The sequence below is a fragment of the Heloderma suspectum genome, chromosome 8, assembly GCF_057233095.1.
Source record: "Heloderma suspectum isolate Gila_16-S chromosome 8, 16-S_ref, whole genome shotgun sequence".
NCBI classification, from domain to species: domain Eukaryota; kingdom Metazoa; phylum Chordata; class Lepidosauria; order Squamata; family Helodermatidae; genus Heloderma; species Heloderma suspectum.
In genome coordinates this window covers 45,983,139-46,125,397 of record NC_139465.1, presented here as the reverse complement: position 1 = coordinate 46,125,397, position 142,259 = coordinate 45,983,139, and the positions used below count along the sequence as shown (strand labels likewise).

Here is a 142,259-nt window from a genome sequence, read left to right as displayed (position 1 = left end):
GATCTATGACTTTTGGACTTTCCTTTGCCTGGAGGCATGCAGTGTGGAGTTACCAATGCGAAAGCGGTGGCACAGAACTCCTTGTTTACCGTTCCTTTGATCTTGATAGGCCTTGACCATGTAGCCTGGAGTTATCAACAAAAAAGTCAAAGTTGGGCTCTCTATGGGTGTGGTTTGTTTTGGACCTTCAAGAAGTTATCGCTTGATTGCTTAATGGGTTCATTCCAGGAATCATTCCCTTTCCATGTCCGGTATTGGAACCCCATGAAAGATTGCCTGGGTTAGATACCCAGGAATCCAGAGTCCCTTCCTTTGTGTTCAGAACCGTGGAGAATGACAACAGGGAAACCATGTTGATGAGGATCTCAGTCACGGTAGTATTGTTGCGCTTTGGACTGTTCTGGAATTACATAGGGCCTATAGCTACTGACCATCAGCTATATGATTTCTGAAGAGTGTAACCATTATGCTTTTGCCGTGGGATTTCCTGCAATAAAGAAATCTCACAATTTGGATGTCTGGTGTTGGATTGCCTGAGCATGTGCACGGGGGGGGGGGATCAGGAAACCTGACAGTGGTCACTGTATGTGTATGTGTTGTCCTCAATCTCTACAGATCAAGGAATTCTATAGTCAGGTAGACAAGAAGAAATACACTCTGAGAGCATTTACTACTTGTGGCTTGGATCATGTCATCTATGTCATTAAGTGTCCCTGTCCCAAAGTATATGTGGGTCAAACTTCCAGGCTGCTCAGGCTATCACTGAGTATAAAAGAAAAATATGCACCCACAATATGGAAGCTCCATTGACCACCCATTTCATAGAATCAAGTCATCCACCTGATTCATTAAGGGTTTTTTTGCTTTGGAACATAGACAACAGCTTCCATTTAAACGTACTGTGCTGACAGAGACATTAGCCAAAAGAGAAGCCTTTTGGATACATAAACATACTCTATGGCCCCAGTGGGCCTCAATGACAAATTAGATCTGTCTGTTTTTTCTATAAATAGTCTTAATTTTTCTGTTAATTTTTCCATTAACTTTGTGGCCATTGCAAAGAAATTGTTTTTGGCCATTACTGTGCAGACACAGCTTGACTGTATTTCAAATAGAAATCAGTCCCTTTCAGTATTCACCTACATTGTTGCAGCTGTCTTTGATTACACAATATAAATCCATTCTTTGGCATTTTCTTTCGCTTACGCCACTACAGACCGCCTACACACTTGCACTGAAGTTCAAGAATAATATTTGACTGGGAACATACTAGGTGAGCCAATTAATCTTAGAGGTTAGTGATCAACATTTCTTGTATGTTTTGGTTAAGTACTTTACATACTTACCTCATTAACTTAATAATTTAGGGCAACAAAGAAGTTTTCATGTTGGAGCCAACAAACTTCAGTTAAAATTATTTGAAGCTCTCCACTCTAATTTTTCCAAAATAATTTTCAGGTAACCATTTAAGGCAGTAGTTCATTTATTTTTTATACAGCATCACCTTAGGCCCCCTTGAGAATAATCCACGCTCCCCCAATTTCTTATCCCACACCCCTTCTCTCAGCGTAAGGAACCCAGTTTGGCTGTACATCAAACAACTGAGTCACAAAATCAGTTTTCTGAAGGAGTGCGGAAACGATACCACATTCCAGAGTTGTCATCTTGTATAAACAATTATGTTGACTTTATTTATTATGCATGACTGCCTTTATCATTTGCTGATACTACTTTGAGACAGTGTGATGTATAAGTATTGTTAAATATCCTTGTTTTGAGACAGTGTATTCACCTAAGACCATTTTGGTTTAGAAGACAATTGTATTTACCAAGTATTATTGCTCTCTAATTATCCAAATGTACTTTAGGCAATTCTGGTTGAACCATTAATTGTATTGACTTTACTAGGCGTGATTGCCTTTATCCTTACCAGAAATTATTAACTCGAGACAGCTTGTAAATCTTGGAATCATTTTTTTGGATTTGTATATAAACCTTGGAACAAATCTTGTGTATATCATATGGATGCTCTGCTCCACACAAGCACGAATAGCCTTATAACTGACATTATTACACCGTTTTGGTCCATTTGATCTTGTCTGAGACGGCCATCCTGTGTGGCCGGACTTCCCCAGGTGACTCAGCCACATGCACAGGGGGAGGTGGCAGGAGGAAGCTGCCGCTGCCCTGCGCTTCCCCTTGGAGCTGCCCTTGGCTGCCTGTTGAACTTCCTTTGACACTCCTGCTTGACAAGACGATTCCATCAGGCCGGGAGCGCCTCCTCCCTGGGGCGGTGTCATTTCTGGCCACAGAGCCTCAATGGGCTGCAGGCCGACGCTCAGCTAGTTCTAGAGATCAGCCTGCCCTCCTGGCGTCAGGTACTCAAGCTTTGCAGGACACGAGGGCCAGGCCCAACGCAACCCAGAGTGCCCCGCTGCTCGCTCCAGGAAGATCTAGAAAGGCCGGAAGAGTGGCTGCTTTTCTTCAGGGGCACTAAGCGTGGCTGCATAGACATCCGCCAAAAGGTGTCGTATCTTGTATTTTCGCTCAGAACACCTGTGCCTGAAGAATTCGCTACAAGAGCCTGTTGCATTTGTTCTGCATGTTTCTTGGCAAGGCTTTTACTGTGCAGTCGCCCTGCCTCATTCGCAGAATTTTAGCGAGAGGGTCCAGATATTGCTGTCTTCTGTTTGTAAGCCTCCCATGTTTTCCCACTGCATCTTCCGTCTTGTTTCTTTCCACAAAAACAAAGGAGGAAAAAACAGAATAGCTGCACATACCTTTGGACTTGCAGCCTGAGGAGGCCTCTTCTGGAAGCCCCTGACATCCGTGGCCAGATCAGGCTGGGCCTGAACGTGGAAGGAGCTGCAATTCCTTTCCGGGCGCTGCTGAAGTGTCAGAAATGATCAGGAAGATCAGGACTTGGCAGACGGGATATTAACAATCTCTGTGGACTGGTACCACACACACACACACACACACACACACGTAACTTAGTGGATCGTGGCGAGGGTCAGGGAGTTGAAAAGGTTTACCCCCGTACAGTTCCATCTGTGGAAAAGAGAGCATAGCGCAGGCATCTCCTGCCCTCTAGTGACAACTAGCAGAATTTCCTGAAAGGGGGTTTCCCAAGCTGGAGAAATCTCCAAATACTCAGTTGGGCAAGACCTTTTTTAGGACCCACCAAAATGTACCCAAACAGCGGCCAAGCCTTGGAGTTCCCCAGCACTCTTTGTCAGGCAGGATGTCAAGCAAAGAAGGGAGTCAGGCAGGCAGGAGGGGAAACTGGCTGATGGTCAAAGCCGCCCGCATCCCGCGTTTCGCCACAGCCGTAAGATGGGGCCGAGGAGCGGAGCTCACAGGCTGGCTGGGGTCGGGCTCCAACTAGGTCTGAGGCAGGTTGCAGGGGGCACCTCACAGTGATTTATTTACTAATCAGTTTTATATACGGCTTTCCACAAAGTTTCAAAGCGGTGAACATACAGTATCATATCATGAAAACAGTCGCAAAATGTAATGACAAAACTACACAATAATAAAAATACTAATAAAAAAATAAAGCGGCCAACTCTGCTGTGTGCTACAGACCACAGCTGGCTGGGTCACACTTCAGGGAAGACCTATGTGAAGAGATGGGTCTTGGGGAGATGTCTGAACATCAGAACCCTGGGGGCCTGTCTAATGACCGTTGGTAAGGCATTCCAGAGGGTAGGGATGTACGAAAGTCACTTACCTTTCCGCAGATGATGTTTATGGGGGGGGGCATTCCGTCCCTCCCCCTGGAATCCTTGATGGAGGGGGGATCCGTTAGGTCGTTAGGGATACATGACATTGTCGCCATCCCGCAGCCACCCCGGAGCTTATTGTGGAAACACTGGTTCTTCTGAGACTGGTTATAGTCTGACGTTTCCTCCTTACTTTGGCCCGGCTACGCTCCTGTGTGTGTGTGTGTGGGGGGGTTCCATCACCTGCACTCACTTCGGTATCAGAGTCCTGCCCATGGGGGTGTGTAACCCTGCCCGAGGGTGTGTGACTCTCACATGCCTGTGACCTCATTGACCCAGCCCTTTCCCTCCCTCTTTTCCAGAAGTTTCACCACCATTTTGGAGTTGGATGCTGAGGGGCCAACTTTTAAAAAAACATTGAAATAAAGCGGTAGATCATAGGTGCGCATTAGTGTCCTATTTCGGGCAAGCAAGCACTCCCACTACAGCCTGAAACTCAGGTTTATCTCAGGTAAGATTTATCTCGGGTCACTTCCCCAGAATTTTGGTGCCAAGCATCCATGTGGGGAGGATCCACGGCTGAAATTCCTGTTTTTTTTTTCAAATCCCATTGGCCTTAAATGCAGTCGCAGACCCGCAAAATGAGACCGCAAGCATCACAGTCAAGTTTTCTTATTACACGCTAAGCCACTAAAGTGAAATAGCGCTTTAGTGACCTATCACAAATGTGAGAGAACTACTCCAAGTTCTGCAGGCAAGCAGTGTCTAGGCACCTGCGAATCCCATCCTGTATTCACCTTGATTGAATTAATATGGTGGGTATACAAAGCCCCAGGAGACCAAAAGTAAGGCTCAATTGCTCTCATTCCATCTATCGTTAAAGCGCCTAAGCGTTTCTTCTGGCTATCACATTTGCGCCTGAACGTGATCCAGAATTACAAACTGGTACGCTTGTCTTCAGAGGAGCTAGAGGGACTAAAGAGCAGTGCTCAAGGTGACATTGAGATGGAAAACAAAATCGGGGAGGCCTCCAAATAAGGAAGTGTTGTAATCATGGGTGACTTCAATTACCACCACACTGACTGGATAAAGGTACGTTCCAGTCACAAAAAAAGAGGTGGAGGGAGCAATCCTATGGCTGCTAGACAGCGGCTAGATGGCCATAGGATATGTTGTTTTCCAGGAACCGACCTTGGAGCCTGCGCTCTGAGGACAGTTCCCGGAGAACCGACCTTCCCCCACTTCCGCGTTGCCTCAGAGGCAATGCGGAACAGCCCCGTCCTCCATGCTCACAAGAGGAGTGAGGAGCGGCTGAAAAGGGGCGTGTGTGTGGGCATTCTGGGTCGGGGAGGGCGGAAATGCCTGTGTCATGCAGCAGCCTCCTTCCCTGCTCCGTCCTCCCACGGCTAGACAGCTGCAATTGGCCATCTAACCAAAAATGCAGGGCAGGAGGAGCGCGGAGGGAATGATCCCCTCCATGCTTCTCCTGCCCTGCTCTGGATAGGCGGTCACATCCGAGTTCGGAGGCGGCAACCTATCCGGATAGGATTGTGCCCTAAGAGCATAATCCTATGCACATTTAGGCAGAAAAAAGGCCTACAACTCCCAGCATGCCCCAGCCAGCCATGCCTTTTGCAGAATTTTTTCTGTCTAAACATGCATAGGATTGCGCCTTACCTTTCTTGCTGTCCTAAATGACTAGAACAGCTGGCCATGGAACTGACCAGAGGGAAGGTGATCCTAGATTTCATCCTAAGAGGTGCCACCCAGGACCTAGTGCAAGAAGTAAGTGTTGTCAAACCAACTGGAAACAGCAACCACAGTGCAATCAGATTCAATGTATATATTTAAGGGCTCCTTCACACGGAGCTTTTATCCTGCAATTGAGATTGCTCCTTCATGGACGTTTGCGGGCTCTTTACATGACATTGTCACCCCGCCATGAGCCCATGACCCTCCAGGGCGTCTCCTGCACTAAATGCCCTTTGTTCCGTTTTTAAATAGATTGCAGATAATGAGCTATCAAATTACCCCCTTGTGTTCCGCTTGAGTTTCCTCCGTGAAAAGAGGAAAAGCGGCAAGAAGAGGAGCGAGATCAGTGAAAGATAATGGAGGACTTGGAGATGGGGAGAAGGAGGAGAAAGGGGTGGGGGAAAAGGAAGCAAGTGAAAAAGGGAGTCGTTGTGATCCTGCATTTAAAACGGAAGCAGAAAGCCCCATTTTAAATGCATGATTTCAGGCTGGTGTAGAAATGCCCTCAGTGGGAAATTGCCAAGGAAGTCCAACACAGTCACATTTGAGGAAACTTCTCAAAAATGAGGAAGGTAAAAGGAAAGTTGAAAGGAAAGTCAAGAAGCTCAAATCTCTCTAGAACACTGGGGTTTATGCAAAAGTAGAATAACTGAGGCTTAGCTGGAGAGTATACCACAGGTCAGGGCAGCTACCACTAGGCCCAAGAGGTTATAAGCAGCGTTAACAAGCAGTGTCAAGGAAGCTATTAGAAAAAAGAAGGCTTCAGAAAATGGATGTCTCACCCAAATGAAGAAAACAAAAAGGGCTTGCACAAAAGAAATACAAGCAAGCAATAACAAATGCCTCCCCCCGTCCCTGGATTTTGAGGGGAATGTTGCAAATAACATTAACACCAACAATGAAAAATTCTGGTTGGCCACTGTGAGTATGGAATGCTGGACTAGACAGGCCCTGGTCTGATATAGCACAGCTCTTCTAATGTTCTTATGGTTATGGTCTGGCTTTGTCTCTGCCTTCTGTAGCCTAGAAAGTTGCTGAGGGTAGAACTATCTCGACAAAAACAACACATCTTCTTCCCATGTGTAGGCTGACCATACGTACTGCTTTAAACGGGACAGTACTGTTTTTTTCATATTCCCCGACCGTCCCGCCGTTTTAATATAAATGTCAATTTTGTCCCGTTTTTAATTTGTTGTAAAAAACTGAACGCGTTTATCATAGGGCTCTATGCTAATCAATGCGTGCAGTAAAACTGCTAGTGTGACGAAAGAGGAAGCTCCATTCACTTTGTCCAGTCAGGGCCAGGCGCCTTGAGCGAGCGACGATCAGACGCCGCCCCCTTGCTTGTCTGCAGTGGGGGGAATTCGAGAGACGGTCGCTAAGCCCCATTCAGCGTGTGGGAGACTGGAGGGGGAGTCTCACTGTTATTTCTACCATCATTCTGCCCATTGAGATTCTTTCTCTAATAAAACTTTTGTTATCGTCTTACTTTTTCATGAATACGGAATATTGCATAACCCCGTCCCGTTTTTGTCTCAAGGAAATATGGTCAGCCTGCCCATGTGGGAATCATGTTCTCTGTATTTGCTGTAACAGGCGTTGCTCTTTACATTTGCTTGGACTACAGTAGTTTTGAGCTGCTGCATCTCTGGGCTGCAGACATCCAGAGAAGGGAGAAGCAGTTCTCCTCCTAGGAATCTTAAAGCCCTCTAGTCCCATGCCGCTGGGGGACACATGTTGATAAGAGTGTGTGTGTGTGTGTGTGTGTGAGAGAGAGAGAGAGAGGGTGTAGCAGCAGCAGCAGCCAATCTGTCTCTCTTGCAGGGCGCCCAGCCAGGGCAATGCTGAAGGCAGTCCAGGGTGCTTGGCGCTGCCATGACGACACCCTGGTGCTCCACACTGGATAGATACAGGGGTTGCCCCCAGAAATCCCATGAGCCTTTGTTGCCCACACAAAATGCTCCACTTCACCACAAAAGACTGTTCCAGAAAGCTCATTCTGCAGGCCCGTGAACAATCATCCAAAGAGCCACTAAGGTCTCCCAGTCAGATTTGCCATCTGCACAAGGGGCTCAGAACTCAAGACCAAAGGCTCTGGGTCAAGGCAAATGTTCTAGCTGAAAAGGCAGCAGTATGGGTGTGTGTGTGTGTGTGATGATGCTTCTCCGTGCCAGGGAAGAGAAGCCAACCAGAGAAGCTGAAGGAGGTACAGCTCTGCCTTGACCCTGGGCCTCTGGTCTTCTGTTTGGAGCCCCTCGTGCAGATGGCAAATTTGACTGGGAGACCAGAGTGGGAAGAGATCAGTCTCTTTTCTTACTGCTTTAGAGTCTGGAGAGGGAACTGGGCAGGAGGGGGAGAAAGACCATGTATGACTAACCTGGAACTGTGGAAATAGGGCAAGTGATCATAAAGGTCATATCATAAAGCTCATAAAGAGCTTCAGCTATGGGGCGGTACAGAAATGTAATAAATGAAATGAAATGAAAGCTCAGTCCGCAGATACACAGAGGTGGGCTGTATGTGGTGTGGGTGAACTGAGCCAGGCCTCAGGCCCTGAGTTTCTAGGCTGCACATGGAGACCTGTCCCTCTCCTTTGGCGGCAAGGTCTGGGCCACTGCCGGGGCACTGAGAGGAGGCAGCATGGTGTTCGGCTGCTGCGCGCACACAGAGCCACCCACCTGGGAGCTCCAGCTTGGGGACAGGAGCCAAGAAACTGAGACGGAATATGGAGGCCTGTCAGGACAGCAGCGTGAACTGCTGCTTTGCCTGCTGCTGGGGCCCCAGCTTCCTCCTTGGCAGCAGCGTTGCCCTGTTTGTGTTGATATGCTTCACCTGGAAGATCCTGTACGGCCACTTCCTTCAGGAGAGGAGAGGCTGTCGACTCCGGGGGAGAAGCCAGCTTCAGCAGTCTGCAGAGCCTTGGTCCAAAACGCAGCAAGTGAGTTGCTTAGCTGAGCTGGTGGCTTGGCCCAGCACAGGGCCACGATATCCCCAACTCTGTCTTTATAGCCATATATGCCATTGAGAAACTCTGGCTCTGCACCAGATCAGGCGCAGAAAAGACTGAAGGGGAATTGAGGCTGTTGTGTCCCTTCAGCACCGGCGGCAACATGCAAAGGCTGATTGCAGTGTGGGAGAAGGGGCGCCGGAGCAGTGTGAAGTGACCCTGAACAGGCCACAGACCTGTCCAAGGAGAGGGAGACCTCGATCGGGTCAGCCTCTCGGTCTCCCCCAGCAAAGATGACTTTAATTAACAAAGTACCCCATTTCACTCCATTCAGATGCAGTGCAAAGCTAGATTTCCGCTTTACGTGAATAACCCTGCTTGAAGCTCATGCTGACACTCTCCCCTCTCCTCCTCTGGCACAGGCCAGAGGAGAAGGATGGAGGCCTCTGCTTCAGGCTTTAAGCTAGCTAGCATCCCTCATTGCAATCAAACTTGGGGGACTTAGGTGTTTTAACAAGCACAACCACAATCAGAACCGTTTGCTGGCACTCCCAAAGAATAAGCTAGAAACAAGCCTCTGGCACCTTGAGTCACAGGTAGTGGCACTGCTCCCAAAACTGGCACCAGCAACAGAATGTCTTGTCTGTTTTGTCCCAGGGCTCCTTCACACTGAGCTTTTATCCTGCGATTGAAATTGCTCCTTCACGGAAGTGTGCGGCCTCTTTACATGACGCCGTGATCATTCAAGGCGTCTCCTGCACTAAATGCCCTTTGTTCCATTTCTAAATAGATCGCAGATAATGAGTTATCAAATTACCCCATTGTGTTCCGCTTGAGTTTCCTCCGTGAAAAGAGGAAAAGCGGCAAGAAGAGGAGTGAGATCAGTGAAAGAGAACGGCAGACTCAGATATAGGGAGAAGGAAGGGGTGGGGGAAAAGGAAGCACGTGAAAAAGGGAGTCATTGTGATCCTGCATTTAAAATGGAAGCAGAAAGACCTGTTTTAAATGCAGGATTTTAGGCTGGTGTAGAGATGCCCCCAGTCTCCTAAATCTCATGTGCCCCTTTTAGGAGCTATTTTGGAACAAGAGTTGGTGACTCCTAACACACAGCAGCTGCTCCAGCAAGCTTCCCCCACTCCTGTTCCTCCAACTGCCACAGCTTTTCTGTAGCCCTCTCAATAACCGGCCCCTGACCCCCTGCAAATGCTCCTGCGTATTCAACACATCTCCTCACAAAAGGAGCCAAGGACACGTTCCTCCCCTCTGTTCCGAGGATGAAGCCCTGGTTAGACTTTGCAGGAGCAGGAGAGGAAGAGGCTTCTGGCAACAGTGTGCATTTCTCACTGGGGTGCATTTCTCACCCCACCATTGCCTTGTAATGGAGGAAGAGAACTGGCTCCCTTGCTGGGAGGACAAGAGGGCTGCCAACTGCTTTGGGGTGGGAGGACCACTTACAGCTTCCGTCTGGGATTCCTCAGGCCCTGGGCAGCAAGTTTTATTGGGGCGATCTGTTTAATAATGTTTTATCAAATTCTATCATATTTTGGAATCATTTTTACCTTGTATGCCACCTTGGGAGGGTTCTACCCCTGCAGGATGCGGCCTAGGGAAGCCCCCTGGGTCAGATCTGGCAGGGCTCTTCTTACATTTTTATCTCCTTGATTGGTGAGGTGTGGCAGTATTTCCAGGGATGCTGTGGGCATATCTGCCATTTTTATGCCATTTTGGGATTTTCTGTATTGTGTGGTTGCCCCTCTCCTCCTGGGCTGAGCATTGTTAATCTGGTGCTGAAAGGGTTAAATAAGTTTGCTAACAAAACACCGAAGAGGCTACTTCAAACTGACAGTGGCTAATTTGATCTGGAATGGTCAGAACGAGGGTTTTGGGGAGACCTGCAAGAAGACCCCCTAAAAGACCCCAGGCTCATATTTAAGAAGACCCCATACTTATATCCCAGACCCTGGACCCATCCGCCAGAAGACCTTGAAATTTTGATTCAATGCCAATTGATGTTATGGCATGATAGTACCTCTTACTAAGACCTTACAGGACTGGCTTTGAAAGAAGAGAAAAAAATGCAGCTGTCTTTGCAGGCAGCATTGCAGAGCAAGATCAAGGTCACGATGAACTGTCCAGGCAGAGAAGGTGATACCAGCAAAAGAACAGAAGAACTGAGTATGCTCAGATGCCCGCTATGGGGGAGGGAAGTCAGTGTTATACATCTTGTGTTGTACTGTTGTTGTTCAGTCGTTAAGTCGTGTCCGACTCTTCGTGACCCCATGGACCATAGCACGCCAGGCCTTCCTGTCCTCCGCTCTCTCCCGGAGCGTGCTCAAGTTCATATTCATTGCATCGGTGATGCTATCTAGCCATCTCATCCTCTGCCGTCCCCTTCTCCTTTGGCCTTCAATCTTTCCCAGCATCAGGGTCTTTTCCAGGGAGTTTTCTCTTCGCATTAGGTGGCCAAAATATTTGAGCTTCAGCTTCAGTATCTGTCCTTTCCAATGAGCAGTCAGGGTTGATTTCCTTTAGGATGGACTGATTTGACCTCCTTGCAGTCCAGGGGACTCGTAAGAGTCTTCTCCAGCACCGCAGTTCAAAAGCATCCATTCTTCGGCGCTCAGCCTTCCTTATAGTCCAGCTCTCACAGCCATACGCTGCTACTGGGGAAACCATAGCTTTGATTATACGGACCTTTGTCGGCAAGGTGATGTCTCTGCTTCTTACTATGCTGTCTAGGTTTGCTGTCTAGCTTTCCTCCCAAGGAGCAAGCATCTTTTAATTTCATGGCTGCAGTCACCGTCTGCAGTGATCTTGTAGCCCAAGAAAATAAGATCTGTCACTGCTTCCATTTCTTCCCCTTCTATATGCCAGGAAGTGATGGGGCCAGATGCCATGATCTTCGTTTTTTAATGTTGAGTTTCAGACCAGCTTTTGCACTCTCCGCTTTCACCCTCAACAAGAGGCTCTTTAGATCCTCTTCGCTTTCTGTGAAGAAAATAGTGGGCAAGCCCCATCTGCACTGTGCTGAGGGGATGGGGAGGATAGAAAGGCTCTTAATTCTAGAACTGGAAGTGTTTTGATCCAAGAGGAGTTAAGCTTTTGAAACTTTTCATGCATGCACCCCAAACCATAGAAAATATGGTAAGTTAAGATACCTGCCTTAACATCTGTCCCATTTAAGCAGCAACTACGTAACTTCTGTAGTCTCGCAGGAGCAATGGCAAAATGGGGAGGACAGAAGTGGGGAAGTGAGCAAGTTTTATCCCAAAGTTGAAGAGAGAGGATTTAGTCATTAGCATTGTGTCACCCACACCACAGGCTTTATTCTGAAGAGTCTCCTACAAGACAAGGAGAGATGGCAGGGGCCGGGGGCAGCACACATTTATAAAATAAAGGAAAGGTAAGTACATACATCAGTTAATAAAGAACGCAAAGTCAAAACATGTAACACTGATCCCAGAATAAAGTGCTTCCAGCATTTAAATAAATACAGTTTCAGCAAATAGTATCAGTGACAAAGTTAGTCTGTTGTGGTCCTGTCCCTCCTTCCCCCAACCTCTAGAAGAGTCCCTGCAGGAAACACAAGCCCCTAAAGTCCTGCTTTCCACTTCAGGCAGGCCTGACACACAGCACAGATCCTTCGCTTGCCCAGGCACAGGTGCTTCTTCTGTTGATGGTACCTGCTGTCTTCCTCTGTCAGATCTGTTACTCTGGGTCTTCTGCCGTCTCAAGTGCTGATTGTTGACTTCTTCATCTGTTTCTTTCTTCCTCTCATGAAGACTTTGAGCATCTTTACACCAGCCTAAAATCCCGCATTTAAAACAGGGCTTTCTGCTTCTGTTTTAAATGTAGGATCATGATGGACTTCCTTTACACGCGCTTCCTCCCCACCTTTCCCCACCTTCCCCCCTCTTTTTCCCCCTTATCTGAGTCTTTTCCCACCTTCCCCCCTCTTTTTTCCCATTATCTAAGTCTTCCATACGTTTCATTGGTCTAGCTCCTCTTATTGCAGCTTTTCCTTTTTCACAGAGGGAACTCAAGTGGAACTCAAGCGGGGTAATTTGATAGCTCATTATGGGCTTCTTGACATGGAGGTTTTTTCCTGCTATTGAGACTGCTCACTCATGGACTTTTACGGATCCTTTCCATGAGGTTGTCAACCTTCAGGGCATGTCCAGAGGTATTTCCTGGTTATTCCATGTTAAATAGATCCAGAAATAATTTAAGTATTAAAATAGGTTGGAGTGCTACTCAATCAGCCACTAGATGATGCTGTTTCATTGAGCTCTATGGAACCATGAGAATTAAAAACGGCCCCTCTCAGCAATCACACAGTTGCTGTCTGGGAACCCGCTGTAAACACAGAAAGGCTCCACAAGGGTAGGAGGGCAGATTTTTTATGTAATGTAAAGGCAGCCAATCTCTGATCTTTTAAAAAATGGAGTAAAGATCATTTAGTGCAGGAGTCGCCCTGGAGGTTAATGACAACATCTAAAGGACCTGCAAACTTCCGCGAGTGAGCAATCTCAACAGCAGGATAAAAGCTCCGTGTGAAGAACCCTTTCTTTAGCTACCCTCTCCCTCAGCCATGACTCCTTCTCCCCCACACACTCTTCCTTCACTCCCCCTCCCATCACATCAACTGTCAACATTCTTTTTCCTTACTTGGTCAGCTTGCTCCCTTCCCCAGGCCTTGTGGTATATCTGATACTTTCAGCTCCTTCTACACTTCTACAAGGGACTGAGTGAGGTTGTGATTTAGATATTCAGTATGAAATCTTCCAGAGGGTAGCTGTGTTAATCTATTGCAGCAGAAACAATAAAGAGCCTTCTGGCACCATAAAGACTAAAAGTTATGCCAGAATAAATTTCTTAGCCTTTAAGGTGCCACAGGGCTCTTAGATATCCCATAGGTGGCAGTAAGAGAACCTGTGTTGAATGGGCTGCTGCTACACCACCATAAGCAAAAGAGATCATGGGTGTCTCTACATTAAAGGAAAATCCAGGAGCCCCTTGGAGCATTTTCTTCCATCTCTGTGGTGCGATGAGAATTAGCTCATTAAACCAAGAACGTGACCAAATGGCCTTTCTCACCAGCCTGTATATCTCTTAATGAAAGGGCAGTCTGTTTCCCACTTCCTAGTTGAGCAGAGCAGAGGAAGCTGCTCCAGCTGGTCTAGGGGCTATACAAGCAAGCAAGCTCCCAGAGAGTGAGAGATCAGAGTAAGCGAACAGGGAGAACAAACAGGAGTTCGGCAGGGGAGGTCAAGGGGGAGGCCCCTAACAAATTTTGTTTTCAATTTCTTTCTCTTGTAACACATACTTCCATACTAGTGGGGCTCTGTTGTTAAATTCTAGTGAATAGAGGACAAAGCACAGGCTATTCTAGTACAATCAGAAAGCTAGAAACATAAAGGGAATAGAGACTATGGAAGGAAAAGACTCTCCGGTGGTGGTGACCTGCAAACTCTGTGCCATGTTTGTTTTCTTGCCTGAGATCAACATGGCCTACATGTGCAGCAAGTACAAGTTGATCACGCTGTTGGAAGAAAAAGTAAGAGGACTGGAGCAGCAAGTGTCAACCCTCCAGGGAGTAAGAGAACACGAAGAGTTCTTGGACAGAACAATGGAACTACAGCAGCAAAGCGAAGTACAGAAGCTACAAGAGCAACTGCAAGCTCAGGCAGAAAAGGAAACTGCTGAGGTGAGGAAAAATTAAGTAGAGGATACTCTTTGGGAAAGGGTGACAGTTAGGAGCAGAAGAACTAGAAGCAGTGGAGCTATGGAACTGTCAGGGTGGACACTGAGCCCATAGAATCCCAGAGTAGTTCTGATTCTGAAGAAGAGCAGTCGCTCTTGAAATCCCGAGGGAAATCCCGGCCCCCGGCGCCCTGCCAGGGTTGCCGGCGCCCCTCCAGCCGACTATCTATCTGAAGGCAGGTCTGGATGAGGTCCTCCAAAGTAGGCAGGCTGGGCATGCGCGCCAACTCATCTAAGATCTCATCGTTCAAACCATCCAAAAACTGAGCCACTAGCGCAGCATCATTCCACTGTAAATCCTGCATCAGCAAGCAAAAGGTTGTCGCGTAGCTGGAAACTGAGTCCTTGCCCTGCCAGAGGCAGTGAATCTCCCAAGAAGCCGTCTGCGTGCGCAGGGGGTCAACGAAAAAATGTGCCATGGCTGTCATGAAACCTTGATAGTCCCCGAGCAGGGGGTCATTAGCGAGCAGGAGCCCCGAAGCCCATTTAGCTGCCATGCCTGACAGTAGGTTAATGATGAAACCCACACGAACCTGTTCCGTCTGGAAATCCTCAGGCCTAAGACACATGCACAGCTCTGATTGGGCCCTGAAAATCTGAAAAAGTCCTTTCTCACCAGAAAACTTCTCTGGCAAAGCCACCGGGCACTTGTGAATCAGAACGACTGCTCTTCTTCAGAAGAAAGAAAGTTGGCTCATATTCAGCTTGTGAATGACAACAATTCCAAGATCCTTCTCGCTTGTCATGTTGTTGAGCCACGTATCACTTTGAATTTTGTTTCTGTTTTGTTTTTCAAGAAAAAAGGCGGAAGACAACAGAAGAAACCAATGTGGCTTCACAAAAAGCTTAGAGATGACCTGAAAACAAAAAATGACACATACAGGAAGTGGAAGGAAGGCCAAGCTATAAAGGAAGAGAACAGGCAGGTAGAAAGAATTGCAGGGATGGCGCCAGGAAGGCTAAAGCTGAGAACGAGCTGAGGTTAGCGAGGGATGCTAAAAGCAACAACAAGGCTTTCTTCAGAGAGAGAGAGAGAGAGAGAGAGATAAATAATTTCTATACTGCCCAATAGCCGAAGCTCTCTGGGCGGTTCACAGATACATGCATAGTAAAAGACAGAGGAAAGAAATGGTGGTTCAACTAATAAATAAGGATGGCAATATGATAACAGATGACAAAGAAAAGGCAGAGGTGCTCAATTCCTACTTTGGCTCAGTCTTCTCCCAAAAGAGGGTCTATGACCCGTCTGGCAAAGGCAAAATACAGGCTGAAGGGGCAGGATTGCAGCTTGAGATCGATAGGCATATGGTCAAGGAACACCTAATGACTTTGAATGAGTTCAACTCTCCAGGGCCAGATGAACTGCATCCTAGAGTAATAAAGGAACAGGCAGAAGAGCTCTCAGAACCGCTGTCTCTTATCTCTGAGAAATCATGGAGGACGGGTGAAGTGCCAGATGACTGGAGGAGGGCTAATGTTGTCCCTATCTTCACAAAGGGCAAAAAGGAGGAACCTGGAAACTACAGACCAGTCAGTCTGACATCTATCCCTGGGAAAATTCTGGAGCAGATTATAAAGCAATCCCTCTGTAAGCACCTTGAAAACAATGCAGTGATTACTCAAAGCCATCATGGATTTGTCAAGAACAAATCCTGCCAGACAAATCTGATCTCATTTTTTTATCAGGTCACCTCCCTTGTGGACTGTGGGCATGCTGTGGACATCATATACCTTGACTTCAGCAAAGCTTTTGACAAAGTGCCCCATGATATCCTGATGAGCAAACTACCTAAAAGTGGGCTAGATGAAACAACAATCCGGTGGATCCACAGTTGGCTACAGAATCGGACTCAAAGAGTGCTTATCAATGGGATCTTCCCAAACTGGGGACTGGTAATGAGTGGGGTATTGCAGGGTTCAGTCCTGGGCTCAGTGCTCTTCAACATTTGTATTAATGACTTGGATGAGAGGTGCAGGGAATGCTTATCAGATCTGCAGATGACACAAAATTGGGTGGGATAGCTAATATCCTCGAAGACAGAAACAAAATTCAAAGTGATCTGGATAGACTGGAGCACTGGGCAGAAAACAACAGAAATTTAATAGGGATAAATGCCAAGTTCTGCACCTAGGAAAAAGAAGCCAAATGCACAGTTACAAGATGGGGGATACGTGGCTCAACAACACTACAAGCGAGAAGGATCTTGGAATAGTTGTTGATCACAAGCTGAATATGAGCCAACAATGTGATATGGCTGCAAAAAAGGCCAATGCTATTTTGGGCTGCATTAATAGAAGCATAGCTTCCAAATCCCAGGAACTACTAGTTCCTTTCTACTCAGCACTGGTTAGGCCTCATCTGGAGTACTGTGTCCAGTTCTGGGCTCCGCACTTTATGAAGGATGCAGACAAACTGGAGAGGGTTCAGAGGAGGGCAACAAAGATGATCAGGAGACTGGAAGCAAAGCCCTATGAGGAGAGACTGAAAGAACTAGGCATGTTTAGCCTTGAGAAGAGAAGACTGAGGGGAGATAGGATAGCGCTCTTCAAGTACTTGAAAGCTTGTCACAGAGAGGAAGGCCAGGATCTCTTCTCGATCATCCCAGAGTGCAGGACACGGAATAATGGGCTCAAGTGACAGGAAGCCAGATTCCGGCTGAACATCAGAAGAAACTTCCTGACTGTTAGAGCAATACGACAATGGAACCAATGACCTAGGGAGGCGGTGGGCTCTCCCCCACTGGAGGCGTTCACGACGAAGCTGGACAGCCTTCTGTCAGGGATGCTCTGACTTGGATTCCTGCATTGAGCAGGGGGTTGGACTTGATGGCCTTGTAGGCCCCTTCCAACCCTACTATTCTGTGATTCTATGAGAAACCACCATCTAGTGGCTGAAAAGTGGTGGTGCACCCCGTAGTATTAACTGGGCTGTTTTAACTATGCTTTTTTCCAGGGATAGCGCAGGAGGGGCCCTGGACGACCACGGTGCCATGTAATGGGCCTGCAAAAGTCCGTGGGTGGCCAGGCACAAGTGCACTACAAATGCCTCATGTAAAGACATCCCCGGTGTTCAGGGCTAAAGCACACGGCATGCCAGCTTTCTGGACAGAGGTGGTTTAGCCACAGCGACCCATGCATTAGCAACGCAAGACTGGATCACTGCAATGAGCTCTACATGGGTTTCGCTTGAGATTGATCCAGAAACTCCAGCCACTGCAGAATTTGGTGAGTAGGTTGCTGAGTGGGGCTTACTGCAAGCACATGACACCTCTGCTCAGAGAGCCGCACTGGCTGCTGATGTGTTGCCGGGGCAGGTCCAAGGTGATATTGCTGATGCATAAGGGCCTAAATAACTTGGGACTAGGTTACCTGAGAGAGCACCTCCCATATCAACCTGCCTGTTCAATGAGATCTACAGACTAGGGCTTCCTAGTTGTACCATTGCCTGCACAAGTACATCTGATCGCAACCAGGGGAGGAGGGACTTTTCTGTTGTGGCCCCTCACTTCTGTTATTGTCTCCCTGCATTACAACAGGCGCCAACCCTGATGGCATTTCCATCAAGAGTGAAGATGTATTTGCTGGTTTTAATAACTAACTTTGTTAGATTTTCTATTTTATTGTGGATTTTAATTTCAATTTTCATTGTTGTTTCAATGAATTTTGTATACCGCCCTGACATTTGTTAATGAAGGGCAATATAGAAATATTTGTAATAAATAATGTTCTAGCTTCAGTCCCTGGCATGCATCTCCGGTGTAAGGGGTACAATGGGAAAGATGAGAGCTGGGGAATGTCGGGTAGCCTGTGACCTACCCAGCAGTGAGACACACACACACACACACACACACACTCTTACCCATTGGCCCCTTCAAACTCCACTTGGGAAAACGGCAAGAAGGCTTTTTGCGTAAGCAGTTGTTGGAAGTGTGTGACATAACCAGGCAAAACACCAACTGAATCCCTCTTCTCACAACTATTTGCATAATTTCATGCCAGCAAGCTAGGCTTACTCATATGCGAAAAAGGGGGAGAGCATTTGAGGAGAATTCTCAGATATTCAGAGGCACAGGAGGAGCCTCCACATGGCACCTCATCACTCTGCTGTTCGGACGATTCTGCAACACTTGGATGACAGGTAAGGACAAATCAGGGGCTTGGTTGGAAGGGCGGTGGGAGGAGGAGAATTGCCCACAGTAATTCCTGAGCCGTCCTCCTCACGTCTGGCACACAGATAAGCAAAACCTAGAGCAACCGCTGCACACTGTGGAAAACAGGACCATTATAGAGCAGGGGTGTTGAACCTCTTTCTGCCCAAGGGCTGAATATTATTTGGGAAAAGCTCTCGGGGGCTGCTTTCCCATGGTGGGCAGGGCTGAAGGCAAAAGGGGTGGGGCCAAAGGCAAAGGGGGTGAAACCAAAATATTAAAAAAATGCCAGCGTATTTTAGTGTAAAACTCTTACTGGCAGTAACTAAGGGAAGACATTTCAATCTTTTAGAATGGGAGAAAGAAACACACTGAAACCAGGAAAGCACCAAACTATCCGTGGTTGAGGGAAAGGGGGTGGGGCCAAGGGAAGGGGGTGTGACTTCCTGGGGAACCCCAGAAGGTCAGATTCAGCCCCCAGGCAGGCTGGATTTGGCCCGTGGGCTTCAGGTCCTGCATCCCTGCTGTAGAGGTTTTAACCAACGATGGGAAAAGTACCCCACAAAAACGAGTAATGGGAATGTGGTTGGAGGAAACAACTATAAGGATGGGCTATAGCAGAGAGGGACTGAAGGGAAGGGGGCAAAGTGAGCATGTGGCTTAGGAGAGAAGCTGGGGCAGAAGGAACGATGGAGGAAGCAGGTTCCAATGGGGGCAGATGGAGCTGAGCCAACTGTGGGCAGGCCAGGGAGGCTGGGGCTGCTGCCCAAGACCTATCTGTGGATTTAACCCACCCTTCTGGCCATGCTGTGCACATCCCTGCTTATTGGGTAATGCAGCCTCCCCCAAACTGGTGCCCTCCAGATGTGTTGGACTGTAACTCCCAGGATCTCCAGTGTGTGCTCCCCCAGGAAGCTGGCTGGGGGAAGGCTGGATTAATGGCTTATGGGGCATGGCTATAAAGATCTTTTGCTGCACAGCATAGTCATGGCTTGCACATCTTGTTTATTCAGCATTTGATGAAGTGTAGACACCCATTTCCCCAAATTCTTTGGCCTTTCGCATGGGCTAGTGTTTTGCTCTCAGCTACTACTAGCCCAGGTTTTGTGTCCTCCCCTTTTGTGTTTCTCTGTAAGAAAGAAATCCCAATATTTCTAAAGAACACATTATTCATTATGTCCAGCTCCATTCCCAACCATAACTGAGTTCTAGCCTCACCAGAGTTCTAGCACAGGTTGCTGAGAGGTGCATGATGGTACCTCATGATGGTACATGCCAGCTTGCTGTGGGAAGCCTTGCCAGCCAGGTGTTGGCTGTGTTTTCTCTCTGTGTGACCATCATAGCTGCATCCTGTACATCCAGCAGCAAGGCCCTGGAAGAATGCTGCTTAGCTGCATGCTGCTGATTTCCAAAGCCTGTCTAAAAGCAGACGAGGCACTAGCGGAGGCCATAAGGTTTTAGGATGCCATGCCTGTCTGCCAGGAGGAGACCCGTTCCCAATTTCTGCACATTCCAGTTTGGTAGCAGATCCAAACTCACCCTTGAGGACAGAACAAAGAAGAATATTTAGCTACCATGCTAAGGCTTTAATCTAAGATGGAGTCACCTGTACAAAGGAGGCATGTAACTAAGATGGTTAGTTTCCAAAGCACCAAAGGTCAGTTGGCCTGCACTGGCAAACTTGGGGGGTGGAGGAGACTGTTAAGTAAATAGATACCTTACCGTTTATTCAAGTTATGCCTAAGTTTGAAGCAATCCAAGTGCCTCCTCGTGCCTTTGTTCCAACACCTCAAGCTACATAGGGGTTCATTGCTTTACTCATTACACATCCTCTCTCTCTCTCTCTCTCTTATTTCAGGGACATTTAATACAATTGGCTACAGAAGGAGCAAGCAGAATGGCCCACCGAGTGAAAGAGAGCACAGAGCTGAAAAAAATTGGGACACAGGAGCTCTCACATTCAGCGGACAAAAGTACATTTGTATGCTAAGGCTAAAAATAAATGGAATGCAGATACAGCTCTCACGTGGCTGGGAGTGTGCAAGTCCTGCATCATTAAAATCTTCAGGACAAGACTGGCTTGAGGAAGAAGAAGGGAAAATAAGTGTTGCCTCCTTTGCCCTACTCCCTACCACAGCAGGCTCACAGGCTGCCTCACATGGTAAAGTGTGACCCAGGGCTTCAGTGCCTCCAGTTCCATGGAGCAGGGCCCAAGACATACAGGGAATGGAAACATTTGGGAATGAAAACATTCTACGGGGAGCCTGGGGAATCCACAGGGGTAACAAAGGCTGAACTAGAGATCTTTAAGCATGATGTTTATGCTAACCTTTCTATGTATCTCAATGGCTGTGGTTTTCAATGTTTTCATTGTTGTTGAGGAACTCCTGTAACATGAAATGATAACTGCAGGACCTGTGCTCTCCTAGGCTGCCTTTACTCTAAAGAAAATTCCTGCAGTCCTTCCATTCTGGAGCGTTTCCGCAATTATCGTGGGCTTCCAGACAGCGACCATGTGGTTGCTGAGAGGGGAAGCTTTTAATTTTCAAGTTTCCATAGATGGTTCATTAGTTCCAGATCTATTTGAGATGGAATAACCAGGAAATACCTCTGGATGTGCCCTGGAGGTTAACAACGTCATGAAAAGGAACCACAAATTTCCTTGAGTGAGCAATTTCAATAGCAGGATAAAAGCTCCATATGAAGGAGCCCCTAGTCTGATCTGTTAAAATTTCTTTATATAGAATCATAGAATCATAGAATAGCAGGGTTGGAAGGGGCCTACAAGGCCATCGAGTCCAACCCCCTGCTCAGTGCAGGAATCCACGTCAAAGCATCCCTGACAGATGGCTGTCCAGCTTCATCTTGAATGCCTCCAGTGTGGGAGAGCCCACCACCTTCCTAGGTAAGTCTTCACAAGGTGTGTATTTCCTGAACATCATCATAACAGTGAGAGCTCACTAGGAAAAGCAGCTGGTATGAAGCAGCAGAACTAGTTTAAGGTTGGGGGGGGTTGCACTGCCACCACCACCACCAGGCCCTCCGCAGGCCAGATTATGTCAGCAGCCATAATTTAATTAGGAATGCATGAGAAATTCATTTCAGTTTGGTTTTGATCAGGATATTCCCAGTTCCTCCCTTCTGAGCCAAACATGGACTCATACACAATCTGTGGTCAAAGTCTGTATATTTCCGAGCTTGCAATGTGATTTGTGGACCCCCAAAAAAGGCATTCAACTGCATGTGTACATTTGAAAAATGCACACAAATATGCTCTAATCAATGGGAGAAGAATGAGTACATTTTAAAGATGTGCACAATTGATGTGTACAGTTGGAAAAACATGCACGAAAATATGCATGGATTTTTATACAAAAAAAAAAAAAGCTCACAGTCTGATATGGATTCAAAGTTGGAACGAACTTCAAGATGGAATTGTGAGAACTTTGGCAAGTTCAAGTTTTGCTGATGCGCACATCTCTACATTAAATTAGTTTAAATTAGTTAATGCCATTTATAAAACAAAATATCCCTGAGGTACACACCCCTAAGTCCCCTTAGCATACATGCCAAGTGTCAGAAGTTTAGGGCCCCATCTACATGGCACCGCTTTCACCCTTCACTCCATCACAACTGCACAGCATTTCAGCTTTGAATTAGCTTCTGCTAGGATATACTTGTGATTTACTGCAGGCTTCCCTAACAGACTCTGCCATACACTCCTTTTGCCATTATATATTAAGGCGCAGCTGTGCAGTCCGGTGAGCATGGGGGTGTGACACTTCAGTGGCTGTTTTGTATTTTGGGGGTTCTGTTGTGTTTTTCCATCCCTTGTTAGGTAAAAAGTGAGTGTTTTGTGCTCCTTCATTTCTACTCCATCTGCTTGGCAGTTCCCCAGCCCGAGACTCTCGCAATGGTTCACACTCACAAGCGTGAGCAGTACGTGCCCACCCATTGCTCCGAAATGGTGGCCGGAGCGAAGTTGGTCCTCCCCCAAGATCCCCCCAGCCCTTGGGCACTGAGTCCAAAAGCAACCATTGAGAAGATATGAAGCTGCAAAAATGTGTGAAAGTGTGATTAAATAACTGAAAACGCCTCTCTGTGCCTCTGTAACTGCGCAGCTGTGAAGGGATGGGGGGAGTAAAGGGGTGTCTCAGTCTCTCTTCATAGGGCTTTGTTTCCAGTCCCCTGATCATCTTCATTGCCTTCCACTGGACCCTTTCCAGTTTGTCTGCATCCTTCTTAAAGTGTGGTGCCCAGAACTGGACACAGTACTCCAGATGAGGCCTAACCAGTGCTGAGTAGAGGGGAATTAGTACTTCACGTGATTTTGAATCTATACTTCTATTAATGCAGCCCAAAGTAGCATTTGCCTTTTTTGCAGCCACATCACATTGTCAGCTTGTGATCTACAACAATTCCAAGATCCTTCTTGCTTGTAGTGTTGGTGAGCCACATATCCCCCATTTTGTAACTGTGCATTTGGGTTCTTTCTCCTAGATGCAGAACTTGGCATTTATCCCTAATAAATTTCTGTTGTTTTCTGCCCAGTGCTCCAGCCTATCAAGATCACTTTGAATTTTGTTTCTGTCTTTGAGGGTATTAGCTATCCCACCCAATATTGTGTCATCTGCAAATTTGATCAGCATTCCCTGCACCTCCTCCTCCGAGTCATTAATAAAAATGTTGAAAAGCACCAGGCCCAGGACTGAGCCCTGAGGTACCCCGCTTATTACCTCTGCCCAGTTGGAGAAGATCCCATTGATAAGCACTCCTTGAGTCCGATTCTGTAGCCAACTGTGTATCCACCGGATTGTTGTTTCATCTAGCCCACTTTTAGGTAGTTTGCTCATCAGGATATCATGGGGCACTTTGTCAAAAGCTTTGCTGAAGTCGAGGTATATGATGTCCACAGCATTCCCACAGTCCACAAGGGAGGTGACCTGATCAAAAAATGAGATCAGATTCGTCTGGCAGGACTTGCTTTTGACAAATCCACGTTGGCTTGGAGTCATCACTGCCTTGTTTTCAAGGTGCTTACAGACTGATTGCTTTATCATCTGCTCCAGCATTTTCCCAGGGATTGATGTCAGACTGACTGGTCTGTAGTTTCCATGTTCTTCCTTTTTACCCTTTGTGAAGATAGAGACAACATTAGCCCTCCTCCAGTCATCTGGCACATGATGTCTCAAAGAGAATAGACAGTGGCTCTGAGAGCTCTTCTGCCAGTTCCTTTATTACTCTAGGGCAGAGCTTTCCAAACTGTGTGTCGCGACACATTAGTGTGTCGGCGGCAGTGTGTAGGTGTGTCGCGTGAAATGCAGAAAATTGTGCAGAAGGGCACCGCGGAGCTCCCTTACTCGCGTTTGCTTCCCTTGGCTCCTCCCCCGGAACTTCCTAAAGCAGCTAATGTTAAAGCAGCTAAGGCTTAGCTGCTTTAACATTAGCTGCTTTAGGATCATGTGGCATCTTGACGTAGGACGCACATGACTGGCGGTGTTGGAGCAGTACGGCAAGGTACAGGCGCAGGGCGAAGAGAGGGGAGGGGAGGCGCCACCTTGGGAGCAGAGCTTGGCCGGCGCGGAGAAGTGTCAGTGGCCACCAGCCCTGCGAGATTTCAAGCGCGCCCTTCACAGACTTCTGCACCGCGCTGACGCGCGGACAGGCCACAGTAGTGCGCGGGTGGAAACGCCGCCTGGGACTGCACCAAGTGGGCCGTCCGCCATCTTGGCCAGTTGGAACGGAGCTCAGTGGAGGCCTCAGAATCAGCGTGCTGCCAATCACCCGGGTGAGCGCAGCTGCAGGCTGTCACCCAGTCAACCCACCTGCTGCTGGCTGAAGGGAGGCCACCCTCCCAAACCCAATGTGGCAAACAGCAAGCCACCCACCACGTGGCACTTATGATTTGATTTCTGCCATTTATTGTTATTTTCACTCTGCTGCAATTGTGGATTAACCACCCACCGGCAGTGTACCACCGGAGAGTGCTGGAACTGGACTCTGGACATAGGCATTGCAAATATTTACAGCAATATAGCCTTGTAGTGAGACATATATATTTACACCATTTTTGTTGGACTTTTGCTTCTCTACTTCATGAGTTTTTGCAGCTGGGCTCCTACCTGGGCCTATGTGTCCTAATATGTTGTGTAAATACTTTAGTTAATTTTGTTTATTTTTCACATTTTCTTGCACATATTTACATACTGTTACTCATAAATGACAACAATGTATTTATTATCTTACAAATCATATATTTAAAAAAATATAAATGAAAGGTTTTCATGAGATACGTTCTATCCCTATACACTTCGTTATTACAATTTATGTATGTGTCCGTATCTCTTATAACGGGTTAGTTTAACCTCCGGTTTGCTAGTAAAACTGAATTACCATGTCATGAAATGATGCATGTCTAAAAAGTGTGTCACCAACATGAAAGTTTGGAAAGCTCTGCTCTAGGATGCAATTCCTCTGGCCCTGGAGATTTCAACTCATTCAAAGTCATTAGGTGTTCCTTGACCATATGCCTGTCGATCTCAAGCTGCAATCCTGCCCCTTCAGCCTGTACTTCGCCTTTGCCGGGGGGGTCATAGACCCTCTTTTGGGAGAAGACTGAGCCAAAGTAGGAATTGAGCACCTCTGCCTTTTCTTTGTCATCTCTTATCATTTTGCCATCCTTATTTAATAGCTGAACCGCCATTTCTTTCCTCTGCCTTTTACTATGCACGTAGCTGAAGAAAGCCTTGTTGTTGCTTTTAGCATCCCTCGCTAACCTCAGCTCGTTCTCAGCTTTAGCCTTCCTGACGCCATCCCTGCAATTCTGTGCTACCTGCCTGTACTCTTCCTTTGTAGCTTGGCCTTCCTTCCACTTCCTATATGTGTGCTTTTTTGTTTTCAGGTCATCTCTAAGCTTTTTGTGAAGCCACATTGGCTTCTTCTGTTGTCTTTCACCTTTTTTCTTGTTTGAATTGTTTGTAATTGTGCCTTGAGAATTTCCTTTTTTAAAAGCTCCTACCCATCCTGGACTCCTTTTCTCATTAGAGTTGCTTGCCACTGGACCTGACTTATCATTGTTCTGAGTTTATTAAAATTGGCTTTCCTAAAATCCAGGGCATGCATTTGGCTCCACTCGGCTTTTGCTTCTTTTAGAACCAAGAACTCAAATATAACATGGTCACTTTCCCCCAGAGTTCCTGTAACTGCGACTTGATCCACTAAGTCATCTCTGTTGGTTAGGATCAAGTCAAGGATAGCCGATCCTCTAGTTCCTTCCTCTACTTTCTGTAGGAGGAAGTTATCTGCCCCCCAAGTCAGGCATTTCCTGGAGGGGCCATGTTTTGCAGAATTTGTCTCCCAACAAATATTGGGGAAATTGAAGTCCCCCATTACTGCTGCATCATGCTTCCCTGAAACAATATGCAGAAGATGTTATGATTTCATTAGAATATCCATTGTTATTTGTTGTACCTTTAATTCAGATTATAGACAGATATGCAATGCTTTCAGGATATACAGTCAATAAGGAAAAATCTGAGGTAATCTTTTTAAATATGTAAAAAACAGATGAGCAGGCAGTGTTGAAAGTGTTGGGACTGAAAAAGATCAATAAAGAAGTGAGGTATCTTGGAATAAAACTTTCTGGAGATATTAGAAATTGTGTAAGAGTAAGGTCAGAATCCAAAGGGCTATGCCCCTGCTGATTCTCTTACACCCCACCAACTCGGTTGCGCAAGTGGGACCCACTGCTTGTGCAACAGCAATTTAGCACTTCTGGGGTAACTGAAACTAGTAGAAATGCCAATTTCTGGAAGGTGTCTGGTTGGTGGAGCTCACATAAAGGAGATCTGCCAACCTGCCTCCTGCCAGAAATGAGCATTTCTGCTCATTTTGGGGCTTCCCCTAGGAAGCGTTAAATCTCCCTTGTGTAAGTGGTGGGTCCTGCTTGTGCAGTGGAATCGGCAGGACACACTACTTGTAGAAGGAAATTAACAGGGTAGAAAGGAATTGGCAGTGGCATAAGTGCCCTGTTGGATTCAGCCCTAAATTATCAACAGCTATTGGTCAAGATAAAGAAGGATTTTGAAATATGATCTCAGTTAAATTTATCTTGGTCAACAACACATTCATTTATTCAGATGGCAATGCTATCTAGATTTTTGTTTTTGTTTATGGTATTGCCCTTGTAGATTGACTATAGCAAGATCAAGTGTTGGGAAAAGGAAATGAAATATTTTGTCTGGGATAAGCAACCATCTAGAATTAAGACAGATATGTTACAAGCTTCAAAATGAGAAGGACTAGAATTTTCTTCTTTGCAACTACACTATGAAGCTGCTCAGATGTGGTTCACAGAACAGAAGTCCAGTAAGGAGTATATGTTGGAGCAGGAATGGGTTACTGCACCTCTAGATATTTTGCCCTGGTTAAAAAAAAAAAGAATCACAATGTGAAGAATGTGCTCTCTCTCTCTCTCTCTCTCTCTCTGTTGTTGAAGTCCTGTAATGTTTAAATATGCTGTGTGACCTCTGTGAGGCTACAATGTATCTATGCAGGCTTGAGGCCTAACATTGTTACTGTGTCGAAGGCCTGTTGCTTGGTGACGTGTTCTGAATGGGGAGAGAGAGACGATTGCTTTTAATATTGATTGGTCTGGAAAACATCAGATTCTGGTTAGCTGGGGGTTCTAGTTAGGTGGAAAACAGCAGTTGGGAAATGACAGTTGACAGTTGGAGGGGTGGTCAGTGAGGGAGTTGGTTGGTTGGTGTCTGATGTGTGAGAGAAGGACTACAGAAGAGCTGAGGGGAAGTGATTCCTACGGCCTGAATAGTAATCTATTCCTTGGCTCTATGTGATAACCATATGTGGCTGGTGAAGATCAGGAGCAGGTAGCCAGGAGGCTGCCCTAAGGTCTTACCACCAAGCAGGCGTTAACAACCAGATAAACTATCCAAGAAGCCAGGAGGAGCTTTGGTGTCAGAAAAAGACTGTATCCAAGAGCTAGGCCTGGTTGTGGGGTGTATTGGGCTGAGGTGGAGGTTTACAGAATTTGGCCTGAGGTAAAAGCAGTCATTAAAGGCTTGTACTAGCAACAGCATCTCTTGAGTCCTTAAAAAGTGTCTGCAAGCATTCTGCTGAGAACCTCTACATAAATAATAGTATTACCTTATGTATAAAATATCCCGTTAATAAGCCAACTTGTTTAATACCTCATCTTGTCTCTAGTGTTGGTGCCCTTCTCACGCCTAAGCCTCTTATACCAGCTACTAGGAGGTTTTTAAGTATTGTCAGAGAATTGGTGGCAGCGGAAAAGGGGGGGGCCATGGGGAGGAGCTGGAGAGGCCATAGGGTTTTTTGTATCCTGGCCTCTCCTATCCCCTCCCCACCTCGCACTGGAACACTCCCCTTTCTGAGCTCTCGGAGGTCTTCGAGGCTGCGTTTATGACCTTGGAAAGCAGGTGCCACACGGTTCCTTCCAGCATGGCTGCGAGGGGGTGGGGGGAGGGGTCAGTTTGTATAGCCCCCCTCTCAAAGTCATAGCAGTGTCTACGGCTTCAGGAGGGGGAATCCAAACAATCCTATGCCCAATCCTCTTCAGGGACCACAGGATTGTTCTCTCTGATATATTTTGTTTTTCAGGTTAGGATGAAGTGGTACTATAATGTTTTGTATTGGTTTGTGGGCTCCCTCACCCCCACTCCTTCTCCTGTTAAAGTTATTTGATTATTTTGTATTTTTATCAATCAATCAATCAATCAATCAGGAATAAAAGAAATCCAGAGGGACAGGGAATTTGGTGGGTGCCAAGAGAGGTGTCCATGGGCACACTGATACCTTCTCCAACCTGTTGCCCTCCAGATGTGTTGAACCTTAACTCCCATCACTCCATGCTGACTGAGGATGATGAGAGTTGTAGTCCAACACATCTGGAGCACAACAGTTTGGGGAAGGGTGGCATAGAAGAACTGATCCTAGATCCTAAGGACTAGGAACAGCATTTACGGGTGTATGTCATTTCTGCATAAATTAAATTTGTATCTATGTATGTATGCATCGGGTATTGCAGTCCCAAGCCGTGTGGGGCTTTATAGGTTAAAACCAGCACCTTGAATTGAATTAAATAAAAATGCACATACATGCCCTACTGCCATGTCTATAGCTATAAATACAACATCAAGGGGTTAAAGAAAGGGAACTGCAAGAAGCTCAAGGACACAAACCAATCCCTGAATTTTTCAAAACAGACAAGAGATTGTGCAGAGGAGTTCACGTTACAGAGGAATTCTGTTTGGCCACTGTGGCTGGGCTTGGATCCCTTCCCCTTCCCCTCTTGCATGGAAGCATGAGATATGGGGTGGAGGGAGATAAGCGGGAAGTAATATTATATCTGATACTCAAGTTCCCTGCCTTTTGAGAACCTTCCCCTCCACTGCCGTGTTTCAGTCCAATTCCTTCATGGCAAAATTATGAGATGATATCCCCCAGCCTCAGTGTTTCTTTGCCTTAACTAAGTTAGACCTTATGAAGAATTCAGTGAAGACTTTGATTTCCATTTGTCTTGGATTGAAATGGAACTTATGTGGCCGAAGCGGCCTTCTGCTGTCCTCCCCATCATATGGAAGTGCAATTCACTGTGTGCAGGTTTTGGCAGTTGGAGCCATTATTCTCGGATGCCAAACGAGATTATTAAGGTCTCTTTGAAGAAAGGGTGGCCTAATGTCATTCCAGCAGAGGTTAATGAATCTGATCATCTGCCAGGGAATAAATCAGACATGTCACATAATGCTCCAGCCCATGTGACTATTCCAGGCTCAGTCAAGTATCTCGAGTGATGTATCTTGAACACAGCAAAAGGTGCACTGGTGTCTGGGACCGCTTTTAATAGTCACTTCCACAATTGTCTAGAATACTTTTTTTAACTATTAGAAAGGAGAAATTCTGGGCTTTCAATTTGTATTGCCCTGATCTTAAAAGGAAAGATGTAAATCCCTGCTCATGGGATTGTGTTGCTATTTTCTCTACCATCTTGAAAGAGAAAAAAAACTATATTTACTCCTCTTGTTTCTTTGTACTAATGTAGAGCTTTAGGGAACCCCTTTGTACCCCCAAGAGTGTCTACGATCAGAACACTTTTCTGGAAGCCCACTACAGACAGCAATCCTGTCTTTTGTTCTCAAATCTTCATCCACCCTTCCCCCTATGTAATCTCTTTTTTTGCAATAACCCATCTAGTCTAAACTGACTGGTTCTTTTATAATGTAAGTTCAAAATACATTATTTTGTGAACTGGACTGCAAGAACAAGAAAGGTGGGAGAGATAGAGGAAACCAGCAGTGGGTGTTTTTTTTTTCACAGTGAGAAAGGATTGTGCAGCTTATACTTAAAATCTTGAGCTAAGCTCACAGGCAATTTGTTTCTGAACTCTAAGTATACGCAAGGTAGGAACCTACAGTTGTTCAGTGGTGATAGAAAGGCACTCTGCACATGTTCAGAAGTACATGTTCAGAAGTACTTTTGTTCCCACATTCCAGGTCTCATCCCTGGCACTGCAGACAGACTCCTGGGCTGAGCTCTGGTGAATAATGACACAAATTAAGTCTAAGGAGAGAGCCTTTTTGGTGGTGGCACCTGGAAGGCCCTCCCCAGAGAGGCTCACCTGGCACCTACATGGTGATCTTTTCAGTGCCCAGTGAAGGCCTTTTTATTTTCCCAGGATTTTTAGCCCTTCAGTTTTGTTTTTAAATGCGTTGTTGTGTTTTTATGTCTTTATACTACTGCTAGTTTTTACTCTGGTTTTTCCTTTGCTTTTATTCTGTTTTAAATATTTTATCATGTGTTTTGGGGCTATTGGATGGTATAGAAATATAGTAAATAAATAAAGTCTAGAGGGGGGGAGGAGGATGGTGAGCTTGCCTATAACAATAAAGGGAGTTGGAAGAGTTGTGAGGATTGTTTTTTTCCTAAAGAGTTGCTGCAAGGAGACTGGCGGTGGGGGCAAGGGGAGGGGAACTAAGAGTGGGTTGTTGTGGGGAGAAAACAAAATGCATGTGCTCTGTGGTGATGGTTTCCTGGCAACAGAAGGGGGTCAGTGCTGAATTTCTAAAGAGAATTCCTGGAGCTTTCATCTATGTAGGAGATATGCCAACACTAGGGATGTCAGAGAATTCCGCCACAGATCTCGGGGAGGCCGAATGCCAGCGCATTCGGCCCCCCGAAATCGGTGGCGGAACGGTTTGCCCCCCCGCCCCCCCTGGGATAAGACTTACCTGGGGCGGATCTTCCTGGTGGCGGTGGCTGCGGCGGCCGGTCTTCCGACTGGCTGCCGCCACCGCCATTTCCAGTTAAAAAAAAAAAAAAAGTGATAGGCTACGTAAAGATTTACGTAGCCTATCACGGCTAAGTTTAAAAAAAAAACCGTGATAGGCTATGTAAATGTTTACGTAGCCTATCACGGCTGACTTAAACAACAACAACAATGCGCGTACACAAATGGCGGCGGCCACGGCCGCCGCCATTTGCGTTCCTTATTTTGGCACGTCTTAGTCTACATCAAGATTTACGTAGACTAAGGCGGCGAAAATAAGGGGAACGCAAATAGCGTAGCGTCTACTACGCTATTTGCATTCCCCTTATTTTCGCCGTCTTAGTCTACGTAAATCTAGATGTAGACTAAGACGTGCCAAAATAAGGAACGCAAATGGCGGCGGCCGTGGCCTCTGCCATTTGTGTACGCGCATTGTTGTTGTTTTTTAAGAAATGGAAGCAGTGACAGATTTTACGTTCTTGGGCTCCAAGATCACCGCAGACGGTGACTGTAGCCATGAAATTAAAAGACGCTTGCTCCTTGGGAGGAAAGCTATGGCAAACCTAGACAGCATAGTAAGAAGCAGAGACATCACCTTGCCGACAAAGGTCCGTCTAATCAAAGCTATGGTTTTCCCAGTAGTAATGTATGGCTGTGAGAGCTGGACTATAAGGAAGGCTGAGCACCGAAGAATGGATGCTTTCGAACTGTGGTGCTGGAGAAGACTCTTACGAGTCCCCTGGACTGCAAGGAGGTCAAATCAGTCAGTCCTAAAGGAAATCAACCCTGAGTGCTCATTGGAAGGACAGATACTGAAGCTGAAGCTGAAATATTTTGGCCACCTAATGCGAAAACTCCCTGGAAAAGACCCTGATGCTGGGAAAGACTGAAGGCAAAAGGAGAAGGGGACGGCAGAGGATAAGATGGCTAGATAGCATCACCGATGCAATGAATATGAACTTGAGCATGCTCCGGGAGAGAGCGCAGGACAGGAAGGCCTGGTGTGCTATGGTCCATGGGGTCATGAAGAGTCGGACACAACTGAACGACTGAACAACAGCAAAGGGCACCATCCTATACATGTTTAGACAGAGAAAAGGACTACAACTCCCAGCATTCCCGAGCCAGATTTGCTGGCTGGGGAATGCTGGGAGTTGTAGGCCTTTTCTCTGTCTAAACATGCATAGGATGGTGCCCTAACAGAATTAAAACAACAGAAACAGGAAGACTAACATGCCTGGGAAAATAAGGTTTTCACCTGGCACCAAAAAGGTCACAATGTAGGCGCCAGGTGAGGCTCTTGGGGGAGCCTATTTGACAACCAGGATGCCACAACAGAAAAGGCCCACTTTGTAATAGCCACCCACCTCACTTCAGTTGGTGGGGGCTCCCAGAGAAGGACCGCTGAAGATGCTTAGGGTCTGGGCAGGTATATACGAGATGATTCTTCAGGTAACCTGGTCTTTGGAGCTAGTGCAGATGGAAAAGTACTGGCATAATATGATCAAATTACCATCCCTGTTAACAGTCCTGCTGCCCTATTTTGGACCAGCTGAAGTTTCCAGAACATTTTCAAAGGCATCCCCACTTATAATGCATTTCAGTAATCGAGATGAGAGGTTATCAGAGCATAGATAACCGTAGCTGAGCTGTCTCCATCAAGATAAGGATGTAGTTGGTATATCAGCCTAAGCTGATAAAAGGTGCTCCATGCCACCAAGTTCACCTGTGCCTCTAGTGATAATGCTGGATCCAAGAGCAGCCCCAAACTATGAATCCAATCCTTTAGCGGGAATGCAACCCCCTCTAGAACAGATTAAACATCACTTTGCCAGGCAGATGAACCACCCACTAAGATGAACCACCCTCCGTCTTCTCTGGATTGAGTCTCCAGGTCCAGGTTAGGCTTTTTCAGAAGTGGCCTAATTACCACCTCCTTTAAAGAGGCTGGTACCACCCCCTCTCAAGGAGGAATCTACAACCTCCTAGACCCAGCTGGACATCCACTCCCTATTAGATGTGGTCACCCATGGAGGGCAAGCCCCAAGCACACAGGTGGTCTACCAGACTTAGCTAAGCACCTTATCCATGTCCTTGGTTCTCAACAACTGAAACTCATCAAATAAAAATGAACCAGATGGTGCTCTGGACATCTCTACTATTAGAATTGCATTAACTATGGTGTCTAAGTTATGATGGAATTGAGCAACTTTATCTTCAAAATGTCATGCAAATTTGTCACAGCGTGCTACCGAGGGTTCCACCAACTCTCTTCCTAGCCCAGATAGTACCAGGCCATGAGCCACTCAGAAATGCTCCACTGGACTTTTGCAGTGATGCAATGGTGCTGAAAACGAACTCCCTTTTTGCCATCATCACTGCCACAGAGTAGGCTCGACAACGAGCTCTAACATGTTTTTAGTCAGACTTAGCACGAGTCTTCCTCCACCTGCATTCTAGCTATCTTCCCTCTTGCTTCATTGCCCTCAGCTCAGGTTTATATCAAAGAGCTGCCAGAGCTCTGCTTGGATGGAGAGGAATAATCATTGCACAGAGTGACCAGGGCTTCAACAGGCATACCAGCCATACCTGCAGGAAAATCTGGAATCCATTAGCCTCCTTGGGTGGACGATTTTAATAGGTCCCCCACCCTTGCAGAAGGGAAAGGCCACTGAGAGTTTAAGCCTCAACAGGAAATGATCCAACTATGACAATGTGATAGATGTTAATTCCCCAACTTTCAGATCACTATCCACCAACCCAGCCAAGAAAACCAAATCAAGCATGTGTCCTCTTAAATGCGTTGGGCCAATGACATGTTGTGACAGCCCCATGAAGTCCTGAGCCACCCTGGATCCAGCAACCTTGGCCTGGAAGTTGAAACCCCCTAGAAACATCATTCTAGGGGACCTCAGTACCAAATCTGAGACCACCTCCATCAGCTCAGGCAGGGAGACTGAAGGGCAGCGGGGTGGGCAGTACACCAACAGAATTCCTAGTCTATCCTGGGTAGAAGCACTCAAGATTGACACTCGACTGGAAAGGAAGCCTAGAGAGGGAGAAAGAATTTCTAAGGACCACAGCAACCCTCCTCCCCAAGCCCTCAAGTTGATCTTGGTGCGGTATGAAGCCCCTGGGAGGGTGCAGCTGGGACGGACTAACCCCTCCCAGATCTCAATAATGCACAACAGGTCAGCCCTCTCATCCATAATTAAAACATGGATGAGTTTTGGACCAACCTGGCATTCAGCAACAGCACCATCAGACCCGAGGGAAAGTTGGCAAGGCACTCAGGAACCATTTGGCTGGAGAAAAAACCAGAATAGGGGATAGGTGTAAGGTGTCTAGCCCCTCTTCTCCTCAACTGGCCTGTTAATCTCCAAGCACCATACCCATACCTACCCATGACCACACTAATCGGGGTACCCCATTCCCCTGCTAGATTCTCCAATGAATTTCCTAGGCACATGTTAAAACTGCAATATAACACAGAGACAACAGCACAAGAGGTGACTCTACACATGGACATCACCAGATGGTCAATGTCGAAACCAGATTGATATGTACTTTGCAGCCAAAGATGGAGAAGCTCTATACAGTCAGTAAAAACAAGACCTGGAGCTGACTGTGGCTCAGATCATGAGCTTCTTATTGCAAAATTTCGGCTTAAATTGAAGAACGTAGGGAAACCACTAAACCATTCAGGTATGACCTAAATCATATCCCTTATGAATATACAGTGGAGGTGAGGAATAGATTTAAAGGATTAGACCTGATAGACTATGTGCCTGAGGAACTATGGACGGAGATCTGTAACACTGTTCAGGAGGCAGCAACTAAATCCGTCCCAAAGAAAAAGAAATGCAAGAAAGCCAAGTGGCTGTCTGATGAGGCTTTACAAGTAGCTGAGGAAAGAAGGGAAGCGAAAAGCAAGGGAGAAAGGGGAAGATATATCCAACTGAATGCAGAGTTCCAGAGAATAGCAAGGAGAGACAAGAAGGCTTTCTTAAATGAACAATGCAAAGAAATCGAAGAAAACAATAGAATGGGAAAGACTAGAGATCTCTTCAAGAAAATCGGAGATCTCAAGGGAACGTTTTGTGCAAAGATGGGCATGATAAAGGACAAAGAAGGCAGGGACCTAACAGAAGCAGATGAGATTAAGAAGAGGTGGAAAGAATACACAGAAGAACTATAAAGATCTGAATGTCCCTGATAGCCATGATAGTGCGGTCACTGAACTTGAGCCGGACATCCTCGAGATTGAAGTCAAGCGGGCCTTAGGAAGAATTACTAACAACAAAGCTAGCGGAGATGACAGTATTCCAGCTGAGCTATTTGAGATCCTAAAAGATGATGCTGTTAAAGTGCTGCACTCAATATGCCAACAAATTTGGAACACTCCACTGTGGCCACAAGACTGGAAAAGGTCAGTTTACATTCCAATCCCAAAGAAGGACAATGCCAAAGAGTGTTCAAACTACCGTACAATTGCGCTCATTTCACATGCCAGCAAGGTGATGCTCAAAATCCTACAAACTAGGCTTCAGCAGTATGTGAACCGAGAACAAGCGGAAGTACAAGCTGGGTTTCGAAGAGGCAGAGGAACTAGAGATCAAATTGCCAACATTCGCTGGATCATGGAGAAAGCAAGAGAATTCCAGAAAAACGTCTATTTCTGCTTCATTGACTACGCCACAATCAGTGCGGATCACAACAAACTGTGGCAAATGCTGAAAGGGATGGGAGTACCAGACCACCTTACCTGTCTCCTGAGAAACCTGTACGAGGGCCAAGAAGCAACTGTAAGAACCAGACATGGAACAACCGATTGGTTCAAAATTGGGAAAGGAGTACGACAAGGCTGCATATTGTCGCCCTGCTTATTTAACTTATATGCAGAGTACATCATGAGAAACGCCGGGTTGGATGAATCACAGGTCGGAATTAAGATTGCCGGGAGAATTATCGACAACCTCAGATACGCAGACGATACCACCCTAATGGCAGAAAGCGAAGAGGATCTCAAGATCCTCTTGTTGAGGGTGAAAGAGGAGAGTGCAAAAGCTGGTTTGAAACTCAACATTAAAAAAAGCGAAGATCATGGCATCTGGCCCCATCACGTCCTGGCATATAGAAGGGGAAGAAATGGAAGCAGTGACAGATTTTATTTTCTTGGGCTCCAAGATCACCGCAGACGGTGACTGTAGCCATGAAATTAAAAGACGCTTGCTCCTTGGGAGGAAAGCTATGGCAAACCTAGACAGCATAGTAAGAAGCAGAGACAGCACCTTGCTGACAAAGGTCCATATAATCAAAGCTATGGTTTTCCCAGTAGTAATGTATGGCTGTGAGAGCTAGACTATAAGGAAGGCTGAGCGCTGAAGAATCGATGCTTTCGAACTGTGGTGCTAGAGAAGACTCTTACGAGTCCCCTGGACTGCAAGGAGGTCAAATCAGTCCATCCTAAAGGAAATCAACCCTGACCGCTCATTGGAAGGACAGATACTGAAGCTGAAGCTCAAATATTTTGGCCACCTAATGCAAAGAGAAAAGTCACTGGAAAAGACCCTGATGCTGGGAAAGACTGAGGGCAAAAGGAGAAGGGGACGGCAGAGGATGAGATGACTAGATAGCATCACCGATGCAATGAATATGAACTTGAGCACACTCCGGGAGAGAGCGCAGGACAGGAAGGCCTGGCGTGCTATGGTCCATGGGGTCACGAAGAGTTGGACACGACTGAACGACTGAACAACAACAACAACACAGAGAGCCCTGGCCCTCAATATAGCTGCTAACAAGGAGCTGGCGCTAAACAATTGGAATGCCTGCAATCGCTCCTCTGTTCTCCCAGCCGCTGCCCTCTGCTGCTGCTGGTTGCTGGGGTGAATTGAGCTGAACAGCTGGGAAGTGCCCAGCTCTGCTGGTATCTGTGTCTCTCCTCAAGCAGGCAAACAAGGCTCAGGAGGCAAAAGATGGAAAGTGCCTCTCCGCCAGCAATGTTCCTGTTGCCCAGCCTGCTCTCCTCATCAATGCCACAGGTGAAGAGCCAGTAGCGCCCTGGAAATACTTGGGGAGGGGAGGGGAGAAGGAGACAGAGCGCCTCAGCGTGGTGTCCCAGAGGGGAAGTAGGCCCTCCCCCAGGAGGCTCCTTCCCCTTAAGAGGTTCTTGACTGGTATGCTGTGGGTGATTCTTCACATTCAAGAAAATGTGTAACTTTTACCTGGACAGTGCTTTCATGTCTCACATGTGACGCTCAAATGCAAATTTAAGGCCCTTATGTGCTTCTGCTGCCATTTGTGAAAGCTGTTAAAGGAGGAGATTGTCCACTGAACCCATTGTTAGTTTTGTGTTAGTTTAAAGCAGGAATGGACAACTTGTGGCCCAAATGTTTTCGCCTACGTCTATATCATGCCTGAGCATTTGCTATGCTGGCTAGGGCTGATGCAAACTGTAGGCCACCTGTGGTTTAAAATAAAGCCAATATATCCTTAACTGTGAAGACTTGTTTGTGAATAATGATGAAATGTTCATTGTTAAAATTTGATGAGGAAGACTGTTTCAAGTTATTGGTGGAGTCTTCTTTTTTAAACTACAAATGCTGAGAACCCTTTCAGACATCAAGGTAGTTAATTCCTATTGTATTTGCAGAGTAGAATGTGACGGATATAGAAATCAACGTATGGCTGTTTAGTGTGACTTCTGCATTAACTAGTCACCGCTCTAGGCACGTATGTAACCTGTATTTGTCATGTTTTTCCCATGAACACTCTGATGCAGCAAAACTATAAAACTTCAAATAGGAAGAGAAAGCTTCTCTATTGAATATCCCTATTGCCACCAGAAATGTGAACTGCAAATGACAGATAATCCCTCCAGATGATTGTTCAAATGGGAGAACCCACTGGTGTGGAGAGAGAACCTGTACTTTTGCCGTTTGGCTGGTATGTGGAGGCAACAGAGAACACGATCTGGATTTCAAGATTCAAGAACAGATTTAGTTGTAGAGAAACTTGGGGAAACTATCTTTGCCTTTCCTTGTGGATGACTGCACAATGAAAATTCAACCTGTGTCCCTCTGTGTCATAGAAAAGGACCAAAGCTAGAGCAAGCAGCAGCCTGGCCTCCCCAACCTGGGCTTGTGAGGATCTCATTGGGAGTTCAAAAGGCCTTATAAAAAGGGGGCAGCACCAACAGGTGGTGCCCAAGGAGGGGAACAGGGATTGTGCTCATGGACCTTATAAACATGTATTTAATGTGAAGACGGAATATTTTCTGAAAGGAGGCTATGTTCAGGAAAGGGAAGAACTACAACCCCTTAGTGGTGGAGGGCAGGCTTGGTAGGCAAAATGAGTTGGGGCATTGGACACGAGGCGAGGTGCAAGACTATGATGAAGTTGATAATGCCTTTCCCTTGCCACCGTCTACTTATACCACTTCTACGGGTGTCCAGCTTGGAAAGCCCCCCTCCAACCTTCCACACCAATGGGGCTTTGCTTGGCCCCAGGGCTCAGTGGTTGGTGGGAAAGGTGAACTGAAGAGATTTGGGGGCAGCTAATTCCATCTGCACAGGATCAGGCAATCTACATATGCTGTCCTACCCCTTGCCAAGGCAGCGGTGCTCCTGATCTGTCACTACTAATTGCAAAGACAAGCAGTGAGCAAAGTATCAGCCATCCATAATCTTGCCAGGGAATAAGTGACTGACCTTGTTTTAAGACCCTGCTGGATGATGTGGCTGCCCTGAACTTTACCCAAATGGTCCCAGCTAGGTGCAGCAGCAGATAAGGGCTGGATGTTTGTGTATGTGTGTCTGACAATTTCTGCAGACAGATTGACATCCGGCACTCATTACATCTGGGGGATTCTGTTGATGTACCACCCTTCCTACCACTGCACAGAAGATTCCATGGCCAAATTTGTGGAGCTAGTCTCTGAAGTGATGGTGAAGTCACCTAGATATTTTGTTTTCAGGGATTTCTATGAAACATTCCAAGGTTAGCGACTGTGTGGCTTCAACGTCAACTATATTCTATATGAAATAATAACTGGCCCTACACACAGGCAGGCAGGAGACAAGTTAAATCTGGCATTTTGCTCTGGCTTGGAATCAAGTGTTCTAAGAGATGGGGGACAGGCTGTAACACAGTGGTAGAGGCCCTGCTTTGCATGCAGGTTTCAGGTTCAATCCCCAGAATCTCCAGGGAGGGCTAGAAAAGAATCCTGTCTGAAACCTTGAGAGCGGCTGCCAGTCAATGCCGACAATACTGGGCTAGATCGACCAAATGGTCTGACTCAGTATAAGGCAGATTCCTATGTTTCTATGACTCGACCAAGCTCTGCTCTGCTCTAGATCTTCTGAAGGGGTTCCTAATCTGCTGAAAACCCATTTCCCTTGGGAAGGCAGACCAATTAAGATGAACAAAGAGTCTCATTGCACCTTAAAATTTAATGCCTGTGTGTTGTGTTGTTTTTGTTGCAACAGACTAACTCAGCCAGTCCACTACTCTACAAATTAGTGAGGACTGGTGTATATATTATACACTGGCCAGTTCCAACATTCTACCACATTCCAGAGCGACTGACAGAGCTCAGTATTTGCCTATGCGGCAAAAAGCAGGGCTCATCCCAACTGCTTGCAGTCACATGCCACTGGTATTCCCTAGTGTGTTACTAGTATTCCCAAGCGTGTTCCTCCCTTTAAGGCACGTATTGCTGTGATGTACTTTGGCCACATCATGAGAAGACAGGAGACCCTGGAGAAGATGCTGATGCTAGGGAAAGTGGAAGGCCAAAGGAAGAGGGGCCGACCAAGGGCAAGAGGGATGGGTGACATTCTGGAGGCGACGGACTCGACCTCGGGGGAGCTGGGGGTGGCGACGGCCGACAGGAAGCTCTGGCGTGGGCTGGTCCGTGAAGTCACGAAGAGTCGGGAGCGACTGACCGAATAAACAACAAACTCCTATGGCAGCCTTCCCCAACCAGGGCCAATGGCCATGCTGGCTGAGAATGATGGGAACTGCAACCCGCCCTAATTGCTGGCAGGCACCATGCTGGGGAAGGCACTGCTGGCGCGAGGGAGGGAGTCCAAAGCGGGCCCACCTTCCCCTCCCTCACTTGAGGTCAGGGTGGGGGCCTTCGCCACGTCATGCAGCCGCCCCGCCTCTGCCGCGAGCAGGGGCCTTGCTCCCAGCCACGGCGCTTTGCTGCCTGAGGCCAAGGCCGCGCCGCGCCGCGCCCCCCCCCTCGCCGCCCGCGCGCACACCGGCTGGCGCGGCACGCCACAGGCCCGTCCTCCGGCGGAGCGGGAGAGCGCCCGGGAGCCCGGGCTGGGAGGCTGCCCTGCTCCCGCTCCCCGGCCGCTCCTGCCTGCCCGGGGCCGTCCCGCGCCCCCGAACGGCAGGGCCAGCGCGGCCCTTAGCCAAAGGCCAGGCCCCCTCAAAGCGGGCCAAGGACACGCGAAGCGCTTGTCCGGCGCCCCCAGACGCGCTGTGCGGCAGCTCCCATCAGCCAACGGCCATGGTGACTGGGGATAATAGGAGCTGTAGTCCGACACATCCGGAGGGCGCCGGGGTTTCACGCGGCTCGGCCCAGAACACGCGGGGAAGCCCGAGGGGTCGCCATGGCAACCGGCGGCAAGTTCGGCGGCGGCGCCTCCCGCCCTCCCCTTCCGCTGGGCGCGCGCTCGAGCCGCCGGGAAGAGGGGCGCGCGGAGGCCAGGCCGGCCCGCCCGCCGGCCCGCGCGGCGGCTTCCCTCGCCCTCTGCGGCGCGCGAGGCGAGGCGAGGCCGCCGCTTGGCGGGGGCGCCCTCCGGGCGGCTGACAGAGGCCCGCGGCGGGGCAACGGAAAGGGGCGTCGCGGGTCGGCGGGGGAGGCGCGGGCACGTGTCGAGGAGCCCGCACGACATGGCCCCAGCAGAGCCCGGCGTCTGCCCCCTCCTGGGTCGGCTGGGAAGAGCGACCGGCAGGCAGGCAGGCAGGCGGCCGGCCCGCTGACTGCCTCGCGGAGGGGCGCCCGGCCAGCGCCGCCGCCGCCTCGGCGAGAGGCTCCCCGCGGCCCTGCTGCTTCCGTGTCGCCAGGGACTAGCGCCGTGGGTGGCTTTCCAGCAGCGGCGCGGCGCGAGGAGTCCTGGGGCGCGCTCGCCGGCCTGTGAGGCGCGGGCCGGCGGCAAGGCCGCGCCGCGCCGATCTTCTTCGGAGGAGGGGGCGCCGCCGGACCCCCCGGCCCTGCTTTGCCTCCCGCGGCCTTGCCTCGGCCTCCGCGCCTCTTCAGTGCAGGCAGGCTGAAGGCGCCACGGCACGCGATCGCCGGTCCGTGCGCCCCGCAGCCCCCGGAGCCCGCCTTAGGGCTTATCGTCACCGCTTCGCCCGCGCTGACTTAAGCAACGCGGGCCGGAGCGGTCGGGAAGGGAGGTGCGGCCCCAGTACGTTGTTGCCAAGCTCGGCCCCCCCTTCGTTGCCTTTTGGCCGCCGCAAGCTAAGAGGGCTCGCTTTGTTGGCCATGGCCTGCTTTCGGGATAGGAGTTGAAAGGCAGGGAAGCATATCCCCAGACCTAGTGCCCACCAGATGTGTTGGACATCTGCAACTCCCATCAGTCCCAGCCATCATGGCCAAGGACCTACATGGACATGCCCTAACTTGGGCTAGCCATACAAGTGAAGGCAAGAATCAAGACTGGTTCTCATTCTCCTGTTCAATGGCTATGCTGGCTGGGACTGATGGGAGTTGCAGTCCAACACATCTGGAGGGCACCAGGTTGGGGAAGGCTGCCCTAAACCCAGGAGGGCTTCAGCCCTCCGAGTCCAAAGGTCTCTTAAGCTGCACACGAATGTCATGCAGGAAGGGGTGCAGACTAGCCTGGTCCCACGTCAAATCCCCAAGAGCCAGTCAGAAAAATACCATAAGATGACAGAGGTAAGGAGTTCACTTCCTGGCAGGAGTGGCCCTTTGCTCTTAGGCTAGTTCTGGTGAATCTGCATATCTCCCAGGCAGGGTTGTGTTTCTTATCCTATAGCCAATTGTAGGAGAAAGAGCAATTCTGGGACTGCCAGTGAAGTGCAACTTGAAACGTTGGGGGATCTTTGGGTGCTCATCCTTTGGGTGATTTTGGCACTACCAGTCAAACTCACCTTTTCAAGAGGGCAATGCTCTTTCTGACTGTTACTAGTCTGCATACATAAGAGGATGGGCACAGAAGGCAGAGCTGCCCTTCTGCTAAGATAGGGCTATGTCTGAAGCCTCCTGCTCAGCCACAATTGTTGCTGACTGTGGTGACATCTGGAAGCGCTCTTACGGCGTGAACAGAGACTGCAGTCAGCATCCCTGCTGTAAAACAGTGGGTTGTTACTTTTCTCAGCTGGGGAAAGGGGCCATTGGTTACTGATTTGAAAGTACAAAATTCCCATTGGCAGGCACTGAGTCTCTTTTAAATACATCTTTTTGTGGTATATTAAAAAGTAGTACTTAGTTCTGGAGCAGTGATGTGTTCTGTGCATCTTGTCTGTGTTTATTAAATTCTTAAATAGGGGATTCTGCCTTCTGTTGGAAACATGCTCTCTTCTGCTTTCTTGCAGATAGAATCTTAGAATCCCATGTTGATCTGGGACCTATCTCAGTGAGAAACTTTTGAGGAAGGCACCTCCCACTTAACACGGCTCATCCCTTACGCCTCCACCCTTTCTCACACTGCAGCCAGGGGAGGCTAAGTAACCAGCACTGCTGCATTTTTGGCATTCCATTCTAGATGCCAAGGATGAGTGGAGGGTTTCGGTGGAAGGGAGGCTGAAACAGACAGCAACACAGACACCAACACTTGGGCAAGTCCAGGGCTTGGCAGACAAAGGTGCTCCTGCCAGGCTGGAAAGACTTTTGTCCCTATTTCCCTCGGGAGAAAGGTTAAAATTTAACAGCATTGAAAAGACGAATTGTTGCTCTGCGTTGGAGAAAAACATGTGGCTTCTCTTTGTCCTTGGAAGTGTCATGTTCTGACTGCAGGTAAAGCCGGGTAGGTGAGTTTGGATTGGTATATATTTTTAATGGATTGGCTTCATGTGGACTAGAAGCAAAAACTGCTTTTCTGGAGCTTGCACTCTTTGTGGAGGTTGAGAACACACACATACACACACTTTTTCAGGTTAATCTTACTGCCTAAGATAGGGTTAAATGCTCAAGCTCAGTTGAGAGAGAAATAAGCAACAAATAGGTTGTACTGAATGTTCCTTTCCATGTTGAGACATCTAGCTTTTATGTCCCAGATTCTTTCCTGTTTCACTTTTGAAGATTGGAAACTTGTAAGGATGGTACAGGGGTATTCTGTGATGTGTCTGAAAATTGGGGAAGAAGAATGCTCAGCTGGATTGGAGGAAAATATAGGGATGTTGTGCTGAGCTGTTCTTGAAGCCTTGAAGTTTACCTATGTCTGTCTCTTGTCCATCCTAGTTTTGTGCAAGGCTTGAGCCAGTGTCTACCAGAGCTTAGAACCAGAACCGATTTTCATTGTCACGGCTCAATCCTGAAACACGTAAAGCTGTAATAAAGTTGAGCGTGCCTCTGGGCATATGCAGAGTGCCTTATTCACTAATGATTAATAACAGCTTGGCTCTAGACATTTGGGATTGGGGGAAGGACTTCCAGGTCAGAGGATGTGTCTTTCAGGCAGGCCTAGAAATGGAGTGCTATGGATACGGATATATCGACCCTTCATTCATCCCCATTTCTAAGTCAGGAATGATTTTTGAGATACAGTCATGTGAAAAAGAAAGTACACCCCCTTTGAGTTCTATGGTTTTACGTATCAGGACATAATAAAAATCATCTGCTCCTTAGCAGGTTTTAAAATTAGGTAAATACAACCTCAGATGAACAACATCTATGTGAAGCCACTGGGGGCTATCATCAGGAGGTTTGGGGTGCAGTGTCATCAATATGCGGATGACACTCAGCTCTACCTCTCATTCAAATCTTCACCAAGGTTGGCCGTAGAATCCCTGTCCAAATGTCTGGAGACGGTGAGTGGCTGGATGGGGAGGAATAAGCTGAAGCTGAACCCTGACAAGACCGAGGTACTTTTGGTGGGAGACAAGAGGAGGCTGGGGGATGTTGACCTGGTGTTGAATGGGGTACAGCTACCCTTGAAAGACCAGGTCCGCAGCCTGGGGGTCATTTTGGACTCCCAGCTGTCCACGAAGGCTCAGGTGTCAGCTGTGAGCCGGACAGCGCTGTATCAATTCCATCTGATACGGCGGCTGCGCCCCTACCTTCCCGACCATCTGCTCCCATTGGTAGTACATGCCCTGGTCTCCTCTCGTTTAGACTACTGTAATGCGCTCTACGTGGGGTTACCCTTGAAGACGGTTCGGAAACTGCAGCTGGTACAGAACGCGGCGGCTCGCCTGATTAAAGGCAGCCGCCGGCAAGATCACATCACTCCAGTGCTGAAGGAGTTGCACTGGTTACCAGTTGTTTTCCGGGCCAAATTCAAGGTGTTGGTTTTGACCTTTAAAACCCTATATGGTTCCGGCCCAGCCTATCTTAAGGAGCGCCTCCAGCAACACCAGACAGGCCGCTTAACAAGATCAGCCTCGGATGGCCTTCTCTCTGTCCCATCAGCCAGGACAGCTAGACTGGTGGGGACGAGGGAGAGGGCCTTCTCTGTGGTGGCCCCCACTCTGTGGAACTCCCTCCCTAGGGAACTCCGTCATGCCCCCTCTTTAATGAGCTTCCGTCGTGCATTAAAAACGTGGTTGTTCAGGCAGGCATTTGGGGTGGGTTAGGGTATTTTTTAAAAAAAAAAAATTATGGTAAAATTTTATTGTTTTAAATTGTTTATGGTGGGTTGTACGTCGCCCAGAGTGGCTGGGTGACCAGTCAGATGGGCGATTAATAAATTTAATAAATAAATAATAAATAAACAACACCTGACATATTACACCATAGAATCATAGAATAGTAGGGTTGGGAGGGGCCTACAAGGCCATCCAGTCCAACCCCCTGCTCAGTGCAGGAATCTTAAGTCAGAGCATCCCTGACAGATGGCTGTCCAGCTTCATCTTGAATGCTTCCAGTGTGGGAGAGCCCACTACCTCCCTAGGAAGGATACATTGATTAGATTACATATACTCAGGTAGGATATGAGTTCTAGAAGGTTGTGCCAAAGGCTTTGCAGGAAAAACAAAACCAAAGGATAATATGTTAAGGCAAATAGAACCTCCACACTTGGAGGTGTCTACCTCTGAATACCAGATGCTGGGGACTAATGCCCATCACCTTCATGGTCTGCCTCTAAGCTTCCACAGGCATTTGGTTGAGTGTTGTTGGAAACAAATTGCTGGATTAGGTGCAGCCTTGTGTGATCTAGCAAAACAACTTGTATTAACTCATGTACATATACAATTGACATACATTGTAAGAGTCATTATGCATTATTTAAAAGCCAGGTTTAATTTTACTGATTCTCCTGTTAATGGCTGTCCCTCTAAGAACTCTGCTACCTGTTTCAATGCAGATAGTGCTTTAGCCTTTTTATATGATTAAAGGCCGAGCTTGTATTTAGGAAATTAAAATATAATATAGACTTAATTCAATGGGACTGACTTCTGAGTAGACATGTATAGTATTGCATTTAGTCTTCACATACCGAGCGTTGAAATTCTAGGCACATTTTCCTGGGAGTAAGCCTTATTGAACATAGCAGACCTACTTCTGAGGAAACATGCCTAGGATTGCATTGCACATGTCCTTTTTTAAATTGGTGTGTTTGTGCTTTACACAAAGGTCTAGTAATAAGATTATTCAGAAGACTCTTGCTATGAGAATTAATTTGGAATACTTCGCTTTGTAAGAAGGAAAATGTTTTCTTTGATAGCCAAGTTCATCCTCTGAAAACTCTGTATGAGAACAGGTTTAAATATGATAGCTGCTAGGGGTAGACTGCTAAAAAGCATTTCACTGTGTTATTATTTATTTTACAGAAATAAAACCAAAATGGAGAAGCCATGTGTGAAAAACTAGGTACACCTTATGATTCAATAGCTTGTAGAACCACCTTTAGCAGCAATAACTTGAAGTAATCGTTTTCTGTATGACTTTATCAGTCTCTCACGTCGTTGTGGAGGAATTTTGGCCCACTCTTCTTTACAACATTGCTTCAGTTCATCGAGGTTTGTGGGCATTTGTTTATGCACAGCTCTCTTAAGGTCCTGCCACAGCATTTCAATCTGGTTGAGGTCTGGACTTTGACTGGGCCATTGCAACACCTTGATTCTTTTCTTTTTCAGCCATTCTGTTGTAGATTTGCTGGTGTGCTTGGGATCATTGTCCTGTTGCATGACCCAATTTCGGCCAAGCTTTAGCTGTTGGACCGATGGCCTCACATTTGACTCTAGAATACTTTGGTGTACAGAGGAGGTCATGGTCAACTCAAAGACTGCAAGGTGCTCAGGTCCTGTGGCTGCAAAACAAGCCCAAATCATCACCCCTCCACCACTGTGCTTGACAGTTGGTATGAGATGTTTGTGCTGATATGCTGTGTTTGGTTTTCGCCAAACGTGGCGCTGCGCATTATGGCCAAACATCTCCGCTTTGGTCTCGTCTGTCGAAAGGACATTGTTCCAGAAGTCTTGTGATTTGTTCAGATGCAACTTTGCAAACCTAAGCCGTGCTGCTACATTTTTTTTTAGTGAGAAGAGGCTTTCTCCTGGCAACCCTTCCAAACAAACCATACTTGTTCAGTCTTTTTCTAATTGTACTGTCATGAACTTTAACGTTTAACATGCTAACTGAGGCCTGTAGAGTCTGAGATGTAACTCTTGGATGTTTTGCAATTTCTCTGAGCATCACACGCTCCGCCCTTGGGGTGAATTTGCTGGGATGTCCACTCCTGGGAAGATTGGATGTTTGAATGTCTTGAATGTTTACCACTTGTGAATAATCTTTCCCACTGTAGAATGATGGACTTTAAATTGTTTGGAAATGGCCTTATAACCTTTCCCAGATTGATGGGCAGCAGCAATTGCTTCTCTAAGATCACTACTGATGTCTTTACTCTTTGTGTTAACACACACCTGAATGCTCGAGACCAGCAAACTCCTGAGACTTCAGCTTTTATAGAGGTGGCCACACTTGCTGATGATCAATTAATCAAGGGCATTTGATTAGCAGCACCTGGCTGCTACTTAGCCTCTTCATACCTATGGAAGCTGTAAGGGTATACTTAGTTTTTCACACATGGCTTCTCCATTTTGGCTTTATTTCTGTAGAATAAATAATGACACAGTGTAATATGTCAGGTGTTGTTGTTCATCGGGGGTTGTATTTACCTAATTTTAAGACCTGCTAAGGACCAGATGATTTTTATTATGTCCTGATATGTAAAACCATAGAACTCAAAGAGGGTGTACTTTCTTTTTCACATGACTGTAGCTTCTGTGTCTTACTTGGAGAACTGGGGAGAGGCGTAAATCTTCACATGTGTATTCAGTATTTTTTTCTCTGTTAACTAGTCATATTTTCCAGTGGGGAAACTGAGCAGCAGGCAGAGGACTAATGATTTGAATGGGCATTAGGGCTGTGCTCAAGCTGAAGTGGGGTGATTCTGACCGAATTGGTCCAGATCCGAAGTGGGTTGGGATCAGCCCGAAGCAGTCCAAAGCTCATTGGATTGATCCAAATTCCTTTGGACTGGTCCACACAATCCTGAAGCCCCACTTGTGCCCCCCAATGCACTCACCAAGTATGTGAGCCACCTGCTGAGCTGCATGAGCCCCCTGCTCCTTACCTGGATATGTCAGAGCGCCCACATTTTTTAAAAAACGGTGACTCCTCTATTTCCAAAAATCAAATCCTGTGTAATTGGCATCTGTCAGGCAGTCATTTATGCAACGTTACAGGAGTGAATGCCCATTTACGCCTGTAATGTTGTGGAAATGAATGCCTTTACAGACCGTGAGGCAGTTCTGTAAATGACTGCCTTACTGTTCAGGTAAGGAGCAGAGGGCTTGCGCAGCTCTGAGTGCATGATTTGGATGTCTGAATCTCACTTTGGACCCAGTGTCCGAAGCAGGTCAGACCAAGTCTGAACTGGGCTGAGGCGGATTGGGGCCTATTTGGAAGCTCCGGATTGGCCTCTGAACTGGGCTGGGGGGCTGTGCACAGCCCTACCCAGAATGATCAATGGGCTGGAGCAACTCCCCTATGAGAAAAAGATTACAAAAATTGTGCTTTTTAGCGCAGGAAGAACAGCAAGTAAGGCAAAACATGATAAAAGTGTATAACGCTCTGCGTGGTATGGAGAAAGTTGGTAGGTAGATGTTTTTCTCCTTTCAATACTATTACAGCCTTCCCCAACTTGGTGCCCCCCAAACGTGTTGGACTACAACACCAGCATCCCACAGCCAGCATATGTTGGCTAGGGGATGCTGGGAGTTGTAATCCACCATATTTGGAGGACACCAGGTTGGGGCAGGCTGTAATAAACACTAGAACCCATTCTCATCCAATGAAGCTGATTGGTGGAAGATTCAGGATAGACAAAAGGAAGTCTGTCACACAGTGTAGTTCGTCTGTGATATTAGCTTCCACCAGATGTAGTGATAGCCACCAACTTAGTTTGTGCTGTTGGCTTCCTCCTCTGGTCCACATACCTGTGCAAATTTGGAAGTGCAGGGCCAATTGGGCACCCCCCCACCCCGGTTTTCCTCTTTAAAGGTGTGACCTAGACCTGCATGAACAGAGCTGACAGGGATACTTTGGGATAGGCAGAAAGCTGGAGCAGCTGGGCCACTTGGGCCCTCCTGTGTGTGCACCCCACCACAACTGCCGTGTTAAAGTTTTCCTGGTGATGTGTGTGTGTATGCATGCTAGGAACCTAACAAAGGGAAATCTTACATAAGTTCTGTTTCCTTGCGTATATCATGTTTGCCTCCTTTTCCCTTTGCTCTCTGCCTGCCCCTAAGACGGGTGTGAGTTATATTCTGGGAATATCTATACTGCAAACATGTATTGATTTTACATCGCTTTAGCTGTCATGTGTTCCCCTATGCGATACTTGCCACTGTAGTTTAGAGAAGATGCTGAGAATGATCTTTTAGCCCCATTTCCTGCCTGGCCATTAAACCAGTTTGCTGTGTTTTGCCTTGGAGCCTTATTTCCTCAACAGTGGAAAAGGCATAACACTTCCAAGATTAGAGTGGTGAAACGGAAGGATCTTGTGACTGTTCCTGGGGCCTTATTTTTTTGTGGCCACCCGTCTTCTGTGCCAGATAGCAACGGATTGCAGACACTCCAAATGACAGAGGCATCTTATTGGGTGAGGATCAGAGTTCATGGCACTGGATTCTGAGCACAGGAATTGTGTCCCCTACCAGCTCTTCCATCCCTGGCTCAGCTGACTGGCTCATCAGGCACTTTATCAGCTATAAGAAAAAATCCAAAATCCATATTAGTGCAATATCTTTATTAGGCCAGCCAGAAGGACACACAAATGAGTGCAAGCTTTCAGGCTCTCCAGATCTCTTCATCAGGCCACATTTGAATGTTTGCTGACCCTTCCTCCTCATTCCATCTCAGGACGGGGAACATGCACATACCATGACTTCAAAATCAAGTCCCCCTTCCCCCTGTCCCCCTTCTTCCAGCTCGCCCCACCTACTTTTTGTAGCTTATTGTCTGATGGGGAGATCTCAAAAGTTTGCACACATTTTTGTGTCGTTTTGCATTGCACTAATAGAGATTCTGGCCAGAGTGGAAGTCTATTCTGACTGCATGTCCAGAGTTAATGTAGCCCTCATCATGAGCCTGGAGAAGCTAGTGAGAACTCCAGGTCCCTTGGCTTTGTCTTGGTCTTGGGGCCTGGGTATGTGGTTCAGGTGCTGCTGGGTTTGAGAATACAGTTCATCAGTGCACTATATATCTTGTTGGAAGTGGATGTGGACTGGCTCACTGAGCAATCACTGTGAAAGTGAGTGACCTGCTTTGAGGCCTTTCTAGTACAAGCCTGAGCCTTACAGACCATGGCTCTATCCTTTGAAGTATCAGGTCCCGCCCTTCTGTCTGTTGTGCTTTCTTCGCTGGTTGGGGATCTGGCATGGATATTTTACACAATCCTTCCCTCTTCTAGACTGGTTGGACTTCTTTTGCTGCCAGTCTGAGACAGGGTCCCCACTTTGATGACTCCTAATTGCAGCAACCTGCCTTGACAGCATTCTTGAGATCAGACGCTACCGAAAATGAAGTTTTGCAAACAGTTCCTCTTTTCCTGCGTCTTCATCTGATCTGTGTATTGTTTTATTTATTCAGTACACTTTAAATCTGCTTTGCTGACAAAATGCGTCCAACAGAAATGCATCCTAATGTTTTAAAGTAATACTCAAAATTTTCAATCTTCCCCCAGATGGTTGATCTGGACTATACAGCAAAGACTATATACAGTATTGCCTTCAGAGAGCTTCCTGGGAGTAGCTACCTACTGAGCTTTGCTAGTTGAGATGGAAAGGGAGGGGCATGGAGTCAGGGCAGCTGTTGAAGCTCTGGTGGATGCAGAGAGCTAGGGGTTGAATCTGGCAAAGGGTAAGCGAGCCAGAGGCTGCTTCAGTTTACAGCTGATGATCACAGCTCTTGCTGCTGTCAAACATGCCTTGGTAACCTCCAGATTAGACTATTGCAATCTTCCCCAACCTGGGGCCCTCCGGATGTGTTGGACTGCAGCTCCCACCATCCCAAGCCCCTTCCTCCATGGCCATTGACCATGCTGGCTGGGGGATGATGGGAGTTGCAGTCCAACACATTTGGAGGGCCCCAGGCTGGGGAAGGCTGGACTTTCGTAATGCATTCTACTACTGGGCTGCCTTAAAGATCATTTGGGAATGTCTCTTGGTCCAAAATGCAGGTGCATGCAGGTGGTAGCCAGGTGGACCAAATGATGGCAGTGCTTAAAGAGCTGAATTGGTTGCCAATTTGTTTCAGGGCTAAATTCAAGGTGCTGATATCGACTACTACTTTTTCACCATAGTTTTCATTAAGTTTTTTTACAAAGTACACCATAGCGGGTATATATTTCCATACATACATACATACATACATACATATATAATACTTATAAATACAAAAATATCTATTCATGCTGATCCAAACATTCTACATTATAAAGCTCAGAAGTCAAGTATTGGTGAGACATTTTTGTTAAAAGTATGTTCCAAAAGGCCACAGGCAAGTTCCAGCTCATGTAATAACTCATTTTATTTCTCCTTCTTTCATATTATCTTGCCAGCTGTGGCAATTTCACCGTGAACAGTACTTTCCATGTTTTTTTTCCACCTGGTCCTTCTATGGTCTTTCACTTGCTAGCCACTTTGATTCTTGCAACTATTACAAAGTCAATTATGAATTTGTAGAAATCTTTTGCTTTAGTGCCGCTTATTATAATGCTGCCACTTGAGACGCTAAATAATTGAGTGAGTCTTGGAATATTCATTTCTCCTTCTTTCGCTCTTTGATGAAGTATCAGAGAGGAATATCTTGCTTCCATTCTATCAGTTATGAATTTGCTGAACAGATTTTCCCATATTTTTTGTTTAGCGCTTGGAATATGTAGTGGTAATATTTGTTCACAGGCAAATCATTTAGCCTGTCTAGATTTCCCAGTTTTGACAGTTTCATCCCTAGATAGTTAATTTTTTCATGGTTCTCTATGTATACCTGATATTACGTTGCACATTTGTCTATTAGTGATCATCCTTTAGACGTTCAGACTTCTGTTCATTCAGCTTATAACCCTCATAACATTTAATTTCCTGTAATGCTGACCATTCCAGTTGATTTAACATGTTACTTAGTATTATTCCTTTGATTATCTCTTATTATTCCTTTGATTATCTAAAAAAAGTATACAAAGTATAAACAAAGATGTTGACAAACAACACCTTTGATGGGGAACCTCTTCCCAGAATTATTTTTTCTTCAGAGTAACAGTTAATATATTGTTAGGTAATCATATAGGAGACCAGTTGTAATAGTCTTTCTAAGCCAGTTTTTCAGATGACAGATTTTAAGAAGAGCTGTTCAGCCTTCTCAGATTCTTTCTGTGCAACTAAAAACATGAATAGACCTTTTGCTTGATCTTTATTGGCCTTAATGAGCCAACTATATCATTTTTAACATTACACAAATGCTTTTTATATGGAATAAAATCTTGTCTGCGTTTAATAGGGAGATTGGGTGATATGAATCAGCCTGTAATTAATAAATCTTTACCTTGTTTCAGAATGAGTATCATGATGCCTTTTCCCATGAGGTTGAAGTTTGATTTAAAATAATAATTGCAGACATTAGTGAGAAATTGAACTAATTGTTCTATAGAAGTTGTAATGTTCATGCCCAACACCTAGTGTGGGAACTGGAGCTAGGCAAAGACTCATCCTCCTGAGGAGACCCGTTGTGATGAAGCCTCCTGGCAGCCAGAAGATGCTCCCATGGCGACTCTGGGATTCCCACCGGATCTATTGCCCCCTTTGCTCTTGAGTTCCAGGGGGTAAAGGAAGAGTATTGGGGACTGAGGTGGCTTGGGATATTTTTGGAGGAATTATCAGGGCCCCCAGGTGAGATGTCCATGAGATGAAGCACTTTAGGTTGCCTTACTACTATGGCAGGTTCTTCCGGGTCCTCAGTTGTAGTGGGGCTCTCTGTGGGGTCCTACACCTCTTCCTCAGAGGAGGTATCCCTGGGGTCTGCATTGGATGGGAGACTGGCAGATAGTCAGCTGAAAAGCGACTGGGAACTACAGCTTTATTTGCTTTAAGATTTCTATTACTTATTGATACCATTTGTTCATTAAAAGGAGAATTCTGATATACCAAAAATGTGTTTACTATTTAGGGAAGATTTATTGTTATTAAATAAAAGTCATTGTGCTGCCGACCTGGAGTTTTTGGTAAAGCTTTGTCCAAAATTTATTAAAGACTGCTAAGATCTTAACTGTTTCTTTCTGAACTGATCCATTGCTGTCTAAAATATATCTTGTACATTACTTCTTTTTCTTTTCCTTTACTCCAGCAATCATTTATTGTTTCCCTGTTTTCTTGCAAAATTGCTGCTTTGCAGTGTTGAGATTGCTTTTATCTTTCTGTATGTCCATGAGTTCTAATTCTTCTCTCTTTATTGTCAGTTCTTGCCATATTTCTCAACCTATTGCTTTTATTTACTCTTTCTAGAAGTTGGATGCAAGATAGTAATTGGTTCCTTGTTTGAGTTCTGTTTATCTTCTGGAAAGATAACTTCTAAGTAGACTTATAATGCTCTCATAACAGGATTGTGCAGTTCCCACACAGTTAGACCTATATATCAACAAGTCCTCTGGTACATTGCCCCAAACTAAAAAATGGTTATGAGATAATAAAATACGGAATATATGGTGCACATTATCACAACAACACAGAGATTACATGTTTTCAAATGTATGGAACTCATTCTCGCATCAATATGTACATTTTATCTACAAGTTTGGTGAACAAAATTGTATCTTGTACTGTAGCCCCTCCTCCCAAATGTATGTATAAACAGTGATATTGAAATTAAGTTATTGAAATTAATATTCAGTGATATTTAAATATAAATATTTAATATTGATATTTATCAATATCTTCAGTGATATTGAAATTAAGATTCTTAAAGGAACAAGGAAGCTGAATTTGGAGATTCAGTATATTTTTCTGATGGATAAAGAGTACTTAACCAAATAAAAGAACTGTAACTGCCTTCTTTCACACAAACGAAATGGATGAAGTCACCAGTACTGACTTGTAAAGCCCTACACAGCTTGGGACCACCAGGCTGCCTTTAGAGAATCCTTCCTTGGGGTCCTCTTCAGAATACCTTCCTTGGCAAAAGTGAGGTTGGCATCCACACTGCGCAGGGCTTTTTCAGGGGAAGCACCATGCTAGTGGAACACATTCTTTCCTTTCTTCTGTGATGCCATCCAGGCCTTCAAGAAACAAATGAGACTTTTTTGTTTCGCCAGACGGTTAAGGATCAAGGGTCATGACTAATGGTTGTGTGAGCTCATGCAAACAATCCCCTCCTGCTGCTGTATCTTCAGAAAGCCTTCTCCAGAGGCAGTGGAGGCTGGGTCCTGAACAGTGAGGACTGGTGTTCTGCGCAGCTTCAGCCCAAGGGGGGATCTCACAAAATCAGAATCACACCACCTGGCCCGCCCGCCCTGTATGACAGCCCTCCACTGTTCAGGAGGGCCTCTTGAGCCGCTGGGGAGGGGTTTGGGGGAGTGCAGTGGAACGCAGGGCAGATGAAAAGGGTTAGTTTCCTGAGCTGCGTTCTGCTCATGCGACCACTGGATACGGCCTTAATGGTTTTTGTTGTTGTTTTGTTTTAGTTTTGTCTGTGTTGGGCGCATTTGGAGTTGACTTTAAAATAATGACTCCCCCCTGCCTGCACTCCAATTTTAATGTGATTTTAAAAAAAATTGAGTTCTAAATTTTGTTGGTCACTTTGGCAACCCAGAATTCAGGGTAGGGTGGGTGTGGGGGGGAAATAAACACTGTGACGGAAATGCAGGCATGTTCTGTGTCCATGTTGTTTTACCAATCCTTCTGGTGGCTTTCTGCATGGATGTTGCTTTGTATGGCAGAGTGAGAGCGAGAGAGAGGTGTGGGGAGAGTGTAGGAGGGAAGCTCAAAGGCAGAAAATGTTGGGTTATCATTTATGAGGCCTCATCTATGGAAAGGTAGACAACTTCACACAAATTGGCTATTTGAAGAGGAACATTGTAGTTTGAAAGGAGCCTGCTTTTAAACGATGGGTTGGCCCAATCAGAGCTATCATTTTTACTCCTTCAAACTGCAGTATGAAGCAGCGTCTCTCCAGATTTATTTTCTGAGTTATGCTATTTATAGATTAATGAGATAACCAAAGTAATCACATCTCTTAGTCATAGAGTAAATGAGTATGGTCAATGGACTTGCCCATATGATGATGTTAATCCACATTATTTTAAATCTGGGGTTAGCTTTAAATCAACAATAAGCTCACTTTGGGAAATCCACATAGTAACAGCATTCTGACAGAGCTAAATTAGTTTCTGTCTGTTGCATATCATATGTTGCAGTTCTGAAATTGACTTCCATTGATGTGGGATGCTTATCCAGTTTTTAAATAACGTGATTCATATGCATGCTTGACATTTTAAACTGCTAGTTCTGAATTTCAAGTCTGTAGCGAATACTGAAGCATTTCAGGTTAAGGGGTCGTGCTTTCCATTTATACTCGGAGAGGGGGCTCTACAGACTGCAGTTCCCTGTTCTGATTCTGTAAGGTGGGGGGATGGGATTAAGCTTTCAGAGCAAACTAGCAGCTGTTTTGCAGAGTGGGCAGCCATGTATTTGTGGAATGGATCATCCAGTCAGGATATTGAACGTGAGAATGGCACAGGTGGGAAATAATAGAATCATAGAATAGTAGGGTTGGAAGGGGCCTACAAGGCCATCGAGTCCAACCTCCTGCTCAGTGCAGGAATCCAAATCAGAGCATCCCTGACAGATGGCTCTCCAGCCTCGTCTTGAACGCCTCCAGCTGGAACACTTCCTGGAACATCTTTTCTGGGGCAGTGGAGAGACAAAAAGGCTTGCTGGATCTCTTTTTCCCCACCCTCACCCTATGTTTATGGGAGATTCCTATGTGTTGGGTTTCATTGTGAAACTTGCCGTTCTTCCACCAACTTGGACTATTTTGGGCTGCAGGATTTGCAAACTTCATGGGGTTTTTGGCAGGGGACCAGAGAGAGGAGGGGGCTTGCATGCCAGCTTTGGATGCCTAGCATCATGGATCTGGATGGAAGGAGGTGGGACAGGGATACAATTCTTTGTCTTTGGTGAGATTTGATCAGATCCACTGAGTGTTGTTTGTTTGTTTATTAATCTGGTGTTCAGGAGCAGGCAGGAGTTGCTCTTCAGTGACTGTGGAAAGGATTCTTCTGAGGTTTCAGTTCTGTTACTAACCATCCATCTTCTGTGTGGACCACTCTGGTTTGGAAACCTGACTGTGCAGGTAAGGATAATCTTGAAGCATTTCAAAGTCAGAGATGAAAGAACACCTTTGTCTTACTTTCCTAAAGATGTAGCAGGGTACTCTCCCCCCCCCCGCCCCCCCTGGTGAGCCAGCACCAGCTCCTGAAGCAGTTTCTTGTAAGTACAGAGTTGATCTTGTCATTTAGGGGGGAGTCTAACCAAAATTGTTCTCCTGAGATCAAGAGGCCACCTGCCTCTCATTACTAGCTGGAGAGTTCCGTTGAGGAGGAGGAGCAATAGCTCAGTGGTGGAGGGTTCTACTGATTCAATCCCGTGCTTAAAGAAATTCAAACAGCAGAGCTGGGCAAAACCCCTGCCTGAGACTTTGTTTGTAGAACCTCTCCCAGTCAGAGCTCAGTAGGCAGTGATGGGCTAGAAGCACCACTGGTTGACTTGGCATAAGGCAGCTCGATGTGTTATTTCAGGAGTGTTGGACCACTTCCAGCCCGAGGGCCAAATTTCATCTTGGAGAAGCACTCGGCAGTCACATTCCAGTGGTGGGTCTGAAGGCAAAAGGGCCAAAACACCAAAAATACCAGCATATTTTATCTTAAAGCTCTTATTGCCAGTAAGAGTCTTAGGAGAGGCATTTCAACCCTTTAGAATGGGGAAAAAACTGCAGAAAAGCCAGAAAATCACTAAACAATGGGCAGTTGGGGGAAAGGGGGTGGGGGGCCAGGGGAAGGGGACATGGCCATCTGGGGAGCTCCAGAGAGCCAGATCGGGCCTGCGGACCTGAGGTTAACACCCCTGGCTTATATGAATGGGACTGGGTCATGGCCCTCCACAACATCTACATAAGGGAATAGTTCAGCCGTCCCCAACCTGGCGCCCTTCAGACTTCAACTCTCAGCATCCCTCAGCCAGCCAGACTGGGGGAGGCTGGTATAGCTAATCCTTGACAAATAATATTTTGTTTTGAGTTCCTCACAGTGGGGTGGTCCTACAAAGCCATGGCTACAGATACGTAACCTTCAAAGAGTGGCAGACATTTTAAAAAATTTTATTGCAACTTTGAAGGCTAGTAGCTAGTGCTTTTTTTAGTAGACTCCTGATATTTCCAATTGCACTTTGGTGTTAGGGGATTGTGGACATCCAGTCAACCAGGCGTGTCTCCTTCCTGGGCCTCCCATGTTCTTGTCTGGCTCCTCTGCAAGCTTTAAAAAGATTAAAATTCCGATTCTAGTCATATTTATTAATTTATTACATTTCTATACCACCCAATAGCTGAAGCTCAATATATTTCTGCAGTAGGCATGAAAAGGAATAAGGAATAAACTATGGCAGCAGCTTTTTAACAACAAAATTAATTCTTAGATTTTGGAACCAGCCACACCCTTTCCCCATACGTTTATTGTGCTGTATTTTGCCACTGTCCCCAGGGAAATCACATTTTCTCAGTAATGCAAAACTGCTGTTTACATGATGGCAAAACATGATTATCTGTACATTTTAAAAAACTTACACTTATGTCCTACTTTTACATGGGGCTTCAGAAGTGACTCAACAAAGAGACTGAACAGGCTAGCACCCTTTTAGCTTCAACAGTGCTGCAGCCTCAGATGCTCCCAGATCATTCCTTGGGCCCAACATGACTATCTTCCCACCACCACCTTGACTGCAAGCACAACAGTGGTGTTTCTGAGTGCATAATGGTCACAGGTACCTCACTGTGACTAGTATTGCAAATCCTTCTACCTTAATCACGATGATTAAACTTTTTTTTCAGAGACTGAGTATTAGCACTTGTACTTTTCAAGCGCAGAACCAACCAACCCCAGCAATGTTACTGTGCTGAGGTTAGTACATAGTGGGGGGCTTTGTTTTCCAAGCGGAAAGGGTAGAAGACTCAGTGGAATCATTGAGTGTACCTTTTTCTGTGCCATTCTGAATGGTGCAGTGGGCGTTCAGGAAAGGAAAATAGAGAACACATAGGAAAAAAGGCTGTACATGTTTCCCTCCTGATCATAGGGAGACAAGTAATGTAATAAGCAATATAAGTGATTTTGAACTGGTTTTGATTATTTTATCATTTTTTTATTATTAATTTGATTCGTACCCCATGTTTTTGCCAAAAAATGACACTCAAGGCAGCTTATAGGCACAATTAGAATTGATTAAAACAATACATTAAAATATAATAAAAACATAATGCTTACAGAATAAAAAATAAAAAACAGCTTCCAAACCAACAGACTCACAGGCCGAAGGCCTTCTTGAATAAAGTGCTTTTTGCCTGCCGGTGGAAGGACAGCAGAGAGGGAGCGAACCTCGCCTCCTTTGGGAGGGAGTTCCACAGCCTGAGAGTGGCCACAGAAAAGGTCCTCTGTTGGGTCACCACAAACACGTCTCTGAAGGTGGTGGTCTTGAAAGAAGGGCCTCTCCAGAAGATCTTAAGAACTGGGGAGGCTTGTATGGGAGAAGGTGGTCTTTCAGCTAGCCTGGTCCCAAGCTGTATAGGGCTTTATAGGTCATAACCAGCACTTTAAATTCTGCCCGGAAACAGACTGGTACCCAGTGAAGTTGTTGTAACAACAGAGTCGAATGCTCCCTGTAACCTGCCCCGGTCAACAGTCTGGCCACAGCATTCTGGACCAGCTGACGTTTTTGAACAGTTTTCAAAAGCAGCCCCATGTAGAGCACATTACAGTAGTCCAACCAGGATGTAACCATGTGTGACCATGGCCAGATCAGATGTCTCTAGGAACAGGCACATGCATGTTTTTTGCAGAGTTCATCAGAGTTTTCCCACCTGCTGCTACTGTTGCTTTGTTCATCTCCTAAGACAGCCAGACTCCCAAACTGTTTAGCAGGCAGCGCTGCACATGTGGCTGGCGGACCCAAAGAGCTTTGCAGAGGAACCTGCAGCTGCTGAATGCAATGTTTAAAACACACACACAGCCTGGATTGCTCTCAGTCAACGGGCTCCACCCTGAATAGCTTAGGGCTCCAAGGGGAAGGGAGAGCTCCCCCCACATGGTGTGTGGCAGAGCTGGACTGTCCAAAGCATTCCTCTTGGCTGTGGCCAAACGGCAAGTCAGGAGAGATCGTGCCTTCAACTAAGGGTGTCCATCTTGCCAGCAGGCTTTACAAACCAAGGTTCCCAAGGCCAGTTGTCAGTTGAAGAGTGAATCTTTGGCACCCGCAGCCAAGTTGGGCACACAGCAGAGGCTGGCAGCTGCTTACAGCTGCGATACCCTGGAGCAGGAAGCTGACGACGGGAACATGGAGAATGCAGGTACAGCAAATGCACAAACCCCACACCCATCTCAGCATCTGGGCAAACGCAGTCAGAAAACGAATGAGTGTAGTGATTAGACTAGCCCTCCCCAACCTGGTGCCATCCCGAAGTGTTGGATTGCAACTCCCATCATTCTCAGCCCATTGGCCATGCTGGCTGGGAGTGATGGGAGTTGCAGTCAATCCAACACATCTGGAGAGTACCAGGTTGGGGAGGGCTGGACTAGAATATTGGTTATCGACAGGGGAGACTTGGTCACAAAGCTTGCTTGGTCCCTTTGGCCAAGTCAATGTCTTTCAGCCTAACTCTGTGACATGATCACTGCCATGTATGCTACCTTGAGCCCCTAGGAGGGAGATCGGGATCCCAGTGGGATAGCTAAATTCATTTATTTTATTGTAATTGTATTTTATGTTTATTTATTTAAACTGTATCTCTCTCTTTGATTGGAGTCCCCAAAGTGGTTTACAGCTTTCATAAAATGCAACTCTTAAAACAGTTGAAAAATTAAAGTCAGGAAAGAAATGAATCCATGAAGAAAAATATTGGAGGGAGGGAGAGGGAAAAGGATAATAGATGAACAGAATGTTAAAATACTTAACCCCAAGCAAAGCAAATGATAGAAACCAAGATAGACAAACAAAAACCTCCCACATGTTCTGCTGAACGTTGGGATGGGTGGGGGCATGGAGGCAATTTTCAGCTGATCCAGGAGCAGGCCTTCAATGGTGTGTGTCTGCCTGCTTCCCTCTACTGGTTCTCTCGCACAGGGCAGTCGGTCTTACCTGGCTGCTGGTGTGTGTGGAAGGGGACAATCCAGCTAAATCAGGATCAGGTGTGTGGTGGTGTCTTCACCTTGCCCCTCTCCCTCTCCTTTTGCTATCAATACTGAGCTTGTGTCTTATGTGATCGTGAAGATTCGATGAGTTGACAATCTGTTCCTCCCTTTCCCGTGAATCTTCACATAGCCTCTGGCAACTGTCAGTCCTTTCTTCTTCTTCTCCCAGCTGTTGGTATTATGTTTGTTCCTTGGTTGTTCCTTAGAAGGTAAGTGAGAAGTGGGAGGGGTCAGAGGTTGTGTTGTGCAAACGTATTGCTGCCACCATGTTGCGTGAGAAATATGCTCAGCAGATTCCCAGTGTAGTCCTAGGAGTGCGGCTTGTTTTAACAATCTAGACAAATGCAGCAGCCGTGCTATCAGTCGCTAATCTCACTACCTTTGAATGGTGGATATATGAGTTTTTCAGCAATGTAACTGGCTGTCATAGTATCATTTAAAATGCTATTATAAAAATATTTCACTCATCATTCTAAAAGACAGAATATTGCATAAGAGCCTTTTTTGTAAAAACAACAATACCCTCCAGACTTCCTCATTTTCCACAGTAAAAATTGTGGGAAAACAGGGATAAACTGCCTTTCTTCCCAGTCTGCACTCCCCCTCCCCCCACAGGCCTTCACATCTGAAGTGTGGTGCGTCGCTCATAGGCAACTGCCCCATGAGGTATGTTGCAGTTGAATGTAGCATATATAGCTTGATGCGCAGCTGCTTGTTCTTCAGAAGAGCACAAGTGCAGAAGGCAAAGCACATTCCATGTGAAGCTTGCTATGGAAACCTGAACTCTGAACAATGCCAGCACTTACTTTTTTATATACATAGTTTCTAGCCTTTGTGGGTTCAGAAGACAGTTTGAAACTGTGTCTCTTCTGTGAAGAGACTAAAGTGTCTTGGGGGGGGGGGTCTTCACATGGAGCTTTTATCCTGCAATTGAGATTGATCCTTCACAGAAGTTTGCGGGCTCTTTATATGACGCTGTGATCCTCCAAGGCATCTCTTGCACTAAATGCCCTTTGTTCTGTTTTTAAATTGGTCATAGATAATGAGCTATCAAATTAGCCAGTTGTGTTCCACTTGAGTTCCCTCTGTGAAAAGAGAAGTGGCAAGAAGAGGAGCGAGATCAATGAAAGATAATGAGCTCCTTCACACTGAGCTTTTATCCTGCAATTGAGATTGCTCCTTCATGGAAGTTTGCTGGCTCTTTACATGATGCCGTGACCCTCCAGGGCATCTCCTGCACTAAATGCCCTTTGTTCCGTTTTTAAATAGATTGCAGATAATGAGCTATCAAATTACCCCCTTGTGTTCTGCTTGAGTTTCCTCCGTGAAAGGAGGAAAAGCGGCAAGAGGAGGAGCGAGATCAGTGAAAGAGAACGGCAGACTCGGAGATGGGGAGAAGGAGGGGGAAGGGGATGGGGGAAAAGGAAGCAGGTGAAAAAGGGAGTCGTCGTGATCCTGCATGTAAAATGGAAGCAGAAAGCCCCATTTTAAATGCAGAATTTTAGGCTGGTGTAGAGATGCCCAGAGAGAGACCATGTGTGGATGGGTGGGTGTGTTGTCCTTCTTTAAGAACAAAAGTACACCTGATAGTTTTCCCTTGCATGGAAGATTTTCATTCACCAATTGCCACATGGGAGGACCAATCCAGATTGGAATGCTGGTTCCTGTTGCGGGGGTTAGCAAGGTTTAATCCAATGCCGGCAATTTGCACTGGGGGAAGAAGCTCCCATTTACTACAGGAAGCTTTTTCTCCAATGCCAGTAGAAGGGCCCCAATCTGGATCAGAACCACAAGGGTGGGGGGCAAAGGGTTAAAGCTCCCATGCCCCCCATGGCAGGATCTGGATCAGTCTTCCCCGGTCACTTTCTCCCACCACCTATTTCACTCCCATCTCTGCTCCTCTTTTTGCTGTTAATGCTGAACTTGTATTCCGTTGTTTTCTCTCAAAAAGGCTGAACAGAACCCATGCTAGAAAAGTTACAGATTGGTTCCTCTGGCTTCCTTGCTCTGATCTTTAAAGACGTAATTGCCTGAGCTTGTCCAGACATATCAGAGTGAGGAGGCACTCCCTGATTTGTGCTGGTTTGGAAGTTGCAAGAAGTCTCATTTCTGCCCTTTCTGGGGCCTCACAACAAAGAAAGTGAGAGAGAGAGAGAGAGAGAGAGAGAGAGAGAGAATGCGTGGAAGCAAGGAGATTCTTAAAACAAGATGGAAACAGGACAGTGACTAAGAAAGGCAGAAAGTACTAAAGACAGAAGTAGGGTGTTCCAGTCGGAGGGCTCCTGGCGCTAACAGTCGAAGGCCTTGTGCAGCTGTTCAGTCTTTTCTTCCTTAACACTTTTTTTCTGGTAAGGAAAAAGACAAGAAGAGGTGGGAAAACACAGGGGGCGGGGATACAGATTGAGGATGCCATCACCTGGAGTGCTTCCAGATGGAGGGCTCTTTGTGCAGAGTCCTCCATCTAGAAGGCCTTGTGCAGCTATTCTGTCATTGTCTCCTCAACGGAGTTTCTGAGGTAAGAAAGAGGACGGCAGAAGCGGTGGGAAAACATGGGAGGATTACGAGTGGAAGACATTGTCGTCTGGACCCCTGTAAAATCCTGTGAAGGAGGCAGTGTGATTGTACAACAACACCTTCGTCTGGAAGTACCCAGAGTGAGTGGGGGGCAGTGGAGAAAAGCAATAGGCTAGCAATGGCAGGAGACAAGCACGCCTTTTCTTTACAAGCCGAAGCAAAGCATGTGGTAGTAGCTGAGCAAGCAGGACTGGGCTGCATATTCAGAATGGTGTGACACCTTGTGTACTGCAATCTTCTGGAGGACGCTTGCCTTTGAGAGTCAGGGGGCTGGGGTAGGCATTCAAATGCCAGCTGTGGATGTGTGAGGCCTTCGTTCAAACTCCTGCCTGTACACGAAGCTCCCTGGGTGGCCTTGGGACAGCCATTTTCTCACTGGAGCCAACTGCACAGGGTCGTTGTCAGGTGAAAAATGAGATGGTTCCATCACCACCTTTAAGCTCCTTGGAATACAAATACTTGGAATTTCAAGCTGTTTGCCTGGCTTCTGCAGTGCGCTTGCTCTCTGCTTGCGTAGGTAGATCTGCGGGGATGGAATGACCTCTTTTGAGCCTGTGCAACTGGTCATCAAGTTGCTGCTCTTGATACTAAAAGGTTTGTTACTGCCCCGGTGGTGTTTGTGACTTTACTGTTAGCTTCCTGGAGGGGCTGACGGGTTGGCAGAATAAATTGTGTGCAAGCATCCGAATGAGTTAGTTTAGTGGGTGGTTGGAAATACTTCCTCGCTGTTCAGACGTTGGCCTAAAACTCTTGTGGGAAAAGGTGCTTTTTTAACAAGCGACACCTGCTGCTTTATATTTGCCACACTGTGATAATTGGAGTATCCATCTTTTTCCTTTTAATAAAACCACATAGGGGTGACATTGGCAAGGAGTTATTAGTTAAATACACACACTCGGCTGATATGGAATGGTGACCCAACAGAATTTTGACTCCATGTTTTTCTGCACAAAGATCAGAACTCGCTTCTAAATTGCTGGCTTTCCAGTTGACAGTTCTGGATTGTGGGCCTGTTTAATGCTATTCTGGACATTACAGTTTCATCTGCAGCAGCCTTCCCCAACCTGAGGCCCTCCAGATGTGTTGGACTGCAACTCCCAACATTCCCCAGCCAGCTGGGAGTTGTAGTCCAACGCATCCGGAGTACACTTGGTTGGGGAAGGCTGTGCTAGAGCCTGAAGCAAACCATTTGAGGCTAGATGTGGCCATTGTTAATGTATGTCCTGCAAGGATATTTTGTGCTTTACAGAGGCCTTGGTCCTTCTCTCTTTTTTAATTATATCGTCACATAAAATACATAATGTATTGGCAGAAAACACCCACATATGCACAGACTAAATGCATCCTCAATTAATATTTAGTCCAAGGTTGTGTGATTACCTTACACATCAATAAATTAATACGTACAAATGAGTAATTCAGCCCTCTCTTATAGATTAATACAGCCTTCCCCAACGTGGTGCCCTCCAGCATGGTCAATGAATGGGAATGATGGGAGTTGCAGTCCCAACACATCTGGAGTGCACCAGGTTGGAAAAGACTGGTTGAATAGACCAACATATCAGTTCATCTGAATGTTCTCCTTCCCTTTCTTTCTGAATGAAAAACAAACCAACGGTCACTTTCAGGATCTCATTGCACCCATGGGTGTGTGTGTGTGTGTGTGTGTGTGTGTGTAACCACTTTAGTTTTATAAAAGGCAGGTAGAAATGTCAGAAATAAATATATACAAATTGGACCTGTAACAAAAAGTTGTAGTGAATCTCTAGCCCGTAACAGGAGTGCTCCTATTGAGGGCTCAGCCAGCCTGGAATAGGAACCCTAAAGTACTGTTAGTGGCTCACAGGGGGACATGTTTTTCCTTTCCCACCCTCCTTTAGACTTTCCCTGCTGTGTTCTCTAGGGCTCAAGATCGCTAAAAGACTTAGGCTTGAAACTGGCTGTCACCCTGCACCCGAGCAGATTATTTGCTATAAAGTGTGTACGTGTGTTTCTTTTTTTTAAGCTCATGGTGTGCATCCCCTTGACTCTAATGCTTTTCTCTAGAATACTGTGACCTGTTTAGGGGCTCAGCAGTCTTTTCCCCACCACCTTTTTAAAACTGACATTTTCAACATTCCATGTTTCTACTGCCCTCAGCCATAGACTTAACTGGTAACCTCAGTTAAATCAACTTTTATTTAATTTAGCCTCATTTTTATTTTCCCATCCTCCCCATCCTGGTCGGAATTAAGAGCCGCCCATAGAAAATAGCAAAGAAATCCAGTATTTTAATGTAGTTGCCACTGAATAGCAGTATCCGCCCCACCTTCCCATCACCATAAAAGATTACAGCAAAGACCTGTCTTTGTTCAGTATGGACCAAGAAGTTCCCTCTCTAGACACCGAGATGAGTTATTCTATTTTCTTACCTCTATGCCCTCAACATTTGAAAGGTCCTAGAAATTCACAGGGTTGTTATTGTTTGTTTTTATTTTTAAAATCTTTTAATTTAGAAATCTGTATACTCCTGTGTATGTAGAAACCAATGCCTGACTTATGGTGGTCTTGTTTTGCTTACAAAGTGATAGATGGTTGACCATCCTGTTCCTCTATTCAAGAGAAAGGGGAGTGGAAGAGAAGTTTGTGAGCGTGTGTGTTACTTCAAACAGTCAAGACAGGCTTGATGCTTTCCAGCCTTTCCTTTTTAGCCATTTTCTCTGCGGTTACAAGAGGAGGCTGACTCAAATATTTCTGCTCCAGTCCCAGGCTTGATATGGCTGCAGGAGTGGTGGAAGAGATTTATGAGGCTAAATAGGTAAATGTCCCCAACCTGCAAGGCCAACTGCCCAGCCTGACAGCCTTCCTTTTGCCCTCTGGCAGCTCTTGTTATGGCTTCACTGGAGCAACACGGCTGTCCTGCAGTAGGATCTGGGAGCTTTTTCCAGAGCTGGGATCCTGGTCAAACACTGTTAACAGCTGGGCAGGGTGGTGGTTGCAAGCCTGTCTCTGCTGGGGAAACCAGTAACAGAGGTCTGGGGGTGGGGCGCTAACATTACTTTATGTATATATTTAGTTGATACCCCGCCTTTTACCAAAACATTGCACTCAAGGCGGCGTGCAATGCCAATGTGGTTTGGTGTCAATTGTATGAGGGCTATTGGTGCAGCCTTAAGGTTGCTGATCATTTAACTATTTCTCAGAAATGTTCTTCATAGTTCTTGGCTATCAAGTTCTCTCAGATGTGGATGGTCCTTTTTTATTCCTTCTCCACTTTTTTTCGTAAACCAGCCATTGTGGGTGGGACTGGGAGGGGGGAGGATTTTACTATTTTGGGTTGCCCCCAGCATATACTAGTTATGTTTCACATCATCAAATCATGGGTTCTGTCTGTGTTTTTCTTTCTTGCTGGTGGTGACAGGAATTCAGAATGCGATGGGCGAAGAGCTCCTCTCCATGGGGCACAGAGGCAGCGTGGTATTTATCTACAGTCCCATGCTTGCGTGTATGGTCATTGTGTGCATCCCACTAGCCAAACTCCTTTGGGGAGTGTTGGCTAGCCGCTGGTGATGTGGCATTTCTGTGTCTTCTTCTCTGTGTTATTTTGCCATCTCTGTGAGATCCACACACACGTGGCTGAGCTTGGAAAGCTGTTTCTCTGTTCTCCCCCATAGACCAGAAGCCCCTGTTTCCTTGCGCCAATGAACAATGCTTTCTTAAAATACTGTGCCCTCCAGACGTCTCTCCAACACACCTAACTTTTGTAGGTAAAAATTGGAGGTAGCGGCATTGGCCCTTTGGAAGAAATTGAAAACCAACAGTAATGTAATAACTTTTATTAGGACCAACTGAAATATTACACAGCAGTAAGCAAGTCTTCTTATTCAGGCAAGTTGTTCAGTAAAAGAAAAAGGGAAAAAAGTTGTATAGGGGGCAGGGAGAGAAAAGCATATTTGGGGGTATGATAGAGAAACCCTGAAGTGTGTAGACTTAGGTGGCATTCTGCCAGAGAAGGGAACCTCTGGCATAATGGATGCCCCCTTTTCCCTTGCAGCCTCCCGCCCCCCCAAATCTGCTCCAGAGGGTTGGGGGACCCTCTGGAGAGAATTTGGGGATCGCAGGGTGCTGCAGGGGGAGGAGAGGACTGGGAAGTCCCCTCTCGGGAGCAGACTTCTCACAGTGATCCAACCCTTAGGATGCACGCCTGTGCACACTTGCCTGGGAGTATGTCCCATTGAACTCAATAGGGCTTACTTGTGAATAGACATATATAGGATTGGGATGCACGTTGGGTTAGTTCCTGCTAGGTGGAAAACAGATTTCAAGTTGCACCACGGGCTTCTGGGATAGATGCCAATTCTCCCTTTGAAAAAATCAGTGCCAGCAGTAATTTGGATCCTTCTCTGGCAACTGTTCAGGGTAAACACCTGCTCTGCAACATAATTCTTCTTTGACTCCCGCAACATGCCATTCCTTTCTTTGGGCGAACCGGCGAACCTGGGGCTTGGCTAGCTGCTCTGCCCGGGGGTTTGCCTGGAGAGGTAGCTGGCGGCTCCTGGCACAGTTGGGCGTCCTTCCTGCACTGGGGCTTGGCTGTTGCATTTCCTCCTGCATCAGCCCTTCAGGGGAGACCGCTTCATAGTCCGTGCTGTTTGCGGCTCCTCATGGTGTTGCTCTGCCACTTCGTCACATGCCACTCTCCCCCTCATCTCGTCCACAGCCCTGCCTGCCTGATGCCTTGTCAGCTTGATTGTGCTTTCCTGTGTTGTTGCAGGGAGGAGATTCTTCAGTGGGAAGTGGTCCAACTTGCCAGGGGCACACCAGCTTCCTATGGTTCAGAAATTGGTGGAGTCCCTGGCCCAGCTGCAAGAGGAAAAGCTGCAGCTGCAGCAAGAGTTGCTGTCGCTGCAGGAGAAACTTTCTGTGCAAGGGAGCAGCCAGCTCATGCAGACCGTGCAGCTACAGAGCCAGGTATTTTCTTTTCTTTGAGCCTCTTTGTAATGGAACAAGATATGTCTCTACTAGCTGTTTTTCTGGGAGCTGCTTGTGGAATCTGTACATCATCCTGGCTGGCATCCCTGATTAGTGCTCTCCATTGAGGTTTTGTCACGGGAGTCAGTGCCTCATTACAGAGGCGCCCCCCCCCCCCCAATCTCTGCAGAGACCTTGGGAGGAAGTTTTCTTGTTTTCAAGCATGCTGCATGAGACAGCAAGCTGGAGCACCTGCCTGTGAGTAATTCTACCCCAGCCTGCTGTTCTGTGTAGCACATACATTCTTCATCATCATGCTCTCTCTAGTTCCTTCTTATTCCTGCATTCGTTTGTGGGTACTGCAAAGGCACAGGACCAAATAGGAACAAGGAAAACAAAATGGCAAAAAAGTGCAACAAAGGGCCGAAGACATTGTGTAGACATGCCATGAAAGAATGACCAAGGTGTGCAGGGAAAAATGAACACAGCTCTTAGACTTACTACAGCTGAAATAAATAGCAACATTTTAAAATGTATTAAGAGAGGTGGAACTGAACTTAAATGTATTAAGAGAGGAGGGATCTCACAAGTCAGCCCAAAGCCCACCACTACAAGCAGAGAGCAAGAGAAAACAGGATTCCCCTTCCAGGTTTAAGAAATACTTTCATATGTTTTGCAGAGCTGGTCTTGTGCATAATAATAAATGCTTACCATTGCTTGTGTTTGTCTTCCCTTTGGGCCATGAGACTAAGGCTCAGAGCACACTCAGCAGTAGCAGTGTGGGGGCAGCGTCCCTGTGTCATGATCTCACGTACTGCTCCAGTAGGCATTTGAATCCGGAAACTGTATCGACAGAGCTGATTGCCTAGCCTGGGTGGCAGGGAGGGTTTTTCCAGTGTTGCTGCTGGGTAATATGAATCAAGCCCACCTGAGTGACTTGCTCTGCCTCCCCCTTTGAATCACTGCAGTGCTAACAGCCATGAGGCATCCTTGTCAGTGCTGGGAATTGCTGGGTCTCTGCATTTGATTACTTCAGGCTGTGGCTCTGAATAAGCCACTTTTCACACAGATAGCAGATGAGCTGGTAAACCTGTGTCTAAACTGTGTAGCAGTCCTGGCAGGCTGGGCATCGAGGGTAGGGAAGTCACACCATGAAATGATTTTCCTTACAAAAAAATCCCAATAGATACAAAAACATTCTACCTTGATCTTCTCCCTGTCATGCTAGTTTTCTGTATGCAAGAATGTTATTATTCTTCCTGGGGGAGCACTTCATCATATGAACCCCCCACCTGCAGATTCAAGCAGTAGAGATCACAGGTTGACCACCTCATCTTCTGTTTGTGAAGGGACTAGGCCTCCATGTCACCAGGTAAGCTGCCCTAATTCAGGGGTGCACCACTTGTGAACCTCTAGAGCAGGTGTGGGCAATTTGTGGCCCTCCAGATGTTTTGGCCTACAACTCCCATTTGGCCTAGCTAGCATAGCCAGCGATGAGGGATCATGAGAGTTCTAGGCCAAAACATCTGGAGGGCTACAAGTTGTCTAGTATCTCAGAAGCTTGGCACACATGGCTTAGTTAGACTTTAATTATGACTTAAGTGGCTCAGCGAAATAAAGGTTGAACACTTTCAGTTTATCACCGTTGATGGTTCCAGCAAGTGACCCTAACCTTATGCTATAAGAGAATTGCACCCCCCCCCCCACAAACCCTCGTCACATGAAGCTGCCTTATACTATTGGTCCATTTAGCCTCTCTGCTCTGACTGGTAGTGGATTTTGAGGGTATCAGGCAGGGATCTTTCACAGTTTTCACAGGAAAACCTTGTTTTCCATCTGGAGATGTCAGGTAGTGAACCTAGGGTATTCTGTACACAGAGCAGGTGCTCTATCATTGTGTTATCACTCATCCCCAGGCTGCCAACCTTGGGAAAAAAATTCCTCCCCACCACCATCTATCAATCCATAGCCAAGACAACAGCTTTACTATGATGATCCCACATGCTAAGCAGTTTAAACTAGTTTAGATGTGTATTTGTGATATTTTGGTCTCCCCAAAATTACTTTGTAGTATGTACATCTTGAATCTCTATTGCCCAATGAGTCATTTTAGAACAACCAATTTAGAGGTTTTCATAATCTGTTCATGATTTTACCATTCTCAGTCATTTGATGCCATTTGCAAACTTGGCTGTCTCACTGTTTGCAACATCTTATGAATATGTTAAATAGTGCTAGTCACAATACAGATCCTGGAAAGATCCCCCTGTTTACTTCCTTCCATGGTGAAATCTGTCTTTATTTGCCTTGATGGTTCTTTTAATAACCATCCCTATGAAGACCTGCTTCCCAGGCTAGCATCAGCATGTGCAGTGCCCTTCACTGGGCGCATATGCAACAGGAGTGTTTCCAGTAGCATGCATCCCACCCCATGCCATCACAACATGCATTTTGATGGCATCCTGTCAGCACATGAATTACACTGAAGTGAGGATAGCATCGGGCACTTTGCACCAAATCTATGAAGTGGCCACCTATGTTTCCTGTAAGCTTTCATAGGAATTGAGCTCTACACCTTAAGGTCAGCTTTGCAGAGGGGGTTGGAGGTCAGAATTAAAACCTGCAGAGCAAATCTGATGTTCTGAATTGGTTGTCAGAATTAAGAATTTAGAATCTAACAGCATACATTTCATTCAAGGTTGACATGTCATTGACTGCAGCTTTGGTGTTTCTCCCCCCCCCCCCCCCCCGCTCCCAGCCTGAAGAGGAACAAGGCTGAAAGGCTGGGGGAAGTATGAATGCACGGAGGCCAAGGTGTACCCTCCCTCGCTGTCAGAAAGAGCACTGAGCGCCAAGTGACAGTTACTCCGAGTCTGTAGCAGTAAGGGGAAAGAATGCTGCAGCACCATCCACCAGCCAGAGAAACATGCGCCACCAGTCGCTGTTCAAGGGAGAACACCCACAAGGAAGGACAAGCTTGGCCAGCCTGCATGGAGATGCCCACTTGTTCTGGCCTTGAAGAAGCAGTCTCCCTCTACTCCCCCCCCTTGCTTGTCTTGTCATTTTAGTTTATAAGCCTGGTGGATGTGAGCTGCTTTGGCAGACGACGATTGTCTGAAAAGCTAGATAAAATGCAGTAAGTTAAATACATAATAAACAGACAAACAAGCATAATATATGAGACACTGAGAACATGTTTGTCGTTTCCATGACATGAGAGTTGAGTTGTGTGCCTTGACTTACCATTTCCACACTGTTTTGGCTGAACGATTGAATTTGTAACTCTTACAAGTGGCCAGATGCAGCCCTCCAGGGTTCCCCAGGTGGACACTCCCACATCACCTGGTCCCACCTCTTCGCACCAAACACCAGTTTTTGTGCCTTTCCTCCCCTTCTAAGAGGTTGAAATCCTTCTCCTAAGGCTTAGTCAGAACTTTAGGCTACAATATGTTGGTGTTTTTGGTCCAGCCTCTTTGTCTTTGGCCTCACCTCCTTTGCCTTTGGCCTCCGAAAGCTTGTTCAAAATGGAATTTGTCCCTCCGGCTATAAGAGCTTCCCCACCCCTATCTTAAACTAAAAACAAAACCCTTTTGAATGCTAGGACGTTTCTGCGTTACTTTTGGGATCAGGTAACAATCCCTCAGGCACCTCACCATTTGTTTTCCAATTTGCAAATTATGCCTATTTAAGTCTACCTTTCTGTGTTGGCAGACAGAAAGTCTGAAGGACAAGCTCCTGGAGCAAGTGCAGGAAATGAACAGGCTCCGTTCCGTGTTGGTGAGTTGCACTGGCTTCTTCGCATTGTTCACATCACATAAAGCTCCCAAGGTGTCCTATGGCCATTTACATTTGAGAACACTGATGAGGCAGAATGGAAACAACTGTCTAGCCAATCTAAGCTACGGCTAGGCTGCAACGACAAGCAGAGGGAGCAGCACCTGTTGCACTTGGCAGGACCTACGCCTAGGATTGGGGTACAGAAGTGATTGCGAAGAGTCTCCTGGAGTCCCGTGTGTGCATGCATGCGCTCACGTGTGTTTGTGTGGAACGGCAGCTTTGAATTTCTTTATCCCAGCCTCCCCAGCTTGGTACCTTCCAGGTGTGTTGGACTACAATTTCCATACGGGAGGCAGCTTCCTATGTTCCTGTGATTATGGGAGTTGTAGTCCAACACATCTGGAGGGCGCCAGGTTGGGGAAGGCTGCTTTAATGCTTCCCTGAAGACTTGTCAGCTATTAATTGGTCCATGTCATCAGGGGAGTTGACATCCTTTGCTGATAGTGGCATTTTCCCCCATTAAAAAAAAGGCAGGACTCATCTCTCAGTAAGTTCAGTTCTCTCTGCCTGGTTAGTCTTTTCCTGATAAATAAGGAGGTGTGCATGGTTTTCCTGGAGCTACTGCAGCTCCCAGGAAAACCATGTGGCTGACTCCATTTTGAAACTTCTATTGGAAGAATGTAAACGTGAAGATCGTGCTGGTCTCTCATCTTCTGAACAGAAAAAGAGTTTAAGGGGAGTGCCCATAAACAACAGGAACCATAAAACAACCTGGGTTGCAAAACATGCACAGGCAGCCAAATTAATATTTAAATAAACATCTGTAACGTACTTATTACAGATATCTGTACGTTAATAATTGCATGACAAAAGCAATATCATATACAATGCAAAAATTCGATCACACAAATTATAAGGGTGTTTCCCGCGTTGGGGAGGGAGTGAAGGAAAACAGTAATTAACCAACATATGCACACACAGTGTGTGATGTTAAATCCATTTCATATTCAGTGTAGTGGGTGAGTCATCAGAGTCTTTCTTATTTCCCAGCCAGGGTTCCTCTGGAAGTCTTCATTGACTCTCTTGATGTCTTCAAAAGATAGTATGATTACAATTCCCTAATACTCTAGAGATAATATTTGTATTGAGCATAGTGCTTACAGCATTTCGCAAGTAACTTGCTGTTTGACTACACCCATACAGAAAGTAAAGACAGCACAATTAGATCATTTAAAAAGTTTAATTTAATTTTAATTAGTTTCAAGTTATGTCATCAACATTAAATACACTGAACTGTATCCAAAAGTGAGTGAATTACAACTTAATAGACCTTCATTCAAATTATTTTTTTGATTTAAATCCCACACAGCAATCAAATACACATCATTTACAGTTAAATCCAATCAGATTTAGGAGTGACCATGGGGTGATGACCTAGGTGGTTACCATGGGGTGGGTGACCATGGGGTGGTGTCACCACATCCAGTTAGACCTCATGGTGGCTCTCACTTCGTCAGTGAATAGGGTTTTATAATTTACAGAGCAATCCTTTGGTCCCTGGGAGTGTATCCCAGGGACCATAGGATATGGTGGATTCCCACTCCCAAGGTGATAGGCATTGCTACAATTTCAGGAGGGGGAATCCTCACAAGAGTAACCTCAGAATAGCTTGGGGAGGGGAGAGGCACGTGCCCGCAAGATCCTGCAGCATCACCATCACACCGGTAAATCAGCTAGGTGAGCTCAGAGTCCTGTCTAGCTGAAATTGCTTTTCTTTTTAGAAGTAACTGAAGGCAATATCACCTCCATAGTTCCTCCCACCCTGCCTGGCGCTTGCTGGTAGCGCTTTGGATAGACGGAGGGTTCTGACTGTCAAAATGTTCTGAAATGAAAATGTTTCCACTGCTATAATTTTCTCCAGAAAAAAATTCTCATTCTTCTGGTGATTTCCCTGGGATTCAGTAGGTGACTTGGGAGGTAAAAGAGTAAAATGGTTCACAATACATCTGTTCCGCTAATCTCCATCTACCTTCTGTGTCCTCAGGGTGGCACAGACTTGGAGAAACACCGGGACCTGTTGGTTGCAGAAAACGTGCGTCTAAAACAAGAGATGAAGGTGTGTGAGGCACAACTGCAGGAGCTCAAGAAGCTGTCTGTGAAATGTGTGGACTGTCAGCACAGCCAGGTAAAGAATGAATTCTTTTTTCTGGGGTGCCTATAGACTGCTCCATCACAGCTATGCTTCTTACGGGTCACATGGTTCCCTCCCTGCTCAGGAGAATGTGAAGTTGCAGGAAAAGCTGGCCCAGCTAAAGCATGAAGCAGAAGAGGTGAAAGGGCGTCTGACTGAGCTGGACCTAGAAGTAGAGCAGAAAACCAATCGCCTGGCTGAGGTGGAGCTACGGCTAAAAGACTCTCTAGCGGAAAAGGCAGAAGAGGAGGAACGGCTCAGCCGGAGACTGAGGGACAGTCAGGAGACGATAGCAAGCCTCAGAACCCAACCGCAGCAGATCAAGGTGGGTGGCCGTGGAATGGCTCGCAAAGGCTTTGTATGTATCGTGCTTTCTCAAAGTGATGCTCATGCACAGTCCACTCACCCTCGGAACTGCTTCAGTCCCAGACTCTGAGTCTGTCATTCTCACAAAGTGGCTCAGTCAGTTCTAGTAGCAATCACCTATGGGTCACCATTTCCATGTGCTTTCCTTCCCTCAGTACATCATCAGAACTGTGGAAGTTGAGTCCTCTAAGACCAAGCAGGCCCTCTGTGAAGCCCAGTCCCGGAACCAGTACTTGCAGGACCAGGTTGGGATGCAGCGACAAGTCCTGAAAGAGATGGAGCAGCAGCTGCAGAACTCTCAGAAGACAGCAGCTCAGCTCAGAGCACAGGTAAGCCATTCTCAGTGTGGAAGAAGAGAGTGAAATGGGCAGAGAAGGTTATCCCAGCTCAGGCAACTTGCTCAAAATGATGTAGGGCGAAATAACTAGAAAATCGCTCCCAGGTTGCTTCTCCATTCGGTGGGAAATGGGAGCCTACTGGGTTGTTGCACTGGCACTTTCTTCTCCTGGTCATTTGCAAAAAGACCTGCAGACCAGCAGCTCAAGGGCGCCTTTCCTTTGTAGGTTCCAGTCTTTCTGCACTTCTGCTCTCCAAATTGCTGACGCATCCTTCCCACCAGGCTCCCTGCTTGGCCTGCACTGATAGCTCTCCATCTGCTGCTGCAGTTGACACAGTAGGGCCCTCGTTCAGGATTGCTCTTTCTTCCCTCGGGCCTGACAGGCTTGGTGTGCCCAGAGAGGCCCATGACCTATCCCTGGGTCCTCCCAGATGGACAGCTTCTCGTGCTGCCAATCAAAAGGCCTTGTGCAGCCATTCCAACTGTTTGTCCTTAGCAGTTTTTTTTTTTCTGGTAAGAAAACTTGGGAAGTTTACAAATGAAAGGTGCCCTGTAAAATTCCATGAATGGGACATGGTGACTGCACAATAAAAACCTCCTCTGGAAGCACCCCTCATTCCTTCCCACCAGTGGCAGAAGGAGCTTTCCTGGTCCTCAGTGCTAGAGACAGGAGAGGGAAAGAAGTCTGGCCCCTTCACCCTGGCCCCGTCATTTGGTCCATTTTCTAGGTGGTGGTGTATGAGTCTGAGCTAGAACGGGCTCAGGAACAGATGCTGGAGGAGATGCAGAGCATGGAAGAGGACAAGAACCGAGCCATTGAAGAAGCTTTTGCTCGGGCGCAAGTAGAGATGAAAGCTGTTCACGAGAACCTGGCAGGTGAATACCTTCCAGCTGGTGAAATGTTTCTCTGAAGGACCTGATGAGGCTTTCAAAGAGGCAGCTGTCTTTCCATTTAGGGATTCTTTGAACCTTTCCTTTTGGATCTGCCCTATTGTTTAAGCCAGGCTTCCCACATTGAGCTCTGCTGGCTTGTGGGATTATGGGAGTTGCGGTCCAACACTGCACCTCCCATGATTGCAGTGCAGTTATGCATCCTCCCATAATTAGTTGGGGAAGGCTGGTCTAAGCTATCATCTAAGGAGGGGAAATGGCAGTGAAAGTGGGAGTCCCTCTGCCTGGGTCTGTGGCGTGTCCTCAGTAGGCCTCTCTGCTTCTCTGCAGGGGTGCGGACAAATCTCCTCACACTTCAGCCAGCACTTCGAACCCTCACCAATGACTACAATAGCCTGAAGCGGCAGGTCCGAGAATTCCCTGTTCTTCTCCAAGACACCTTGCAGAGCACCAAGGCCGAGGTCAGCCCAACAGCAAATCTCATGGCTGAATAAGGAATGTGGGACTGCACCTCTCCTCCTGATCGTGGCATTTTTCTTAAGGAGTGGCTCAGTTGAAGAGATGGGATGGGATGTGGGTGGGTGAGATTCTTCAGCTCTCAGAGTGACGCTGCCCCTGACTCTTGTTGTCCTCTCTTGAAGATTGGACAGGCCATTGAAGAGGTGAACAGCACAAACCAGGAGCTTCTGAGAAAATATCGCAGGGAATTGCAACTCAGGAAAAAGTGTCACAACGAACTCGTGCGGTTGAAAGGTGAGTGCGTGTCTGTGTGTGTTCCTTGGAGGCAGATCAGAGATGCCAGTTAAGGGCTTTGTGTCTAACTGTCATCAAATAATAAATAACAAAAAAATCAAATAATAATAAATGATTGTCATCAAGCTGAACCCCAAGATGGTTGATTCTGGGGTGCCTAGTTTGAGAGAGTTGGGGGACTGAAGGTATACTGGCTCAAGTGGTTCTGCTGCTGGTTCTCTGACAGATTTGTGTGCAGATTTGCACTTCAGTGAAAGCACGGATCTGGACCATTGCATGCCCCTACATGCCATGGGAAAGATGGTTCTTGGGGAGAGGCTGCTTCAGGGGTGTTGAACCTCTTTCAGCCACAGGGCTGAATTCAGTTTGGCAGAAGCTCTTGCTTGTGGGCAGGGCCAGAGGCAAAACAGGACAGGATGAAAGGCCAAGGGGACAGGGCCAAAATACCAGCATATTTGAGCTTAAAGCTCTTCCTGCTAGCAGCTAAGCTTTTCCTTAGCCAAGGAAACATAGTTCAACCTTTTAAGATGAGGAAAAGCTGTACCAGAGCCAGGAAACCACCCAATGATCAGTGGTCAGGGAAAGGGGATGGGGCCAGGGAAAGGGGTCGTGGCCATCTGGGGAACCCCAGAGGGCCAGATTAAGACCCCAGGTGGGCTGAATTTGCCCCACAGCCTGAAGCTATGCTCTTCTGACCTTGTTGAAAAAACCCTCAGTCTCTGCGGTTCTGTCTAGAGCAGTCAGGAGTCAGAAATCCAGCTGTTCACAGAGTTTTAAAGCTCTGTAATTTCCTTTTAAAGGCAACATCCGAGTGTTTGGTCGCGTTAGGCCGATAAGTAAAGAGGATGGGGACGGGCCAGAGGCTGCCAACGCTGTGACCTTTGACGCGGACGATGATGCTGTCCTTCACCTGACACACAAGGGGAAGCTGGTGTCGTTTGAACTGGACAAGGTTTTTCCTCCAGAGGCAACACAGGAAGATGTAAGTTTAGCCATGGGGATGGTCTACTGTTACGTTAGCAACAGTGTCTGCTGGATGAGAGAAGCAGGAGTGTGGTTTGAAGGAAACACCTCTGTTTGTTGAGCTCCTTTACCAGATGGGCATTTCTGGTGGTGGTGTTGTCATCTTTACCAGCAGGCCAAGAAGACAAGCCACCCCCTGCAGGGTCTCATCCCTCTTCTCTCTGCATCAGCAGCCTTCCCCAACCTGGTGCCCTCCAGATGCATTGGACTGCAACTCCCATTATTCCCAACCAGCATGGTGATGCTGACTGGGGATTATTTATGTTTATTTACTTTATTCATTACATTTCTATACTGCCCAATATCCGAAGCTCTCTGGGCGGTTCACAATAATTAAAACCATAAAATGCAACACAATAAAACATAATATAAAACTTTATAAAAGTTTCAAAGTATAGTATAGAACCAAAATAAAAACCAACAGCAGTGTAAAGTAACAAATTTAAAAGCAGTAGAACTGAAAGACTAAGATGGCTGGGAAAATAAAGTCTTCAGCTGATGCCCAAAAGACCACAATGTAGGCACCAGGTGAGCCTCTCTGGGGAGGGTACTCCACAACCAGGGGGCCACAACAGTAAAGGCCCTCTTGGAAAAGGCTCTCTTGGAAAAGGCTCTCTCCTTAGTAGCCACCCATCTGACTTCCATTTGGTGGGGGCACCCAGAGAAAGGCCTCTGAAGGTGATTTTAGGGTCTGGGAAAGTATGTATGGGAGAAGACATTCCTTCAGGTAATCTTGCCCCAAGCCATTATGGGAGCTGTGGTATGGGTGACCAGCCAGATGGGCGATTAATAAATTTAATAATAAATAAATAAATAACACATCTGGAAGACACCAGATTGGCGAAGGCTCCTGTTTATGTAAAGAGGCTCTGATCTGTTTAAACTGACAATCTCATGAATATGCATCTAAGGAACCTGTTTGGTGGCAGTGGGAGTCACTTTGCTGATGCCTTCTGCAAACTTTGCTTTCCAAAGGTCTTTCGGGAGGTGCAAGCCCTGATCACATCCTGCATTGATGGCTATAATGTTTGTATTTTTGCCTACGGACAGACAGGGGCTGGCAAGACGTACACAATGGAGGTGAGCAGCTTCCCATTTCTGCCTGGGTCCTTTTCATTTGCCGATTTGGCTCACTTTCTGGAGCCTGTGGGGGGCTGGCTGGGTTGGTTGCAGCTAGTGGAAAATGATGGTGCTGGAGCCTGGATGTAGGGTCAGCCTTCCCCTACCTGTTGCCCTCCAGATATGTTGGACTACAACTCCCAGCAACCCCCAGCCAACTGTGGGAGTTTTAGTCTAACACATCTGGACAGCATGAGGTTGGGGAAGGCTAGTCTAGAGCCATAATGCTTGCTTTGCTTGTGAGGTCCTGGCCTCCCAGGTAAGCCCATCCTTTAGGATAATGAGTAGGGCACCTTTAGAATGTTATGGACTTGCTGCTACCAAATGTGGGGATGGTCACTAGCTTAGATGGCATTTAAAAAGGATTCGACAGAGTTGAGAAGGAGAGTTGCTAACTAGAGGGGACAATGTAGCTCTGAACACCGGGGGCGAGGGACAAAGAGCAGGGGACAGATGTCTCCTTCAAGCCCTGCTGTGAGCTTCTCAGAGGATAGAAATGGGTTGGATTCAGCAGCGCTCTTACATATGTGTCCACCCTGCTCCCCACGCATACACCATTGAGGGGATGGGAAGGGGCGTTGGAGACTACACAGTGAGGCAGGAACACTTTTCTCAGTCTCTGCTGCTGTGCCCTGGATGAACGCATCCCCTGAGCTTTAATGCAGAGAAGAAACATGGTGATGCCTTCCGTTTATCTTCTTCACCCAGGGGATTCCTGAAAATCCCGGCATCAACCAGCGGGCTCTGCAGCTTCTCTTCTCAGAAGTGCAAGCAAAAGCCTCCGACTGGGACTACAAGATCACCGTCAGTGTGGCAGAGATCTACAATGAAGCGCTCAGGTAGCAGCACGACGTCTGGGCTGCCTTTAGAATGTGGGATGTCCCAGACAACCACTTTGTCAGTGGTGGCACTGCTTGGGCTTCCTGCAGCAGAAGCTGTCCCAGGCCTCATCCATAACTCACAAAAAGGGAGCGCTAGGCTGATCTTCCTAAAAGCCCAACTCAGGGCTCCAGTGGTGGGGAGGCAAGTGTACTTTGCCCATGCTCAGAGGCACTGCCTTCAACCAAATGGCAGTTTAATATTACTCTCCCAATTCCGATGTTTGGGAAATGGTGTAGAGAAAGTGGATAAACTTTCATAGTTCTTGAACCCAACAGGAACATCCCATGAAATTGAAGCTGGGAAATTTAGGAGGGATAAAAGGAAAGATGTCTTCATAAAGTTAACCTGTGGAATTCTCTACCTCAAGGTGGCTTCTAATTTGGATGGCTTTGAAGGGGGATTAGACAAATTCAGGGAGGACAAGGCTATTCATGGCTATTGGTCATTATGCCTATATAGTACCTCCAGCGTCAGAGGCATTACGCCTCTCGCTATCAGATGCTGGGGAACACAAGCAGGAGGGTGCTGTTGCCCCTGAGTCCTGCTTATTACAGCATCTGGTTGGCCACAGTAGGAAAAGAATGCTGGACTAGAGAGGACTTTGGCCTGATCCAGCTTCAGGGCTCTAGGAAATCAGCTCTGGGGTTGAAACCAGTCCCAGAGCCGAGCCCTGGCACAGTCTAGTCATGCCCTAGCAATGGCAACTCTGTACACCAGCATACAGGGGCTGAGTTCCGCTTGAGATCTGTACCCTTAAGCAGGCAGGTTCATTCTGGCTTCTCAGAATTTGTTTATTTAAATCATTGCTTGGACTGGAGTGGGAGAGTTGCTCTGTGGCTGTCATGCCCACACACACCAGTTAGTTGTTTCATCTCCTGTCCATTGAATAGTGTTTGGTATCAGCCACTTTTAAACTGAGGAACGCTATCCTCTCACCATTTGTAAGTCGGGAAGGATGAAATTACCTTCCTCCCTTGGCAAAAGATCTGCTGCATCTTTTTCTCTGAACTCACCTCAAGAGGGCCACTGTGGGTTTTCCATTTTGGCAATTCGTTTTTTGTATGTCTCTCCCTGACCTAATGCATGCCTGCCTAATCCATAGTGCTGTGCTGGAAAAGCTGCCCTTCTGTAGAGCCTGGTTTGGTTCATGGGGCATTTTTGGCTGGCCGGCTTCTCTTTCAGAGACTTGCTGGGAAAGGAGCCTCAGGAGAAGCTGGACATCAAACTGTGCCCAGATGGCAGTGGGCAACTCTATGTGCCCGGCCTAACAGAGTTCCCTGTGCACTGTGTGGAAGACATCAACAAGGTGAGAATAGGCTGGGGCTTCACTTTGGAGAGCAAATACAGACCCACAGCCTGGGTTCTGGTGAGGGATGATGGGCAGCCAGCAAAGATCTCTTTGCCTGGATTGGCTGCTGTCACTGAGCTTTCAAATTATCCTGCAGAAAGAATAAATGGAGAATTTCATGGCTGTAGTGTGATGCAGGCACCAGTTGTTGCGCCCATGAATGTGATAGTGTGGAAATGTGATTTGGGGTGTATTGTGCATTTTTCATTGTGAAACACACTGCCTGGTTTTTTCCTATTCCTTGTGGTTGTGCTCTTCAGCCATTTTTGGGTTTTGCAAACTTCACAGATAGCTTGGTGCTAGGGAAGTGTAGAATGAATAACCGCAAAGGCATTTCTCGCTGCTCAGCCGTCCCCTTGCACTAACGACTGCCAGGTGCTTGGGATGATGGTCAAAGAGGGAGCCCTACGAGGGGATTGTCTGCTGAGAGCCGGGGTGGAACGTAGCTGGCTCTTCGCCTTTCTTCCAGGTCTTTGAATTTGGCCACATCAACCGAGCGACTGAATGCACCTACTTGAACGAGCATAGCTCCCGGTCTCACGCCCTCCTCATTGTCACAGTTCGGGGCGTCGATTACAGCACAGGAATAGGAACCACAGGTTGGTGCCTCCAGCAGGATAGGTGTGGGTGAGAACCTGTCACAGTTGTCAGTCATGCTGGAAACTTGAACTCCAAAACTGGGTCATGAGTGCCTGACTACTTTATCGATGAGACGGATCCTCAGAGTACATCGGTCAGAAGCTGTGACACGTGACCATGTAGTTTTCTCTCTGCTGTGTGGCAGATGCATCCACAGGGTCCTGGGAATACTGACTTAGACAGGCTGAGCTCGCCATGGTGTCTTGGAGCAGTAGTGGTCTTTGCCTGGGGAAGTGGCGGTATTGGCCCCAGGCCTGCAGTTGTAGAGGGGCGCAGAGATCCATAATGCTCTCTGACTTTAGTCCATCCGCTGCAGCTTTCCTGCTACCAGGCCTCTTGGCTGGTAAGATGAGCCAAAGGTCGATATCGCCGCCTCAGCACATGCCACACCAACAAGCTCTGACTCTTATCAGGGCCTGGGAAGTGCCTGAGAAGCGAGGCTCTGTTTACAGGTGTCTGTGCTGGGAACGTTCTGATGGTCTCCCCTCTGATGTGGGGCTGTTAGCCTGTGCTGGGAAAGTTGCAGATGAACACTAATTAACGCTTGCTGCTGCCATCATGCCTCACTGCTAACATGTATGGTATAAAACCCATTGTACCCCTTGGCTCTGGGTTCAGAGCAGCTGTCTGATCCAACCATGGGGTGCGCCTGTGTGCTGTAGGTACTCAATACAGCCTCCTTGCCAGCAAACCTGGATCTGGCTTGTCATTATCTCAGCACCTCCAAACCTTAGCAGCCCACGGCCGGGGCATACAATGGCCCTTCCATCGCACTGCTGAGTACAGTGGCCAGGCTCTTGGGGCATCCCTGGGCTGGGAGTGAGGAGTCATTTCCCTTCATTCTGTTTGGTGTGTCAGTAGAGGAGGTCCACTGTACTGCATTGGGTTCACTTGGGATGTGAAAGGTGTCCATTGACACAGCCACGGATGTTCCATGGAGATGTTCCCTGGGGGTTCTTGATACACAGGCAGTCTCTCTTTGAGCTCTTGATGACCTTTGAAGGGTGCTTGTTCATGCAGTCCTCTGGCCATTGCTTGCCGGAGTCTGGTGGAATGCTAACAGCCCAGTCCTAGCCACATTTACTAACAAGTAAGCATGCTTAGGGTTGTAGCCTCAGTGTTGTCTGATTTGTTGTCTCCAAGGGAAGCTGAACTTGGTAGACCTGGCAGGATCCGAGCGTGTGGGGCGATCGGGTGCAGAGGGGAGCCGGCTGCGTGAAGCTCAGTACATCAACAAATCGCTCTCGGCTTTGGGAGATGTGATCTATGCCCTGCGCTCCCGCCAGGGCCACGTGCCATTCCGCAACTCCAAGCTGACGTACCTCCTCCAAGACTCTCTCAGTGGTGACAGCAAGACCCTCATGATGGTCCAGGTGGGCGCTTCCATGAAGAATATGGACCGGTATTGTACTTGCAACTTGTTCTGCATGTGATACTGGAGCCTTCTTCAGTCTGGCATCCTCCATATGTGTTGGACTCAAATTCCCATCATTCCCAGTCAGCATGACCAGGAAAGGCCGGGAGTTGCAACCCATCGCTTCTGGTGGGCACCAGGTTGGGGAAGGCTGTGATGCAGTGTAATGCATCTCTCAGACCCACTCCTGTTTTGACTGCCCTGTCGAACGCTGTTGCAGATGCCCTAAGCACCAATTCCTTGTTGTCTGTGACAGCTGATGTCGTGCCGCTGCCTGTATGGTTTGGATAGTTCAAAAATGTTCTTACATGCTTGGCTGTGTAGTCTCTCTACTGTGCAACCCAGCCTTGGAGAAAACCCCAGCCCCTCTGAAAGGAACACACAAATAAGAAACAGAACCCTGAGGTGTTAAAGGGGCAGTAAGGCTACCCCTTGCCTTCCATTTTATGCACCTTGTAGGAAAAGGGGCAAAGGACCTAAATATTCCACCCCTGCAACTGCCCCCTCCCCAAATGGGGACAGGATATCCTATATAGGATATATTAGTATATACTAATAGTGAACTCATCCTTTAAGTATGGATCTTTATGTAGCCAAATTGGCACCCTCCACACAACCGGGTGGTATCACCAGGGTTGGAGGAACCTCAAGGTCTGCAAAAGTACAACAAATATTTGGAAAGAAAATTCCAAGGGGGAAACTCCCCCCCCCAGCGTGCGGGGTTGGGGAGAGATCAGTCTGGGAGGGAAATGGAATGGAGCAGCCTGGAACCTGAACAGGATCCCATGCGGCAGCATTTTGTTCCAGGTCCCGCTTGTGGCCCTATTCCTGCAGGCTTAGGAGTTTCGTGTGACTAAAATGTAGGGATGGACAAAAGTCCCTTACCTGGTCCCGCAGCTTGCTTCGCGGTGGGGGGGAGGCGCTCCGTTCCTCCCCCTGAAATTCTGGGCGGGGTGGGAGGCGCCCCATCCCTCCCCACCGAAATTCTGGCCGGGGGGGAGGTGCCCTGTCCCTCCGGCCAAAATTCTGGCCGGGGGGGGAGGCGCCCTGTCCCTCCGGCCGCGAATCTCGTCTCCTGCCGGGACGCAAATGGCGGCGGGCGTAGCCGCCGCCGTTTGCGTCCCTACAGTCAGCCGTGATAGGCTACATAAATGTTTACGTAGACTATCACGGCTGACTTGGGCGGGGGGGAAGCGCGTATGCAAATGGTGGCGCCCATGGGCGCCGCCATTTGCATACGCGCTTTTTTTTCTCCCCCCAAAGTCAGCCATGATAGGCTATGTAAACATTTACGTAGCCTATCACGGTGTTTTTGGAAAATCTAGCCGTGATAGGCTACGTAAATCTTTACGTAGCCTATCACGTTTGTTGTTGTTGTTGTTTCTTACGTTTGTTGTTGTTGTTGTTTTTTACACTTGGAAATGGTGGCGGCGGCGGCAGCCGGTCAAAAGACTGGCTGCTGCTGCTGCCGCCGCCGAACCACCGCCGGGAGCTGCCGCTGCCAGGGACATTCGACCAAGGTAAGTCCCATCCCGGGGGGTGGCAGACCATTTCTCCACCAATTTCGGGGGGCCGAATGCATTGGCATTCGGCCTCCCAGAGATTCGTGGAGAAATTCTCCGACATCCTTACTAAAATGAAGGTGATGAGCCATTCATATCCACAAAAAACAAACGGCACAAACTACATCAAAAAACGGTTTTATGCAAGTTGTATGTTTTAATTCTGATCCACTGCTGGATATCAGAATGTTATGGTCTCTGTGCAGGCACACATGGGAAAATGTGAGCCTGCACAGAGCTAGGTACAGGCATCCTAGACCTAGTCTAGAAGCATGTCCAAAGATGCCTTCCTGTTCAGTTTTTCCAGCTTCAGGGATTCACAGTCCTGAATGTTGCCTTTCTCCATCTGATTCCCAGGTTTCTCCTATTGAGAAGAATACAAGTGAGACGCTTTGTTCCCTCAAGTTTGCTGAGAGGGTTCGCTCTGTAGAACTGGGCCCTGGCTCTCGGAGGGCAGAATTAGGCTCCTGGACCAGTCAGGAGCACTTAGAGGTAGTTACCTGGTGTGTGTGTGGGTGTGTGTGGTGCACGCACGCGCGCGTGTATCCCACTTTCTGATATGGTTGTTCCTCTTTGGGCTTCACATTTGCCAGTACAGGCATGCTTTGGGGACTCGTTCCTTCATAAAAAAGTAAATGTTGGAATTTGACCCCAGGTGGATTGTTCTTGGGCAGCGGTGGCCTACTTGTGGCCCTCGAGATGTTTTGCCCTACAACTCCCATCAGCCCTAGCTAGCAAAGCCAGTGGTAAGGGATGCTGGGAGTTGTAGGCTGGAGGGCCATAAGTTGTCCACCCCCGTTCCTGGGTGGCCTCATGTACCGAAAGATCCACAGGGACCTTTCCACTTCAGATGTCATATTCTACATGCAAACAAGAATAGTACCCAGAAAGAGAGAGAGGTGTGTGGGGGAATAAGCCAGACCAAACCTACACTGAGTTGCAGAAATACTGCAAATGTGCTTATGCTGGCTCCTGGCTACTTACGGTGTTGTGGGCTGGGGTGCAATCCCCTTCCCCTGGACCAGGTTGGACAATCTGATAGGTAGGTGGGTTCTGTATTACAGGGGTGTGTGTGTGTATGTGTGTGTGTGTGTGTGTGTGTGAGAGAGAGAGAGAGAGAGATGTATGACTTTAACTTCCCTCAAAGTTGGCTTTGCAAGCAGAAAAGAAAATGCAATAAGTGCATGGAGATACTGGGGGACACATCCTAAAAGGAAACGTCTAAATGCTGGAAGGCTCTGTGAAAATGACCAGACCCTAAGCAGTGCTAGTGTAGCTGTCATGCCAGGTGTGTCAGTGAGCAAAGTCACAGCAAATTGGATCATCTTACTGGTGCTTCAGATGTGGCCTTTTTTGCCTCCCTCACCTGCTGATGGGAGCAGAGGCCACATTTGCAGCGGTACCTCTGAAGGGCCTTGTGTTAAAGAGATATGCCCACGTTTCATCTGCCCATGTTTCCTTATTAAAAAGAGCAAAGTTGCTGCAGCATTAATCTCTAATGTGTTTGTTGTGTTAGGTGCCGTGAATAAGATTGAAAATGGGGTATAAATTTTCATAGGAAATAAATTGCAACCTAATCAGCTTTGGTAAGCAGGATCCTCCTTTGCCCCATGCTTTTTCCTCAGTGGGTTAGTGCTGGAGTCTCCTTTCACAGGCCTCATTCAGGATTCAAAGGGAAGCCAGGCTCTGTGTCTGGACAGGATCCCAGGCAGTTTTGATCCAGCACTGCACAGCCTCTATCATCAGTAGAAGCCTCTAGTGCTGTGTGCCTCTGCCTGGCAGCCCTGTGCCCTGAAGAGTCTGAAGCTGGAAATCACTGGTTCCAATCTTGCTTGACCTGTAATATGGGAGTTAATAATACTGGCCTGCCTTACAGGGCTGTTTTCAGGATTTGCTTTGACATTTCAGGGAAAGCACTGTATAAATTCATCGCACTATAAAGCTCTTACATAGCAGGCCTTCTCAGTTCCAGAACTTGTTCTTCTTTGATTACTTTTTTTCATTTTTGTCCATTTTCCATTAGTGATATATACACATGCATGCCTGGTGCTTTTGATTGGAGGCAGGAGAAAAAGGGAAGCAATGTGCGATTACTGTGATACAAGATGACAAGTCTCTGCTTCAAGGAGCCTACAATCTAAAATTCAACAGGGAAAATTAAAGAGGGAGGGAGGGACTTGTACAGTTGTTGGTTTTATCCTATTTTGAGTTATGATCCAGCTGCAAGTGAAATGCTGCAGTCTTCTTCACAGGCCTCTCTTATTTGTCCCTGTCCCTCTTGCTCTTTGCCATTTATGCTTGTCCCTTAAAGATCTATCAAGTTCTGGGATGTTTCCTTGTATCATGAGGCTGAAATATCTCTTGGGAATTTCTAACTGGAGACTGCATCTGAATTAAGGATGGGAGAACCAGTGATTTTCAACCTCTCCTAAATTCTCTGAAAATCACTTCGGGACTTGTTTTGGCTCACTCCTGTTTTAGTTTTCGACCTGTTTTTCAGCTCATTTGAATGGGAAAATAGTGTTTTGAATAGAAAGAGTGCACATTTCTGTGTGGATTTTTCAAAAGTGTGCACTTTCTCCTCATTGAGTAAAGTGTGACAATGAAATTTCCTTTTTTCAAAAAATAAGCAAAGTGTGCATTTTTTAAATGCAATCACAAATTTGGAAATTCACAAACATTTCTTGAAAAAGCCCATTCCTGCTCTTCGTTGCATTCAAGATTTGCACAATTAGGAAAGATAAACAAATTTTTCCCACTTTGCTAATCTGAATAGGTCCCCAACTCGGCTCAAGCTCTTGGCATCTCTGGCAACCCATGGCAGAGATGTTCAGAAAAGGTGGCCTCTGCGGTGGCATCTCTTTGGCCACTTCAGCTGCTGTGCTGAGCTAGTTTATCCTCCTCCAGCTAGTGATGTCTTCCTGCAGCCGCCATTTTTCTCCATCCCAGTCTTCTCTGGCTATGCTTTCTCTAGACAGAGCCATCAGCCGCAGCACAACCCTGCATTCGAACACAGTCTTCTCCTCGGACAGGGCGATCGAGTTCACTCCGGGCAAGGCTCCAGCCTCCAGGTAAGAGTGGCAAAGAGGATGGCTCTCTCTCGACTTCCTCAGGCCATTCTGAAAGGATTAGGGATGAGGCACAATCATGCCCTTCAGGTCTTCCTCTAGACTTGGGCTGAATCCCACAAGCATGAAGTGGGTCTGCATGCTGGATGTGTGTGTGTCCTGTTTTGGAGTCCAGATTAAATGCCCAGACTCTGAAATAGCTTGTGCCTTCCTGAGGGGTTCGAGATGTTGTTGGGCATGCAAGGGGCCAGAGGCCTCTGAGCCCTCCCTTCCCTGCTCCGTGTTCAGGAGCTCATCTGGGGAGATCAAGAATAAGACCTGCCAGCTGGACCAGATCGGAGGCCTATCCTGTCATGGGAAATCGTATTAGTAAGGCATGATGGAGAGAGCCATCTCAGAGATGCTTTTCTTTTTTCAGTAGTATAGCTCGCATCTGTTTGCTGTTCTTTTAACTCAAAAGTGTGTGGTGGGGATGTGAAACAAACCTCCAGCATTCCATTTGTTTTCAGCCTGGAATTAAGAGACTCTGTCTGCCTCCAGGTGAGCGTGAGCAGGTGCAGAGAGCATTGTCGGTTAACAAGGTGAAGGCTTCTGCTTTGGCCAGTGGGAGAGGGAAGTGGGTGCAACTTCTTCAACCAGTGCTTTGTTCCTTAGTTAGGGCTGGTAGTTTGTGGCATTTCCATGGCTGCAGAATATAACACCAGGCAGAATCTGGGAACTGGCACAGCATCTTGAAAACCTCGCTTTCCATTTTACTTTTTAAAGCGTGTTTTGATGGCTTCTGGCTATGGAGATGCATTTCAGACAATGTTCCCATAAGCTAGGGAAGATGCTTCTGGACACTGTATTATGACTTGCTTCTCAGTCTTCTTGATCTAACCCTATATGTCCGTGGCCCGCATAACTACCTGCTAGCTCACCACTTTTTGCACAATAACGCAAGCAAGCAAAATCCACAACTGAGACAGAATAAAGTATGCAGAATGAAAACACTCTTGTAGAAAACAAATGCCTTTGCATGTAAAGATTGGCAAAATATGTTGGAGCACAAAAGTATGGCAGAATGTAGGCGTCCTTGGTAGATAATTTTTCTACTTCAGATCCCAACCCAGAGATGCTCATGGGCACAGTAAGGTCTTCACACAAACGTCTGGTTGCTGGATGGGTTTTTTCCCCTGGCTGCATCTCACTGCGGTACTTTCAGATCCAGATGCAGAAAGTGCCCCACATTCTGAATCTTTGTCTGTGCAGGAATCAGTCATGCGACATCTAGGCAATAATAGCTGAAGGGCCGCATTTGCTTTAGTTTCAATAAATTATGGAACATACTTCATATTTTTTTCAGTGTTGGTTTGTTCTAAATGTCTGAACAAAGTTTGAGCTGTCAACATTTTAAATGGCATATTTGCATAGTTTAGATTTGATTTGCATTAGCATGACATTCTGCACAGGGAAGTTTTCGGAGTAGAACATGCCAGCTGCTGGCAGTCTTGGTTGCTGCGTTATGCATGCTGCAAGGTGACAGTTGCTATTGGCTGTGGTGGCAGTGGAAAGCAGAGCTCTACCTTGAAACATCTCCTCAGTAAAAGCACTCTCTTCTCCCTCACCCTTTTTTTTAGGGAAGCTGAGACCAATTCCTGTGTGACAGTTATGTGACCTGTGGAACAGGGTTGTCAAAGAGGATTTCAGGAAACTAGGAATGCTTTTAACCAGGGGGCCACCTCTTCATGGGCTCATGGGCACAGACCTGGGAGATGCTTAGGAGTTTCTTGGAAGAGGAGCCACAGCAGCAGCAACAAAAAAGGGGGATGGCATCCATCGTCCTTGGATAGCAAAGGTTCTCCATCAGACACACCTATCCTGAAAGATGATAACATGTCTGTCCTCTGCTGTACCTCATCTGTTGCTGGCAATGGATATGGCTGGGCTTGGATACATTTGGACTTCAGGAAGTGGTTCATCTGCCTATTGGATACAGGGCAAATTTTACTATATTTTTAAGGGAGAATGGAGATTCTCGACACAGTTCTTTGCACCCTTTGCTTCCTTTTTAAGTTAATAAAAACTCTGCACCAAGATGGCGGCTTCCAAACATGTTGTGTTCCCGCTTTCAAAAAAATTATTTATTTATTTACAATTTTTATATACCGCTCCAGATGAAAGATTTTGGAGTGGTGAACAAGATTAAAAGAATAAAACCCCATAATTAAACAGTTAAAACATTTAAAAAAACAGATTCTGAGCTTAATAAACTGTGGCTGGTCACTCAGGGAAGGCCTCTTGAAATAACAACATCTTCAGGAGGCACTGAAAGCAACACAACGTTGGCACCTGCCTGACCTCCAAAGGTAGGGAATTTCACAGGAAGGGGGGCCACCACGCTGAAGGCTCTCTTCCTGGTGGACTCCAGCTGGGCCATAGGCCCATGTGGAACCACCAGGAGCAAGCCCTCCCATGACCTCAGTGACTGGGCAGGTTGGTAAAGAAGAAGGCGCTCTCTCAGGTATTCTGGTCCCAAGTTGGTCAGGGCTTTGTACACTAGCGCTAATACCTTAAACCTGGCCTGGTGTCCTGCTCTAGAGCAAGTCTTGGCTGTTTGCAAGCTAGTACAGGGAGCGAGGCAATAGAATAGTCAAGTTGGCAAGCAAATGGCCAAGCACACAGGTTTCAGTCCAAGGTGTTTTAAGCTAAGACGGGAGTGGTCAACAATCCAGGCAGAAGTCAGAACACCAGCAGGCAGTCAGGCAACAAGGAGCAGGCAGCATAGGGAGTAGCTAAGACAACAAGCAAGAGGTCAAACACAGTAAAGCAGTCAGGTACATGACGCAGGGTTGTTGAGCAGTCCGAAAGGTCAGGAACCAGAGCATCAGGCACAGGGCAGGATATAGGAAGCCGGGCAGAGGCCGGAAGGACCAAGTTGTTCCAACGCTGGCTGGGTTTCCAGTGCAGGCTTTTAAGCTCCAAGCCAGCCAGACCCCACCCAAAGCTCAGCTGTAGCAATCAGAGCTCCCGTTCCAGGGCCTACACCTGAGGAGTCCCTTTCTCCTGAGACCTCTTCTCAGGTGAGCTCTCCTTCACACAGAAGCCCTACTAGCCTGCCTTTGGAGGCGACGACGCTCCCAGGGATCAGGGGGTGGCTCAGCCTCTGCCTCAGAGGCAGAGTCCCTCTCTCCTGACCTGGATGGCCCGGCAGCCACTTCCCCAAGGGTTCAGGCTCCTGTGGGGCTGGTGGCGGTCCCTGGTCTGGGGTATCCTGGGCTTCTGGGACTCCAGCTTCTCCTCTGCGGAAGACTCCTCCAGTTGGGGCATGACACCTGGAAGCAAATAGGCAGCAGGTGCCATTCCTTCAGCAAAGGAGCTACATGCTGAAAGGGGGCATCTCCTGACAACATCCGAGCTGCTGCATTCTGCACTAGCTCCAGTTTCTGGACCAGCCTCAAGAGCAGCCCCACATAGGGTGCATTGCAGTAATCCAGTCTTGAGATTACTAATGCCTGTACCACTGTGGCCAAGCTATCCCTGTCCAGGAGAGGCCATAGCTGGCGAACCAGCCAAAGCTGGTAAAAAGCACTCTGAGCCGCAGCGGCCACTTGGGCCTCCAGTGACAGTGATGGATCTAGGAGTACCCCCAGACTATGAACCTGAACTTTCAGAGGGAGCGCAACCCCATCCAGAACAGGCAATGCACCTATCTCCTGGACTCGGGAACCATTCACTCACTTGCAAGGATCCAGCTTCAGTTTATTGGCCCTCATCCAGCCCATTACTGAGTTTAGATGCTGATCCAGAACTTGCACAGCCTCTCCTGATTCAGATGTCACAGGGAAATAGAGCTGTGTGTCATCAGCATACTGATGACATTTAGCTCCAAAGCCCCTAATGACCGCTCCCAGTGACTTCATATAGATGTTAAACAACACTGGGGACAAGCTGGTACCCTGTGGCACCCCATAGTTCAATTGCCAAGGGGCCGAAGAATAGTCATCCAACGTTATTCTCTGAAATCGGCCCTGTAGGTAGGACAGGAACTACTGTAACAGTGCCTCCAATACCCACCCCATGGAGTCGATCCAGGAGGATACCATGTTCAATGGTATCAAAAGCTGATGAGAGATCGAGCAGAATTAACTGGGTTGCACTCCCCCGTCCCTCTCTTGATAGAGGTAATCCATCAGGGTGGCCAAGGCTGATTCAGTCCTATAACCAGATCGAAACCCAGACTGGAATGGGTCTAGATAATCAGTATCCTCCAAGAGTGCCTGCAGTTGATCCGCCATGACCCTCTCAAGTACCTTCCCTAGGAAAGGTGTATTTGCAACTGGGCATAGTTGTCTAATACCATTGGGTCCGAAGTGGGCTTCTTCAGGAGTGGCCTCACTACTGCCTCCTTAAGGACAGCAGGGACCACCCCTTCCCACAGGGAAGCATTTATTGCTTCCTGAACCCACCCAGTCATACCTCCTTGGCTAGCTTTTATTAGCCAGGAGGGCCAGGGATTGAGAGGGCACTTGGTTGGCTGCATTGCTGCAAGCACCTTGCCTACATCATCAGGCTGCAGGAACTGGAACTGATCCCACAAAATTGGGCAGATGGTGGCATCAGACACCTGAACTGGAACTGTGATAACAGCATCAAGTTCGCTGCAGAGACAAGTGATTTTGGCCTCAAAGTACGATGCAAAAAGGTCACGGCCAAGCCTCAACCAGGCCAGGGCCCCATTTGCTGGGGAGGGTGTTAACAACCCCCGGATCACCTAGAAAAGTTCTGCTGGATAGCTACTCGAGGATGCAATGGAGGCAGCAAAATAAGCCTTCTTTGCTGCCCGCAACACCACGCAATAGGCACAATTATGTGCTCTAGAGCATGCTTGGTCATCTTCGCTTTTGAGTCTTATGCCATTTGTGCTCTAGCTAACGTCCAGACTGTTTCATTGCCTGCAGCTCCCCAGTATACCAAGGAGCAGAGCGGGCTCTACAGTGCTGCAGAGGGCACTCAGGTGGAATCAAGTCAATGGCTCTCTGCATCTCACTGTTCCACAGTGAGGATAGGGCCTTGGCTGGATCACCAGCTTTCTCTGCTGGAAAATCCCCAAGAGCATTCAGAAATCTATTGGATCCCATCAGTCTCCTGGGGTGGACCAGCCAAATGGGTCCCCCACCCCTGCAGGAGGGAAGTAACACCGTGAGTTCAAACCTCACCAGGAAATGGTCTGACCATGACAATGGGGTTACTTGGATCCCCCCCAATCTTCAGACCACCCAACTTGGAGCAAAAACCAAATCAAGGGTATTCCCTGCTTCATCTGTCGGGCCGATGACAAACTGAGACAGCCCCATGGTTGTCACGGAGACCATGAAGTCCCGAGCTGGATTCTGATTTTCAACTTGTTGCTGGGATAACAATGAATTCTAGTCCTGAGACTGCTTCTTGAACCAAGCAGTGTGCCAGTAGCTTTTGTAGAACCTATTTGATTTACTGGGGATTATACACACTGGAAATTCTGCCATGAACCTCTGGAAAACTGTAACTTGATCTACTGCAATAAAAGGTTTAGTTGTAAACACTGATTGGTGCTGGCTTGCCAGAAGGTGCCAGGAAACCGAGCCCAACACATACATAGGAGAAAGAGGATCTAGGTTTTGTGGTGGTTTACTCTGAGTCAGCCATCCCCAACTTGATGCCCTCCAGATGTGTGGGTCTACAACTTTCAGCATCCTGCAGTCCCACACATCTGGAGGACACCAGGTTGAAGGCTGCTCTAAACACCCCAATAGGAAAAGAGCTCCTGCACTTCCATCACCAAACTGATGCCTTGTTTTTCTTGGGAACAGTGCTAGGAAGTCAGGCTGCCTCCTCTCTGGGAAGCCTTCGTGTAGGGCTGGGGAATGTCTGAAAGTATGCCACGGACACATTACTCCTTTACACACCCAAGGCACTGAAAATGGATTCTGCGGCTCAGCTATCTGAGCTGTGAAGCAATTTTCTTGAAACGTACTGAAGAAAGCAGAGCCATTTCAGGGCAGCCCCTGATCTGAAGCCCAGCAATCCGAACGCACTTCAGGCACTGGCGTTCTTTTTACAGACACGTGAAAATGTTTTAAGCTGTTATGAAAAGATTTGCTACAGGTTTCATTGTTGGATTTATATTTCTGTAAACATTTGTGTTAAACACTTCCATTTTTGTCAAGAGGAGAGCAGAATATGTAAGTAAATCATTTAAAACTTTCCCTCTTATGTGGGCTTCAATGAGATCAACCGGTAACCTCAAAAAAATTCTGGGTTGCAGAAGGGGGAGACACAAACTTTCACACATCTTTCCAAAGTCAAATGTTTTAATAAAATTCATTATAAGTTACAGTTTTATGAACAGAAGGCTCCAACATATTAACAAGTGATGCAGGGGAAAGAACATCCTGTTCCCCAGGACTGAGATGACTTCCACCATGAGAAAAAAGCAAGAAGGGGCAGACCTATCTGTGTCAGAAAAGGTTGGCTTAATGCCTCCAGCCCATGAGGCCAATGCAAAGGACAGAGTGTAGCTACAACACAGGTACCAGTAAGGAAGTCCAGCCCCATTCATTCCAGCCCTGAGTCACACAAGTGTAAGACTGGAAAGTAGGGCAGGGCTCATAACCTGTGCTGGTTGCCAGGGACAGGAGATGCTGCCCATACTTGGATTCCACTACTGCATTCCCAGCCCTCCACCTGAAGGCGGCTGTGCATTTAAGAAAAGAGGTGGGCTGTGCTGGAGCGGGACAGTCTGGTTTGCAGTCTAGCCTGCAAGGCACTGGAGTTGGAATGTGAGGCAGCCCCTGCCTTTTGAAGGAGTGTGGAGAGATGGACAAATAAAAAATACCCAAAGCTGGACTGGACGGGAGGGTCCAGGGCACGGTGCACGAGAGGTGTGGACACAGCAGCTGTCACTCCAGGACAGCCATCAGGAGATGCAGCTCACGGAAGGCGCTGCCGTGGCGGCCACTGAGTCCAGATTTGTTCTTGATGACGCTGCTGATGTTCTTCAGCTGCTTGTAGCACAGGCGGCACTTGTGCAGCCTGCAGGGGGAAGAGACGGAGAGGAGGCAGGGGGAATAGGCGGGGCGCGGGCCTGCGCGCCCTTTGTGCATCACACTTGCTGGCGGCATTTGGGAGGGAGAGACACCTCAAGGCTGGCCTGACTCGGAGTTACCTCCACCAATCTCACTTATTGTAGCGAACGTATCCTGCTTTTTAAGCAGCAGTAGCTAAATAAAACAAAAGTTTAAATCAAAGCAGCAGAGCAGGTAAATTATAAAAAATGGTTTATGGAGAAAACAGAAGGCAACTGATCTGTTTGGCCCAAAGGCCTTCCTGAAGAGAGGACACTCCCCAATACCAGCACCGCAAACAAAGAAGTCTTGCTCCCGATGGATACGTGCTGAATGTCAGCTGGCACGGGCACACGCAGAGCAAGGCCTCTGAGGAACGGAGCACACGCGGGCACATACAGTCATGTGAGAAAGAAAGTACACCCTCTTTTGAGTGCTATGGTTTTACGTATCAGGACATAATAAAAACCATCTGGTCCTTAGCAGGTCTTAAAATTAGGTAAATACAACCCCCGATGAACAACAACACCTGACATATTACACTGTGTCATTGTTTGTTTTACAGAAATAAAGCCAAAATGGAGAAGCCATGTGTGAAAAACTAAGTACACCCTTACTGCTTCCATATGCATGAAGAGGCCAAGTAGCAGCCAGGTGCTGCTAATCAAATGCCCTTGATTAATTGATCATCAGCAAGTGTGGCCACCTCTATAAAAGCTGAAGTCTCAGGAGTTTGCTGGTCTCGAGCATTCAGGTGTGTGTTAACACAAAGAGTAAAGACATCAGCAGTGATCTTAGAGAAGCCACTGCTGCTGCCCATCAATCTGGGAAGGGTTATAAGGCCATTTCCAAACAATTTAAAGTCCATCATTCTACAGTGGGGAAGATTATTCACAAGTGGTAAACATTCAAGACATTCAAACATCCAATCTTCCCAGGAGTGGAGGTCCCAGCAAATTCACCCCAAGGGCGGACCGTGCGATGCTCAGAGAAATTGCAAAACATCCAAGAGTTACATCTCAGACTCTACAGGCCTCAGTTAGCATGTTAAACGTTAAAGTTCATGACAGTACAATTAGAAAAAGACTGAACAAGTATGATTTGTTTGGAAGGGTTGCCAGGAGAAAGCCTCCTCTCTAAAAAGAACGTGGCAGCACGGCTTAGGTTTGCAAAGTTGCGTCTGAACAAATCACAAGACTTCTGGAACAATGTCCTTTCAACAGATGAGACCAAAGCGGAGATGTTTGGCCATAATGCGCAGCGCCACGTTTGGCGAAAACCAAACACAGCATATCAGCACAAACATCTCATACCAACTGTCAAGCACGGTGGTGGAGGGGTGATGATTTGGGCTTGTTTTGCAGCCACAGGACCTGGGCACCTTGCAGTCATTGAGTCGACCATGACCTCCTCTGTACACCAAAGTATTCTAGAGTCAAATGTGAGGCCATCTGTCTGTGGCCGAAACTGGGTCATGCAACAGGACAATGATCCCAAGCACACCAGCAAATCTACAACAGAATGGCTGAAAAAGAATCAAGGTGTTGCAATGGCCCAGTCAAAGTCCAGACCTCAACCCGATTGAAATGCTGTGGCGGGACCTTAAGAGAGCTGTGCATAAACAAATGCCCGCAAACCTCGATGAACTGAAGCAATGTTGTAAAGAAGAGTGGGCCAAAATTCCTCCACAACGACGTGAGAGACTGATAAAATCATACAGAAAACGATTACTTCAAGTTATTGCTGCTAAAGGTGGTTCTACAAGCTATTGAATCATAAGGTGTACCTAGTTTTTCACACATGGCTTCTCCATTTTGGCTTTATTTCTGTAAAATAAATAATGACACGGTGTAATATGTCATGCGTTGTTGTTCATCTGAGGTTGTATTTACCTAATTTTAAGATGATTTTTATTATGTCCTGATACGTAAAACCATAGAACTCAAAGAGGGTTTACTTTCTTCTTCACATGACTGAACAGAGGAAGGCAGTCCTTAAGGTTCCAAGCAGCTTATGGCTTTCAAAAGGTAACAACCACCAAATGGTGTGGAGACAGTAGGCATATTAAGAGGGCGAAAGTGTGAGTGAGTGAGTATCTTATGAAGTTCTCCCAGTCTGCCTTGCTGATAGAAGCCCAAAGGTTTTTTCCATTCAGCCCCATCCGCACTGGTAGATAAACTGGAACAGTTATATGGGAGTCCAGATATTTCTAGCTCTTAAGTAAAAAGCTGGATTTTTCAAGCTTCTGTGGGGCAAACATAACTGGGCAAGAGCCACCCTGAACTAGCTGTGGGATGCCTGAGTGCAAGGAGACCGGGGGGGGGGGGGGGGCTTTTGACTACAGTAGTTCAACTGCAGAGGCCCAACAGCTTCCCCACAGACCTGCAGGGAAGGGAAGCAGCTGCAATATCACGCAGCGACTGAGATACGCTACCTTTCTTCCCTGCTGATGTCTACCCCCACGGATGGCGGTGCAGCAAGGATGTCTGTGATCAGAGGGAGAAATCTCTGCAGGATCAGCTTCAGTGAAGTGCAGCCTGTCTGGACATAACTGACAGAAAGACAGAGATTCAGGAAGAACAGACATTTTCAAAACCAAACTCTGCCTGATAGAATGCAACAGGAGAAGCAGGCTGAGGAGGCAGGGCAGGGCTCAAGTAAATTCAGCTGCTGACGTCCCAGTCCCTTGGTTTAAGCCCCGGGGAGGACGGCCCCCCTTCAGGAGACCGTACAACTGCAGAGCGGACGCCACTTTTCTGAGCATCGCAGAGGGCTTAAGAGTTGCCATGCTAATCCATCTAGCTCAGCATCTAGTGAACCAGCAGCGGCCCGCATGATGTGATGAGGAAATGGAAAAGCAAAGCTAGAGAGCGACACGCACCCTTCTCTTTTTAGACTCCAGCATTTGGTAACACAGGGATGGGCAACTTGTGGCCCTCCAGATGTTTTGGCCTAGAACTCTCATCGGCCCTAGCCAGTGGTGAGGATGATGGGAATTGTAGTCCAAAATATCTGCAGGGCCACAAGTTGCCCATCCCTGTGGTACTGTGACTGACAAGTGTCTGAACATGGTGGTGGCATACCTTACCACTATAATTAGGGCCTATGGCATCTGTACAATAATCTGACCCCAGCAAAAAAGCCCTCCATACAACGCCATCACAACTGTCTCTTTGTTTCAGCCCTGTGGTCCAGAAAACAGGAATTCTGCAGGTGAAAAGCCGCTTTTTCCTGGTAGAATGCTACACGGTGGGAAAGTTTCACTGAAATGTCTGTGGCAGGCTGCTGCCAACCGGGTTGACATCTACATGCGCTGTTTCTCATGCAGGTCCCCCTTCGGAATGCAGCCTCACCACTGCAGCGATGTCTGAAGCGCACCTCAGGAGACTCTCAGACAGCCCCTCTACCGTGAATCCAGGGCACGCGCTGCTGCGTAGTCTTCAGTCTGTTGGTTTAATCCTAGCTGGGCCACTGAACAGGGGAAGGAGGATGGCAACTGTTGTCCTGCTACGACTGCTATGCCATTAAAAGCCGCATCACACACAGAAATGTGAGCCTTTGGGAAAAGAGAGAATGCTACAGAGCAGGGGTGCAGAACCGCAGGCCTTTTCCAGAAAGCTTTTAACAACATCTGCTAGGGAAAATAATTGTGACAAGAGGACAGGTCCTCTTATGGGCTGGTCACTAGTTACAGAAGAGGAATAAAGAGTGGGCTCCCCAAGGAGCTGCGCTGGGACTAGCACTACTTAACTTTTCCATAAACAGTCAGGGAGAAGTGAATCGGCCATGTTTGCGGATGCCACCAAATTGTTCAGAAATCCTAAGCAGACTGCAACGACATCTCTTCAGCTCAGTGAAGGGGCAACGGAATGGCAGATAAGATTGATCACGCAAAATGAGGGACACCCATATGCTGATGTAGCTGGCTATGACTACTCAGGCTTTGAAGTGGTTGCGTTCCTGGGGTCAGAGAGAACACTCACCAAATACCCCAACTCAGGAGGAAAATTAAATGTTAGAAATTACTATTAAGGAAGGAAAATGCTTTCCTCAACTGTGAACTTTCCCAAGACAGCAGAGCAGCCTGTACAGGGATTGGCCCATCTCATTGCTTATTTCTGTTTATGGGATCCCCCCATTTTCGGCACATTTCCCTGAATGTAAAGCTTCAAACATGTTCACCAAAGGGGAGTGGGCTGAAATGACACCATAGCAACTGCTAAGTGGGGAGACACCCCCCTTCTGCTCAACGCTGCAGAACGAGCACACGTTTGGGATAAGCCCCACAATGCTGTGGGGTCTGCCCAGCACTCACGAGTGCTGTCCCCTGTGCTGATCTCTCAAGGCCCGCCCAATTTGGACAAGTCAGACTGTTCCTCTCCTTCTGACAAGAAGGGACATTCACCGGAAATGAGCATGGCTTGGACCCATGGAGCATGCAATGACTGCCATTCTATCAGGACGAGGACAAAATGAAGGTAACGGAACAACTGCCTGCACGCAGAGAGGCCTTCTCTCAAAAGCTGCCTGCTGCAGCTGGGCAATGCAGTGCTATGCAGATTAAGTGCCCTTCATTCTCAAGGACATGGGCTTTCCAGGGGACTCACCTTTCATATTTGCTTTGCAGAAGTTTCTCTATCTGAGGCAAGATGACAGTGCACAGATCCAGCTTCCAAAGGGACCTGGAAAAGAACAGAGCTCCAGGGAGTTGCCACAATGCCCCATCTCGCTGAGCACTCAGCAGGGTTCCCAGGGATGCAGCATCAGCACTTTTTTATCAGCAGGGATGCTGATGCCATCTGCCCCCCCTCGCTCCTCAGACTTCCCCAGTCCCTCTGAGCGTCTTCTTCACGGTCTCTATGCATCACACATATGGGCTGTGCGCCTGCGCGGAGCCTCGATTCAGGAAGCTTCTATAGCTGAGGAATTTTGGCAGCCCCCCCCCCCCCCCGGGGCACATGCCCCTAGTGTGTTCCCGCTTATTCCCTCGGTTCTCCTTCAACTGCCACTGCGTTCACCTCGTGGGGAGCTTCTCTTGTTGTTCACTGTTTCAAAAGCGATTTTGACAAAAAGGGGAGGTGTTTTCCTTTCTTACTAGAAAGTATTTCTCTCTGTTCCTTTGTAATTTTATTTCCTTTAACTTTCCACAACTTTCGCAATCTCCCTCACGGATGCATGGGCCCCCTTTCGAAAGTGCACCCAGTGTGGGGTGAAGCTGCCGCCCTCAGACGGGCACTCTCTGTGCCTGTTCCGCCTTGGGAAGGGCACGTCGTCGAGGCATGTCCTCATCGTAAAGCCTCCTCGAAGCAAACGAGAAGAAATAGGTGAGATCGGCTGAAAGCCACACTTTGGAAACGGATGCCAGAATCAGCTGAGGAGCTGAAAGATATGGCACACCCATTGACTGCACCCTCACACAACCTGCCTGCTGCGCAGGAGCCTGGTCCAGTGTTGAGGTCATCATCCCCTCAGCGTCATACTCCCAAGTACACAAGATTCTCCCCACTCTGGGCTGATCTTTGACGCCTACAGTGGCGAAAAGACTGACAAAAAAGGTGAAAGTCTCTAAGAAGGCCGGTCTCTCAGAGTTTAGCTCTCTGCTGTTTCTGCGTTTCGCCCTCCTGTTGAGGGATTTTCCGTGTTCTCACCCCTGACAGTGAAAAGATTCCTGAAAGGGATCAGGAACCTAGCACCACCTCTCTGCTCTACGGGACCAAGCTGGAGCCTTTCTGTGGGGGTTAAGGCACTTCATTCTATGCCTCTTGAACAGCTGGCAGCTGCAAACCTACGCCTCCTTTCTTGGAAGGTGCCATTTCTGGCGGCCATTACATCTGCATGCCGTGCCAGTGAGCTCTGTGTGCTCAGTGGACCAGCCCCATCTCACCTTCCAACGAGATAAAGGGGTGCTCAGACCTGCCCCTGCCTTTTTAGCGGAAGTTGTGTCTGGGTTGCATTTCAGCCAGGACATTGTTTCGCCCGCTTTCTTTGCCTCCCTGTCCACACCTCTAGAGCCAACCTTACGCACGCTTGACGTTCGCCATGCCCTGGCCTTGTGTACGTTGAGGACTGAACAGTGTCGACGGTCACCCTGCCTCTTCACCTGTGAGGGCCGGCCTCTCCCGACTCAGCGCTTCACGTCTTGGGCTGTCACAACTGTCGAGCTGGCTGGGCTCGAAATCTCTGCCCCAATCTGAGCACACTCTGCTCGTGTGGTGGCGACATCAGTTGCATTGGACAGGGGGTCACTGTCCCTGAACTGCACTGCGTCGTAACCTGGCTGACACCTTCCAGCTGTGTAAAGCATTGCAGACTGGATGTCAGGACGAGAGCTGACTGTGCCTTTGGCTGTGCCGTCCTCTCCTCTGTATTGCAGCTGGACACCGACCCTCCTCCACTGTAAGCTAGCTCGCTACCTGCCCATATGTGTGACGCATAGAGACCACGAAGGAGAAAGACGGGTTGCTCCCTGTACCGGTAGTTCTTTGAGCGGTCATATGTACATTCACACAACCCACCTGCTGTTCCCTCTTCAGCGAAGGTGTCCTTTGTGTGATTTCTCTCGGTTACGAGGCTGCAATGTTGGTCTCAAGGAACTGAGGAAAGAAGCAGGAACCTGCCGGAGCATGCACACTGGGATGGCGGGGGAGGGCTTCCCACCAAAAATTTCTCTGCTATAGAAGCTTCCCAAATCAAGTGTGAATCTGCGTGAATTCACACATCGTATGTGCACAGGCACAGATGACCACTCGAAGAACTACAGTCAGAGGCCGCAACCTATCTTCACAGCTGCAATCCCCTCAGTAGCTGGGGAGATCTTCGCTGGAGCAGGAGCTACTGGTGAGCAGCCGCCAGCAGTGGGCTGGGCCAACCTGGCCCAGAATAAGGCAGCGTCCTGCTCCCCTTGAGGCAAAAAGAAGCCTAATATTTGACCAGGGGTGGTTTTCCTACAAGGAGTCCAAGCCATGCCAGGGCTCCAAGCTCAGCACAATGTTAGCAAGCACCATGTGTACGTGTCTGCCTAGCGTCACTGCCAAGTTCCGCAGAACCTTCCAGCTCTTGCCAGCCCCGAACAGGATGTGGGCTTCCAGAACAGAAGCCCTGGGACCTGGGGCTTGGTATCTGCCAATGGAGCAATCACACTCTGCAGTGCAGGATGAGAACGCGTCGCCCCTGTCAGCCGCCAGCAGAAGGCCAAGTCCTGCAGCGGCACTCGTAGGCAGCCAGCAGGAAGTGACTGGATCCCAACACTTCCAGCACCAAAGGCGTCACATCAGATCCGCAAACCAACCCTTCCCTTGCAGCAGAAGAGCACACTGAAACTCACGCCTTCTGGTTGACGATGTTCAGGAGGTCCACCACGACAGAAAGGTCATTGATGGCCACAGCAGAGTCCACGGATGTCTGAGCAAAGGAGACAGCATCAGAGCAGGATTAAGGTGAGGCTCATGAGTGCCTCTCACAGGAAGCAAGCAAGAGGCAGTCACACAGAATGTCCCAATGCCTTCGACAACATCTATGGACTTTGGAAGAGAGTTTCAGATATGCAGGCTTCAGCCCTGCTCTCAGACAAAACTGGTTCTAGAAACAGAGCAGCCTATATTTTGTCAAACAAAAGGGAACTTAGTCCTGCCTCTGGGACAGGACTTTGAGCCACTCTTCACCCCAACCCAACCTCCAGATGAAGACACATGTTGACCAGAAAGCTGTAACAGCAACAGGCTGCAAACTGGACTAACAGTTGCTAAAATAAAAACTTCCAACAGAAGCAGCTGTCAGAATGCACGAAGGCCCAGATGGCAGTTTGCAAGTATCTGGAAAGAGAACATTTCCAAAAGACTGCAGTGACACATAGGAAGCCACCTTATACCATCAGACTATCCCATCTCTCCTCCTAACTGGAGATGCCAGGGACTGGACTGGGGACATCTTGCATGCAAAGCAGGGGCTCTACCACTGAGTTACAGCCCCTTCCCCAACCATCTACCAAAACGTAGCACAATACTTTATGGGATTTTGAGGGATGCTCTTGTGTAGGCAAATGCAATTTACTCCCTAAATCACAGGGATAGTGATAGTGCGGCTGTGGAAATTTTCCTTCTGAGTGAAGGGCAATGAGACTGCCTCCTGTGGTAGGAATGGTGCCTACATAGAGAACAGGAACATGTCCTAGGGGCTTCCAGGGCAGAAGGTCCTGGGACTCCAGGATCTCCTTGCAGGTCTCAATCCCAAGGATCCCCTTGTCTTGGATTTTTTTTTTTTTTTTAGGAAATAGCTGATTTTGCTTTATTGGACTTGCTGGAAAGACTACTGAAAAAAATTGTTAATCCACCTCTTTTCAAACAATATAGGATGTCTTAATATGAAATGCAAATGCTAAATGTTTAAATTCTTAACTATATAAGTAAGAAAGAAGTCGTAGTTTTATTAAAGGGAAGACACACAAAAACACAAGCAGGTTCACAATGAATTCTGGGTAACTGGCATAAAAAATAATTGTCAAGATGACCTGGATGGTATCCAAAGAAAATGCTGAGTTAAAGCCCTATCACTTGGGCCAAAAGAATAAGTAATGTACGGGTGTAAGATTATTACTCCTGGTCAAAAGTATACTTAAAAGTTTTCACTTATGAATTAACGAGCAAAAAATATTGTGTAAGGTAAACACATCAAAAAGCTGTATATAGAGATGTCAATTTTTCTAGACAAGTTTAATTAGCAAATTTTGAGTAAGAAGTTATCTTCTCAAAGATATGATTCAGAATTGATCGTACCTAGTCTAAAAGGTGTACATATAAGCCTTTTTGTATGTTCTACATTTTTAGGAATGTTTAATAACAATAAGATAATTAAGACCTTAATCCTATGGCCACTAGACAGAGTCTAGATGGCCACAGGATTTTTCATTTTCTGGGATCTGAACTCAGAGCCCATGCTCTGAGGTCGGTTCCCGGAAAACCAACTCCCTGCCCCCTCTCCCGTCGCCTCGTAGGTGGCACGGTTTGCCCCTGGCTCTGCGCTCAGAAGACCAGCGTGGAGTAGCCAAAAAGGGGGCAGGGAGGGGACGGCGGAAACACTGTTGCGACGTTCCCTACGAGCTGTCCAGCCTCCCCCCCCCCCTCCCCGTGGCACCCTGGCTAGACATAGTGACCAATGCAGGGCGGGCAGAGCACAGAGCAGAACCCCCCCCGTGCTCCACCCACCCTGCACTAGATAGTTGGTCACCTCCGAGTTCAGAGGCAGCTGCCTATCCCCACAGGACTGCACCCTAAGACTGTGAACCTGAATTTATGGGGCTGTAGATAATATTAGCTAAGGGATAATTTCTAACAAAAAGATAGAAATATGTGCTGACTTTAGAACGAAGGAACTTATATTAGAAGCTCACCAGGCCTGTGTACCTGCCAGCTGAAGAGCCCATTCGGTATTGAATAGGGAAACTGGAACTTGGAATGAGATCTCTTTTTTAAGCTATTAGGAATAAAGGTCTAAAAACAAGAGATTTTTAGGAATTTCTATTTCCTGTTCAACTTTTAAAATCTAAGAATCTTTAGCAAAGCTCCGTGTATCAACAATAAATGTGTTAAAGTTATTTTTTAACATCAAATTATATACTGATGTGATGTTACTAGTATAATTCTAATAAAATAAAAATGTGTCAAAAGATTTTCCCCCTTACTAATTTTGTTAGTACAAAACCAAAATTGAATCCACATTAAAAAATATTGGTGTCTGCTTTGTTTGAAGTGTATTGATCAACTATGGGTTGTTAACTGGAAGCCAAAGGCTTCCTAAATACTAGGACTATAGTCTGAAAGACCAACAGCTTGGCAAGAAATGGCTTTCCTGCCCATTGTGGCATCAGCTCACCAGACAGACCAAGTCTGCACTGAGACTCCCTCCTTCCCTGTTGGGCAGGGGGTGCTGCTGCTAATCACATCAGAAAATGCAGGACATATTCCCACTGCAGAATTCGCATTATCACTGCCTTGTTGTGGCGAAGGGGCTTGCGTAACTCAGTGAAGCCATAAGCTATGCCGTGCAGGGCCACCCAAGACGGACAGGTCATGGCAGAGAGTTCTGACAAAATGTGGTCCACTGAAGAAGGAAATGGCAACCCACTCCAGTATTCTTGCCAAGAAACCCCATGGAACGTATCACAAGGCTAAAAGATATGACGCCGGAAGATGAGCCCCTCAGGTCGGAAGGTGTCCAATATACTACTGGGGAAGAGCAGAGGGTATTTCCAAGTAGCACCAGAAAGAGTGAAGCAGCTGGGCCAAAGCCGAAAGGACACTCAGCTGTGGATGTGTCTGGCGGTGAAAAGAAGATCCGATGCTGTAAAGAACAATATTGTTTAGGAACCTGGAATGTCAGATCAAGGTAAGCTGGAGGTGGTCAAACATGAGATGGCAAGATTGAACATCGACATCTTGGGAATCAGTGAACTAAAATGGACAGGCATGGGCGAATTTAATTCAGGTGACCATCATATCTACTATTGTGGGCAAGAATCCCTTAGAAGAAATGGAGTAGCACTCATAGTCAACAAAAGGGTGGGAAAAGCAGTACTGGGGTACAATCTTAAAAATGATAGAATGATCTCAGTACGAATCCAAGGCAAACCATTCAACATCACAGTAATTCAAGTCTACGCCCCAACCACTGATGCCAAAGAAGCTGAGGTTGATGGGTTCTATGAAGACCTACAACACCTTCTAGAACTAACACCAAAAGAAGATGCCCTCTTCATCATAGGGGATTGGAATGTTAAAGTAGGAAGTCAAGAAATCACTGGGATAACAGGCAGACATGGCCTTGGTGTACAAAATGAAGCAGGACAAAAGCTAATAGAGTTTTGCCAAGAGAACACGCTGATCATAGCAAACACTCTTTTCCAACAGCACAAGAGACGACTCTACACATGGACATCACCAGATGGTCAATATCGAAATCAGATTGATTATGTCCTTTGCAGCCAAAGATGGAGAAGCGCTATACAGTCAGTAAAAACAAGACCTGGAGCTGACTGTGGCTCAGATCATGAGCTTCTTGTTGCAAAATTTCGGCTTAAATTGAAGAACGTAGGGAAAACCACTAAACCATTCAGGTATGACCTAAATCATATCCCTTATGAATATACAGTGGAGGTGAGGAATAGATTTCAGGGATTAGACTTGATAGACAGAGTGCCTGAGGAACTATGGACGGAGGTCCGTAACATTGTTCAGGAGGCAGCAACGAAATCCATCCCAAAGAAAAAGAAATGCAAGAAAGCCAAGTGGCTGTCTGATGAGGCTTTACAAGTAGCTGAGGAAAGAAGGGAAGCGAAAAGCAAGGGAGAAAGGGGAAGATATATCCAACTGAATGCAGAGTTCCAGAGAATAGCAAGGAGAGACAAGAAGGCCTTCTTAAATGAACAATGCAAAGAAATCGAGGAAAACAACAGAATGGGAAAGACTAGAGATCTCTTCAAGAAAATCGGAGATCTCAAGGGAACGTTTTGTGCAAAGACGGGCATGATAAAGGACAAAGAAGGCAGGGACCTAACAGATGCAGATGAGATTAAGAAGAGGTGGCAAGAATACACAGAAGAACTATACAGGAAAGATCTGAATGTCCCTGATAGCCATGATAGTGCGGTCACTGAACTTGAGCCGGACATCCTTGAGAGTGAAGTCAAGTGGGCCTTAGGAAGCATTACTAACAACAAAGCTAGCGGAGATGACAGTCTTCCAGCTGAGCTATTTAAAATCCTAAAAAAATGATGCTGTTAAAGTGCTGCATTCAATATGCCAACCAATTTGGAACACTCAACAATGGCCGCAAGACTGGAAAAGGTCAGTTTACATTCCAATTCAAAAGAAGGGCAACGCCAAAGGGTGTTCAAACTACCGCACAATTGCGCTCATTTCACATGCCAGCAAGGTGATGCTCAAAATCCTACAAGCTAGGCTTCAGCAGTATGCGAACCGAGAACTACCGGAAGTACAAGCTGGGTTTCGAAGAGGCAGAGGAACTAGAGATCAAATTGCCAACATTCGCTGCATCATGGAGAAAGCAAGAGAATTCCAGAAAAACGTCTATTTCTGCTTCATTGACTACGCTAAAGCCTTTGATTGTGTGGATCACAACAAACTGTGGCAAATTCTTAAAGTGATGGGAGTACCAGACCACCTTACCTGTCTCCTGAGAAACCTGTACGAGGGTCAAGAAGCAACAGTAAGAACCAGACATGGAACAACCGAGTGGTTCAAAATTGGGAAAGGAGTACGACAAGGCTGCTTATTGTCACCCTGCTTATTTAACTTATATGCAGAGTACATCATGAGAAATGCCGGGTTGGATGAATCAGAGGTCGGAATTAAGATTGCTGGGAGAATTATCAACAACCTCCGATATGCAGACGATACCACCCTAATGGCAGAAAGCGAAGAGGATCTCAAGAGCCTCTTGTTGAGGGTGAAAGAGGAGAGTGCAAAAGCTGGTTTGAAACTCAACATTAAAAAAACGAAGATCATGGCATCTGGCCCTATCACTTCCTGGCATATAGAAGGGGAAGAAATGGAAGCAGTGACAGATTTTACTTTCCTGGGCTCCAAGATCACTGCAGATGGTGACTGTAGCCATGAAATTAAAAGATGCTTGCTCCTGGGGAGGAAAGCTATGGCAAACCTAGACAGCATAGTAAGAAGCAGAGACATCACCTTGCCGACAAAGGTCCATCTAATCAAAGCTACGGTTTTCCCAGTAGTAATGTATGGCTGTGAGAGCTGGACTATAAGGAAGGCTGAGCGCCGAAGAATTGATGCTTTCGAACTGTGGTGCTGGAGAAGACTCTTACGAGTCCCCTGGACTGCAAGGAGATCAAATCAGTCCATCCTAAAGGAAATCAACCCTGGGTGCTCATTGGAAGGACAGATACTGAAGCTGAAGCTCAAATATTTTGGCCACCTAATGCGAAGAGAAAACTCCCTGGAAAAGACCCTGATGCTGGAAAAGACTGAAGGCAAAAGGAGAAGGGGACGGCAGAGGATGAGATGGCTAGATAGCATCACCAATGCAATGAATATGAACTTGAGCACGCTCCAGGAGAGAGCGCAGGACAGGAAGTGCTCTTCGTGACCATGGGGTCACGAAGAGTCGGACACGACTGAACGGCTGAACAACAAGAAGGAAGGGACATGAAGGAAAATGGCCAGGAAAATGAGGATAGAACAGGAGCCCTCTTAAAGGCAGAAGTCCTGCTTCCAAAGCCTTTTCCCAAAGCCTTTCCTCTAGCTTCCAGAAGATATCACCCACACACTTCTGTAGCTTCTCGCAATAATGAGGCCTGGACTGCCTTTTGGTATGCTGGAGCAAAAGATGCTCATCAGTTGGCAACCATGAATAACTTGCTCCCTGTTCAATTACTGACAATCTTATTACAAAAACAGGGTTTTATCTTGATGGCAGCAACCCGAGACTTCCGTACAGATGGGATGCTGACGCCTAAGCAGGCCAGACATAACTGGTGGGGAGGTTCAAGCTTTATGTACCAAAGCTCACAGTAGGAGGATGTTCAAGATCAGGGCTCGACAAGCCACCTGTGCCTGGCCAGCCCCTGGCATCAGGCTAGTCAACAAAGCGAATGGGCAGCTTGCCTTAATGTCTCCAGTGCTCCACACAGCTCTCACTGTATCCAAGTTCTTGTGGCGGCTGGTAAGCACCACACACATGGTCTCGTGTCCCTTCCGGATTTGGGACATGGCCTCCTCATCTACAATTTCTGTCAGGCTTTGGTTCTTCACAGCCTGCAAGTGGAGAGACAAAAGGGAAATACACCAAGCTAAGCTGACAGTTTCTAGTCGGAGTGGAGGTGGTCCTTGGTGGCCCCCAAAGAGGGCCAGGCAAGCCTGGGGCTACTTCCCATCCCAGGAGTCAGGGCCAAAGGAGTGTGTATGCTGTGACAGATCCTCCTCCTCCTCCATGGCCACTGGAGCTTCAGGTTAAGGGCTCCAGCCTGGTCCAGAGAAGAAGATGCCCACAAGTAGCTGCCTCCCTTCCGAACCCTAGTATGAGCATCAGGGTGGATAAAAACCTATGATTAAAAACCCCAACTGGATTGGAAAAATTAAATCGGACTTTTAATCCACTTTTTAAAAAATCTTAAATGAAATGCTACATTTCTCTCACTTAAAAATAACAGATACAATTAAATCTCATCATAAACATGCTTAACCTACACTTACCGTCTCATAAAAATGAAGTTAACTACCAATCGAACATGGGCATTCATTTCAGCTTTTCATCTCATAAAAATGGTTCTGTCTGGCCTAACTACCAGCTCATGCTTCTCAAAACACAGACTTTCAGTTTCTCTGAGTAAATTCTTATATGCAAAGACACAAGCTGGACAGGACTGTTGTTGTTCTGTGCTTATGTAGTGGTGGAGTTGGGCTAAGCAAGGCAGAGGAGTTAGTTAAGACTAACATGGCAGTGGTCACAATTGCACAATTGTTCAGAAATTACATGAAAAAGTCTCAATGGAAAACTTGATTTAAATTCCCTTGATTTAAAATCAATCCAATCCATCCTGGTGCACATGTAGTCCCTCTCACGCAAAAACGTTCTGACAGTTGGTGGTGATTTACAAACTCAGGCGGACTTAAACTTCAACTTCAAACACACATGAGTATGAGTAGAACAGTAAGAGTAAGAACTCCCAAAATAAAGTAACATGGCATTAGTAAAGCTATGCAAATTGTATCAGGCACATTTTTGATACAAACAGCATAGAATAAAGTGAAGGAACCAATATGGACACTGATTTGGAAGTATCTCAAAAGAAAGCCATTTTTTCTGGTCATTAGCAAGAGGAAACACACTATTCTTAGACCTTAACTATGGGGAGCTCTCTACTGGTGACTTCCCATGTCACTGAAAGTAAATGGTAACCAAATATTTAGTTTGGGACGAAATGTATTCCACAGCAGCTTGGTATATTTACTTCTTCCTCTGCAGGAGTTCTTAGGTTCTTAAATCATAGAATCATAGAATTCTATCACAGAATCATAGAATCTAAAGCCCAGCAATACACCACATTTAGCTAACCGAACCACTGAACGTGCTTGACTGTACTAGTAAATATTTCTACTCTTATAAATAAATCCTTCAGAGCTCACAAGATCAAGGAGTTCAGTGTGCAGACTAATCTACCGAGAAATATCTCAAGTGCAGGAGTCCTCTCCCAGGTGAAATGATTTTGTAATTTTAATTAAGGTGTAATCCATTTCGTGAGGGTTTTTACCCTAAAAGGGAGGCTACACATGTATTAAAAGTATTCAAACAAAATAAAAATAAAAATTATATTTCAAATAAAAATAGAATAAAAATAATTTTAAAATATGCCTATGGCAAAGGCTGGTTATGTGGCCGTTCTCCACAGGTTCTCTTCTGCAGAAGATACCAATCCTCCTTCATGTTTTATTTTAGCATCTGAGTTCTGCAGACAAGCTGTTTCCTCAAGTGCAAAGTGGCATGGTGCATTTCGTATTCTCAAAGCAAGCAAGATGCAACACGTTCCCAAGGCCCTTTCGGATGTAGCTCCTTACAACACCGGGCGCCAACCGCTCCCCGCTCCCCTGCTCTGGGGCGGATGACCCTTGTTTCTGACCAAGGTTCTCTGATCCAGGGAGCTGCTTGGGCGGATAAAGCAAGGAGGAAGAAATGTCTGTTTCCTTCAGATGTTGAGTGGACTCGGACACTTGCCTCTGCTGAGGCTGAATGGGAACACCTGGGAAAATCACTAACCTCTTTCCGTCAAGCTGATGTGCTGAGCTATCCGGCTCCTGTGATTCTGTACACAAGTCACTACTCTTGGCATCTTCCCCAGAAAGGTTTTTCCTACTTTAATTCTGTCTCCCGCCCCATCTCCTCTTCAGCGATCTCCAGTTCCCACCATTCTTGTATGTCTTTAGACTAGTCCTTCCTCCACTAACTCAGCTTTTCTTTCAAAGATCGTGGGCCTAGTGGTTTGCCATTTAAAATCCAAAACACACTCCACCTCTGAAACAGCCAAAGCGCATGGCAGGCAATTTGCCTGACTTTTCCCCCTGCCCAGGCAACAGCTGATCACTGTTCCCAACCTGTGTTCTACAGACAAGAAACTTACCGGCAAGAAGTCGGAGGCTTTCAACCCGATAGGCTCATTCCTGGCGGCAGGGATCACAGATGGCTCAACCCTCGTCATAGGGGTTGAGGAGGCAATTGGTGGCCTCTGAATGGGGTCAGGCTGTAGTGGGGAGTGGAGATTGGTCAAGGCAGACATATACTGGGCTGGAAGCTGTCAGACCACATTTGCAGCCCCCTGACATGCAGCTAAGCAATGCCTTCCCTGATTCCGCATTACTATGAGGCCCAGTTCCATTATTAGCAAAGGATCAGATGCTACTGCATTCTTACTTCCCTTCCATCACTACCCACAGATATATCAGCAACATCTGAACAGCCAGCTCAATGGCATATTTCATGCTGTTAGAGCAGGGGTGTCAAACCTCTTTCAGCCTGAGGGCCAAACTCAATTTTGGAGAAGCTCTCCGGGCCGCATACCAGTGGTGGGCAGGGCTGAATTAAAGGGGGCAGGGCCAAAATTACCAGCATATTGTAGCTTAAAGCTCCTCCTGCCAGTGGCTAAGCCTTGGGAAAGGCATTTCAACTGTTCAGAATGCGAGAAAAAATACACAAAAGCCAGGAAAACATGAAACAATTGGTGGTTGGGGGGAAGGGGGTGGGGCCTAGGAAAGGCCTGAGATTCTGCACCCCCTGTTCAATAGCTGTCTTGCTTTCCAAAAGGGTCATGTTTCTGCCTGTTATGCAGCTAGCAGTTCCAGCAGAACAAAGGTCGCTACCCTCCTTCCTTGCTCAATGCGTGGAGTCACAATATCTGCACAATTTAGCTTAATGCTCTTAGTGCCAGTAAGCAAGCCTTAGGAGAGGAATTTCAACCTTATAGAAAGGGGAAAAATGCACAAAAGTCAGGAAACCATCCAACAATCAGCAATTGGGGGAAAGGTAGTGGGGCCAGGGGAAGAGTGTGTGTGTGTCAGGATTCCCTTTTGCCCCCACTGATCTTCAAATGCTGAATCAAACACAGACAAGAGGCTTCATTCTACAGCTTTTAATTCCATTACCACAAAGGGTTATACAGATGCAAATTCTCAGTGACTCTCAGTCTGCAAAGAAATGCCTTTGGGGGTTCAAAAGGTAGCTGTGAAAGTTGCCCACCGTTTGAAAGAAAGGCGGGCTCACTAGCCTAACTTAAGAGGGGGGGAGGTCTCTCTCTCGTAAGGCTTCTAAGTGCCACTATTCACACCAGGCCGATCAGGAAGACCTCAGCGCCACCCCAGCCACCTCCCTCTTGGCTCTGTGTCTGCGCCTTGCATCTATTAATTGAGACTCGCCAAACACCACCTCTGCCTGTCTCTCATGGGGGGGCACTGTGTGTGTGACGAGGGACTTGCCTCCAGCTGGACCTTTGAAACCTGAGGAGGCTGCCTATCCATGTCTGGACTAGCCTGGGAACGTAACTCCCCCATGTCTGGCAGTTCCTCTTCAGAATCTGAACTGCTCTCCCCCTCCCTGCGCTCAGAAGCACTCTTGACATCATGGCCATTCGGATCTGGCCCCCAGGCCTGAGGTTCTGCACTCCTGTGTTAGAAGGATCATGACTATAAGCAGCCTTTGGAGAAGTAAATGGGGGTGGGGGGAGAGGACAGCAATGGATGCAAGGCACTTACATTCTCTTGGCTTGGCAACGGGGTCTGAATGTCCACAGCTTGACTTGGCCTTGAGGCTTCTTTGGCAAGCATGGGCTCTGGAGAGAAGGGAGAAGAAAACTGTATGCTCCTAGTACCAGGATTGCTCACACAGAGGCGGATGGGAACTCCTCCCTGGAAATCTTCAGTGAGAAAAAGGAAGTCACAGAAGACCTTGCTGTTACACTGGGCTGGCCATTGGGATGAATGGCTCCTGCCACGTTCACCTGATACAATTCACTGCTCTTTGGTGGCAAGGAATCACAGGGCCCATGTGCTAACAACTGTGTTGTTATTTGTATTGTATGCCGCCTAGAGTGGCCGGGTAGCTGGCAAGATGGGTGGCTAATAAATCTAATACATACATACATAAATCATCTTAGGAAACAACGCTAGAGCCTCTAAGTAAAAAAAGCACAACTCTTAACTTCAGCAGTCTGGATATTACAAACATCCACGTGAAGTCAGGAATAGAATAGATGTAAAGCAATCCTTTACTTCATCCCCAATTCCCTGACAGGTAGGCCCAACTCACCATCTTCTGGAGGTGCAGGAAAAGGCTCGCTCTTGTGGGGTGGAGTTCGAGCTGCAAAAGGTAAAAACCCAGCCATGGACCTGATTTCTTTCACAAATATTACACAAGAGATTAGGCTATTCAGTGGTGGCACCTTTACAAGCCTGATACTTCTGCATGATGGGCATTTGTCTGTTGATGCTCCCCATATTATGAGTCATCCTATGTCACTCCCATAAGCAGGATTTCTACCTCTGGGAAAGAATTGGAAGTGCCCACACATCTTCTGGAGTGTAGGAATGTTGGTTACTCTTTCTCATATTACCTTTCAAGATATAGGAGCAATCCCGTATGCAAAAGATTAAAACTGGGAATACTGCAAACTTAATGCTACTACCCTATCTACTGATGACCGAATATGCCGGGATAAAATATTTTGTCGCAATCAGCAAACATAAGCTAGCCTTTTGAAAGTCTCTGCAGGCAACAGTAAAGTAAATCAACTTGTGGTGAGAGTGAACTTCACAAGTGACAAAGTCTGAAGTGGGAAAAACAGCACGCACTGTTTGCCCCAGCTCAAATCCCACATTAATCCAAGAATTCTTGAAGCTCCACCCAGGTTATTCAGTAGCACTCACTGATGGAATTCTTTGGCTGAAAGATCTCTTTGTAGTCCTCTGGGTGCTGGATCTCTGCAGTGGATTCCTTATCTTCCCTGTCATCCTCGCTGCTTGGGCTGCGCCTCTCACTCTCTGAGTTGTGTTTCATCCTGCCAGTAAACCCCAAGCGTGACACACACAAATATGAGGTGTTCAGCTCAGTCTCAAACGCCTTGGCATTAGGAAGGCAATCCCACGGGGAGTTGGTCTTCCTTACCTTTGGGGCTTGCTGCACGTGGTCAATGGCCTGTCATAGATCCGTCGCAGGGACGAGCCCGCAGGCGTGGGCTGAACTAGAGGCCTGTCATCCCTAATAAGCCCATGGAGGCCAGACCCACATTTTGTGACTCTGCTGAGGTCCACAACAAATGAAGAGACTGTGCTTTGTGTGAAAGAAACGCCGATCTACGAAGGATAGAAAGAGTAGGCACATCTGTGGAATTTCAGCACACCTTCAAGGAGCAGCCTAAAAGAAACTTAACTCCTGTGCAAGTCAGTTTTAAGGTCACATTTGTGGCCAACTGTCAAAACACTTTTGGAGTCAACAAGAATCCGCCCTGCAGGGTAGTGGGCCATGATAACCAGGAGAGGGGATGGAAACAAACTCTTTTGTGGAAAGCTACAATAAAAGATAATAGGACTCAGGGTACATTTGCAAGCATCAAGGCTCAGGTGTGCACAAGCAAAATCCCTGCCACAGGAGGACACCTTGCGGGCCCAGAAGCGGGCAGGAAGCCCAACTTACGTTCCGCATTTCAGTCACTCACCAACTGATTGTTACAGATAGACAAATCAGCCACCTTGCCCCAGTTCACCAAGACCACGTCAAAGCAGCGCTCAGGCTCCCAGCCATACACTCGCAGGGAATCAGGGCAGCCGGCATACAAGCAGCCGCCGTCAGGATTAAACAGCACACACCTGAAGGGGACAGAGGAGATCTGAGTGCGCTGTTCACCCAAACAGTGCTGGAAACAAGGTGTGCAGCTACGTTCTAAGGTAAGCATTACCTCAGTCAGGTTAGGCAAGTGTCATGATCTCAGCTAGCTTCTAACTACATGTACGTTACACCTCCTCAGCCATTTTGCTGGACCAGAGTTTTAGCCATGAACACAAGAGCATTTCAGCTTTAAGATTCTCATAAAACATGGCACAAAGTAAAAGTAAGGATGCTTCCAGACAGAAGGCTTCTAGTGCTACCAGTCAAAAGGCACTGGGCACCTTTTCCTCCTGAATGTATTTTCTCTGGTAAGAAAAAGATGCAAGAAGCAGTGGGAAAACACAGGAGGGTTACAAAGAGAAGATGATGTCGTCTAGATGCTCTGCAGAATTCTGTGAATGAGCAGGGCGACTGCTGGACACATGAGACTATCTGGAAGCACTTGTCTTGCCACCTCCTTACGCAACCCGATGCCAAAATCATACATACCTGACAGGGTTGGCCTCTTCCTCAATGCAGCTCACTACCTGGAACTTCTCCAAGTCCCAGAATCTGACAGTTCTGAAAGACAAAAAGAAAACTTATTGTCACCCTCCAAACTCCAAAGCACCTGGAAGCCAGTCCAACAACATTCATTGCCATTTGCCTCCAACAAGAGACTGTGGTTCTATTAAGAATTAGGATGATGCTTTGTATTCCAAGAGCTAGTTTCCTCCAATCCGCCCCATTTCTCTCCTGAATTCCCAAGTTCTGTTCAAAGACTCTCTTCGTCCATGATTTCAGAGTGGGGGCTCACTGCTTCCATGGACCTGGAACCCAGAGAAACAACCCAGGGTTTTAACCCATGATTTGTTGCTGGGTTAAACAATGGGGCATCCCATTTATTTTAACCAGAAATAAAGCAGAAATGGCAAGTGGTCGGGAGGCAGCTAACTCGCTCTCATACAGCCCCAACTAACTGTGGGTTAAACAGCCCTCCCTGATCTATAGCAAATTCACACGTAGATTTGTACTTCCACGTGTGAGTCATCTCAGTATATGGCTCATGAGGAGCAGCAGGTGATTGGCGTTATCCCTTCAGCCACCATTTTGCCTCTGGCTCCATTTAGAGAATCTCAGGGTTCACAAAAAACAAAAGTAGGCTTTGCAAGCCTGATGTCTGTACATAGGGTAACTCCCATGGAGTGAACCATGACTTCCTCCTGCAAAACCAGGTTCCAGAAGAGGATAATGAAGTGGCCAGAAGGGCCTCCCCAATCACAGGGTGCCAACCGTGAGCTGTTCCATTCACAGCATCATCAGCACCAATAATTCAAAGTCTGTAAACAAAAGTATGAATACTTCCAGCATGCCATAACAAGCTATAGACAAGGCTTCTGCAGTTCTCCAGGCCCATAACACAGCAATACAGCACACACCACCAGTACCCTCGCTTTCCCAGCAAGCGTTTACCTGTCAGAGCTACCAGAGGCCAAAAGATATTCATTGGGATGGAATTCCACAATGTTTACTGGTCCTGTGTGTCCTGTGAACTCGAACATGATCTTCCCAGCAGCCAGGTCCCACAACTAGACAGAGAAAGAAGAATAAAGCCTTAAGTGGGGGAAGGTTGATCAGCCCCATTATTAGTTGTTCTGAGCAAAAGGGCATTCCTTGACATGAGAGGTAAACCCAAGTGGCCAACACAGCCACAAAAGGAACGTGAGTGGGTGCCAGGGAGGATAAAAGGGTCTGGCACAGCCATACTGTACCTTCACTGTGTGATCATCTGCAGATGATGCTAGCCACTTCCCATCAGGACTGAAGCGAAGACACCTGACTGCTTGAGTGTGGCCCTGTAAGGTCAGAACAGACTCAATACATTCCTGCAGTAGCTGGGCACTTTCAGGATGAAAGAATGAGAGTTGTGCAAGGGCTCAGTTACTGCTACAGGAGCCAGTAATCTTTAACAGAAATTTGGTAATTATCAAAGACAGAAATCATCACAGATGTCGGCTTTGTTTATCCCTGATGAAGAACCAAGTGCTCGAAATGTAGCAGATTGATGCACTGGTATTACTTGGAGTAGTCTCTCTGACACCTGCTGTATCTTGGCCTGCTTGTTATTTCTGGTTGAAAATTTTACTCCTCCCAAAGAGTTAGGAAGACTTAAAATTTTACCATAACCTGTATGCTAATAGAAGTCCTATGCATTCTTCTACAATAAGAGGGTTGGTTTCTGGTTGTTTCATGCCTCCTACCCTTACTGCATTTTATTTAGTTGAAGGGATTCAGTAAAAAGGTATTTGAATATTGCACATTCAGGGACTAGATGACCCCAAGCCACATCGTGACTCACATGGGACAGCAGCTGTTATGTTGATGGTGCAGTTAAAATACGGACAGCTTACCTGTAACTGAAGTCAACCTGCTGATATCAACCTGCAGTGAGGAGATGGAGGGTTGTATGTCTGCACAGATGACCGCTCAGAGAACTTTAGTCTTGCTTCTTTATGGCCTCTGAGCATGTACACATCTGGACGTTTACTGTCCTGACTAGGTGCGAGGCCCACCAGATCTGATCCCAACATTTCATCTTGTACTTTTTCCAAGTGTAGCAAGCAGGAAGATTAATTTTGTTTCACTGTATTTAGTTATTAGCAGGCGTCAACAATTCTGTTCACCATGGTGAGTGTAGTGCTGCCCTCTGCTAGTGCAACAAGCAGCCAGTCTCACTCCCAACTCTGAAGCTGCAAAAGTGGTCAGAGATCATCCCCACAGTTCCTCAGCGATGCCGGCCACCTCACCAGCGCCAAAGCTGGGAGGAAGGCTGGCACCTGGACAGCCTTGGCCAGGCAAAGCCAAACTGGCAGCCCCTCAGATGGTCTTTCCTGCTCTAGAGCAGGAAAGCTGAACGGGAGAGGGCTGGATGCGGCTGCCTGAAAGCACACTAGGGAACGGCTGGTGGGCAGGGCTTGCTGGGAGAGGAGCATGGCTAGGGCCTAGCAACTACCATTTTGGACTTGGCCAGCAAGACCAGCTCCAAATTATAGACCTCTGGTGATATGTAACAGCCACTGGAAATGTCGTAAGCTGCCCGGAGCATTTGAGAAAGATAACATTCTAAATAAACAAAAATAAAGAGTGGGGAATCTTGCAAAAAAAATTCTACTTTGAACTTTGGTGGCTGCATTGTTGATATGTCACAAGTATATTTTTCTGTCTCAAAGAGCTCCCCAAAATGAAACTCTGTACTAATTGCACATGCAAGAGTAGTGTCAGAAGTAGATCTGAGGGGTGCCCTGTTGAGATGGACCGTGGTTTCCTTCTTACCTTGTACCTGAAGACGCAGCCTTTTCTTCTCACATCCCAAAGCTGAATGAACAGAAATATACAGTTTAAGTGTAAAAGAAGTTTAAGTGTCCTGAAGAGCTCTCAAAGCACCTGTCTCAAACTAAGATTTGGGGTCGAATAGGGATTTCTGAGAACATGGAGCTATTCCAGTTTCAAAGTGGGCTCTAAGCTGAAGAGTGGAATACAACATGCTTTGCACAAATGAGGCCTTGTGTACAACATAAGTTAAAATAAGGGTGAGGAATCTCAGGCCCTCCTGGAGACAAATTCAGCCCCCACTAGATTCCCTAGAAGGCCACCTCCCCTTCCCTTGGCCCCATCCCTTTCCCCCAACCACCAATCATTTGGTGGGTCCCTGGCCATTGTATAGTGTGTGTCCCCCCCCCCCCGTTCTAAAAGGCTGAAATGCCTCTCCTTACTGGCACTAAGAGTTTTACACTAAAACATGCTGGGGCGAGGGTGGGGTTGTATTTTTGCTCCCACCCATCACTGGAATATGGCCTGAGAGCTTCTCTAAAAATGAATCTGGCCCTCAGGCTGAAAGAGGTTCCCCACTCCTGCATTAAAGCATGTCTGGTAAAAGAATTGGGGAAGATCACTTCTGGAAAGCAGCTTCTAGTTACAGAAAACAGTACTGGGCTGGATGGACCATGACTCTGACCGAGTATAAAGCAATTTCTCCCGTCCCCTGAAATCTAGCCCTTCTGGGAATTCCATTAGACTTTTACCCATCACTAGTTCCGGTGGCAGAAAACCCGTGTATTTCCCTTTAAAATTTAAACCAGTATCTTCATGGAAGAAAACATTTTCCACTAATTTTTCAGTGTTATAAAAGTATTATTGGTAATAAATAATTTTATACTTCAGACATGTTTAGCTGATTACGGTTAAGCTTTTCCTCACACAAAAAGCATTCCACTTCTCTGATAAGCTGTAATTCTTTGAAATTCATCTTCCTAATGTATTTTGTTCCTCCCATTTACACATGCAGAAGAGTTTCCTGATCTCCTGGGCAGGCAGGTGGCAGTATGGCAAGCAAAGAGAGCAGGGAATTCTGATCATCTTCCCACCCCTAAAGCCTCTCCCCATCCAGAGCACCAGCCATCATGTTCTTCTACAGCAGTCAGCACCAAATACAAGATAACTATTATGCCTCTCTAAGATCATAACTGTTTTGTGCCCAGCTCACATCCTACTACTAAGCGATTGATCATGATATTCATAGAAGTCCTTGTAACCTTCTTTCCACCTTGTGGCAAAGGTGTGTAGATCTGGGTGCTCTTGCATGGATTCCACAGAATGAGATATAGGTCACAATGTTGGTCTAGCCCAATTAAAGGTATCAGTTTTACTTGTTTTATGTAGCCATGAGCACCAGATACATGCAAACATGTTTTCAGTCTTCCTGTATCCAGACCTCTAGGCAATGAAGGGAAGGATGGATTTGTGAAATCATGTAACAACTTCCAGCGTCTTTTCTCTGGTCTTCTTGGAGGGATATGGATTACAGTATGACATGGGAACACCTCTAGTAGGCAGAAACATCAACCAAACTGTCAACAGATCACCATGGGGTAAAATGTGCCCAGGAATTAGTAACTAATTTGCTCAAGAACTTGCATTTAGCAGGGAATGTGTTGGAAGCACCCATGAACACCAAAAAATATGCGGACATCCCTCAGGGACTCCTGCCATTCTCAGTACACATGTTGAGAATGGGAGGGGCACAGTGGTCTTACCTTAATGTTGGTGTCCATGGACCCTGAAGCTACGAAGCCTCCAAAAGGATGGAAGTCTAGGCTGCAGATATTTGCTTTGTGGCCCATTAATGTACGGAGAACTAGACGGGAAAGCGAAGGAAGGAAATATCTGAGATGCAAGTGTGATCTAAAGAGTTAGCAATTGAAATATTACCAAAGAGTAGGCAAGAATTCAAAACATTAAAATCACTTTTACAGTGGTAGTAAAAAACCGAATAGAAGATTGTGCTAACTGAAGTAACTGTCTTCTAATCAGCAGCCCCTGCCAGCGTGGCCAATAGTCAGGAATCCTGGGAGTTAAAGTCCAAAACATCTGGAGATCTCTACTTTCTGCCCACTCCCGTTCTAGAAGACACAACTCCCGTCGAGCTGGGCCAGATCACTGTAGTGAGAAGAAGCCCCCTCTCACTACAGCAAATGCTGTGCAGCAAACTCTGAGGTAGTCTGGATAGACTTCTTGGGCATGTGTGACTTCTACCAACTTTCATTTATAAACGTGGTGGCATCTAGTGTGAAGTGCCCACAGGAGAAAGTCGTCTTTCAAAAAAGAATGTGAGGGCAAAGTTCACTGCCCCCATCCTGAACAGTGATAGCTGCTGGAACTGCTAAATTGTTAGACCAGGCAGTGAATCGGATTCTGCCCCCTGCACCCTCTACCTGGTGCCTCGGCGGCTTTGCTGCATGCAGGCCTCCCCTGGCATGGAACGCCTGTGTGCAGCCAAGCCTGGTCCCTGAAGCTGGGTGGGCAGTCACCTAGCCCCTTATTCCTGCTGAATAGCTGCCATAACAGCTCTGGGGAGGGACAAGTCCAACCCTCCACACCCCTGCAGTTTCACAGAGCTAGGTGTGAAGAACTAGAAGAACCTCACGTGCTCTGGCAATAAACGCCAAAGCTTCTACGATCTGCAAAACTTCACTGAGTAGGCCCCAAGATCCCTTTCAGAGAGAACAAAGCAAAGCCAACCGTTCATAATGGTGGCTCCCCCAATCCAGCAGAGATATAGCTTCTGTTTAAAAGGTACTACAACAACAACAACAACAAAATACATCATTATTATCATTAAAGTGGAGAGTAAACGATGAAATTTTGGGTACAACTGATGTTAACACTTTGACTTCATCATGAAGTATATTGGTAGAGATGTGTGGTTGAAAACCTTTTGGATATGTGAGGTGATTTGGTCTTGTCACCCCCACTTGTTTTTTGATGCAAATGCTTGACATAATATAAGAGAATAATAATTCTTGATTTCAGGACAAGGTTTTTTTTTATCGCATACATTAAGTGGCTATGGGCAGTTCTTTGGAACCCATATTAGCAATCTTTTTACAGTATAATTTGGGGACATACTTATTTTTTTAATCTTCTAATCCTATTTGGAACAGTTGTTACCACAGATGTATTTGTTATATTTAAGTGACAGGCTTTTTTGGGTTGTTGCTCATTGGCTGTTACTTGTGTTGCTCACCTTACATGTAACTATTACATTTTATCATCCTACTCAGGTAGTATTTTAAGATACAGAGGTTTATGAGTAAATGGCAAGCTCTGCCCGCCCTGCATTGGATAGTTGGATGCCTCTGAGTTTGGAGGAGGGCGACTATCCACGAAGGGTTGCACTCTTAGCTGCTTATAGGAGAACCAGATCTATTCAGGACTTATTCGCTGCTGCAGATTTGTACTCCAGTAGGGCCAAATCCTCTGGTCCTAGCTGTCATTTCAAATGTAGCAGTTGCACTAGTTATGCTCAGTCTCTTCAGATCAAGGACTTTAGAAATCCTATGGATGGGAGACTTTTTACATTAAAGCATTTTTTCTAATCATAACTCTACTCAGGTTGCTTACACTTTGAAATGCCCATGTAATTTATTTATTTAATTTTTAGAATGTATAAGCTGCCCTGCATCCACAGGATCCCAAGGCAGTGTACACAACAATATAAAACCATACAATCACACATTAAAAAGTAAATTAAACAATAACTTTTCAACCTGCAAACCAGACAAAAAAAATGATCAATTCAATTTAAATAAAACAATTTTAAAATAAATATTTTTAAAGTATTTATGTTGGTACAGCCATTTGAACTGTGAGTTAGGATTTCAGAACATTGTAGCAAAATTAGGAAGAAAAATATGAGTTCTCATCCTCTGGATAAATATAGTCCATATACAGTAGTTTATGTTTTATTACTGATAAACCATGTATTCATCCACACAGCTGGCTTAATTGGCTAGGTCAACATGAGGCTTTCTAGATTTATACCATAGGTACATTACATTTTAGAGTGTTGAACGATTTTTTTTAGAAATTTCATTTCTTATTTTTATTATACATACTAGTTATTTTAGTTTTTCCTTATAACAGTAGAACAAAAAAGGGGTTATACCTTAACTATAATGTATCTGCCAAATGAATATACCTGACAAAGTAGGTTCTAATCCATGAAAGCTGATGCACAATCAGTCTATTATTTTTTAAAGAGACTATACGTATGCACTGTTCTGCAGAAGTCCTCCACCCAATGCAGTTCAGGTCTACACAACTTAGCTTCAATACAACACCTGGTGTTCCCAGACCATTCTCTGGGCCCCAATTCTGTTAGTCGTTAAAGGTGCAATCCGATGCATGTTTAGACAGAAAAAAAGTCCTACAACTCTCAGCTGTGAGCTGTAGGGCTTTTTTCTGTCTAAACACCAGTTAGTGTTGTATTACAGGATTGTGCCTTAAGACACTTTGTTCTTTTCCTTCTCAGATTAACAGTAGTGTCAAAAAAGAGGAATGGCCCCACTTTCCAATGTCAGAGCGTCTTAGGCAAAGTGGCTATATCCCAGGAGTGGGGAACACGCGGCTCTTCAGAAGTCGCTGGAATGCAACTCCTGTCATTTCTAGCCACCAGAGCCAGTGGAGAAGGATGATGGAAGCTGCAATTGAACAACATCTGGAGGACCACACGTTCCCCATCCCTGCTATATGCCATAGAAAGAAAACATGTATCCCTTGTGATCAACATGATAGAATCCATGCATCACAGCTCTCACAGGGAAGAGACAAAGACCTGGCTCGTACTTAATGACAACCCACAATCGGCTACTTTGTAGGTTGTTGAGTGATGTCCAAATCCAGACTGATGGGTTGTTTAGGAGTTAAACAACCTAGTGGTTAACTCATGGTTTGTTGTTGGGTTAACCGTTGGGTTGCCTGGCCACTAAACAACCCATCAGTCTGGGTTCAGATATCATGCTCAACAACCTGAGGACTGGATTGTAGGTTGTTGCTTAAAAATGGAAGTGGCTGGTGCGCTGCAGACTGCAGGTCCATGCTCACCAAGTCATCCCCAGCAGCCCATGGTTGATTTAACCATTGGGCTGTTGTTATATACAAACATGAAGACTAACTTTGGAGTCCTCACAACTGCAGATCTACATTTGAACATGTGAAGGAAGAGGTGCCCCTATAGCAACCTTCCCCAACCTGGTTTCCGCCAAATGTGTTGGACTACAACTCCCAGGATTCCCCAGCCACCCATGCTGGCTGGAGGATGCTGGGAGTTGTAGCGCAACACCTCTGGAGGGCACCAGGTTGGGGAAGGCTACCCTATAGTCTTCAGAGCAGACCAAGTTACCCTTTGTTCTCTGCTATTCACAAAACAGGGAGGCTTAGAAAGCGAAAGGCACAAGAACTGCTTTTGGACCTACTTTTGGCAGCTTCCAGGTCCCAGATTCGAATGGAGCCTGACTGGGACCCCGCGACAATCAGCTCTTCATTCGTATTAATCTTCACACTTTCCACTGGTGTTGTATGACCTGTCAGGCTCTGGGCAAAATGAAAAAGCAGCAGTGAACCAACTGAACAAGTCAACCACTCCAAATGAGGGTCTACAACAGTAATTTCAATTATTTTTAGACTGATTACTACAGTTCCTTCTAGCCACAAGAAAAGCAGCACAATTATTAGGAGAAAGCCATGCTCATAGTCATGGAGACACAGAAATCACCATACCCCAGCAAGAGCGGAAATAGTCATCAGAGGCCCTCCTCCAAGATCTTCCAGCTGCGGAAGTTATGCAGGGGCAAAGGGGGCTTTCTTGGTTGTGGCACCCTATACTTTGAATGCCCTCCAAACAGTAGCTCACCTCTGACCACACTTTATGTCTTTGGGGTCCTGGTGAATACTTTATTTGCCCAGACTTTCCAGCATTTTACTGCAGCTGATAAAATCTAGCAACACACACATGCAACATTGTCTGCCTTACGTCTGGTGCTTTCTGCGGTTTTAACAGTTTTTATTGAATTTGTTATTTTATTGCTTGAATATGAGAGTTGCTCTGGGAGCTTTTAAACTGAAGGGCAGTGTAGAAGTATGCTAAAAAAATTACAAATTGATAGAAAAAACAGGATTCAAACACTAAACTATGAACAGCACATAAAAGTGTTATTCGTATAATACAGATGGCATACTTTTGAAGCAAACACAATAGGATCAAGATTATGCAACAGTTAACTGGTAGAATCAAGAAACTGAAAACCAAAGAGATACTCTGATATATTTTTTGTGGAACAATTTAACTTTGTTGTTGTTGTTCAGTCGTTCAGTCGTGTCCGACTCTTCGTGACCCCATGGACCATAGCACGCCAGGCCTTCCTGTCCTGTGCTCTCTCCCGGAGTGTGCTCAAGTCCATATTCATTGCATCGGTGATGCTATCTAGCCATCTCATCCTTCTCCTTTTGCCTTCAGTCTTTCCCAGCATCAGGGTCTTTTCCAGGGAGTTTTCTGTTCGCATTAGGTGGCCAAAATATTTGAGCTTCAGCTTCAGTATCTGTCCTTCCAATGAGCACTCAGGGTTGATTTCCTTTAGGATGGACTGATTTGACCTCCTTGCAGTCCAGGGGACTCGTAAGAGTCTTCTCCAGCACCACAGTTCGAAAGCATTAATTCTTCGGCACTCAGCCTTCCTTAAAGTCCAGCTCTCACAGCCATACATTACTACTGGGAAAACCATAGCTTTGATTAGATGGACCTTTGTCAGCAAGGTGCTGTCTCTGCTTCTTACTATGCTGTCTAGGTTTGCCATAGCTTTCCTCCCAAGGAGCAAGCGTCTTTTAATTTCATGGCTACAGTCACCGTCTGCGGTGATCTTGGAGCCCAAGAAAATAAAATCTGTCACTGCTTCCATTTTTTCCTCTTCTATATGCCAGGAAGTGATGGGACCAGATGCCGTGATCTTTGTTTTTTTAATGTTGAGTTTCAAACCAGCTTTTGCACTCTCCTCTTTCACCCTCAACAAGAGGCTCTTGAGATCCTCTTCGCTTTCTGCCATTAGGGTGGTATCATCTGCGTATCTGAGGTTGTTAATTCTCCCGGCAATCTTAATTCCGACCTGTGATTCATCCAACCCGGCATTTCTCATGATGTACTCTGCATATAAGTTAAATAAGCAGGGCGACATTATGCAGCCTTGTCATACTCCTTTCCCAATTTTGAATCAATCGGTTGTTCCATGTCCGGTTCTTACTGTTGCTTCTTGGCCCTCGTACAGGTTTCTCAGGAGACAGGTAAGGTGGTCTGGTACCCCCCATCTCTTTCAGAATTTGCCACAGTGTGTTGTGATCCACACCATCAAAGGCTTTAGCGTAGTCAATGAAGCAGAAATAGACGTTTTTCTGGAATTCTCTTGCTTTCTCCATGATCCAGCGAACGTTGGCGATTTGATCTCTAGTTCCTCTGCCTCTTCGAAACCCAGCTTGTACTTCCGGTAGCTCCTGGTTCGCATTCTGCTGAAGCCTAGCTTGTAGGATCACCTACATCACCTTGCTGGCATTTGAAATGAGCGCAATTGTACGGTAGTTTGAACACTCTTTGGCGTTGCCTTTCTTTGGAATTGGAATGTAAACTGACCTTTTCCAGTCCTGTGGCCACTGTTGAGCGTTCCAAATTTGTTGGCATACTGAGCAGCGAGCTCAGTGACAATAAATTGTCTATTTGAGTTAAATAGACAATTTAACTACTTGTCTGCTAAATAACAGATTAAAAATTGAGAAACATTTGTGATGATCAGACTGGATCTGACAGCTATTTCTGCTTCTAAATTCTCCCCTTACTTTTGTAAGTATATAGACAAGTGTTGCCTGAAGCAAGATTGTCAACTTCACTGGAGCCACAAGGAAACCCTGGATTGGCTAGTGGTCATTTCTACACAGGAGATGAACCATGCTAAAATTAATCACTGCTCTCTGACAAGGAATATTTTGTCTTTGTGAAGAAGCAGTTGGTGATGTACAGAGATGCTCCAGTTCTACGTTTTGTTGCAAGTGGCCTATGGCAACTGTTGCAATAAAGTGACCCTGCCAAAACTGTATGTATTAACTGTATGCCGTTATAATGGCAGCGTTATCTGATTATGACTGTAGATGAGTGTGTGTTTTGTGACACTGTTCATATGAGGAGTTCACGGCAGTACATCTCATCTATGCCTCCTCTCACTAACATGAGGTAGATAAGGCTACACTTGGGCCAACAGATCTGGCTCAGATAAGCTCCACTAGTACAAGTACAGTAGTTTAGCCATTATACCACACTGTTAAAGAAATCAGTTTATACAGGAAATAGGATCACTGTTTAGGAGCACTGGACATGCCTGCTCCTCTCCATGGTGCTGCTAGTCTGGCTACCTACCTATTGTTTAAGTAGCTTTTCCCTACCTCAGAGCTCAAATGTCAGTGCGGACCATTTACATTTTAAATTTTAAAAGCATGGCCCAGATTCAAGGTTCTGCTGGAGAATACACTTTTGTCATTTCTTTTGTACAACCATCCAGTGGCCAGCATGACACAGACAACTCCAACAACAGAGGAAAGAGCCATTTTAATGGATTTCCATCTTAGCCTTCAGTAAAAGTTGTGGTAGCTCATTGTTAAACGGCCAAGAGACTTTCAAAGCAGAAAGAAAACACTTGCCTGTCATTCGGGCTTTATAATACATAGAGACTTCCACTACAAGGTACCACTGTGAAACACTGCAGTCTGAAATGGCCCTCAAATGCTGCTATGTGTTGGGGGATACCCATCATGAGGAAAGTGATTTGAAATATCTGAACAGATTCTAGCCTCCTCCCAACAGATGGTTCTTACACCCCTGCCTCTTCCCTGACAATCAGTAAATAAACTCTCTCTCACGCGCGCACACACACATGGATCCTATCAATTCAATAGAAATTTCCTTTGCCGTGTGCAACACCTGTTTTCCACTCCTTAGTAGACACACAAGGCTTTGGTTTGCTTAAGAACAGCTAAACAGGCTTTCCTCCTTGCAGCATGGCTTCTTTCTCTCCCTCCAACCCTTTTATGTTTGCATAGTTATGACAACAGCGTTGTAGGCCTGGGAATAGTAAATGCTCCCATTCCCCCCATTCCCTACCCATTCCCACAACTTCCCAAACAGAACACCTTAGTGCAGTCTTCTCCAAGCTGGTGCCATCCAGCCATGCTGGAGATGGTGGACTTTGTAGTCCAACACATCAGGAAAGCACAAGATTGGGGAAGGATGCCTTAGTGTATTATACAGCTACTTCTAAAGAATTTGTCTGTATGAATCACCTGCTCTCCCTTTGGAGTTTAGTGTTGCTCTGGGCAAGCTGTATGGGTGCAGGCTTTCCACAAGCAAGCTGCTCGCTCATCTTTCCGGAGAACAGAAAATGCACCAGTAAGCTTTGAATTGCATTTCCACGCCATTTTGAAGGCTTGCTACCTTGCTGCCATAACAGCTTCTAACATTTTACAGAGATTAGCCACGTTGGTCTGTTGCTGCAAAAACAACAAGGAGTCTCGTGGCACCTTTGGGCGCAATCCTATGGCCGCCAGTCAGCATCTAGACAGCCATAGGATAGGTCATTTCCCGGAGAACTGACCCCCACACCCTTCCACACCACCTTGTAGGCAGTGTGGATCAGCCCCACGCTCCGTGCTTGTAAGAGCAGTGCCGAGCGGTGAAAATGGGACATTCTTGGGGATGGGATGGGGAAGACAGAAATCCAGTACGACACAGCCACCGCTTCCCATGCTCCGAAGTCCCGTGGCTAGACAGCCAAAATCAGTTGTCTAGCCATGAAAGCAGGGCTGGGGGAGCGAGGAGAAGATCCGCTCCTCACCACTCCTCCTGCCCTGCACTGGATGGGTGGTCGCCCTGGGGTCGGAAGCAACTGTCAATCTTGATAGGATTGCTCTCTCCAAGACTATCAAATTTGTTCTGACATATGTTTTCATTGACTATAGCCCAGTTCATCAGATGGATGGAGTACTATTGAGAGTTTCAGGTTTATATACAGTGGGGTGGAAGAAATGTAAACAGTGAGGAAGGAAATGAAATGCAGAAATGAGAGCGACAGCCACGTTGCAGGCAACAACTGCACTTTGAATGACCACTGTTAATAATATTTGTTCCTGTATGAAGAAAGGAGGGTGGCTGAAGCTAATGTCAGAGGCTGGTTTTCTCCCTGGCAAAGTCATTGCTCCCTGACCCAGCTTTCCTGCAATCAAACAGAAATCAGCCAGTTCTTACCATAATGCAGTTGGGCTTGTTAACTGACCAGATATTAACCCGGCAATCATCTCCACCTGTTGCCAGAAGCCGGCCTGAACTTTTGCCCAGCACGAGTGAAGAAACATTGCTGCTGTGAGCAGTGATTTCCTCTGCATGACAAAGAAACGCAAGTATGAACATATTCTGCCAGCACTCCATCCATTACCATCTATCTCTCCCCACAAACACACACAGAAAATATATTTAAAGAGGCAATTAGTGATATGGTGTACATGGGACTATTTTAGTTGCATATGTTACATGTATTGTAGCATTTTAAAGATAATTACGGCTGCAGTCCTACACCTATTTACCTACACCTACTACTAAGCCCCATTTAACAAGGTAAGATCTCTGCGTACTCTTGCACAAGACTGGGCTTTTTTAAAAAAAGAAAACGTTAGGAACACCAACACCACCTTACTGCATGTGTGCAAGCTGGAGCAAGGTAGCTCAGATCAGAAGCCAAATTGATCACCCCAGGCACCAGAAAATCTGCAGGCTCTGCTACCCAAGTACTCCGGGCAGACCACAACATTCCGTAAATGAGATCCCCTCTCAGTATGAACTACCTTTTCCAATAAAAGTTCACCAAACACTAAGGGTTCCCTCCCTTTGCAGTCACTCCCTTATAGATCTATCTGTGTGTGTGTGTGTGTGTGTGTGTGTGTTTGCTTGCTCAGAAGGTTCTCCAATGCCAGATTTCATTGCTTGCAACCCACAGAGAAAAAAAACAACACAAATCGCATAAAGCTGTGTGTATACAGCAGAAGTACAACTCCATTAACAGTTGTGGAGATCACACCTATAATTTGCCACTTACCAGCAATGAATAGAACCTGCCCCTGAAGGAGCACCAAAAGGCAAACTCCAGAGGGCTTCAAAGCAATGCATTAGTTAAATCTTAATAGCAGCAGGATTCTCTTCCTCTTCTAACCTTAGTGCAGAGGTGGGCAACTTGTGGCACTTCCGATACAGTTCCCATGATCCCTCACCATAGGCTATGCCAGCTAGGGCTGATGGGAGTTGTTGGGAAAAAACATCTGGAGGCCCACAAGTTGCCCACCCTTGTCTTAGAGAGATACTAGCCATCCTTGAAGGAAGGCGTAGGCAACTTGTGGCCCTTAAGATGTTTTGGCCTACAACTCCCATCGCCCCTAGGCAGAATATCCAATAATGAGGGTTGATGAGAGCTGTAGGACAAAACAGCTGGAGGGCCACAAGTTGCCCATTCCTGCTTGAAGACTACAAGAGGGAGGGCCAGAGCCAAATGGACCATTAACTCAGCACTGAGGCAACTGCACATGTGGGTGGCATGGGCTCTGCCCACTCTTACTTCAAAAGGCATCCCCACAGAAGCAGGCTTGGATGAAAAATGGGTGGGAAAAGGGGGCTGGCCAATGGAAAAGGAAGAAGAAGAAGTGGGGAGATAAAGAAGCAGCAACAGAACTCAGGACTTTTGGGGAGGAGGAAAAATGGAGATCAAGTAATCAGAAGCGGAGTTGCCAACATACAGCAGACACAGCTCGGAATGGCAAGAGAGAGGACTTCACTCACGCAGCTTCCAAGCTGTCTTGGTGACAACTGCAGCTGCCATCGCAGGGGCTCTCACGCAGCTACAGAGAAGCAGTCTTCTTTTCTCCCCCAGTGCTCTGTTTTCATCAGCATGTGTGGGGCTCAACCCCCCAGATATCAGGTTCTTGCTTCTGAACTGTCCTGTAGCAGCCAAACTGAGGACACTTTCATTTTTTAAAATATATATACTCTACAGATGTTTTCTACTTGATCCAGTGGCCTGTTTCTTCAAGGAACTGAGATAAATTCCAACTCTACTCTAGAAGAAAAAAGGGAGAGGATAATTTCAACCAGTTCAGCTTACACAGAACTGCAGCATAATAACAACCTCAATTAAACAACATTGAAGTAGAGCTTGACTGGTTTCCTTGCATATTTGAGCAGTAATTTCCCAAAACTGTACCCAGACAATATATATGGTCAAGTACTCCTCCTACTTGTCTCTCATACTCTCTGCATGTATATCTATCCACACAATAAAGAGGCAGCTTTTTTTGAAGCAACTGAATTTAACAACTTTTCCCCCGGGCCACCAAATGGCATACAGCTTTTTAGGAAGAACAAGTGAAAGCAGGACCTCTGCTAATACATTCCTTGTGAGGACCCCCCCCCCCCAAACCAACTACAAGCATGTGGTGCACTAAGGCAGAGAATTGTATCCAAAAGGAGTACTGCCTAAGATCTTGAGGAACTTTGCTTCCCATAAGCCTAGTTTGCTCTGAAAATATATTATGTAGATGAACCTGATTATGAGAACCAGAGAAAACAATGATGCTCCTGCTTGCCTCATTTGTCTCACAGAAGCCTAGAGGGGTTCCAAGAGGGCAGCTGGCTAGCTGGCAATACAAACACACTTTATCATCATCATCACACTAGTCATCATTGCTTAAGCCTGCTGTAGTCATCACTTCAGAGCAGCCTTCCTCAACCTGGTGCCCTAAACGTGCTGGACTGCAACTCCCACTGTTCCCAATCAGCCATTAAATTTCTATATAAGTTAAATAATTATTACTCTAGGAGTCTATTGAAGACATATTTATTCCTAAACATTTGTTTACCTTTAAAAAGGGCTGTACCAGTCACACCTACTACTTGCTTATAGATACAGATCTGCGTCTTACAAACTAGAGCAGTGATCTCACCCTGTACAAAGGTGCGGCATCTCTTCAGCACAGCCCCTCCCGACCTGGCGCCCTCCAGATATTTTAGGCTACAATTCCCACCATTCCTGATCATTGGCCATGCTGTCCGGGAATGATGGGACTTGCAGTCCCACCCATCTCGCAGGCATCAGGACGGGGCAGGGGGAAGGATAGGACATGCAGTCCCGCCCATCTCGCGAGCACCAGGACGGGGGAGGGGGAATGATGGGACTTGCAGTCCCGCCCATCTCGCGAGCACCAGGGCGGGGGAGGGCGAAGGATGGGACTTGCAGTCCCGCCCATCTCGCGAGCACCAGGGCGGGGCAGGGGGAATGATGGGACATGCAGTCCCGCCCATCTCGCGAGCGCCAGGGCGGGGCAGGGGGAATGATGGGACATGCAGTCCCACCCATCTTGTGAGCGCCAGGACGGGGGAGGGGGAATGACGGGACTCGCAGTCCCGCCCATCTCGCGCGCGGGCGGGCGCCCGGTCGGGGGAGGCTACTTCAGAGGTTTTCTGCACTTCACAGCCGCAGAAGCCCCATCGTGCGGCAGGCAACGCGCGCCATAACTCGACTAGTCTGCCCCTGTGGCGATTCGCCCCGGTGCCCGGGGCGGAGCATGAGGCGCGGGCTCGGAACCGGCGGCGACCCGGGCGCAGCGGCCCAGGAGGCGCCGCCGCCGCCTGAGAGGAAGGAGGCCGCGCTGCCCACCCGCCGGCGAGGGCGCCGGCCAAGCCCGCAGCCGCCCTTCGCCTCCGCAGGCCTCGCGGGGCCCCTCCGGGCGGCCGGCCCTCGCACCCGGCCTACCTGCGCGCTCCTGCGGCTGAGCAGCCCGGCCGGCTCCGGGGCCCCGGCCTGCTCCGCCGCCCGCCCTGATTGGCTGCTACTTGACAACCGGAGCCCGGGCAACAAACCTCGCGCGGGCCCCCCGCGCCTGGCCAATCAGCCCCGCCAATCTTTCAGCTCGCCAATCAGCCCCAAGGCCCGCCTTCGCAAACGCCAAGGGCCCGCCGCCGTGTCGTCAGCGCGGCCGCCGCTCAAGGTTGACCAATCGGCGCGAAGAGTGGACGGTTGACGTCCTAGACGGGCCTTTCCTGCAACGCATGTTGTTGTTCAGCCGTTCAGTCGCGTCCGACTCTTCGCGACCCCTGGACCGCAGCACGCCCGGCCTCCCTGTCCTGCGCGCTCTCCCGGCGCTCAAGGCCGGATTCATCGCGTCGGTGATGCTGCCTAGCCACTTCATCCTCTGCCGTCCCCTTCTCCTTTGGCCTTCAATCTTTCCCAGCATCAGGGTCTTTTCCAGGGAGTTTTCTCTTCGCATTAGGTGGCCAAAACATTTGAGCTTCAGTGTCTGTCCTTCCAATGAGCACTCAGGGTTGATTTCCTTTAGGATGGACTGATTTGACCACCTTGCAGTCCAGGGGACTCGTAAGAGTCTTCTCCAGCACCACAGTTCAAAAGCATCAATTCTTCGGCGCTCAGCCTTCCTTATAGTCCAGCTCTCACAGCCATACATTACTACTGGGAAAACCATAGCTTTGATTAGACGGACCTTTGTCGGCAAGGTGATGTCTCTGCTTCTTACTATGCTGTCTAGGTTGGCCATAGCTTTCCTCCCAAGGAGCAAGCGTCTTTTAATTTCATGGCTACAGTCACCATCTGCGGTGATCTTGGAGCCCAAGAAAATAAAATCTGTCACTGCTTCCATTTCTTCCCCTTCTATATGCCAGGAAGTGATGGGGCCAGATGCCATGATCTTAGTTTTTTTAATGTTGAGTTTCAAACCAGCTTTTGCACTCTCCTCTTTCACCCTCAACAAGAGGCTCTTGAGATCCTCTTCGCTTTCTGCCATTAGGGTGGTATCGTCTGCGTATCTGAGGTTGTCGATAATTCTCCCGGCAATCTTAATTCCGACCTCTGATTCATCCAACCCGGCGTTTCTCATGATGTACTCTGCATATAAGTTAAATAAGCAGGGCGACAATATGCAGCCTTGTCGTACTCCTTTCCCAATTTTGAACCAATTGGTTGTTCCATGTCCGGTTCTTACTGTTGCTTCTTGACCCTCGTACAGGTTTCTCAGGAGACAGGTAAGGTGGTCTGGTACTCCCATCTCTTTCAGAATTTGCCAGTTTGTTGTGATCCACACAATCAAAGGCTTTAGCGTAGTCAATGAAGCAGAAATAGACGTTTTTCTGGAATTCTTTTGCTTTCTCCATGATCCAGCAAATGTTGGCGAGCTCAGTAAAAGCAGACTTGCGCAGGACGCGCACAATTTTCGGGGTGGCTTTGGGGTCTTCGTTGGGCACCTTGCTAGAGGCAAAAGGCACGTCTGCGGCAATGGGGCGCCAGGCCTGGGCACTTGGATTCGTCCAGCCTTCCCTGTGTTGGCTGGGGATGATGGGTGGGGGGGAGATGGTGCTCGGCCTGCAGCCTGGCAGCAGGCTGCTCATTTGTCGTGCTACAGATCCAGGAGGGCCGTGGAGGGAGGGGTTTTTACATGCAGCCGGACCCCCAGAATGGGCAGTCCCAGGGGAGCAGGGATGAAAAGTTCCAAGTGAACGTTCGCAAGCGCAAACATTTAGGCCTTGTGAGAGCTGTGTTATGTTGGGGACTGAAGTAAAAATTCAGTAAAAAGTCCTAGCCCAGAACGGGGGTGGGCAACTTGTGGCCCCCCAAATGTTGGACTACAACTTTCATCATTTCTCACCATTGGCTATGCTGCCGTGGGCTGATGGGGGATATTTCAGATATTTTGCAGGCCAAAATATCTGAAAGGTCACAAGTTTCTCACACCTGAGCTAAAAAAACCCCTCTTGTTTTGGGCTGGCTATCTTTTTGTTGACTCTGCCATGATGTTTTCAAAGAATCATAGAATAGTAGGGCTGTGTCAGCAAAAACAAGCTTTAACCAAACCCTGAGGGCTAGAGACCGTGCTCTACATTCAGTAGAAGAGAGCTCAGCCTCCAGGCAAAGTACCTGCTGCTGGCACACATCTGGTTCACCATGAAGAGAATTCAAAAAATGTGACAAAACATGTTCAAACTTGGGCTCAAACCCCAGTATCCATATGGGAACACCATATGGCAACCAAGCCAAAACTTTGGCATTACATGCCTGAAGAGCAGCAGGAACGAACTGCCCTCCCCTAGTGAAGGTAGAACAAGTTATGGTTTTAGTGCTATTTAATGCAGATTGAACTGCAGCAGCTTTAGGAGATGCCCAAGATAAAGAGGAGGAAAAAGTAACACCTAAATATCTAAACTGTCTGACTTGCTCAAGGATCTGGCCTCCAATAACCACTTGCCAATAACCAGAGACAAGCATCTGGGGGAAAAAAAACATTTGTTTTACTGACATTAATTGTCAATAAGTTCAAGATCAATGCTCTTAAGATACTTATCACTAGTTTCCTCTGGTCTCACTGCTTGCAGTCCACTCGCAACCATGTATATGTATATACCTGCAAATTGAGGATAACTTTTTATGCATCTGATGAAGTGGACTGTGCCCATGAAAGTTTATGCCACAATAAATGTGTCAGTCTTTAAGGTGCCACTGTGGTAAAAGTCCAAACTGGACTTGGAGGTCCGTGCCCAGCTGCCCTCCAATTAAGCTCTGGACACGTGGGTAAGAGTCAATTCGAGTTTATCCGTGTACAACAAAGGCAGCTCTGTCAAACGCAGAGGCAGCGCCGATCAACATTCACCAGTTGCATTTATAATTGTAACGTGGCGTAAATAAGTGGCATCAGCCAAGCCTAGCGCACGTGTCTGGTCATTGTCACTTGAGCTTTTACTGAACCACCGCCCTCGGCTTCTGCTCCCACAGCCCTGTAGCTTCCCCAGGATCTATGACCAACTGTTTTGCAAGCTCGATAATTCATAGGTTTGGGGTGAGCTGCTGCGCAAACAAGATCACGCCTCTCTACCGTCCTAGCAGTTTCCTCTTTGGCACGGAAGAAACTGAGGCCGGGCCGACACGGCTTTGCCTTGGTTATTTTCCCCACCGCAAGCCTCCGTGTTGCTTTTGCTCCTCCAAGCAGAATTCTCCGGCTCCGCTCTGCCTCCGGCACATGCACCGATCCGGCCCGGCGGACAAGGCGCTGCGGGCGCTGCACGCGCGGCCGGGTCGCGGCTTTCGCATGCCGCAGCACGGCACGGCACGGCCCCGGCTGGACGAGCCCCCCGGAAATAAGCCCCTCAGCGCCGCGGCGCCCTGGGCCGCACGTGGCACCCCGCGGAGAGCGGCGGGGGACCGCCTCGAACAGGACCGCAGAAGGGCCAGCGAAGCTGACAGGGCCGGAGGACCTTCCCCGCAAGCCAAAGCTGCAGCCGGGCACGGCTGCGCTGAGGCGCGCAGCGGGGCTGACCGACGGTCTCGCGGCTCATCGCGGGCAGCCTCACGAGGCAGAGAGCCGCCCGTTGCGCGGCCGGGGCGGCACCCCCGCGAGCGCGCTCGCCTATCGGTGGCGTGGGCTACTCTCCAAATTGCGGTATCTACGCGCACGCGAGGGCGGGGCGGAAGGGGCGGGGCATGCGTAGCGCGACCCACTCAGAGGCCGCGGCGCTTCAGCCAGTCCGCGCAAGCGGAGTCGGTCCAGTTGCTCCCAGAAGGCTTTGCGCCGCGGCGCGTTCGCTGCCGGCGGCTCCCGCAGAGCGGCGCCGCCATGTCGGTGGTTTTCGTGCCGGAGCGAGTCCGGGGCAAGGCGGAGGTGAACCAAGAGACGCTGCGGAGGGTGAGCGGCAGTACGGGCGGCCGGGCGCCTCCGAGCCGAGGACGCGCGTCTCCCGTGTGGGCCTCAGCTCCGGGCCCCGCCGCACCGGCGCCGTTTGCGGCGCCGGAGCGCTAGGCGGCATTGGGGCGCCGCTCTGTTTCCGCGCCGAGTCTCCATGGTGCCCCGACCCCAGCCCCTTGTGTGGCCCGATTGGGAGCCGGAAGTGTCGTCATAGTTTCGTGCTTTGTACCCCTCCCCCTCAGGGATGGTCGGGGCTCTTTGGGGGGGCCGGAGCATGACGTCAGCGGCTCTCGAAACGCCCCCTCTGGGCCGGAAGCTCTCCCTGTTCACTGCTCTCTGCACATGCTCGGAGGCGTTTCTTTAGAACAGGGTTTCTGTGGTAGGATTTCCTGAGTGCTACTAGTGAAATGCTGAAGAAAAAATAGATGAGTATCATTTTCAGCCCGCAGTGCTTGAAAGCATAATGCATATTCCAGGAAACATCCTCATAAGAAAATAACTTTTCCTATGTAATTATTACATAGGCATTGTTGAATGACATCCAAAATCCACAGTTGGACAATATTGTTATTGGGACCAGTGAAAATTCCACAAAAATGTGCAAGCTCTCAAATTCGCTAGAAGTCTTCAGCTAGATGAACAGTTCTGGAGAACTCAAAACTCTGCACGTTTTTGTAGAATTTTTGTTGGTCTTAATAGAGGTAGTGTCCAACTAGATTTTGGATTTTATTCTCATGGACCAGCATGAATGTGCTGAAACTAAATTACAGGAAGTTATGGAAGAAAACAATGATATAGCCAGATTTTTTTTGGGGGGGGGGGAATAAGTTTAACACTTTCTGATCAGATCATGACTATAAAAATGATGTTATTACCAACATTTCCTTATCTTTTTAATGTGCTTCCACAAGAAGTTCCATTTAAAAGGTTTAAAGTATGGCAAAACAGCATAGAAAAAAATTATTTTTAAGACTAAAAGGCCACAGCAAAGGTTTCCAGATATAGATCTGTGCAAGAAGGAGGATGGGGTATACCACATTTAAAAACATATTACGATGCATACCATCCAAGATACGTGTTAACAATAATGAAGGAAGGGTCGAGGGTAAATTGGATAGAAATAGAAAAGGAATCGATGGGATTAAAGGAAGAGGAATTGCAGAATATGTTTCTTATTAAAAAGTGTATAAAACAGCAAATAAACGGAGGTACAATCAAAGGATTCTTAAAAGTATGGAACTTTAGGAAAGAGAAACTGATGCCAGGGGTTTCACCATTAACACCACTGTGGGCGCACCTGGAGTTTGATATAAAAGGGAAAGCAGTGGGGAAAAATAGGTTGAAAGACATAAGATTGCCCCAGATGAGAATTTTTTATGAACAGCAAAACCCTATAACACAAGAAATATGGAATAATCATGTACAAAGTATGGGAATGTCATGGTTCGTATGGATGCAAATCAGTAAATGTATAAGGATTAGAAGGATAACAAGACAAAGTACAAGAGATTTAACAGCCTGGGAAAAACGTACAGATAATTATTAATTAGGAGATAACGGTATAATAACCCAAATATATACAATTCTGATAAAGCAGGAGATAAGGGGGATGTAACAATAAAGCAGATATGGGAAAGAGATATTGAAGAGCAGATAAAGAAGACTGGAAACAACTTTTAGATAGATTTCCCTTTCAAGCAATATCTACTAAAATAAAAGAAGGTAGATTAAAGTTGGTTCAGAAGTGGTATCTGACACCAGTGAAGTTAGCAAAAATGAATAAGAATCTATCACCTTTGTGTTGGAGCGGATGTGGAATTAACAGTACTCAAATACACATGTAGTGGGAATGTAGGAGGGTGAGAAACTTCTGGGACAAGATATTTCAAGAAATAGAAAGAATTACCTATCAAGAGATTTATAAAACACCAGAATTAGCTGTATTGAATATGTTTGTAAAAGAAAATAGAGAGATTAGAGAAAAAAACATTAATTGGTTTTTTTGTTGACAGCCGTGAGGCAATTAATTGCAAGTAATTGGAAGACAGCTTGGATGCTGACAATACCTTTGTGGAAAAACAAAATCTGGGCCATAGCAATAAATGAAAAGTTGACGCAGAAGAGTACACAGAGGAATAAAGAGACAGCTTCAAGAAGGATTGGCAAAAGTATATAGACTTTATGAAAAAAGATCCGAATAGAATAACCTTGGTAGAAACTTACAGACATTTGTGCGACTCATGAAAAGAAGGAAATAAAGGAGTGAAACAGGATGAATTAATATATTACCCTGGAATAGAAATAGAAAATAAAAGGAGAAGGAGAACCTGAAATTCTCCAAGTTGGGGGAGGGATTGGGGAGGGATTTTGAACCAATATTGTGTTTTTGTAATTTCTTTTGAAAAATAAAATAAATTCCACAAAGTGTTCAAGCTCTCCAGTTCTCTAGAAGTCTTCATCAGATTAGATGGCTGATGAACAGTTCTGGAGAACTCAAAAGCTTGTTTGTTTTTGTGGAATTTTCATTGGTCCTAATAAAGGTATTGTCCAACTGTGGATTTTGGATTTTTGTTCTCATGGACCAGCATGGCTATCTTTTTGAAAAATTATAATTGTTGAATGAGTTTTAGTAATATGCAGTTTGTTCCATTGCTCTTGTGACTTTTAGCTGCTAGAAGAAAATGATCAGCTGATCCAGTGTATTGTGGAATACCAGAATAAAGGAAGAGCTGCAGAATGTGTGCAGTACGTACATTTATTCTCGGTTACCAATTTTGCTTCTCTCAGTTCCTCATTTCAGTATTTGCTTGATTACAGCTAACTCTCATGTGGCTGTTTTGAGTGTGTGCCAGATGCAGGCTTGGGTGAGTTCCATTGGTCCTGATCAAGTCTGCAGTGCACTGGATGCACTGAGATCGGGAGCAGTTTTGCTGAACCACTTGCAACGGGTCTGTTAGTCTGCACAACCAGACAATGCTGGGTGTTAGGAGTTTGAAACTCATGTATCTTTTGTTGAGTTTAATGGAGGATGTAATAGCTCCCCAGCCCATTCGCTGTACCTCAGAAATATGTCAAAAGTTTCAGAATACTGTCATAAGGATTGTCCTGCTGGATCAGACTAAGGGTCCATCTGCTCCAGCACTCCTATTCCAACAGTGGCCAGCCAAATGCCTCTGGGAAGCAGAATCTGAAGGCAACAGCCCTCCTCTGTGGTCTTTCTCCAGCATCTGGTATTCAGGGAGGAATACAGCTTCTCAGGATGGAAGCCCTACTTAGTAGCTATGTCTGATAGTCATTGATCTTCCATGGATTCGCCTGGCCCTTTGAAAAAGCTCATTTAAGCTAGTGGCCATCACCACACCGTATGGCAGTGAAGTCCAGATCAATTGTGTGCTGTGTAAAGAGCAATTTTCCATCCTGAACTTACCTCCAATCAAATACATTGGGTGAACCCAAGCACCATTATGACAGGTGAAAAAATATGTCTCTGTTCATAAACTTAAATCATGTCCCACCGTGTCATATTTTTTTCTGAACTAAAAAGCCCCAATGCTTTACCCCTTCCTCAAAGGGGAAGTGTTCCAACCCCTTGACTATTTTGGTTGCCCTTTTTCTGCACCTTTTCTAGCTCTATGGTATTCTTTTTTGGATGGGGCAACCAGAACTATACATAATTTTCATTCCTTCTATTTCCAGTGTTGAGGCAGTGAGTGCTGTTGCTTATGTAGGTATCCACACAAAAGAGGAATGTATCAGCAATGGGGAAACCTTAAGGTTTGCAGAAGTACAAAAACCAATTCTTTAGGGGGAAAACACCTAAGGAGGGGGGGAACCTCCAAAACAGACCAATGAGGGCTGACCATGCTCAGTGGCCTCATTATGCAGGCTAAATGGGGGAGGAATGGAAAACCAAGCGAGATGGAGTGTCCTGGAGGAGAGCATGGCTGGGTAGCTGGGACCCTGAACAGGAGCACTCTTGTACTGCAGCATTTTGTTGCAGGCCCTACTTGTAGTGTTCCAAATGTGGCCATACCAGAAGATACTGGCTATTTTATTTTCAGTTTCCTTTCTAATCCATCACACAGAACTTGTCCGTTCCACTACCACTGCTTATAACTTGACATTTTCATGGATCTGTCCACCACGATTCCAAGATCCTCCCTGGTTATACACTGCCAGTTCAGGCTCCATCAGTGTATGTATAAAACTAGATGTTTTTGCTCCAATATGCATCACTTTATACTTGCGTTGAATTTCATCTACTGTGGAGTTGCCTTGTTATAGTTAAGTGTTAAATATTTCGTATTTAAATAAATAAATCTTATCTATTTCCTTGTATTTAGGAACAAAGTATTGTCATTGTAAGAAAAGCAAAGATGATGGGCTTCCATTTAGAACTATTCCTGACTTCACATCAATTAACAACTCTCCTCAGTGTTGAGCGAGCAACAGAGCTCTAGAATTTAATGTCGCTTTTATATTGAGGAATTCTGTCTTGACAACTTGTTTGTTGTAAGGAATTTTCACTAACAGAACTTAGTATTTGGCTTGTCTCTTACAGGCATCAGCACACGCTGCACAGAAACCTGATTTATTTGGCTACTATTGCTGATGCATCTCCCTCTCCAAATGCAGAGAAGACTGTTGTAGATTGATACTGCATAGCACATCTGTACATCTTTGGAGGGAGTGGGGAGTCTGTCTGGAAGAGCCAGCAGCCTCTGCTGGTTAAGTGGATCCAATGGAAAACCAGCTGAATTGCACTTAAGAGAGCACATTCCTGCCTCTGCAAGAAAGACAAAAGGAGCGAGAGATAACATGTGGTGATGTATGCAGTGACTCATTGCTACTTTGAGAGGATACTGCTTCCAGTGCCTTTTGCATGGCCTTAACTACAGGCCAATCAATGTTTGTTGACAAAACACTTCCCTTCCCTTTTCCTTATTCTTCACATTTTAATTGTGCTTTGTTATCACCAGAAGAGGGCAGTGCTAAGCTTCGATTAAAAACCAGTGAGCCTAACACAAGCATACAACTGAAAGCAGGGAGTGCTGGAAACAATAGCAAGTAAATAAAATACTTCATCATGTTGGCTGTTTGCATTGCTGTTTTTGTTGGCATTTTCAGATCAGTCTGCGTTCCCCTAGTGCTCACTGTGCTTTTATGAATTATGATTTCCCCCACTTGCCCCATTAATATCCTAGCAGTAATTTAAATATTTCCTTGCCACTGTCTACTGAAAGATGCCATACAGTGAACCATTTTTTTCCTTGATGGATTCTCAGGGACATGGGTTGGAGAGCTGATGTGACAGCTAAGATTGAACTGAGCAGTCTGCACTTCAAAAGTCTGTTTAGCCATGAGCTGCAGAAGTTGGCCTTACAGACTGACCCTTAACAATATATGTTTGAGGGAATGTGTAACAGGAGAGCATCTGTTTGAAATGAGGAGCTGGGACATCATTGCTTTTCACCAGCCTTTCTCAACCTAGTGTCTGCCAAATAACTTGCAGTCCAGCTCAGCTGGAAAGCACCAGGTTGAGGAAGGCTGCTTTCCAGCTCTACAGTCACAATTAGTTTGCTGTGGCAGCAATTTTGGCCATCCAGGGGAAATCAGCTGGTGCTAGAGCATACAAGCAGCTACTCCTTTAAAAGGAGTCATAGCTGATGGAATGAGCTCATAGGGGAAGCAATGGTCCACTAGTCCGCAAAACCTCTTCTGTTCTCAACAACTGTTGGTGTGAGGGAGCCATGCTCCATTTCCTGAGAAATGGCGATGTCCCCTCATCCAGGATTAACCAAAAATTAAGCAGCATTTCCAATCTCAGACAGGAGCCAGTGTAGTGTAGTGGTTAGCACGCTGGACTGGAATGTGGGAGACCTGAGTTCTAGTTCCCACTCAGCTATGAAGCTCAGAGCGACTTTGGGCCAGCCACATACTCTCAGCCTAACCTACCTCACAGGGTTGTTGTGAGGATAAGCAGAGATGATCATGTATACTGCCCTGGGCTCCTTGAAGGAAAGGCAGGATATAAATGTAATGACTACATAGATAGCCAATCAAAGGATAAATGTGTAAAGGGGTTTCAAGTTAAAAATGGTCTCTACTCCAACTTAAATTGAAGACCACCACTAAACCACACGAGCCAGAGCCAAAGGGTAAACCACTCAATAAACCTATCAGTCTATTAATTACAGTTCCTAGAAGGAATGAATGTGAAAATGGAAGTGTTGCATATTTGTGCCGAATCAAGTTTAAGGTAATTTAACTGCTTTGTATGGTGGGGGGCCAAAGAGCTACTCCAAGGGGCTTGTCTTCTCCAATAGGTCTTTTGACTCTCTAGCCTCCATTGAACAGCAGATTCCCTACCATATCAGAAACTGCTTTTCTGATACACATATCTGTGTTTCAAAAGGTGTTTGCCACAGAGCGAGTTGAAGTCTAAAGCTTCATTGGGTATGTGCAGTCCTTTGAATTGGGGCCTTGGAATATAAGCCACGATCCAGCTGCACATAGAATAAAGATGCTCTGCTCAGTAATTCTGCATCATTGGGTATGCTGAAGGTGGAACAGGCCCAAGCATTTCCGCTTGGAATATGTTTTAAATTTATTTCTGGGTACTGATGCGAAAGTAATTACACAGAAATTTCTCTTCAGATTGTGCCTGATAGTGCCTTAACATAGAGGCAGATTGCTCAGGAGCAATACAGGAATTGGGCCTGCTCTAAACGTGAGGCAGAATCAAGGCCATTTGTTCCAAGGGTATGAAATCTGGAGGAGGGCTGGAGCTAAAAAAAAAAAAACAAGGGACAAGTGTACAGGGCCTTAGGTAGAGGTCAAACCAAGTAGGAAATTGCATTGAAATTGGAAGTTGGATGTGTTTACTGCTTCAGTGGCATGGAAGTTAAGGCAGCTACCACTAGGTACTATGAGTATAGGATGTCCCTGCAACAAGATAAACAGTATCAAGAGTGCTATGTTGGGCAACTTGGGTAGAAATTGTGGCTAAAGATTGTCTACACCAAGCCTTGAATAAGGTAATGAGATTTGATTCCCTGCATAATGAGTTCTAGGTTATCATCAGTGTTGGCCCAATACATTTTGCTTCCTGAAGCAGAACCCATACACCCTTTCCCCTCCCCCCATGTGCTAGGACCAACCCTTTAAAGACTTGCTGCATCTTTCAGACACCAATTCCTGCCCTTGTCTATCCACACTTCGTGCCCCTTGAAGCAGGCCCCTTCACCCTGCTGAATGGCAAGACCAGCCCTAGGCCTGATGCCAAAGCTTATGCTGCAGACAATGGACCATCCACAGTATCTACTGGGTAATAAGATTGTCTATACAGAGAACACATCGATGTGGGATGTGCTAGGTACTAAGAACATGTGGTATCAAGACATCAGTCACCACAGAGACTGTAGGTATGGAGGCTTGGGCTGGATACCAAGGCTTTGAAC

General features: G+C 46.9%; 3 protein-coding genes and 1 long non-coding RNA gene across 32 annotated transcripts; 3 read left to right on the top strand and 1 right to left on the bottom strand.

The window, feature by feature from the left end:
* The first annotated feature begins 8,338 nt into the window (after positions 1-8,338).
* LOC146339138 (uncharacterized) lies at positions 8,339-21,708 on the top strand. The gene is made up of 3 exons (XR_014784676.1): positions 8,339-8,415; positions 17,141-17,412; positions 20,194-21,708. It is a non-coding gene; the product is annotated as an uncharacterized LOC146339138 (long non-coding RNA).
* An 18,190-nt stretch (positions 21,709-39,898) lies between these two features.
* Positions 39,899-88,951, top strand: KIFC3 (kinesin family member C3). 23 transcript variants are annotated; one of them, XM_084812260.1, is made up of 21 exons: positions 40,319-40,618; positions 55,573-55,690; positions 58,795-58,948; positions 67,117-67,313; positions 71,025-71,090; positions 73,135-73,275; positions 73,367-73,606; positions 73,803-73,976; positions 74,713-74,860; positions 75,206-75,336; positions 75,517-75,628; positions 76,429-76,610; positions 77,627-77,731; positions 78,479-78,609; positions 79,835-79,958; positions 80,470-80,599; positions 81,783-82,012; positions 83,973-84,107; positions 86,590-86,686; positions 87,193-87,223; positions 88,303-88,772. In XM_084812260.1, exons 3-20 carry the CDS (start codon positions 58,936-58,938, stop codon positions 87,201-87,203), a joined length of 2,367 nt encoding a protein of 788 aa, XP_084668386.1. In that variant the 5' UTR covers positions 40,319-40,618; positions 55,573-55,690; positions 58,795-58,935; the 3' UTR covers positions 87,204-87,223; positions 88,303-88,772. The 23 variants fall into 23 exon arrangements, 22 of the variants coding, with proteins under 22 accessions (XP_084668379.1, XP_084668381.1, XP_084668386.1 ...); XM_084812244.1 differs by lacking the exon at positions 87,193-87,223 and adding an exon at positions 42,217-42,647 and having other exon boundaries at positions 40,331-40,733; positions 88,303-88,951; XM_084812245.1 differs by lacking the exon at positions 87,193-87,223 and adding an exon at positions 42,217-42,647 and having other exon boundaries at positions 40,482-40,614; positions 88,303-88,951.
* Positions 88,952-92,820: 3,869 nt separating this feature from the next.
* Positions 92,821-134,558, bottom strand: KATNB1 (katanin regulatory subunit B1). 7 transcript variants are annotated; one of them, XM_084812273.1, is made up of 20 exons: positions 134,071-134,558; positions 128,900-129,171; positions 127,322-127,452; positions 122,463-122,580; positions 118,743-118,843; positions 116,983-117,024; positions 115,422-115,505; positions 115,123-115,238; positions 114,160-114,231; positions 113,501-113,651; positions 112,951-113,138; positions 112,713-112,843; positions 112,096-112,146; positions 111,543-111,619; positions 109,919-110,038; positions 107,409-107,558; positions 101,093-101,169; positions 98,376-98,450; positions 96,203-96,319; positions 92,821-93,736 (listed from the first exon to the last, which is right to left on the bottom strand). In XM_084812273.1, exons 2-20 carry the CDS (start codon positions 128,937-128,939, stop codon positions 93,604-93,606), a joined length of 1,974 nt encoding a protein of 657 aa, XP_084668399.1. In that variant the 5' UTR covers positions 128,940-129,171; positions 134,071-134,558; the 3' UTR covers positions 92,821-93,603. The 7 variants fall into 7 exon arrangements, with proteins under 7 accessions (XP_084668399.1, XP_084668397.1, XP_084668395.1 ...); XM_084812271.1 differs by having other exon boundaries at positions 128,900-129,176; positions 134,071-134,534; XM_084812269.1 differs by lacking the exon at positions 134,071-134,558 and adding an exon at positions 130,976-131,263 and having other exon boundaries at positions 128,900-129,176.
* Positions 134,559-134,666: 108 nt separating this feature from the next.
* SS18L2 (SS18 like 2) lies at positions 134,667-139,893 on the top strand. Its single transcript, XM_084812274.1, has 3 exons — positions 134,667-134,799; positions 137,468-137,544; positions 139,361-139,893. Exons 1-3 carry the CDS (start codon positions 134,731-134,733, stop codon positions 139,452-139,454), a joined length of 240 nt encoding a protein of 79 aa, XP_084668400.1. The 5' UTR covers positions 134,667-134,730; the 3' UTR covers positions 139,455-139,893.
* The last annotated feature ends 2,366 nt before the right edge of the window (positions 139,894-142,259 follow it).

What these genes read in the sequence shown, in the direction of transcription:
- KIFC3 (XM_084812243.1), top strand. Translation starts at nt 40,549, where the DNA reads ATGGCCCCAGCAGAGCCCGGCGTCTGCCCCCTCCTGGGTCGGCTGGGA. An exon ending in CGGGAACATGGAGAATGCAG is followed by an intron (nt 58,949 to 67,116) that starts GTACAGCAAATG and finishes GTGTTGTTGCAG; the next exon opens with GGAGGAGATTCTTCAGTGGG. An exon ending in GTGTGGAAGACATCAACAAG is followed by an intron (nt 79,959 to 80,469) that starts GTGAGAATAGGC and finishes CCTTTCTTCCAG; the next exon opens with GTCTTTGAATTTGGCCACAT.
- SS18L2 (XM_084812274.1), top strand. Translation starts at nt 134,731, where the DNA reads ATGTCGGTGGTTTTCGTGCCGGAGCGAGTCCGGGGCAAGGCGGAGGTG. An exon ending in ACCAAGAGACGCTGCGGAGG is followed by an intron (nt 134,800 to 137,467) that starts GTGAGCGGCAGT and finishes TGTGACTTTTAG; the next exon opens with CTGCTAGAAGAAAATGATCA. An exon ending in AGAGCTGCAGAATGTGTGCA is followed by an intron (nt 137,545 to 139,360) that starts GTACGTACATTT and finishes TGTCTCTTACAG; the next exon opens with GCATCAGCACACGCTGCACA.
- KATNB1 (XM_084812273.1), bottom strand. Translation starts at nt 128,939, where the DNA reads ATGGCAGCTGCAGTTGTCACCAAGACAGCTTGGAAGCTGC. An exon ending in CCATGGACACCAACATTAAG is followed by an intron (nt 117,025 to 118,742) that starts GTAAGACCACTG and finishes CTGTTCATTCAG; the next exon opens with CTTTGGGATGTGAGAAGAAA. An exon ending in AACATCGTCAACCAGAAGGC is followed by an intron (nt 98,451 to 101,092) that starts GTGAGTTTCAGT and finishes GTTCTTTTCCAG; the next exon opens with GTCCCTTTGGAAGCTGGATC.